Below are 132,769 nucleotides of genomic sequence, written 5' to 3'. Positions count from 1 at the left end.
GGTAGCAGTGCGGAAGTGCTGGGTTGAGGAATGAGCTTGTTTTAGTTTCACCATCGGAAGTACATTGGCTGTTGCTACTGAAGACTGTAATAGGAAAGAGATGTATGTACTTAGCCTCACGCACTGCAGTGCCAGGCACACGTTCATTCGAAGCATAGTGAGATTTGGGAATGCATGTCTTCCCTTTCAGTTAGGTACTTCAACTTGAATGTTTCTAGTTTCCATCGTGAACAGAGGGACTTCGAGGACAAGCGACGGTAGTTTTTAGCATGCAAATTAGCTACGTCAATGGGATACCCTAATTGCTGTGGAAACAGTTGCGGAAGTCTCGCCTTCAACTCATAATTTTAATACAGTTTTAGAGTGCTAAATTTTGACGTGATTCACTTCCATCGAACTGAAAATGATTTTCTGATTGTAGTTTCTGTTCAGTTATTGGTAAGAGGTTTTGTGGGGGGTTTTGGGGGATAAAAGTTTTAGAGTGAACCAGCGAAAAGCGCATGTTTAAATGCACCTGTATGCGTCATCATCACATCATGTACATAATGTGTCATCACCCAGCTTATGTCTTGACAGTAATGTACTAGTATGCGCACTTGTTTGTGTGGGTTTTAGTCAATCTTTGAATGAAGAAACATAGCTGGCTATAACATAACCATGCAGCAGCATCATGGACAGATAAATTATAATTTATTTCCAACTTTTTTCCAAATTGTTTTTCCTCCGAGTCTTTGTATTCATGTTTTAGTATTCCAAACCATAGTTAATCTTCCATTGTATTTAAGAGGCTCCTAATTAAGTAGTGTATGTAATTGACCGAGATTTTTGAGACCGTGGCATACAAGGGTTTTCTTTCGTCCGTCCATAAAGTCAAAGAGTCACAGACAATTTTTTTCCAAGCATTGATGAAATTGAAGCACACACCAAGCTAGATAATTTTACTCCATACTTTGGTATTACAATTCATGTGTGCTCACGTAGCAAGGGTGTGTGCCAAGTTTTGATCAGGTTGGTATTAAAACATGTACATTTTTGGGGCATGACTGTAGAAACAAAACGCATCTTCCACTTTTTTGACATAATTATGTATAAATTTAGCAAAAGTAAGGCTGTACAAAAAAATAAAAACGATTTGGTGCGTGGATGTTACGTAAGGTACGTGTATAGCCTAGCTAGCCTGTTTCGAATGGTAGTAGATATAGTTGTTATGATGTTATACAACAACTTCACTAATTTCAATAACTAGTAGTGTTCATTAGTCCGTCTTGTAGATCGTGTTGCATGTGTGATAACTAGTTTGAGTTTTCACCACAAGAGCATCGGTTTGGTATCTGACATGCAGGTTAGCTGTCCGTCAACAAGCAGAAAATAATAGTCTGTCTGACTATTCAAGAAAAGAGATTTTTCTGTGTACATTTGCAGGATCATCGTATGTGTGATTTATTTGTAATTTGATTGGCGGTTGTCGGCGATGCGTATATTTTTGCAGGTATTCATTTTTAATTGATCTTAGTTCCTCTTCCGCGGAGTTCCATTTTTTTTGGCAAGATTTCTGCTCGGATGTTGTGTTTACTTGTATGGAAATGTATATAGCGCCCTCAAGGCAGAAATTGCTTACAGACCGTCTCAGGAGATCCTTGTTTTTTTAAGCGACTTCAATCCATGATGCATTGTTTTGGAGTAAAGCCATATTATTTGGGCTATCGTAGAGAGGCCAAATCAGTTGGGAATTACTTTCAACAACTTTGTATTAACCCTAACCCCTTGAGCACTTTAACTAGAATATCCTAAATCCGCCAAAATCCGGCCCCAATTTTGTCATGTAAAAAAATGTTGGTTTCCTGAGTCCATCAGAATCCACCAGTGTAGTATGATAAATACCTCGTACACACCAAACATATAGCCAATGGGTTAAATTGTTGAGATCCTGAATCCATCAACTTCACCCAACTGCTAAATTTAGAGGTATCCTGAATCCATCAAAATCCTGCAGGACCGCTGGGCTTACTGTCCTGAATCCATCAAAATCCCCCATCTGCACTGGAAAGCAGGAGGTCGTGGGTTCGAGTCCCAACCGAGTGATTTTCCAACTTTCACTCGGGAGGTAACACACTGAGTACAGTGTTTAAACGTCGGTGAAGGGCAAAACCTATAATTTGAAAATCCCCCAACTTTTTCAATATGGATGTATCTTGAATCCGCCGAAATCTTCCAAAACAGGGGTGTGGATTTTGAAGGATTCAGTTACGTTAGGGTTTATATAGCAAGTTCGTCCACAGGAATTTGACACCCATCAATATTTCATTTAGAGATTAAAAAAAAAATAATACCAATTTTTCGGTTGACTACCTTGGGAACAGGTGGGGTTTCATTATTATTTTTTTTAATTAAAGTTCTTTATGAAAGATAACGATTGTAATATCATGAAATTACTTACTTAAGGGAACAGCTCCCGTAGGTGGAGGGCCCTGTTTCAAATCATGTTGATGGAAAATCTGAATTTGTCTTCTATAGTAATTTCTTAGCGGGTGCACATTTTCCTTGCTCAAATTAACGCATAGTTTACGGAACATTGCGCTGTAATGGCATGGAATGAACATTTGAATGAGACTTCAAGCATTGGTTGATGACGGGTCACATGACGAAGAGAATGCGTAGAAGAATTTGTAGAGGTAATTTATATTCAAATTTCATATCCGGCAGTCGTGCTTCTAAATCAAAACGTATTGAATCTACACGCTTCATTTGTCGATTTGAATTTGATAAAATTTGCAAAGAAATTTGCGAGAAATTTAAATTTTATCCAACAATCTTTAAAAGTAATTTTTCGAAATGAAAAAAAAAAATAATAAGAACATTAAGATATATTATGGACATATATAATGTTTATTTGTGTTTATTGTTTGCGTTTTGTAAGATATTACTAATATCCCGACCCTCATATTGGAAGATTTATTTGATACAAGTATATTATGTATTCATTCAATTTATTTTATTATGTTATTCTTCCTTTTTCCAGTTTACTTCCATTTAATTAGTAGTTGGGCAGTTCATTTCCAAGACAAATGCTTTAAATTGGACTGGTATACAGTTCTTCAAATTTCGCAACTCCATTTTTTATTCAGTGATTTGCAAAATTATGAATAACATTATACAGGGTGGATTTTGGGGGTATTTGTGTTGTAATTTTTTTGTTAATAAGTTGTTCATTATGTACAGATTTAACAATAGTTAAACAATTGAGATTGTTGAACTGGAGCAGTTTTTGTTTTTACAAGGGATTTATATTTGTGTTTGAATTTGTTTGCAATGCTTCAAAAATTATCATGATCCTCGTGTCGACTGCGGCTCTTTGTTTTATTAATTATTCCGCGTAATTTTCTTGCGTAATTCTTGTAATTATACCTTAAGATGCTGTGATTTTCTTCATTTCAATACTGTTAAACATTTTGTAGGAGAGCCGTCTTATTAACGAGCGACAGGAAATGCTTTGAATGAAAATTCGCAGAACTGAGCACTATATAGACCTTTATGTGTAGCAGCCATCTTAGAGGGCAATGCCTTTGTTTTTGCTTGGATATGTATGAGTGAACCTGTTGCGCATTCATTGTTACTGAATTCAAATAAACAAAAAAGGTCCCTAAGATGGCTGCTACCGCATAATCATGGCTATTGGAATATAACATTGTAATTCGAAGTTGTCCGATTAAAAGACGCTAGGTGGTAGCAAATACCTGTCTTTTTTTTTTGGCGGACGATTTGAACTATTCGCGCGCATGCGTTTAGGTACATGAAGGCTACAAGACCCCCAGATCAAACATGTGTACAGACACCGTTCCACCTAACGTTTGTACACGCTAGTCTTGTCATTTTTAACATACCGTCACTAAATATTCAACGGAGGCTTAGATTTTGTTTAGGTTTCGTGGTGCCAAATTGGTGGATTCGTTCTGACAGACTTAGAGTGTTGAATTGTTGACTATATTCGGCCAGTTTAAAAGCTACTTAAATACTTGTTTAACCGTGCTGTAAATGTAAAGTAGTGAATATTAATTGTTACTATCCTTTACGCTTCAAAGCTAAGCTATTTTTTTTTGGTTATTGTGTTGTGTAATATAAAGCATCGCGCACGGTGATGTAATATAGCTGTGTATTCACGATTCACAAATTTTGAGTCGCTTGTACATGTACTTAGAGACAGATGTGCTAAGGGTAAGGTTTTTTTGTCGCCCGTTATGGCTTCTCATTTTAAATTCATATCGAATTGTATAGCCGATCCATGGAAGTATGATAATGGAACCACGCCGTTAGCTCATGTTTGGACGCTTTGGATCACTTTCCATGCTATAGATCTTTTACTTTCGATCGAGCACTGGCTATTTTAACAAGAATATTTATTCTTCTTCCGCAAGTAGCAGTTAACAATTTTATTAGCACAGGCAGTACGTGTATCATATTAGCTAAATAATGAATGTAACTTATATACTGTGACAGTATTACCTAAAATACCAAGTAACATTGTACATGTCATGTTGGTATAGTGATGGTGTGACGTGAGCCGCACGCCAGATAGGTGACCATTTAGCGTATATACGTGTGTAAATCACGTGACTACATGTAACGTCTTCCAGAATGATATTCGTTTTTGGAAAAAAAAAAGTTTAGAAAGAATGTCTGGATCGGTTAAGATTCGTTTCACATTCTAAATAAACCAAGCAGGACCAGCAATTGTATTAAATTACACTAAGTACCGTTCGTTGCCGTAATCATACGGATCATTTAAATGATTACTTAGTGTCGATTACTGACATAGAAATCCAGTAGGTTATTGGATACATTGTGAACGTTTTTGAGTCTGGACATGTTTAGAGACGTTTTCCTCTGATTACTAAGATAATCTTATCTTAATTGAATGATTCCTTAGCTATAGACGATGATTTGACACCTCAAAAGAAACTTGTCAATTGTGAAAATTGGGATTCGGGTGGTTTTTGTTTTGGTCCAATTCTTTAGTTTTTGAATTATTTTAAAATCGTATTGCTAATTGGTGTGGGAAACACAGAGCTTGTAAACGTTACATATTCGGCATCAGACAAATTCTTGATTTCCGTACATCGAATATAACATGCAATAATAATACATTTGAGAACAATAGCTCAAACAGAGAATTCAGGATTGAATTGCCGTGTAAATCAAGAAATGTGTTGAGCAGTTTGGTGCGCAACATAATCACAGGTGGTTAACCTACGCATACATTTCTGTATGCTCTTAACACGTACAGCGATTATACATTTAACTCGATCAGCAGCAGAAACTTTGTAACTGAATTTCCAATTGTAACCATAAAATGAAAACCCATAATAAACGAGAATAACTCAAGAAGATATACTAACCGGCATTTCTTACAGCGAAGTTGAAGTTAACATTGAATAGTTAATCTTATTGGTAAACAAGACATAATTTTAGTCTAGATTGAGCTCGTTTTAAAAAGCATGCTTTACTGTGTACATCGATGTGTGAATAAAAGAGCTGCACACAACATATTGGCTTCCGAATTTTAATCCATTAAGTTCTATTTTTTTTAATTTGTGAAATAATTTGTTCATCACTCAGGATTATGTAATAAAAATCAAGGTTATCACTTAGGCCTTACTGTATGTTGACGTCATGACAGCTGGTGTGGAACTTTAAATCGCAAAACAATACGGATGCACTCTTTTGGCAACGTTAATCTTGTTAAACTTTTGCGAAATAAACTGCGGCGAATATTGTTCTTTAGGATAAGTGCTATACTGACAAGATGCAGTTCAATGTGGTACAGATTTGAACCAGACAGAATTAGCTCTTTTGTAGTGCATTGATTGGTTGCGTTGTGTGTTTTCTATCTCATTTTTAATGTCGTTCCGAGAATAGTTCATCCATAAGAGCGAGTATTGCCAACTGGACGACCAGTCTTGGAGCACCAAAACTTGTTCAGTTTTCCTAAACGGACCATCCTCAAACTAGTAAAACTTTAATCGTTCGTTTTGCATTCTCTTCGCGGTTAGGCCCCAACAAAGTCTCCAGTTTCTGGTATGAAGCTTGCACCAAAATGGTGCAGCGACGCGGTTTTTTCCCCCTACTTTTTTTTTCTTCAAATGTCGGTTGATGTTGCAGTTGACTCTTCGATCCCTTAAAACTCTCAAAAAAAAATAGCTTGAGGTGACCTCAGTAAGGCCATAAGGCTTGAAAATTCTACACCCACTTACGATCGCTACCGACACGAACAACGGGAAATTTGGATAGTCAAGACAAACGGTAACGTCAGACAGCGACATCGACATCGTGCATGAGCTGCCAGGCTGGCCATTAGTCTGCTGCCTTTGCGCTGATTAAAAAGCGTTTACGGGTTCCAGAAAACACGACCATCGCTCCCTCAGTCTGGCTTCCAGACGCACAATTACAAAACTACAACACCCGTCTGCAAATGGTGCCCGACTAAATTTAGTGCAAAATATATAGAGAGGCCACATAAAGCTTATAACGTTAAAATTGTGCAGCAGCAAGATTCCAGTCAAACCATTGTGTTTGGCAGTTTTGAGACATCATCTTACACTTGAAAAAAAAAAAACCCACCAAAAATGTCATTTGCCGACGCGCATGGCTACGGCGACGCGCGCGCAGACCAGAAACCGGAGACTTTTTTTGGCCTTAAAACTTCGGTTTTATCTGAAACGTTTACACCTGTCTTTGTGTCTGTTTTCAAAAAAATAAACGTTGTGTCTTTGCGGTTTTTCCTTCTTCTTTGGGTTGCAGAATATCGTCAGAAATCACCGGTCTTCCCGCATTCTGATTGGTGGAGGCAGAATCCGTCCAAATATTCTCCGAGCGCAATAAGCATTTATGCAGCGGTATGTATTCTCGTTTGTACATAAGTGGACTGGATACTCCATTGTGTATGATCGGCCATGTGAATAGGAGTCCTACATTATACGGGAATTGGTCAGTAGTTATAATGTTATGTAATCATGTACCTATACTATATAATGAGTGACATGAGTGTCACACGCTATGCCAAGGCCATCATTTGTATACATCTTAGCCGGTCTTTCTGGGTTCAATATATTTATTTGACATTGTGTTTTCAAATGACTAGTCACGATGCATGTCATAAGAAGGTCAGGATAATGACTTCAGTTAAGTAAAAACGCAACATGAGTGTCAGTTAAGTACATGTGCATGGCAATCATGCCTTGAAATTAGAATGGAGACAATTGGTGATTACTAAAATAGCGTTAATTGCGTTGGCATGTGTTCAGCGACAATAACAAAAATGTACATGTACATGTATTTATTGTATAAATCAAGAAAGCTACAAGCCGAGTAAGATATATGTGACCGATTTTATGGACTCGCTATCACAGGCAATAAATAATTAAAGATGATATGTTTTTATCAGTTGCGTGTACGTGCGACGCGGTACTTGGCCACACGATAAAACTGAGTTTCTTTTGTTTTGTTCTCAAGGTTATAGGATACGGGTATACAGCTTGGGTTTCTTCTTTACATTTGTAAAGAAGCTGCAACTAGCTTTTTTTCATGTACGCTTTAGAAGTGGCGTCAATAATATTAGACTGAACGAAGAAACTATCTGCTGGTGCTATGTTGGATAGATATTGCTTTCTCTCTGCGTGTGTGAAGAACTCTTAATACTAGGTAATATGGTATCGTATATAAACCTAATCGAATTCCTCCAAATATAATTGTATCCATCATCCAATACAGGACATCTGACAAGACAGTACTATTCAACACATGCACATGAAGAATTGACAAACGCTGTTGCGAAACATTTATTTCAATGGGCGGTTGGGGCTGTCATCTTATGTTTGTTCCTTGTACGCCAACTGCGTCCACTTTTATTTTGAAAATGACACAATTTGGAATTTGAATATCCGAAAGATGCATCGAATTCGAACAGAGTTTCCTCAACACTTCTGTATGAATCACAGGTTAATCATATAATTTTGCCACGCGATATTTTTCATAAGATGTTGTATACAAACAAGCAGTACATGAACTCACCTCGGCACAGTTTTTCGAAGTAGTTCGTTTATTTGATATCTGACTATTAAGTGACTGTCGAGGGAGATTATGGGTTAATCCGTGTGGTCGACAATGTGTATCAGTTATTAATACAAAGCGGCGGTTTCTCTGATAAAAAAAGTTTCTTACAGGCCTATGGCATGTCGGAGCATATTGTCTTGTTCACAATTATTGTAAATCTGCTATGCAAAAAAGTTTCATAACTTAAATCTTAGAAAGTGGTCTCTCATAACTATTTTAGTGGGGGCTTTCAACTTTTCCACACCCGTCCCTATACTTGCAATTATTGACCATTGCTTGACGCATTGTACTTATTGAAGGTTTGCTTGAACAACTGCCACTGCTAAGAAAGCTGGGAATATTGTTGTTGAATTTTTCTTCTTGTTTCCACAAATTTGGATGACAGTAGCAATATGGACCAGGGGCAGATCCAGGATTTTTGCGGGGGGGGGGGGGGGGGGGGGTCTCAGGCCCGTCAGATACAGATAATAACCCCTGCAGTATGTCATCTCTTTATTATTACTATATACATATTTTGTTAGAGAGGGGGGGGGGGGTTGAACACACCCCTCCCAACCCCACCCCCGGATCCCCGCCTGTGGACTCAACATCGTGTTCCATTACTAAAAAAAATCTATACAGAAGACGCCATGTTTGGTCCCGTTCGTAGGCTGTTTCTATATTTTTATGCAACCCTTCGTTACCGATCGAAAAGCTTTCGTATAATCTCTATAGTTTGGTTGAAAGTTTCCTTTTGTAAAGAATCAACGTAATAGCCAATAACCGGAAATTAGTATTTTCGTGTTTTATTCTTCCCAGCTGATTACTCAATCAGCTGAATTGCTAAGGGTACTTGAATTTTTTTAAAATATTTTTGACCAATGAAAATAATCTATAATTATTCGTACGCGTTGCAAGCGAATCGTATATGCGTTGATCTAAAGTGTAATATTTCCACACAAAAAGACCTTAAGAAACTTCCCTTTTGAAATAAAAGATTTTGTAACTCGTTAAATCAACATTGCACGGTCCTTTGTCAGAAAAGAGAAAAAAAAGGCGATTTATGACTTAGGTATCGTGGTGAAAATATATACTGAAACTGTCACTGTGTCTGTAAATATTTGTTTTAAAATATGAAAGCAATACTTCATAATATCTTAGCACTATAACTATGTAAACAGTACTTAACATCGTTCTTGTGTTTTTTGGACATAGCTAGATTTGATATTTAAATTGATAATGAAATAAAGCAAAAGGTAAAACAAATAATGATTCTTCGGATGTAGTCTAGTTGCATGTATTAGCTATATACATATTACTTGGTTTTTTATTTGGTGCAAGATTGCATCCGAATTCTACTAGGTCTAGGTCTGTGAAAATACGCACGACTGACATAGACGTAGGTAGCTTGGAAGGCCGTTACGGCCTAAGATCGGTATGTACGTGCACCCATGCATGGGAATATTCGAGAAAGACCTCTATCAACTGGAGGTGTTACAACAACTCCGACCTATCAGATAGTGATAGAGAACACTGCTGAAAACATCACTGTTGGAAAGGGGACGTAGCTTGCTAGTAATCGTGCTTGTTATTGAGGGTCGGTCGAGTTGAAGCCTAGGTCTTATAATAATTGTATGACCGATCAAATCTCGGTCAAAATTTAAAGATGGGACTTCAAATACCCAGCGGTATAATATTGGAAATGAGCCGTATTCCGTCACGGCGGCAGATAACAGTATTTTCTGTCTGAAGAGAGATGACTCTTGGCATAAAATACGGATTTCCATGATGGAGGTTTTTGATGCAGGGATGGACCTCAAATGGAAATGAACCGGATGCAGTGAAACCAAGTGGAGGAAGGATCCCAAAGAGAATTTGGGTTGTGTTTTTCTTACAAAGACACCTATAGATACTGGGATGTCATCTATATCAGTTGTACAGTCTACATTAACTTAGTATATCCATAGCTATATATCACGTTTGAGTGCAATTTATGTAATACCTAACAAAAAAAGTTTGCATTTTTAAATGTTTATTTAGTATAACCATTACCAAAATGTGTTTATTCTTTTAAAGATATTAATATATTGGCTTTGTACAGCATGCATGGCTTTAATTGTTTTTAAAAAAAATACATGGTTTTAAAAATGGAAAATATAACAACATCGCTCTATAAATAGCCACTTTTTTGTTTGACGATATTCGTTCATATCTTGTTAAATGCGAATTTTACGGAAATTGCATACGGAAATGCCATACTTTCTTGCTCTACCGCCCTCTTGTGATTTATAAAGAGAAGAGTGTCTCACTCTTCAGTTGCTCATTTTGCAATAAATTGTTGCGTCTCGTCCAACGATTGAAAGAAGAATATGGTTTTTGTGATGTGACAAAATGCGTTTCCCTGATGATGAGTGGAGAAATGAAACACGAACCGCATTTTTTTTTTTTTAAATAACACATCTTGAGCTGTCACCTATCAACAGAGGGCGTCGTTCTTGCCACTGTTCAAGCCACTATCCAAGTGTGTTTAATAATTGCACCCACACTTTATAACCAAAGTGTTTTTTTGGTTCTTCTTTGGGGTTTCGTTTAGGTACTTGTACAGTATTAGCTCATTGTTTCTACATGTAATGAAGTGAAACAGCGCTTATTTGATTCCTATATACGAATACAGGGTAAAGAGTGTAAAGTCTGTTAACCTGATAATCAATGAAAAGAATAAAAGATAATATAATAAAAGGGCAGGAAAACATTTGTGAAACTACTGTTTTCAGAGTTTTTTTTAATTTGTCGTGTTCATTTCTACCGTTCCTCTCCTTCGTTGTGTAATTGAAATATTTCGCGTCACTGCTGCAGCGGCGAAGCCAGCGTTCCCACCATTGGGGGGGACGGGGGGGGGGGGCCTGGATGTTGCTTGAGGGGCAATTTCAGTAGAATCCGTGCTGAAATGTATAGACAAGATTTTAGCGGGTCCAAAAGCCGGGGGGGGGGAGGAGGAGGACACCATCATTCTGTGGGGCGCCCTTCAAAGCGGACAATATCGGACGATAGGGTGGCGCCCTTCAAAGCGGACAATATCGGACGAGGGGGGGGGGGGCGCTCTTGCGGATGTTCGCGCATCAGAACCGTATATCGAGAGAGTTGTGACAACTTCAGACAGTTGAACCATAATGGCCGTTTATTATGTATACGTGAGACTATTGTGTACGAATTATATATGTGCCCTGATGCATAATCCGCCATTTTGTTTCCAAACGGCTCTGTGTTCGCGCGACTTGAAAAAGGGAACTCGCACAAAATAGAAGCTCGTGTAAAAGGACATGCAACTTTCCGGGGGCGATGACTTTCTATGCTGCTCCCCCCCCCCCCGCCACCACCACCACACGTGAATACGCCCTTTCAATGCTCCCTGCCCCACTGTACTGCCTCCTATACACAACCTTGTTTTGATTAGGGTTTTTTCTGACCCGAAAAAGAATAACGCTGGATAGGATCTATAACAGGAGGACGCTGTGTTAATCAATTTCAATCGATTAATCACTGCCATGGAATGCATTCTGTTTATAAATCGGTGAAGTTACTTTGAACAGGGCAGTATACAGGCGCGTCTTATTTTAAAATGTTGGAGTGAATTTCTAGCTTTCATCTTGCACACAATTTATTATTGTGTGTTTAGGAAATAACACATTCAGCAAGTCAGCATACTAAGCACATGAAAACAAAAGCGTCTAAATATAACAAGCAAACAATATTTCAGCGGATTTTCCGGCTTGTTTTCCTGTACGCTGATCACAATTCTCATCACGAGAGACTTTCATTTTAGCTTATATATACTTGTTGTATGTTAGGAAAAACGAAGATTTTACCCTCGAGTGCAGAGTGACTGTGTAGAAGTCGTCGGTGTTCGAGTCCACCGTTGCCGATCGCCTTGTAGTTGTAAAGTTTGTGTTACTCCCCGAATCATGCATACGGTCATTCGTTCTAAGATGTTTTCATCTTTGTATGTGCCGCTGGCTGCTGCACTTGTTACACTTTTGGTGGTATGTTCGGGTGATCGGACGTTCGTGCCGCGGGTAGCTACGGTGAAGTTGTTGGCACTAAACATCGCCATGTCAGGTAAGAAGTTGTATCCCCCTCCACCACAAAAGGTTTGTACAGCATTAAACAGAGCAAAGGGTGGGGAACGCCTTAAGTAGGTAAAGGTATACATTTGGCTGGAGAGCGCCAAAATTGTGTGCTTTGTTTACTTATCGTTCAAAATGTCTGTGCTATGGGGAAAATTATTTAAACCTTGTTTGTCAGGCATGGATTGTTCAGGCTTGTCCATCCAGTGGCGTAACTGGGGGGGGGGGGGGGGGGGTGACGTGTCCCCCCCCCCCTCTTTCGAGAGGATTTTCGTGCCCCGGGTGCCCCCCCCTTCCATTATAATATTGAATTGAAAAACCGATACAATGCAGTGTTGAAATGTGCCCTCAGTGTCCCCTTTGAAGAAAAAAATTGTGTACCTCCGAATGTCCCGTAGAAGGACTGTAGTTCCGCCACTGCACTTATCTGAAATCAAACTTTTTGAATCTGAGAGAAAGACAATGATTAAAAAGATAAGAAATGCATCTTTCAGACCTTTCCAACACCTAGTTTATATACGCCTGAAGCGGCATGCAGCTTAAACTATTGCATTTGTTGCTCATATTGGGTTTAGCCTTTCACAAGCTATGGTGCTCTAAAACGGAAAGGCAACGTCGTGGTTCAACTTTTCAAATTCTGGTACTTCAACTTAAACGTCGTGGTTCAACTTTCCACAGTGGAAAAAATAGAGCATACATCTCAAGGAAATTTGAAGCACGACGTTTTGAAAGTTGAACTGACGTTTTGAAAGTTGAAGTAACGTTTGAAAAGTTGAACCACGACGTTTGAAATCGTTTAAGAACACTATACAAGAGGGCCAAAAAAGGCCACGATGACTGCCAAGTTGGCTGCCATAATTTGCAGTTGATCTTTTAAAAAGAGAAAAGTCATAATCACGATGCTTTGTATTGTTTGTCAGATCTAATCAGCTTGCAGACCGTGTCAATAATATCTGTGGGTGCCGCACAGATCGAACAAACTTTTCCTGTTCGGTGCCAGCCGCGCCAATGGTAAGGAAACGCTAATTTTCACAAACATTTCCTGAAAATTTCCCTTGAAGGCCCCATTTCGCTGGAAAATTATAAAATTACATTGTTCCCCCTCGATGTTTGCATACTGTGGTTGTTTTCATGCGGTTAGATTTATGAGAAAGGATGGCCTGTGTGACGTCATTGCCTGTTCCGTTATGATAAGTTAAAATAGAAACGATTAAATCCATGTGATATATAAGGCATTGGATATGCCACTCTTTTGTCACTGGTGCGTAACGCTACATTTGTAGTTTCTTTGCCATGCCGTGATTGGCACTTTTTGCCAATCACGGTTTGGCAAAGTATGAAGGTCAATGTCGCAAACATAAACGAATCTGGTATAATGAATCCTAACTCCCTAGGCATTTTTGCTAGGATGCAACCTCAATCCTGCAAAATCCTCCAACTGCCTCTGTGTAAAAATTGTATATAACCTCAATCCTCCAAAATAAACCGTTATTTCATGACTGTGTTCCATGGAGGGGTGACCACTGCCTCAATCCTGCAAAATCAACTAGCAATCACTGTCAACATGTTGAGGCAGAGCCAGTAACATCCTGGAGCAGTGCGGAGGATTTCAAGTATAATTTTGTTCATAATTTCGAAATTTTGCTGTTTAAAATTTCTTTTCAAGATATCTACCAAACAGAACAATTGGACATTTCAAACTTCTTTTGGTGTTGGCTTTATTTGGTATAATCATTTCGATTTGTGCTTATTTCTATTTTAAAAACAATTTTCTTACGTTCACGCCTTGAATGCATCACCCCTCTCCATGTACCACACCTTTATTTAACCTAACGATTCTATCCAACGTTTCACTTTCAAATGGCAATATTTTCAGCTGAGCTTTTGAATTGTACGGACGAAGAGGTAATGGGCGGCGATGGTAACACGTGTTACATGATCGTGAATGAAGGCAAGTCAAACCACGATGCACAGTTAGATTGCATCGAACATGGCGGCCATCTTGCTTACATCGAGTCGGAGGAGGAACAGAGCTTCCTTGAGACACTCGTAGCTACCGAGTCGGTTAACTGGATTGGGCTCATCTGGGCGGTATCTTGGCTAGATGGAACTCCGCTAAGGCAGGACTGGCTCTTGCCTATACGTAAACCTTCCGCTTCCCTCCAAGGAGTGAAAACGTGCTTTAGCATGAGGCGCAGTGAAGTAATTGGAAGAGTGTGCAGTAATGAAAGACGTTTCATATGTGAGATACCAAACGAAAATAAAGGTAGGTTGGTCAAGAGCGCCAGAGTCGAATCGGAACCACACAGGGCCTATTCCAAACAATACATGACATTGTTTAATACTATAACAAACAAACTTCGCGATACCAGATATTTTACCACCCCGAATCCATTACATGCTTGACGTACATTCTCGACCAAAGTTCGTATATTTCTATTGCACCAAAAAGACAAACGATAAAAAGATGAACACCGCCTAACGATACATCAGCTTCTGAATAATTTCACTTTGTTTATGGTATTCTTTTTATAGAGTGCCTAGAGCAGTACGCGTTTGGTGGATCGTGTTACAGGCTGAATGAATCAAGGTTGACGCATAGAGATGCTCAACAATTCTGCAATGAAACTTACAACGGACATCTACCTTACATCGAGACAAGAGAAGAGTTAAATCACATAGTGAAGTACCTCCAAACTGTGACGGTTGGATATTCCTGGATAGGTCTGATCGCACAACACAAATGGATGGACGGCACCACTGTGTCTTACCGGAATCTTCAACGTGATACGCATAACCGTCTAGACTGGCGACACGGGTGCTTCAGTTTGAGCGGCAAGTGGAAAAGAGAAGACTGTGCTACGGAGTATGGATACATATGCGAGCGAAACATTGTGGATCAACAAGCGACACATGAAAACTGTGAGTTTGTTTTCCATTTTCCATATGGACTCCGTGCTCAAGATACCCCCTCAACGGTTTTAAAGGGGGTAGATCACTGGGGGGGGGGGGGGGGGGGGGGGTTGCACATTCGGATTAAATAAGCCAGCTCGGTATTTCAACTACGCATGCGCACAATGATATGGGTCATGGGTCATTCGGGATAATGACAGCGTATGAACGCGTGCGGAGACACGTCATACAACAATGTAATATATTACATTTCTTCTCTGGTACTTCCTCACCATACATTAGCATCAAGGCAGTGCTCAACAACCCCTACCGGCCTGACTGAGTTTTTACGAGGAGGTTCTCTCTGCATCCACACTGAACAGATGATTAACGTCTCAGATTCGTCTTATGTCTTCCCCGCTCTATGTGAATGTGGCACGGGTCGATGCCTTCAAGGCTGTGCTTGCGTTGTCAGAGATAAGTGAGTACAATGCAGCTATATCAAAGATAGAAGTAACTCTACTTTGAAATTAGTGTGTTTAACAAGTAAAGAGGGGACGGAGTGCACCAAGCAACTTTTCGAGATCAAACTTCAGTGATTTGTCTGTTTTGTCCGGCTGATTCGTGTGGTAATATTATGTCCAGTTTAATTGGCATCTATGGGCATGATGGGTTACGTATTTTATAAGAAGATGAACCAAAATGAGCAAAAGAACAAGCATATACGCAAAGATTTAAAAAAAAAAGTTGGCTCTCTGTCACAGCTCGGCTGGAGAAGTGGTGGCGTCAGCAGACATCTGTGCTGGAAGGCCCTGTCATATGTACACGCCTTCCTACACTAGTACTACGATTATTATAAAATTAACTTACGTTCTTTACTGTCTATGTCCCTTCTTTAATAGTGCTGGGGGACTGATTGCTTGCAGTTGTGGCGCTTGCAGTTTGACCTACTCGTTGCAAACAGGCAAGTTTAATTCTTATCAGTGAAAACATTTATAGTACAATTTTTAAGAATGCAGGCAGTCTGGTCTGTCACATCACAACCTGCCATGAAGCCTGAATCCGTTGTGCACTATGTATATCGCTTCAGCAGAAAGCAAGAGCCTTACCGATAGTTTTTCTTCTCTTTTTCATTCGGAAATTCAAATGTAATGCGCATTGAGAGGGCTAGCATTGTGGAAGGTGCAATGCATGTTTAATAAATTGTTATCGTGAATGTTGTGTCTGCATCTGACAAGCTGGACTGTTATTGAGAAGTTAATGCAAATAAAATTGTTTAGGATTGTTTGATTGTGTGCAAGGATAAACATCGCCATTACTCGTTAGAGTAATGTTAAAGAAAAACAAGCATTGTTCATTTTTTATTCAAATCGGATTTGAAGATAAAATTGACGTCAGTAAAATTGACTTTGAGCGACGAAAAAACAAAAATCACATCACCATCTACACGGTGAAAACTTAAAAACAAAAAATCACATCACCATCTACACGGTAAAAATAAATACATATCACCATCTACCCGCGTCCCCATCCGGTGTGGAGGAGATTTTTAACTCATGTGGATTGGTTTACTCTACTCTTAGTTATTTTATGTGTAAAAGTAACTTTAGTAAACATTTTAATTAAGATGTACTCTTAGAAAAACACAGTGAAATTATGTAATACTGAGCAAAAAAAATACTAGTATCCGTAAGTGATTTGAATTAGTGATTTATATTTTTAAAAGAAATATTTGATTTAAATCGCGATTATCAAGCAACATTGATTCTTTTGCAGGTGACATTGAGACTTTCGAATTTCCAGTCCTTTCCTCATCTTTGACGTGCGATTGTATCAACGGAGAAGCCAGTTCGAGCTACCAATTCCAAGATGGCGTCTTTACCAATCTCCACCCAGCATGCAGTGACATTGGGGATCATACCGATGTTGTAGCAAGCGCCAATATCACAGTCATCGTCGTCGTACCCATACTGGGGATGTTGGTGCTCGTCTTACTTGTCATTGGCTTCCGGTTGCGTAGACGATGGAGAAAGATTTTACCTGTCAATCAAATGAGGTACCTTTTCTCTTTATCGTGTATTCTCGCTCATGCTTTTAAGCCTCACAGCATCTGTAGTCCCTATGCGCTAAGGCGAAGTTAGAAGGCAATGTCTCTATGTCGCTTGGACAGGCAACCGATTCCGCGTTTCGTTACTAAATTATGAAGAAAAAAACAAGGAACACACTGGCCCCTGAGACTCTATGCTGCACACTGACAAACAGGCATTGGGCCCGTTCGCCTGGCACAAACAGAATTGACGGATAACAAATAAAATATGTTCATGTTAAAACAATTTCAAGCTCGCTATTATTACATTTTTACGAACACTCAAATCAGAGGGATGGCCAAAAAAAACCCCAAAAAACACCTGCCTGCGACCACAACTAAGAATTATGAAACGTTAGAAAATGTAATACATGTACCAGAAACGTATGAGGTACACATTTAAACTGGTAGTTTACTTATTTTTTATTCTAGGACTTCAGCTGCTACAGGACCAACATCTCGTGGTAAGCATTGCAACGTCTGACGAATTCCTCTCGTACCAATTTTTTTTTTTTAGAGTAAATTCGTGTAGATTAACATGCAGTGAAAAAAGTGTTGTTATTCATGCAACTGCAGTATCATACATAGGGGGGGGGGGGGTGTCAATTCTCACATTTACTGTCCCAATAATTACGAGAGGTCGGGGGGGGGCATGGGGGCATGGTGTGAACCCCCCCCCCCGCTACGTCACTGAACAAAATAAAAGAAGTGTGGAAGTGGACTAAAAGGCACACAACCGGGACCCAATTCCAAGGTGCTGCTAAACACACTTCTGCTAACGAAAAGGAACCTCCGTCTATTTCGCGAAGACCGTAAGCAGTAAGCACAACAAAAAAGCACGCTTAACCAGAAAGAAAAAAAATGCTTAAATTAGCTGCCGTAAGGTTAGACCCACGCCGTGAAATAGTGCTAACAGGTTATCTCAAGTTTCTGCTATAGGACTCAAGCACAATTTCGAGCTGCTAAGCTGTGAAGCAGCGCCACGAAATTGGGCTCTTGTTAATGTTGAATTGTGATGTCTTGTGTAGATCCAATATGGCACTTCTATGCCAAGTTTCATTTACTTGTTTTTCTGACAGAGGAAAGAAATGACACCGGTGGCCCTGCTTCTCCCAGTGTTTCCTTCCATGATGATCAGCAAGGGGACCACGATGACGTCGCACCAACACAAAGTCCGGCGGTTGAGCTACCTGCTGACATGGACGTTCGGCCGAACGAGTACGATTATGCTGATTTTACTGGTAAACGGCTGGACACCTTGTCAGGGACATCAGATGAAGAGTACGTTAACAAAGATGTTATCGGGAAGGGAAAACAAGCCCCCAAACAAGTCGAACGTAGCTGTCAAGAGCTGTCCCCCAACGCAGCAGATAGCGAGCCGAGTTATGATTATGCTGGCGTTACCGGTAAACGGCTGGACACCTTGTCAGGGACATTAGATGAAGAGTACGTTAACAAAGATGTTATCAGGAAGGGAAAACAAACCCCCAAACAAGTCGAGTGTAGCCGTCAAGAGCTGTCCCCCAGCGCAGCAGATAGCGAGCCGAGTTATGATTATGCGTCGGTTAGGGCGCCCTCACTCGATCACGATTCGCCAACACACGCTGGGGTGTACATTAATGAACGAGTGCGTCCTCAACGTCAGCAGCGTGTGCCAGAAATGCAAACACCGAATGACGATTTTGGCTCTTACTATGCGGAGATTTCTTAAGCCGACACCTTCGATTGTAATCTATAACGAACACTCATGGGAACCATTCACGGGAACCCGGGGGAGTAGGTCCCCCCCCCATGACAATCTCTTCCTTCACCCCCCCCCCCCCCCCGGTAAAAAAGTAAAAAGTAAAGGTCCCATATCCATTATTGGCCGTAGGGGCAGTGGGATGTTAGAGGTCCACTGTGTCTTGGGCGCGGCATATGAGTGGCGGTGCCCAGTCCTCTCCTCTCGCCGTCTTACCTTCCCCGAACGAATCAGGTACCCATTTTACTGTTGGGTCGTCAGAGAGAGTTTTTCAAGTGTTTGGTCCGAATGAGATTCGAACCGCCAACCTTCCACTCCATAGCTCCACGCTCTAACCGCTTGGCTATATACGAGGCCCCACCCGGTGCACCCCAAAAACAAACCCACAAACCCAAAACACCGACTTTTAGCAATGCATGTATATCGCTACTTTAATCTCCAAATGGTTCCTTTATGCTTTTCCCCTCTCATTAATAACTTTCTCTTGTAACTCGAAAGCAGTTTTGAAACGCGAATGTAGATTTTTAACAAACAGCGCCACCTAGAAAGAGATGGTGTCCAGGCCACTTTTCCTTACCTTCTCCCTGTTTGTTTCAGTTGTTTATTTCTTTGGTTTTTTTTTTATTTAAAATATTTTAGACATATCAATTATATAATGTTGTGATGCTTGTGACTTTATTACTTTCATGGTTGTACCTATAATTTGTTTTAATGTCGGCTCATTTTTTCCCCAGATGCATCCTTAATTAATTAAACATGGCATGTTCATATCTGGACGCATTTGTAATTACATACAAAGTCAGCGTCTTGTTTTGTAATCCAAACGATGGGGGGAAGCTCGATATTTTATTGTCTTATGAATAGAGCAGTCAACAAGATTGCTTAGTTAATGAAGACTTAGTGAAATATTTATTCCATCTTCTTCTTGACCACACCATTATTAAGCCGCTATGTATATAAAGCTCTAGTATTTTACCATGCCATGTGACATACTGACGATTGTTACATGCTGACGACTCCCTTTGTCCTTTACTATGCTGTATAATTAAAAAAAAAACTACTTATAGTAACAACGTAATGTTTCCATATAGTTTTGTATTGTGCTTGTAATACTTGTTCAGTCAATATCTGCTCCTATTGTTTCTATTAAACATTAAAATAAGAATGCTTATTAGTTTTGTATACACAATTGTCAAATGTGGACCTTCGCCTAATCGTGGACACTGTCCTCTTATGTTCTCCGGTATAGAAAAGGTCCACCACTGTATATACAATCATGTACACTCGGCACACGCAGTCCTTAGCGATTTACACTTATAATACAATGTATAGCAGTGTTTGTAAATAAATTTAAAAAAACGCATAGGTTTTTCTATTTTCCGACCAGATGTCTACAAATTGTTGACTGCTGTGAGTGAGATGTGGGATATGACGTTTTTAACACCCGAGGGGCGCGTGTCCCTAGGGGGATATTAACGACATATCCGACATCGCAACAGTCGACAATTATTTGTAATATCATGCCTATAAGTCAAAAAACATAAATGGTTGTAAGTTACTATATGCAGGAAATAAATTAAACCACTGCGGTGTGATAACCCTTCGATAACTGCATGCAGGCGTTCGTGCCGGAACGCTGTGTATAATTTATAGAGTTTATATGCAGGGCAGTATAATTATGAAGTAAACAGTTGTTTTTACAGACTGGACACGTTATAGTCATAGCCCCGTAGCTAGAGGTACACATTAGGAGTTAGGCGCAGATTTGGGTGATGATATTTTGAAGGTTTGCATGGTGGAAAGATACTAAGACAAGATAAGTTTGCGGTAGCACCATGTGAATAAATCTCTTTTGTGGGTATGTGTGGTTCTGAATTTTGGGTTGGTAAAATTTGGGTAAATTCAAGGGAGTGAACCTGTATTCCAAATCGCGCCCTCATAGACTAATGCCATTCAGTATAGCCTTTTAATTGTATGATAGCCTATTTAGAAAAGTAAATTGTACATTTGTACCATTATAGATTATGAGCCTGCTTTTAAAGATTTATGTCGTAATTTAAACTTTAGATGTTGGCCGCCATATTTTCCAAGCAATAACTGGAAGTCATTGGCAATGAAAGAAAGATTTTTTACTACAAAACTATTTTGACATGTTTCGTCTGCTGAGTGACCTAAGTTCTGGTTTATAGGCTTACTTGTCACCGAACAAAATGAAGTTTTGTGAACTTTTATGCCAGTAACATAGTTTATCTTCAATATTTTTTTCCCACTTCTGGGAAAAATATGAGAAATTGAAATAGAGCAGAGTCCGTTTTGTGCTTGGAATGTTTCACATGGCAGTCACGAATTCTACGGTCGATTCGTTCCCACGAATGGCAATGGCTTCGGTTGAATCGTTCTCACATTTCCCGTTAGAGACTTCTTTGTTGTTGAGATTCTCACATTCCATGTCTGATAGGGGAGAATACTCCCCAATTCCGCGGATCTGAAATGAACGAGATGCGTCAGGAATGTGTAACATTAATGAAGTTTGACTTTGTGGATATGCTGACCGCCAGATCGGATATAATACAGTCTCCCGTGGAGGTATTATGTTGTGCTATACAAAGTCTAAATCACTGACCTCGATAGTAATGGGACTGGCTGTTATACATGCTGATTTTGCATACGCACCTTGACGTCACCAATCCACCATCTTGTTCCCCCGAAGTATCACTCTAGGCCTAGGATGTGCAACCTGATATGCCGTTGAGGTTTTTGTAATATTAACAATTCTTATTTTCTTCGCCTTAACTCTGAAGAAGAAAAACTCCAATACCAGCTTCTCTTTAAAAAAAGAAGTGCGTTTACTGCGCTTGCGTTGGGGGATAGCCAAGATGGCAGCAGCGGCTTCAATGTGTGGGTATCGTCAGTTATTCCAGTTAGTATAGAGGTCAGTGATCTCAATTCGTTGCGCAAACTGTCCCACAATGCAACGCAACTTCCTTCCCTGATCTATAAAGACCAATGTGCCAATCAAAACACACCGAGCTATAGACATCCAACAGAAACCTTTACGAACAGAGCTTGTTATAATGATATTTCAGGAAAGGAAATAAGATTCCTTTTTCCAGTAATGAGAAAAAAACACCCAAAACATTGGTCATGCGGAAGAGGGACTTTAGCCATATTATAACCTTATTACTGGTAATATCATTTTGATACTGGTATATTGAATTGCAAATTAAGAAACAGAACACGGTTTATTACACAATATTCTCAGTCTATGGATGGTTAATGGTGATGATGAGAGTTTTCATAAAATAACTTTGCTGAGCCTGAAATATTCGTTCACTCAAAATAAATGACTAGCCGAGCAGCTATATGCTATATGGATTCGCTTCGCCAGTGCGCCTTGGTGCTTTTATGAGTCTTAGATCCTATTTCCTGATCTGATCTAGTTATATTCTTACCTGAGGTTTCTCACTGGGAACAAACGAAGTCTTGATCTTCCAGATAACCAAACGGGGATCCATGTTGGAGGTGTCGTTTGTTCCTGGCACACAATTTGGGAAACAACAACAAAATTGCTATGATTGATTTCTGTTTACGGTAATCGGCACCAATCTATACTAATTAATTTTGGGGTTTGCTTAATTTTCGAAACATAACCCCTGCCCCCTCCAAAAACAAAAAAAAAAAACAACCGGAGAGTTTGTGTTTTCTTACCTGTGACCAAAGTAGCAAATAATGTCGCTAGGATGGTTGTCAGAAATGTTAACAGAGACAACCAGGACTTGGCCAAAGAAAATATCACCGGACCCTCAGATCTGTGGGGCAAAAAAGTTTCGTATTTTGTTAATCACATTACCTTGATTTCATATATAGCTTGAAATGTCATGTCTATCTCCTGCAACGTTGCTTTCTCTACTCTTTGTTGCTACAGGCTGAGTCAACAAGAAATTGACCGAGTATAAAAAGGAATGTAGCTTGCCCCATTTAACAAAAAAATAACATAGGAACAAAGTACAGGTTAATAGTAACTTCATTTGCATACTCTAATCATAAGTTATCTCTATTTTAATGATATACCAAAACATTTACCTGTTCACCACTGATCATTACCGTTACGCATTGATGATGAATACCATACAATGAACCATTGGGTTTTCCTACCCCCATCAATGAATGAAAACTTGCAAAGGAAGCCGGTCAAAAACCACCATCATCATTTCGGAAGAAACACTTGATTTGTTCCCAACATACAAAAACACACAAACTTACAGAAAAATAATGTTTCAGACTCGACTCAAATTATTACAATCTCATGTATATGCGAATCCCCGTGATAATATCTGGTTCTCACTTAGCTGAATAATTTCAAAGCATTTAACATTCCATGGGTTCTGTTAAAACATGCATAAATTCTGATAACATGGATCGATTGGTTTTTTTTAAAGGGGGAGGGGGAGTGATATATACTTTTGTTTAATGCACGATTTGTCAAATACCCGCAATAGACCTATGGCCACTGATCTCCTTATATGACATACCTGTTAATGTAACTTTCCGTCATCATTATCTGTGTTAGATTGACGGTTGACGGCAGCTGTGTACCTAAGGATGTAGCTGTCACCAGAGTGTCGTTCATGTCCATGTAAGTCTCATTCAGACACATCTCTGCTGATAGTGGCAGGTTGTCCGGTTTGACTTGGTGGATGATACAACCCACTGACATTGTCACTGCCACGATCAATCCGACCACGAAGCCAGTTACAACACTCTAGGGAGATAGAATATGATCTCTGTAGTACACCGGCGGGCTCCGCATTGGACATTTACAAAAGTATAATCTCTAAGTTTAGGATATTGAAGCTAAATTAGCCTGGAACTTGTAATGCAGAAAGAATTGGTATGTGATATGTAAGTAGTCTGAACTGGCGATATAAGTGCATAATTGTATTAAACTCTGCCCTCACAACATGTCGAGGTGTAGAACCTTCAGGAAAGCTGAGGGATTGCATTTCGGTTTCATTTAAACTTTCATGTTAATCCATCCTAGTCTTGTTCTCCTTTATGCTGTTATTATTATAGGTTGGCATGTGAATAACATGTAAGTCTATACCTTGGATCCACAGAAAGGACAGAAGACCCCGATGATAAACAGCGCAAAGCAGCCAGCTGTACTGCACCCAGCAAAAGTGAGTACCACCTATAAAATACCATGCATCATTAGGAGCAGAATTTTCTAAAAGTGGGAGGAAACACAGTATATCTGGCGTAGAAACATTACTCATGTACATATTATGTCATAAGACTGAAGTTGGTCACACATTTTATGTCTCTTTTTATTTTTTGATTCGTTGTGAATGGCTTCGTCCAAGCTGCGCATTGTTTTAATGATGATAGTATAGCCACCATGTTTGAAACTTAAAAAAAACCCACGACGATCCTCCTCTATATAAAACAAAGAACAACATGGTACAAATAAACAAAACAATCCCTCAAATAACCAAAAAAAGAGAGACGTTTACCGGTATTGCATCACCGACAACCGGAATTAGGAATGCCATGCCGAGTGCTGCAGCAGACGCAAAAACAGCTGAGAAAGAAAAAAACCAAGGAGATTTAGAATTTATTCGAGACGTCCTGGTTGCCAAGTCAAGTTTTGTTCTATAGCTATAAGGTCTATAAGGACAGACTGTTTTAATATCAGCAATGGAGATGATACCAAAATATTGAATACGAAATGACAAAAATACAGCAATCGGTGTACGTTTTATTTACTGATGACAATTCAATGAAGTGCGTGAAAAATGTGCAGTCTTTTGGCATATTTCAGGGAGAAAACCAGCCGGCTCTATATTGTTTCCCTAAAAAAAAAACAGCTCACCGATTACTTTGAGAGCCACAGTGTAGCCCTTGTCTTTGAGGTCCTTCCAATATGGCTTCACGAAATGTTCACCGACAAGGGTGGCAGATGCGTTGAAGACAGACGACAGTGTACTGATGACATGGGAACATGGATAATTGATTGTTTAATATTGATGTTATCTCAGACAATTTAATCAAGTGAACAGGTCATGAATACGAGTTGTTAATACCGAGTTGGGAGATTTTGAATAGACTTTAAGGTTGAGGCAGAGTTGATGGCAATTTTTGTTTTTGAAGGCCAGACATTGATAGGAAGGATGGGTTGGATAAAGTAGTAGTAAAGTCTGCCCCGAGCCACTGTGGCTCATCAGGCCGGCGTTTATCCCCGGTTTCAGTAGCATGAAACGACTGAGAATATTTCTATTCCCCCTGGATGGGATGCTAGTCCATCGCAGGTTACTCCCCAGCTAATGCCGGTACCCATTTATACTCCTGGGTGGAGAGGGGCAAGTGGGGGTGAAGTGCTTTGCCCAAGGACACAATATATGACCAGCGGCTGGATTCGAACCCCGGACCCTCTGATTATGAGTCACGAACCCTAACCACTAGGCCACACACTCCCCTTTGGGTTGGATAGGCATAGTAAACCTTTTGTGTGCATTCACTGTTACTGAAACAATAAAATAGTGGGGGGGACTCGGCACTGCCCCCCCCCCATTCCCACCCCACCTCCGAGGTTTTCGCCTATTATCTCACCTCAACGCAGCTCCGAACAATCCCGTCAGCAGCAAGCCCGGAATTCCAGGCAAGTCACTGAACACGTCCACGATGAAATACGGTACAATCTGTAGGATGGGCAAACAGCTCGTGGAACTTATTATGTTTATCAAAACTTTACTCAAGTAGATATATTTGCTTCTAACTAATTTCACAAAACAGTACTGTATATACTTTGGGTATATCACAAAAACACATGGCCAAGGCCACCCAAAAGTGTGGGCTACAAACTAGAAAGAACAGAGAACATGCCCCCCAAATTGTCCGTGCCCCCCCCCCCAGGTGCCCCCCACCACCACAATACTGATAATGCCCCTTTTCCTTCCCCAACCAAAAAGGGTTTTTGTAAGTTGTATTTTTTCAGTTCGCCAAAGGCTTACTGTGTACAATTTCTTATGTCAATGGATATAGCGAGGCATAATGGGGCCCAACTGGGAAAAACTGCAATAGGACGTTTGCGATATGTGCCCCCATGATATTCTGATGCCCCCTGTGCCCCCCCCCCCCCCCCACCACTAAAAAAAATCCTAGCTACGCCACTGGTGAAGACAGGCCGCTGGATGGAACACATAGTTTTTTTAAACAAACACTATAAGACTAGACTACTGGAAAATGCAAGCAAATTAAGCAATTAATGTCCGCTAAATATTCTCTGACTGTTTGGTGTATAAGTGGACTTACCTGATCATTTTTAGTCATGTACCCCATGGTGCTAGGGTCGCATCCCTCGTAATATGCATAAATGCTGATCCCCACCAAAAACAGAAGACTTTGGAAAATTATGACTCCAAACACATAGCAAATAAAGGATCTGTGTGAAAAACAAAATACAATTAAAGGGAATATACAACATTCGCTTTTGCTGTAATTTTCAGAAAGGGATGGATTTGGGGATTAATATTTTAAGCAATATTGTTACACTGACTTGCTTGATGTTTTGTGTTCGAAGGGTCTGGAAAAACCAAGAAAAACAATCATTTTCTTGAAGTCTGGTTCCCTGACCCCATTTAAATTGAAATGGGGCAATTTATAGACGTCAGGGAATTATAAGGTCAGGAAACCAGTCTAGAAGGCTTGTTCCCATTCATATAGATGTGTAATCGATTGCAAACAAAATTCAGACTAACAAAAATATGGTAAATGGGGGGGGGGGGGCACTATTTGAAAAAATGGCCACTGTATTGATACAAAAATACCACTTCTTGAAAATGTCAGCACACCAGGTGCCAATGTCAACACACCAGGTGTCATCATGATAAAATACTCATGAAAAGTAGTTTTGAGAAATTAAAGGATATCTGCTTGCACAACTTTGGTTGGAACACCCTGTATTTTTCAATGGAACACAGAAAGGAAATCAAATTTAGAAAAGGGAAACAAAATTTCTTCGTTTGACGTGAACTTACGCTCTGGCCACCGCCTCTGATTTGCAGATGACCAGTCTCTGCACCATGTACTGATTGGTGATAACAACCCCTAAGAACATCGTCTGTCCGATGAAACTCCACCCGTTGTAAAAGTCCGTCAAATCGGAGTTGAAGCTAACGAAAGAAATTTATTTTAAAAAAATAAAATAATTCAATAAGCATTCATTTATTGATAAACGCAAATAAATGCTTTAATAATAAACAATGGAAGATTGCAGTTTGCTATAAAAAAAAACGACTGGGAAATGATGCACAGTACTAATATGCTTCAATACATTTTTTAAAGGAGTAGATTCCTTGATATTTTCAGAACTCTCTTTAAGATGAGTCCAAATTCCAAGATCGATCCTATAACTAAAATGGCCAATTTGACGGCTATTTCAGGTTAGCTGTTATCATCCGAAGAAAGGGTCGTTGAAAAGTTGCGCGCAAAAGAAACACACTAGAAATTTCGCCCGACGTTTCTCTGCACATTAAGTTTCACAAGTAGGCCTACAGTGCACAAGATAAACCTATTCATAAAAACCCTTATGACTAAACGACTTACTCCCCGGCTCATCACACTATTTCGAAAACTTGAGCTCTGCTGCAGTCCCTCTTAATATAAAACACAGACTTGTCAAGTTATAATCTTACTAAAAGAAATTGGTTCTGGATCCCGTGGAAGCTATCTGCCATACGTTCCCGATGCCAAGTGTCATGGAGCATTTGGCGATTATAGCGATGGTCGTTGTTAGCATCAGAAGCATCTGAAGACTGTCAGTCCACAAAACTGCCTTGATTCCTCCCTTAAACACAAAAGAAAAGAAAAACAGTAACAGTCTGAATTAAAAATCAGTTGTTTTTGTCTTCTTGCATTGGTTTTCAGTCGAGCAATGAATCTATACATAATCGCAAAACTCTATCGGAAAACATTTGAAATCCTCAATCATTTTTGTGGACTCACAAACTAACATGGACAACTTCAGAGAAAAACAATCGACTCAAGACTTACGATAACGGTGTAGATGGCACAGACAACGCACAGACCAACGATGGCAACTTCCACGTTGATACCAGTCACTGAATTGATTAGATAAAAAAAATTACTATAATATTTTATATTCTTCATTAACTATGTATTGTTGACCTGAAGAGAAAAATATAGATAAGCATATTAAATAATTGTTATAAATCATTTGTTTTGTTTTCCCCCCACAAAATGTTTCCCAACAATCCATAAAATGTAGGCTTTTTATTATGATTGTGGAAAGGTTTGGAAGTAATAATCCATCCATGCTCAATAAACACAATATGTGACCAGTGGCGCACCTAAGGAGAGGGTGGAAGAGGTTGTTATTTTGTTCCTTTTTTGGGGGGGGGGGGTCAATATTTTTTGTTAGTCCCACGATTTGACCGTGGTGATAATATGTATGTGGCCTATTTTTCGAGTAGATTAATAGAGGTGTAAATAGCGCCTCAAACGTTAAAGTAGTCCGGTCCCCCAAAACAACAAAATAAAAAATGAATATTTTTCTGCGGTAACAGTTTTTGACAAAATTCAAACACCTAAAAAAAAATTGGAAAACTAAATTATGAGCACCTGGGTGCGCCACTGCCTGTGACAAGCTCGAGCCTTTCTTATTGAAAACATTTTAAAATCAAATCTCGCCCTTTAGCGCACCTTTTCCTTGGATTAATCTCGCCTTTAGTGCATCTTAACCAGCTTGGATTACTACTTGTCGAAGAAACAGATGTAAGTTGTTATTACGTGTTATTATTTCCGTTGAGCAATGGGCAATGAAAGATCTCCGTATATGATCGAGTCAAGAGAATAACGAACCTGCAGTCAAGGCTACACAAGCGGTAAAGGCGACCACACCAGAGTAAAGCACCTGGCCCAAGTAAATACAAATACATGATTACTAGATTCAAAGAAGGAAACCTGAAAGAGGCATACAATTATACAATGAAACGACGAACAGAGTGGAGTGTCTACAATGACAAAGAATGAAAGTAAGCACATGTTAATGCAGCCAACAAAATGGAACATTATTCGCATGGTGCCAAAAATTTTTGGAAGCGCACAAGAATACTTACGGAGAAAATCAGGAAGGACATCACGCCACATATCTTGACCGCGTGGTTGAAACGTAGTTCCAGGTACTTTTTTTGACAGGAAAACAGAACATTACAAAAAAATCTGTTATGATCATGATGCAAAGGACCGTTGATGAAAAAAACAAAATTATTACCTTAAAAGGGTTTCGTAATACTACTTTCAAGAAAGTTCTTCAACGGATTATCACAGCCAGTCTTGTAGAAGTGTTGCGCCAATATACGATTCCATTAACTGTTATTGTAAACATAATGAAAGAACCTATATACATGTAGTTTGTAACTAAATATTATTTTAATAACTGTTATTTGGGAGATGGTTGAACAAAATAATTATAGTAGGTTGTATCATTATGATCATGTTTGTTTTAATTTCAATTTACCTCGTAAGCTGAAGCCATACCAAGTCTGTAGAACATTGGTAGGAAGAATTTCCAACACAGAACGCCCCCCAGGAGGAAGGGGACAGCCATCCAGAAGACAGTCGGGCCGTGGTAATAGACATCAGCTGGGTAGCCTTGCAGGGAGATTCCTGAGAAGAAACTAGCAAGAAGGGAGAGAGTGACGGGAACTAATGTCATGCTGCGATCGGCTAGAATGTATGAAGCGGAGGTACGCTGACCGCCTCCTTTCAATCCGTAGTACAGACCGATGGCTACGGACGCCAGAATCATCACCCCACAGACGATGTAGTCTGCGGGTTTAAAGTAGGAACGAGAACCGAAGGCTCCATCCATGTTGTGTATCGATTGGTGAGTGATTTCAAATCTGTATCATCAAGCGAACGGTCCAATTTGAGCTATGATCAGAGAAGTGGATTCGTGTTTACAAAATACCAAGCGACTGTACACCAGCGCAGCCACTGTTCAACTTGCCAGAGCTTAACTTTGTCGTGCGTGTAGTTCAAGCTATTATCAACTCATCAAACATTAAGCGAATTGGTGCAACACGCACTGCGTTTTGTGTTATTAAGTTATCTGATAAATCAAAAACCCACGGTTCAAGTGGGACTTTGCAAACAAAACATCACCAAATCTCACAGGAGCGGAAAAAATTTATGGCGATATTTTTTTCCCCTGGCATTGAACGTTTATCCTGAATTATGACTCCATGCGGGGACAGCTGTTCACCCCGCACTTTATACCGCTGTAGCTACCACACAGGTAGGTGTTACATGTATTTCAATTTCGATGTAGAAAATGTTTTTAAATGTGTTGAAAGACATCTTCATAATAGTCTGCCATGTGACAGATAATAGCTGCCCTCGTGTCAAAAAAATACCTTCTAGAAGAAAAGAGTCCGAAAAAGAATATTAAATATACTCGTACAGACTATCAAAATATTAGGCAAATAACTACACTGCATATCGACACAATCCGCATAAACAAAATAACTTCACATTAATTTCCGTTCTATGCACCTGTTACGATCATGAACGCCCCAAAGTACAAGGGTTAAGGTAGGGCAGGCCACGTAGAAAAACACATAGCTCATTGAGTGGTCGGGCACAACCAGACCACTCTTTGGATTTGTTGCGATTAATCTTTCTTCTTTTTTTTCTTCTTTTTTTCCCGGACAATACTTCTCCGCGGGTTTTCTCATAAACGGTAAATGGTATGAAATTGTAACTTTCAATATATATCGACCCTCATCCGAAGTGGTGCATATTACTCGTCATGATTATGTCATCAGGTGTCAAAATTACAAGTGATTTTAACTGAAAAAAAGTGACCAAATACTTTCACTTATAACTCTTGAACTAAACATTCAATGATGTTTGTATTCTGTAATCAGATAGACCATTAATCGCTTGACCTTTACTCCCGGGTCTACCGGAAGGTCAAACTTAAATGAAATCAAAATGAAGACGTTAGCCTGAAATCAAAACAAAGCAACATTTCTTTCGAACGGTTCACGGTATGATCACAAAACCGAGTGTGAACTTGTACCTTGTTACGAAGATGTTATAATTTTTGTTACGCCATCGTGACGTCATAAGGTATCAAATTACAAGCGATTTAAGGGCAAATTTGGACAAAAGAAATATCTTTTGAACTAAATAGAGTATCGTGTTCGTTTTTTCGTGAGGTTGTAGACTATGCCGTGAGGATCAATTCTTGTCCCCAGACACAAAACTGCTTGACCTTTACTTCCGGTGTTATCGGAAGTACAATAAAAACTGAATATAGCTCAAAAGCGGAAGCATTTTGTCAGATTGAGCAATTTCAAAATTTGTTTTCCATCTAAATGTAGCTTATTAAATTGGCTTTCCACTCATCATTATTTTCGGTGCTACATATTTTTTAAATATGAAATACAATTTTGGGGGTGTGGGTTCCGCTTTTTTTACTCATCCTGTACGTTTTAATTTCAATTACATCGTAATCTGAAGCCATACCAAGCCTGCAATAAAGAATTTCAGACACAGAACTTAACACTTCACATAACCCATAGCCCAGGGATACCCATCCATGTTTATGGGGACATTTAGTTTGGTCGTAGCTGTGGGACTAATTGGTAAGATCAAAAACTCCAGATCTGCAGTGCCACTATCAGTAAGGATGTTTAGCGATCGAAGCTAGAGCTCTTGCCTTTCCCAGTCATTGTCAAGATATTCTCGTTTATTGTTGCAAAATGCTCGTTTTGTTTTATCTGTTTATAGGGCCGCATTCAGCGTTTAAAACTAGATCGAGAGGATCTTTTGCCTCCTACGTACTGCTGATTTAGGGTATGTGGGCCCGTGTATATTATAGGTCGGTGCGTTGGAAGTTGAACAAAGTACCATGAATCAAGATTGTTTGTACAAGGTATAGTTCCATTTCAAGTAGTACCAGCGATAAGTCAAGTATCGTGCTTCGGTATGTCAACATAGTACAATTATTCAGCCTTGACCCTGCAGTCCATATAGGCCTAATGCTGTTCCCAATTAAGCTTTGCTTTGGTATTCGAAATTGCGAACTTCTCGTTCAGTGCTTAATAATTAAAGTGATCATGTCTGGAAGCACAGAATGTGCCGGGAAGCACACAATGCCAGGGTTAATGGTCGAAGAGGCTTGGATGTAATATTAACAGTTTACTGTCTTTTGAAGTCACGGTTGGCTAGTGAACAAAATGATTTGTTTTGTGTTTGGCTTTTTTTCTGGCAAATTTGTTTCGATGAAACTTTGAAAAGTTAAATATTACATTTTCTATACGAAAACACTTCTCCAAAACGTATTGCTGTTACGCAAAACATGACGTAGATGATGAAAAATGTGGTAAAATATTACTTCACCAAGGTTTACCTAGTCCCTTTGGGAATAAAATGCAAATTAAGGTCAAAATAACGATGTGAATATGCATTTCGAAAACTGACTGTATCATGGACCCCTTCTGAAAAATACGTCAATTCATCGCGCACTGATCATTTGAAAGATTTACAGCAACGTTATCTGATGATAAATTCATCCTGTTGTTGATACATCTGTCATTAAAAAAAACACTTTACGACTCCACCCAGCTACAGCAGGTGCAATGACTCCACCCAGCTAGCAGGTACAGCGCGAAGCGCGGCGTCCCACTTGTATATGTTTAAAGAATTGCACTTTTGAATACAATTTACCAAAATGGATTTCAAATACTTTTCATACATTTAAGAGTAGTAGAAAGTTGTACGAAATGGGTTCTTTAAAAAAAATCATCGCGTGGACCTTTGAGTTTGCATCGCCCGAAACACGTGATCGTAAGGCCCCATCCACCTATTTCCTACCTTGCTTATATGAGTCTTTTCGTTGGTGTTTGGGGACTGCGTGCCATATCCATTCCGTAAACATGTCTAAGGCCTATAAATTATGTCCTGGGAATGTTCGGAATAATCGTGGTGACAAAATCCAAATGTTTAGGTACTTCTGCCCAGGGTGATTGTCGAAAGAGTATTACCTTGCGTCCCTAAGATCTACTTTTATTGGGAACAAGCTGGTTAATTGCCCGATAGTTTTCGACTTACGTAATTTTTTACGTGTCTGAATATATGTATATTGTTTTTATGTGCACATTGGGAAGACGAATTTCACTTTTAAAGTCTTTTAATTGGTGGACAATTAAAAGACTGGGGTGGACAACACATTAGGCCTACACTTGGGGTTTGTTCATGATACTTGGCTTATGAATGCAAACTTGTGCGTCTACGTCCGTTAACATTACCGCAAATTGGTACATTTCAAGCTTTTGTACTGTTCCCGATTTTAAACAAATGTGTCATACGTTTGGACTATCGGGAAGTTACAAGAGAACCTGAACATCGTCATTTCTTCCCATCACACACATCTAGGGGAGGGGAGGGGTACGTCATGATCCGATGCCCCTGTCAAATAGTGTGGGGGAGGGGGAGGGGTATATCCTCCCCATCCCTTTCGGGATTTACGCCCTTGCATTATATGTTGCATTGATCGCTTTCCCCTGATTCGCTACCTTACGTGAGGTAAAATAATACGGAAGACTTATTGTCATTTTTCACTTACCGTATCGTATAGTCTTGTGTCTGACTCACCAATAATGCCTCTCGTAGTTTATCAGTTTAGTCATATTTTCTTCACAGTTTTGGCCTACTGCCCATAAAGGGTGTGTTTATACTATCAATTACCGTTTGAATGGCGGATGGCCATCCTTGTCTGTTAACACCACGCTTAACATCTTCTTTCGTTGTCTTTCTAAATACGCTGTCCACGCACTGTTTCTTATAATACATGGCTTTTCGCAATACCGATCTTTTTCACAGTATACACTGCCGATAAAATGCATTGGCGTTTCATTGGAAGCTTCTATCTATGGAGGCTCTGAACAAAAACACTTTTAAAGAGGTGTTGAAGAATTTCCCCTGAATTCAAAGGAAAGGAAACATTAGATCTTTAAGATGCTCCTGTCGGTATTACCATGGGACTTTTAAGACGAACAACTGGGAAATTGTTGGAAAGAGGTTTCATACAGTTCACTGTAGACTCTCAATAAATCAACACCAGGGTTTTCGAGCAGAGTCGTTATTTTCTTGAATGGAAATCAGCTTGAGCTTGCTTTGTAAGAGCTTTCAACTATACATCATTAGAGTCCCATAGCTTTTTATCCTGAAAACAGCGATGGTTCTACATAGCTATGCGTGCGTGAAAGGGAGATCTGTAAAACTTGTTTTATCTTTGGTTTGAATCTAATTTTATTCATTTATTTAGTCCGTTTGTTGGTGGGTGGTTTGTTTGTTTGTTGTTTGCTGGGGGTGAATGTGTTTGTTTGTTTGTTTGTTGGGGTGTTGGGGTGTCCTTTTGTTGTTTGTTGGAGTGTTGGGGGTGTTTATTTGCTTGTTTGTTTGACTCACTCCGTTTATGTCACCACCAATATAGTCAACACAAGCATTATGTTACCATGGCATTTAATTCCGCTTAGCTTACTCTGCAACAAACGAATGCAAAAAAACCCAAACGGGATAGGGCCAACGTTTGTATAATTATCTGAATATGATTAGAAAATTCACGACGTTTCTTTTAATATGGCTTCGCTTGACCGTGACTGGGTTAGAGAGTTGATTTTTGAAACTTATCTTGTGTGAAACGGTCTTTAGATTTTGACTCTCTCTGACTTTTCCTGTTTTTTTTTTTCAAATCACAATTGTTTTCCAGCCTTTTTACCATCTCAATTTAATGGTGTTTATAAGACTAAGCTATTTTCACAAGCTGTTGACAGGATCGTCCAAATCCTTTGGGATTGGTTTGTCTACAAGGTCATTAACGAATTATTTCAGCGGGTTGTACCACAAGGACAAGCATATCGAAGGGTTTGATGAATACCGTGTAGCTGCTTGTACTTGGACTGGACAGTTCTAATAGCTTCGATAAGATCAAATTTGCATCAACGCCATCGCCCTCAATTTTCTTGTGGGCGGAGTTACTAGCTAAAAGCTTAATATAGGCCCAATATAAAACCAGACCGAAGCACTTATAGCTCGGCGTCTTCTTGTGAGGCACACCTCTGCTTGCTCGTGTATTGAGTGTTTCTTAGATTTGTGCACGGTTTATCTGTTTGCTCCGCTATGTCTACGCGACGTGTGCTGCTGTTGGCGCTCCTCATTCTTGGACCCGTCAATGCCCGGTTGACAGAGACGCAGAAACGAGAGATCCTGCAATATCACAATGACTTCCGGAACAACGTGTATCCAAAGGCTGCCAACATGGTGAAACTGGTGAGCATATTGGGCTCTTTTTTTGGTGGGGGGGGGGGGTTAAAGGGGCTGTGCCAATCACCTTTTGGTTTTGTACGATTTTTTGTGTTTTCCCCGTTTTTTTCCGTTCAAGAATTCTTCGCGAGTTTTCTTCGAAACGATACAAAGTATGAACATGACACTTGGAACAAGCATAGACTGTGATGACGTAATCAATAAATAAAAAAATGATCATCTTCTATCAATTATAACTCTTCAGAGAAATGAGCAATCTTGCTCACGATTTGTGATCTGATAGAGCTTGCTTTGGTGAACATTTTTGTCGTGTACGTACGTAGAGTTGCTCGATTTTTACTTACTATATTTAAACACCGCGAAAGAAGCACTTAGATTAAAACTAAACGGATTTTCTTCAAAAAATCTCAAGAAACGAAGATGAAACCATTTACAAAACATCAACCATTGTCCTTTAGACGTAGCATATTTTTTGACGTCATCATGACGTCATCACATTTAAACTTACGAGCGATATAAAGTCTGAATTGGACAAAATAGTTTGGATTGCATCTTTTCAGGGCGGCACATGAGCGAAATTTAAGCAAAGGCACTCGTTAAAAAAGGCCATAACTTTTTTGTAAATAAAACCGCACTTGTTCTTACATGGGCATTCGTAAAGAAAAAAAGGCACTCGTTAAAAATATTGGGGAGGGGGGCGGGAACGCTGGTGAAAAAAGGCTCTTGAATGGAAAAAAAGGCAGTCTTTACCAATTTGAAAATTTTGGGGGCCAAATACCCCGCTTAACCCCCCCCCCCCTTCCCCGCTGGCTACGCCTATGATGGTGTCCCCCAAAAATGTGATATCCTTAAATTTCTTTTAAAAAACCTGCTTAACATGACTATTTCATCTCGATAGAGCATATTTTTTATACTCTTGTTTATATTCAGTGAAAATGCCATGGAAACCCGTTCATGCAAATCGGAGATCTGACAAATTGTGCCTATGGGTTTTTCACCCATTCTAATGGGATAGGATTTACACAGTATTTACATCAGAGTGAAAAGGCCCATGACAATCTGAATCACTGATATCACTAACGGTGATGATGTATGTGGGTGAAAAACCCATAGCCTTTTACAATCTGTTAGATCTCTGATTTGCAAGAACGGATTTCCATGACATTTTCACCGATTATACGCAAGAGTATTATGCTCCATCAACATGAAACACTCATGTTAAGTAGGTTTTTATTTTTTAGAAAGGAAAGGATATCTGCTTGCACAACCTTTACAACTTCACGAAGTGTCTACATAATACATTCTTATTTTGTCCGGTCAGTCATGGGATGACGACCTGGCCCGCAAAGCTCAGGACTGGGCCGACTCCTGCGTCGACGGACACAACAACGTCAAGTCGAACAGTCGATGGGATTGGATCGGGGAGAACATGGCCTACAGTACGGCGACAGATCTGAGGGGGATGGTGAAGGGATGGGAAATGGAGGGGAAAATCTACGATTATGGGAGCGACTACTGCAGGACTGTACCAGGGGATCCCATGAAGTCATCATGCGGCCATTACACACAGGTTGGTATATGGCAACCTCGTTCCCATGGGTATGAGATCTTGCTCCGCCATGTTGTTTCCCATAATGCCTTGCGCGATCTCAAAGTCGAGGCTGGGTATATATGGGCCTTATTCGCGAGTTGGCCATTTTTGTCGAGTTCCCTGAATGTATTTCATTTAGTTGTTAACTGTTGAATGGGATGGCGCCAGACCTTTTAAGCAGGCACAATGCAGCCTTATATTACTGCCATTTTTTTTTTTTTTTAAATATGGCTTTAAATATTAGGGAATGTTTAATTACAAATGTTAACTTATTCATTGAAGCAGACTGGAGTTTATTATACATTAGCTTGCTTTCATTTCTCTTCGCAAGTTCCAAAAAATAAGATTTTACCTATAACTTTCAATTCAATATGGCCGACTCGTGAACAAGGCCCATACTCTCGGACGTAAGACACACCTAAACTTGTGTCATTCTTATATAGACAGTGTTGTAGTCGAGACTAGAGCCCCCTAATCTCCAAAAAAATGCAAAGTACTTCAAACATTACCATATAAGTACTTAATTTGCCGATCGAGTTGGGGGGGGGGGGAAACTCACCTTTTGGGGCAAATCGGGAAAAATAATGATTTTGCCAAAAAGGAGGAGTCCCCTTTTGCTAGAATCTGGAACACCAAAAGCTAATTGATTTGATGAATATTGTCTCCAAACAAGTTTGTACCAGATTTGAAAGCATTTAAATGAAATATTCGTATTAAATTGTAGGAAAATCGACGGAAGCATATAAAGATCAGGATGGGAAGCACAATGTACCCAAGCTCGGTCCCTAGAGGACCCAAAATATCCCATCAGTCATGATATAAAAGGCATATAGGGCCACAATCTCGAAACACGATTTCGTTAACGATCAGTCAATTGAATGATCGTTGAAAATCAACTACATCTCTTGAATTCTTCTACAAAATGACAGCAAGACTGACGGAATATTAATTGCATGGAGTGGCAGTCCAATCTTTAATCCAAATAAGCTGTTTGGTAATGATTGGCCATCTATGGTGATAAATGCAAATGACTCTAAATGCCTTTAACATCACCCTCTTTTCAGATGGTTTGGGCCAACACCAAGTTCCTCGGCTGTGGCTTCAAGACAGGTTGTCCGGGCTACTTCTCCAACCGCCTCGTCTGCAACTATGGAGAGGGGTACGTTGAGAAAAACAAGACTTGTCAAGCTAATAGCCCCAAACAAACTGGTCCAGCAGTCAGTGAGATGGGTAATAGACTGACCCTCTTTGACTAGCAAAGTCATTTTTTGGCCCAGGTTAGACTCATGCAAGACTTGACGAGTGACAAGTCCGTCAGTGAGTCGGGTACAATGAGTACCTTGTGGGCTGGCCCACTATGATGTTAAGTCAAATAATTTGGGCCAAGGTAAGACCTTTGCGAGTCTAATTCACAAGTGACAATCTGGGAGTCAGTCAGTCAGGGAGAAAAGGGATTAAAGGCTGGCCCCTCTGAGATGAGAAGAAATATCAAACTTTTTTCCCCTTATCGTCATTGTACAAATGTAAAAATATTCAACGTGAGTTGCGCAAGTAAATTGAATTCCGAAGGGGCCACCTTATTGCAAAATCATGATACAAATCAGTTTATTGAAAAATATCGAAGGACATGCTGCAGCATATAATTGACACCCCAGTTAAAACTCCCCAGCATTCCAATAAGTCTAAAATTTGATCTGTTCTTTGTTTCAGGGGCAATTGGATCGGTGAAAAGCCGTACGAAAGCGGAGGCAAGTGTAGTCGGTGCCCAAAAGGATACAAACGTTGTAATAGGCGATTGTGCGGTATGTATGAATGGATTAGATTAGGGCTCGGGTTAAACGCTTATTGCCAAGCAGACGCTCCTATGGGCTCCGTGCACAAGTACTCCTTCAACGGCCAGAAAAGGAGAGTTGGGGGAGACCTAGACTGGTCCTGCATTTTTGAAAAAAAGGAAGGAGGAGGCCTTTTCCCCCCTTTTTTTACAAAATGGCCGACCGACCCATTTTCCAAAACAACCGGCTTTCAAGATGGCCACCAGCTTTTTTTTAATTGGCCGCCACTTAGACTCAGGAAATGACATAACAGCTTTATGTGGCCTAGATGCAACGGACAAAGAGGCCAAAATGATGTCACTGCTTAAAATTGATCTTTTTTACGTTTTTTTTTCAATTAAAAAAAAAAAAAAAAGGAGGGAGCCTCCAAAAAGGAAGCGGGCGGGGACGCTGAACATGTTTTTTTTTTAATTTGGCCTAATAGCTTTGGCACATTCAGGAAGTCGTGCGTACTTCGCGCGCGAACCAATACAGTAAAGTTCGTCCACGGGGCTCTCAACAGTGGTAAAACGCACCCTCTTTTGTTGGTGCAAAGAGCCCATAGGGTGGGCTTTTATATTTATATTACGGTACCATTGGCATTGCGCTTTATTCGCAAACGTCGGTATGCACGTTTTTATAGCTCATTTCTCTTTGTTATATTTTTATCTGCAGTCCGTGGATAGACGATGCTGACGGAACCTCATTCAATGAATCACGAGAATAATGATGGATAGGTATATCACAGCACAAAGCCACCACTTTATTAGCATAGAAGTATAATGCATGTTTCAGCCATTAAATTTTGTCGTTTTCAATAAGTGAAGAATTATAGTTGATATCTGTTCTGTAAAACTAGGCCCATTTTTTTCTCCAATTTTATGTTATTTTCAATTTTCATTTTTCCATTTTGAAGGGCATTTTGGTGCCTGTTTGTTTTTTATGCTAATTCGAATTTCCATATTCATGAGCAAAAGCGTGATGTCATTTCAGGCAGAAACCTCAATGTTATACAGCTATTTCAGAATCAGATTTGCCAAAATTTTGGATATTTTGCTTTTGTAAATGTTCTTTTCTTCGGTGATACGTTGTATGTAGGACACGACAGGAAGCCTATTAATGAACACATTTTTCTCACAAACGTTTTCAGTGAGCAAATTTTGGACTCACTTTTTGAACAGAAATCCACTTAACTGAGCAGTGTCTTCCTAAGATGCCATCATTGTAACAGCGCCCTCCCAGTTGCCAGGAAAAGCATGGACAATTTTAAATTAAAAAAAAAGTGAACTTTTCTGTAAAATTAACCAAAAAGGAATGTCAAATAGTTTTCATACATTTAAGAGGTGTAGAAAGATGCACAAATTGTTTTTCAAGCAGCCTAATATGCTTCCCATTAATCTCATTAAGATACAGATAAATATTGCTGGTATAAAAGTTGTCAGTTTGTGAAGGAAAGTGAAATGATGCTGTAACCCGTGCATTATTAAACTCAATCAAGTGGCGACCTTAATTTTTTTTAAATTTTTATATTTTTTCAATTTCATATTCCCCGTATGTAGGTTTCCTCACTTCAGGTGTTCTCATTACCAAAACTACTATCTTGTGACGTGGGAGCGGCTGACTAATGTAATAATGCTAGTAAAATGGGGCCAAAAATGATAAAAGGAACGCTAAAGTTCCTAAGGTTATTACCCTGCGTCCACAAGTTCTACGTTTACTTAAATAAAGGGCATCCGTGTTACTACTCATTACTCAGTAGACTTGTGTGTATTTAGATCATTTTACGTGTACAACTGCATGAAGCTTTCTCTGATTCGCTAACTTATGTGACGTCAAATACAACGGAAGTATAGTCAGTTTTCAACCACTTCTCGCCAAGATTATTTTTGCCGAAAATTTCGATTTTCGCAAAAGGCAAAATTTCCAAACCAACTTGTGATATCCAGCCAAACGCCACAAATACTGATTCGCAAGAGTCATTTCAACAGTGTTTTGGGGCAAGAGGTTCCAGGGGGTAGTTCACTGTAGACCATCCTCAATTAATCAACACCAGTGTTTTCGATCGAGCAGAGTCGGCATTTTTTTTCCAATGGAAATCAGCTTGAGCTTGCTTTTTCATAAGAGCATTCAACTATCAATCATTACAGTTGTTTGTATATGGAAAGTTCTATAGTTCGATAAGCCCAGGATGGCACGATAGCCTAGTACATCCCACAACGGGAGTGACTTTGTAGCATTGCATCGACTGCGTCAGTGCCATCACCCTCAGTTTCTTGTGGGCGGAGTTTACTGGTTAAGCATCAGGCCTATAAAACCAGAACGAAGCGCTTTTGGTTCGGACATTGTGAGGCACACCTCTGCTTGCTCACGTATTGAGTTTCATAGATTTGTGCACGGTTAAGCTGTTCGCTCCGCTATGTATACGCGACGTGTTCTGATGTTAGTGCTCCTCATTCTTGGACCCGCCAATGCCCAGATGACAAAGCCGGAGTTCAAAGAATACATCCTGCAATACATCAATGACTTGCGCAGAAACGTGGATCCTGAAGCCGCCGACATGCCGAAACTGGTAAGCATATTCATTGGGGGGGGGGGGGGGTGATAGGGCTGTGACCATTAACCTTTGATTTTGTGCGGTTGCCTTTTTTTTCCGTATGCAGTAATTTTCCGCGAGTTTTCTTCCAAACGATATTGGGCAAGAACATGAAACTTCCAACGAACATAGACTCTATAAGCTCGATTTGTGGCGGTAAGAGTGCTCCCGATGGTACAAACATTACCAAACATACGTGCCCCGATGTCTTGCGCGTCAAGAAATCGATGGGTAAACAAATTACAAAAGAACGAAAAAGAACAGTAAACACATTAATAAACATGTCAAAAGTTAAAAGATTAATAAACATGCCCACATCAAGATGCCCCTTATATACTTTTACAAACTTTTAAACTTTTAAGTGGAGAAGATCGACAGTGAAAAAAAATCCAGAAAATTCCTTAGCCCTTTTTTCGTTAATTATTTCGTTACATCATCTATCCCTCGTATCACTTAATTTGTTTATTTTACAGTCACACAGATTTTGAAAAAATGAACCTCTGAGGAAAATAGGAAGATATATCAATTAAAAATCTTATTAACCGTACATTGAAAACAAACTGTTGAGCTCGAGTTGTATCTACGATCCGTAAATAAATCTTTATATCGAACTTATCTTGCCCTGTTTATATGTTCTGCAAACAAGCTTTTTATAGAAATTGGAAGGTATGTAGGTATCGAATAGGACCAGCGAAATTGCCCTCACTGTAATCTGGAGGCTGAATCGGAGATCCATTTTTTACTCAATTGTCCAATATACAGTGCTCTTCGGACTTCGGGAACAAATCTTTAACTTTGTAAGTGGAAAAAAAATGCACCTTTACAGTTGCTTACAAACAGTCAAAAATCTATATTTCTTCTGAGTTCAACAGATGAATCTATTATCAATGGTGTTGCCAAATTCGTCTTTTTATTTATGAACTTAAAAGAAAATCGTAATGTCTGATGGCTCTTGATGACTTTGCTTTCGCCTGCCAATGTATATTTAAATATTCGAGTTTAAAATATTGACGTATCCCTTCCCGGCTTTAACCCCACCGGCGGCGGAACCGGGGGGCAGAGGGGGCAGTTGCCACCCCACTTTTGAATAGGTAGCTATTTTGCCCCCCCCCCCACTTTTTACCAGGAGCGATTTTAAAAAACGAGGTTAATTAAAATGATACAAGAGGTAAAAAAGATTTTTGAACACGTGTCTCATTTATCGAGCCCTATTAATAGTATTATGTACTACAATGTATCTTTTGCTCAGAAAATATTGGTTAAAGTGGTCAGAAATTGCCTCAGATTGCACCACAGAGCATCTAGAATCCAATTTTTTTTTTTCGGTGCCCTTAAGCGGGCCCCGAACCCCACGCCTCAAGGGCTTCACGCTCGCATCAGTTCTGATCAAGGTATGTCCCCCCACTTTTGAAAAGCGATTGACACCCCTGGTTGGGGTTGAAATTTGACAATAGGCCTTATACCTAAGTGAGTATGGCGACACAAAATTAGAAAAATGATACGAAAAATAGGGATATACCGTAATTTTCGGAATATAAGCCGCGCGGTGTATAAGCCGCAGTAAACATTTTCATTGGCAAAATCAAGCCGCGGCTTATATTCCGAAAATTACGGTAGGAATAGTCCACATGCATAGGTTAGCAGACATTACGTAGGTCACACTTTCGTTTCGGACCAACTTCACACTTTTCCCATTTGCTTTGATTTTGCTTTAATCCTGCTCCGGGAACAGTAACTGGACCTTGCCCCCCCACTTTTAAAAGTGTTCCGCCGCCGATGTTTAACCCTAAAGGGGCCGGGGCGGAATCCGACCCGATCTTTCCTGACTTTTTAGCCTCGAGTCGTGCGCATCTTTTGATACCAAAAACATAAAATTCCGACAAATTTCACATTTTCCATAATGTAGTGTACGCAAAGCGGAATTGCCATTGGTGCAAATGAATAGTTAATTAGCCGATAATTCCAAAACCCTTTAATCTATAGTCCTGAATTCTTTGGGGTATGTTCATATTAAGTTGTTCTATGCATGCGACAAGTTTCATAATTTGTTGTCACTCAATGGCAAAGATCTGAGGGGGGCCGAATCCGCCCCCCCCCCCCCTTCCGGCTGTGAGATGGTCAAAATAACCCTGCTCCTTTAGGGTTAAGGGGTGTGTTCCAAGTTAGAATGAAAAAACAAAAAAAAACAAATGAAACTAGAGGTTGTAGGAACAACCACACGGTGTTGGGCCGTTGATTACCGCAAACTTTGCCACACACAGCAACTCAAAGTGTTATTTTAAGATGGAATTATTTTTTTTGACACACTGGGTATACAGTGTTTAAACGTCGGTGAAGGGCAAAACCTATAACTTGATCAACTCAAAGTGCATGTTTAATTCATGTTTGACTTAGTCAACATGCCGCTAGAGAGCGCTCTAACATTTTATGACGTCACCTGTTATATTGTTTTAAAGTACAGCCTATAGGCAGACACTCACATCGTTGAAAGCAAGTTTACATCTTTTGCCAATTTCAAATTATAAGGCACTTCCGGTTTCGAGCGGAAGGAAGGGTCACGTGATTTTGCACTTAATTCCAAAAATGAAGACCCTGCAATATTGTATCGATTGCCATAAAAACAAAATCAAATCTGTAACGGTTGATTTTATATTGATTTTCAAAAATTAAATATAACAATCTTTATTTGTTTGTAATGAGATACTTAATGACGTCATTGTGACGTCATTACCAGAAAGCTCAAGAGCTATGTTAACTGTGCTATATATAGCCAAATCTTGATTATATCTCTCACAGTTGACTTTTTAGCAATTTTTTTTAAGGTTTAAAGGTCTTTTCATTGTAACTTCCGGTCTGATGAGTGACAAATTAAGTGCTTTGCCCAAGGGCACACGCACCATAACCCCAGGGTGAAATAACAAGAATCATTTAAGTCCATACACTTCTCTTTTTTTCGCCATAACTGATTGCAATGGTACCTCACCAGTTTTGCTCTCATACCTAACAAGGGCGGATCCAGAACACAATTTTTGCCCCCCCCCCCCCCCGGATCCGCCCTTGATACCTAAACGGAGAAGTTTCAACAGTTCGTACAATGTAGCCACGAACCATTCTTTCGTTGGCTCAGAGCAAACTTTTTATTATGCCCTGCAAAAACAAGAAAGCCATAATAAAAACATGTATTTTTAGATGATATGCATATGTTACATAAACTCCAGGGACTCAGAGGCTCCGTCAAACTCCAAATTGAAGTCAACCGACACTGTTTCTGTTTTTGAGCAGTCATAATGTGAACCAAACAAAAAATTAGATCACGTCTCCCATATTAGGCAGCTTTTTTCTGCTTCTCATACTTTGACTGGATGGCTGGCTTTAAAACAAATTGTCATCACAAATTAATATTCATGAGTAGAAACGAGGAAGAACAACTGTTTTCATCAAAGACAAATGGACATTTCACCCTCTCATTTCCAACAAGCCTCCTTCTACAGTATCAGATTTAGAGGGGGCGGTTGCAATCCCCTCCGCCGTTCAGCAGCGGCCTAATTTTATAAACTATTACAATGGGACCCAGAAATAATAGAGCAAACTTTTATTATGCCCTGCAAAGACCAAAAAGCCACAAAATGCATTATCTTTTAGAAAATTAGCTTATGCAGAAAATTAATGATTCGTACAGTCTAGCCACGAACCATTCTTTCGATAATTCAGAACTTCATTTTATTACGTCTGTGCAAAGACAAAACAGCCATAAAACGTGTATTTTTAGATGATAGCCATGTGGTACATTAACTCCAAGGATTGTAGAGGCTTTGTCATAGAGCAAACTTTTATTATGCCCTGCAAAGACCATGCAAAAAGCCACAAAATGTATTATTTTTTACGAAAATAAGCATATTTTGTTGCTTAGCAGAAAATTAATGATTCGTACAGTCTAGCCACGAACCATCGATAATTCAAAATATCATTTAATTACGTCTGCGCAAAGACAAAACAGCCATAAAACGTGTATTTTTAAATGATAGGGACTTTAGAGGCTTCGTCAATTTCCAAATTGATGTGCAGCATCAGAAATGCGCTTCAAAAGTTAGATTATGTCTTCCATATTATTTGCCGAGGCAGCAACCAACTTCCAGTTGAGCAAGCAGTGATCAAACTCCTTTTTGGTCCGTAGTGTGGTTAGGGTTTGTGACTCATGATCAGAGGGTCAGGAGTTCGCATTCAGCTGCTGGCCATATGTTGTGTCCTTTGGCAAGCCACTGCATCAACACTTGCCTCTCTCCACACAGGCGTGTAAATGGGTGCCGGCATTACCTAGCATCCCATCCAGGGGGAATAGAAATATTCTCTGAAACCGGAGACAAATGCCGGCGCTGCCCATGGCCCAATGGACCACATTTGCTCCTGACATACTTTATTACTTAATTACTACTTTTTATCATCTAAAAAGTGGTGGGTAAATGCCCCATGCCCACCCTCGAAAAAATGATAAATTGAGAATATGCTGGCAAAAGTACAGGTATTTTTTTTAGGGGGGGGGGGGGGGATGTGCTTTGCCCCCCTCTAGAAAAAATCCTGGCGACGCCCATGGCATTCGACGTGGCAGTCCCTGCTGTGCGGCTGTACTGCATATGCACTGTACGAACTATTAATTGAATAATATACAACATAAAATATTTGCTTTTCACGACACCGGACGGCGGATTGAAAATGAGAGGGCGAATTGTCCACTACTGTTTGCCGAAAATATTGTCAAGGAATTGATCGCCCTGCTTTATATTCATGAATATTAATGAATATTAATTAGCATTGATAAATTGTTTTCAAAAGCCAGCCAGACAAACAAATTATGAAAAAAAAAAAAAAAAGAAGACAAAAAATGGGGTGTGATCGCTGTTTACTCTTTTTGAAGCTTGTTGTTGTCCCGTCAAATAATATAGAAGAAAATTATCCAACTTTATGAAGCGCATCTTGCTGCAGCTGCACATGGCTGCTCTAAAAAAGAAACAGAAGCGGCAGACTTCAATATGGAGTTTATGCAACATGTGCTTACATCTAAAAATACCTGTTTTGTGTTTTTTTTGTCTTTGTACGGGTATAATAAAATTCTGCTTTGAGCTAACGAAAAATTGGGTCGTGGCTGCGTCACGTGCAATGTGGGAATCTGGGTAAATTCGGAATTTGCCCAGGGCAAAGTGGGAATTCCAACATTGCGCGGCAAAGTGGGAATATTGCCTTTATGTACTATTAACATCAATAACTCTCATAAAATCACCTTTGAACCATTTGCTGCTAGAGGGGGGTATTTAAATATTCATCGGCTTTATTCCTTTATTTTGTTACCACCTAACCCACCAAATGTTTTGGGAATCATTCGTGAATTACTACATTTTAAACTCGGGAGGAAGATTCCCCTTTCACTAATTCCAAATTAACCCAGATTCCAACATAATGTGCTACTACCGAACCAGGGCAACAGTGGGAATTTCGTTCAATGTTGATGTAATTTGCTATAGGAAAGGGCTGTTAAAATTACCTATTTGGTGATATTCCTTCATTGTTCTACTTCTGAACCTGAGCAAAGTGTGAGTTTCCGTCAATTTCGATGTAAGAGCTATTGTTAAGGGGTATTGAAATTACTATTCCTACATTGCGCTGCTTCTAAACCTGAGCGATGTGGGAATTTCGATCAATCCGCTACACGTATAAGACGTGTGCAAATGAAACATTGGTAATATCCCACAATTGCCCTACTACTGAACCTGGGCAAAGGGCTGTTCAAAGTACCCAGTAATATTCATACATTGCCCTACTATTGAACCTGGGTAAAGTGGGAATATTCCTACTTTGCCGGGCAGTATTGGAATTCCCACATTGCCCAGCCGGGCAAAGTGGGAATTCCAACTTTGCGCGGATTCCCACTTTGCCCGCGACAGCTGTCTGTCCTCTGTACAAAATATTAAATGTTCTTCATCAAGACATGAGAGGAAATCTCGTGATGTACGAGTGGAGTCATGGCGAAATGAACAGGGTCCTCAATTAAGTTCAAATTGTTAAAGATGAGAATAGTTTGTCAATTTTTGGCCTGAAATCGCAGGCAAATTTAAATATGCTTATGTCACAATGGCGTAACAAATTGTTGGTACTTCTTTGGACAAGGGTTCCGTCAGTGATCTATACAAGGTTTCATCTTCATCCCTTGAACAGGTTTTGTTTTTGAATAAAGGTTGTTTGTTTTAACATTAATGATTTCGGTATTTTGAACTCACCTAACTTTGACCTTCCGCCTCAGCCGAATTGTAGGGGAAATTTGAAGATGATCATTTGTGTGTGTGTGTGATAAATACCCAGCATTAGATGTAATTGTGGGCAAAATAAACATGACAAATATGGTTTGGTGTATTTTCTATGTATGTTCTATGTATTTTCTATGTCGAACGCCCTAGAGGCATTAGATTCATCACTTTATCTTAGGCTACACCCCTCCCAAGGCAAGGGCGGAGGAAAATATATTGTGGTGTACGGCTGTTCGCAGTAGCTGCCTTTTTTGCGACGTCAAGTTTTCGTTTTTTTTTTTTTTTCGGGAGGGGGGGTGGGGAGGTTGTCCCGAGGTGAAGTTCCAGATCCACTTTTAGAATGCATAATAACCCCATATTATCTTCTGATTGTATCCGGTCAGTCATGGGATGACGACCTGGAGGCGAGAGCTCAGTATTGGGCCGACACCTGCTCCTATAATTACAGAGGCGCCACTACGCTACCGGACAAGCCTCATCTGGGTCGTATCTATGAGATAAAGACATCTTCACAGTCTACCGATCCGGGAGTGGCACTGGGGTATTTGGAAGAGGACAAGCAGTACAAAGATTTTGGGCCCGATTCCTGCCTCAGCTGTGACGAATACCTAAAGGTGAGCGCTCGATTGTTCGAAGGTTCGTCAATCCGAAGGTTCGTTAGTCCGTACGTACGTGTTTGCACTGAACTGGTTCGGGCGCGATATGTGCCAAAGCTTTTATGCGTTCGAATTTATCTTGCGATGGTCTCCCAGACTAATCCCCGCCCCCAATAACTTTGGATCATTCGAAATAGCAGTGGATGGACTGGGAACCAGCCTATAGTTCTCCCCCAACTCTCCTTTTCTGGCCATTGAAGGGGTACTGTACTTGTGCACGGAGCCCATAGCGCCTCTAACTAGAATTTATCTGAAGAATATGGTTCCCAATCATATTCAAAATAATCTGAAAGCATTTCAATGAAATTATAGAAATGTACACGCAATGAATGAGAAAAATGACAATAAATGAGAAAAAATATTAATATTTATAATATTTAATTATAAATTATAATATTTAATGGACTGCGTATAATAGCCAGCCAACATCATTCCTGTTAAATTTTTGGAAAATCCTCGTAAGCTTATACAGATTAGGCCATGAGGGAACAATGTACCCCTACTCGGTCCTTAAGGAAAGACCCAAATTGGCCCAGTCTGATAGGGTGTTAACATTAACAGCATATCGTTCTTTTTTCAGATGGTTAACGCCGACTTCAAGTACATGGGCTGTGCCTTCAAGACTGATTGTACAAAAAAAAGAAATATTGCCCGCCTCGTCTGCGACTTTGGAAGAGGGAGTGGAGGGTACGTTAATAGAAGAGAAGTAGTCTAGGCAATTGAAGCAGGTCCACGATCACATTGGTGTACTGAGGGGTCAGTCGGTCGGTCGGTCGGTCGGTCGGTCGGTCGGTCGGTCAGTCGATGGGTCGGTGGGTCGGTCGGTCGCCTTTTGTCAGTCCGTCGGACGATCGGTCGGTTAGAAAGAAATTACACTAAAGGCTGGCTCTCTGGGCCCAGCAGAAACATTAAACACTTCCCCTTAATGTCATAATTTGTACAAATGAAATATATTCGGGGAAAATCATATTGAGTTGCACAAGCAAATTCGATTCCGAAGGGAACACTTTAACCTTTATTTTATTGCAGAGCCAAATACAAATCAGTTTATTAAAATATTGAAGGACAAGCTACAACAGTTTGGTACCCCACTTAAAACTCCCAAACAATCCAATAATTCTAAAGTTTGATATTATTTTTTTGTTTCAGGCCGTGGCGTTACGAAGGTAGCAAGCCGTACGCAAGCGGAGGCCAATGTACGCAGTGCCCATCTGGATACGACACTTGTGATGCGGGATTGTGCGGTATGTTTTGTTTAAAAATCCAGCTCTTTATAAAATGGATTCCTGTTTCCCATGACGTTCGGGGAAACGTGATTGCCAAGCAGACTCAACAAATACTAGACTTGATGACAAGTCGTTAGCTAGTCGTATTTCACGGTCAGTGAACTTCAGTCGAACTTCATCGGCACGGCTGGTATAAGACTAGTACGTAATCGGCCGGGTTGCGACAAATCTGGTCTAGGGGCTAGACGTTGTTCTTGTTTGGTACGCGATAACCCGCCGCCGCGATAACCAGCCACCGCGTACGCAAACAATTACCGACTTGGCACCACTTTTTAGTTCGCCTGCGCCGCCGCGTGTATACATCGTCGCTTTGCTCACGAAGTGACAAAAAACCTCTAAATCTGGCAAACGTTCATCACGATTTTAGTCCCGGGTGGTTACGTTAACTTTAGTGTACGGGTACGGCACATGCGAGAACGTTTCGTGTATCCTCGGCTTAAATAGAAGTGTACGTCGATTCACATTACAGACTGGAATAATCTGTACCCGGGTTCAAACGTTTAAAAAACTGGGTTTGTACACAACGTATGCAGCTTGCTACCAAAATTGGACAGAGCACTCTGACTGGCTTAGAATCAGGAGGATATTACACCTGGCATTCACTGGTCTCGGACACGCGTGCTCGTGTATGGACAGTAAAGTTTTCAAGTTTGAAAGTGTAGTTTCAAAATGCTCTTATTTTTACCAGAATTAATTTCCTTGGCTGAAATTTGGAATCAATATCCCTTTTCTAAAACTCTTCCATTTACGACAAATCAACCCACCTTGGAAATTCCTAGTTTTTGAGTTCGTGAAAACCTTGTGGAGACGTATTCATCTATAGAAATTGCCCTGTGGAGACGTAAACAATCTTTTGTTCCTTATTGTGTGCATGTCTCCAGCGGGCACAGTGTATCAGATCGTGTGCACGAGAACAAAGAAATGTCTCCACAAGGATACAAATTTCAGTATGCGTGCACACAAGTGTGTAAACACCAGCGCCGTAACTAGGGTTAAGCTAGCTTCTAGGGGGCACCTGAGGGTGCACCAATTTTTCAAGGGGGCACTGCACTGATGGCATCGTATACATTGTTTGTGTGAATTCGAGATTTCAAATGGGGGGGGGGGGGGGGGGGGGCACACGGACCTGGGGGGGGGACACTTTCCCCCATGTCCCCCCCCCCCCCTCCCCGTAGTTACGCCACTGGTACACCTTCAATCGGGGAACCCCTATTGTCCCTCTTTTGTTTGTACTTTTTAGGTGAAACCGCCCATGTGTGTGGCGAATGCATACAACATAATACAGCCTGGAGCGAATCGATTGCTAGAGGGTCAAAGCTAATTCCTGGGTCATTTGGTATATATTCCATGCATCATAATTATTATTGTACTCTCATTCGAAAAACAAGATTTTGACATTATATATTCTAATTCACCATGGACGGTAATATATTTATGAAAATCCTTCGAAAACAGAAAAAGAAGCGTGCATTGATCAAGCGAAAGATATCCCCACTCTAATAATGGATGTTTCCTCAGCAATACGTCTGTGCTATCATTGGCCCTCTCTATGGAAACGTAATGCATATGCATTTCGCCGGGCGCATAAATAGATAATATCGGAAGTCGTTATAGACATATTTATGGGGAGGCTAAGAATTAATATAAACACGATACACAAGTAAGCGTCGTACTAGTAGGTGGCTCCGATGGACAAAACACGACTGACTAACGACTTGTCCTCGAGTCTAAACAAATACCAGATCCACTCACGTGGGTCTACATATTGTTCTTGGTGCTTTATTCGCAAACGTCGGTACGCACGTTTTCCATTCCTCATTTCTCTCTGTTACATTTTTTCCCGCAGCCCAAGGATAGGCAATGCTGACGGAACCTCATTCAGTGAATCACGAGAATAATGATGGATAGGTATATCACAGCACAAAGCCACCACTTTATTAGCATTATAACTAAAGATGCACGATTCAGTAATTTGTTGTTTCTTTTAATTATAAGTGAAATGTTGTAATTGATATCTGTTCTTTAGATTTTCCTCTAAGAACTTAACTTTACCATATTAAGGTGGTGGGAGTTCCTGGGCCTTATGATCCGGAATGTATGAGGCCTCTCGCAATTCGAAGCAAACTGTTCCCGATTTTCCTCATCTTTGGTAGTTCAATGTTGGTATATAGAACTTCATTGTATGTGAGCTTCTATTTCATTCATTTAAAATGTTGGTACAAGTATTAACTTGTCAAAAATCTTGTGAACCATTTCGGTGTCATGAAATTAAACCCGAAAGTCATAAACGGTGGTGTCCGGAAATTGGAAATGCTCAAAATCGGGTAAATGTTTGCCTATGCTTAAGCGAACCCGTAACATTTCTTTAAAGTAGATCCATTATGCTAGAAAATCATTTCCACTCATTTAACCAAAGTACCACATGTTTGTCCGAATTATTTCTTTATTTGTTATATTTGTTTATTTGTTTATTTGTTTATCTCTTTATCTCTTCATTTCTTTATTTCTTTATTTCTTTATTTCTTTATTTCTTCACAAAAAGCTGCTTTAAACAACTTTACGAAGATGATAATGGTTAAATATACTATTAATTTTGCATAATTGGTAAAACATATGGTTAAGATGCTGATTAGGAAGGTACGATTGATTTTAATTTAGACAAGCACTCTAATGTGATTCTCGTGAAATAGAGATTAATATTGCAAGTATAAGAGTTGTCAGCTTATGAACTTGTGTGACAATGATGATGTAACGCATGCATCATTAAACTCAATCAAGTGGTGACTCATCTTTGTCTTTGTTTTTGTTTTGTTTTCAATTTGTTTTAAATTGAGTTAAATATTCCCCGTAGGTTCCCTCTCTTTCGGTGTTTTCTTTACCCAAACTATCACTTCTTGTGACGTTGGAGTCATGACCAGAAAGTCTATTAAGTGATAGTCAGTCAGTCAGTCGGTGAATCAGTGAGGAAGGCATAAACAAGTGCAATTGATCTGAGGAGTTTTAACCCCAACCATAAGAAAAAGTTGATGCACCTCATTTGTGCATAGAGCTCTTTGATTTCTGGAACCACATTGCCCATGGAGTACACATCGGAATATGACCATCTCACTCACCACAGGAACATTATATCTTTGTTTGGAAAATACATTACTTTCATTACCAGCACACTTTCCCCAAAAATGGTTCGGCCAGCTTTCTATGCAAAGCCTCATTGGCCCATGGTTTTGTGCGTAAACCTTATCAGTCGGACGATCACACTCAATTGACTTCGGCAAAACCGCAAGGGCCATATCATAAAGAATAAGTTAACCGGACCATTTTTTTCCAAGAGTGTGATTCTAATGTTGGAATATATTCGGAGAACCATTGATTGTGTAAGTTTCATTGTATTTCTTTAGTTATTCGTCCACTGTCGTTCGGATTGTCCTTTTGTTAATGGTCTTTTTTGGTCACAGGCTAGGTCTAGGTATTCATAAAAGGGGTCGACAATTGCTCTGCTTTTGGGGGATCCCCTTCCATCATCTCTAATTTGAAATAATGCGGTCAAGTGTATAAATATATTTTGTAACACCAGTATCAATTCCATAATATTTAAAACTATGTATTTACGCCTTAATTGTCACTTAATGTGATCATAAGGAGATGTGGTAAAAATAATAAAGAATGAATGAATGAATGAATAAATAAATAACATAGGACAAGGGCAAGACAAACATAAGAAGTTAAAGGCAGAAAATGATAAGGATATTTTACGCTTGAAATGGCACATTTTTTTCCAAAGAATTACAACTATACGTACACTGCATGCAGTGATGGTATGCCTTTAATTTAAGCATGTACCTTGTGTGATGTCATGCAGGCAACCACCGCGGGAACCCGAACAAACGATGCAAGCAGGTCCGAAGGTGGATCCTTTTTCAAAATGGCTACTTTTCCAGTTTGGGAAACATCGTTCGTTTTAAGGGTGGTCTTCTTTGGGTGAGAATTTCTGTAAAATAGTTGATGTCAAGTTTTAATCGATTCAAATTCAACAGACATGCAGTGCAGAACATCTTTCGGAACAACCGCGTTTGCTAAAAGTTGGCATCACGGGACCTGCTGCTTCAGCGGAGATATAATACTGGAAGCAATTTTACCATGCCAGGGTCATGCCAGGATCAACTATTTGTTTCGAGGTTGAAAGTAGACCCTGGGACGTATAGTTCAATAGTTCATGAACGCCCTCTTATTTTTATTTTATTGTTTAAGTATCCGAGAGACATGAGAGAGGGCGCTATTTCTGTACACAATGATATCATTCATCGGGGATCCCGTTCAGACCGGTACCGCGCTAATGAAATCCCGTTTTTCAGCATAAATTCGAGGGAGCTGATGGACGTCTCAGCGTAACCTGTAAGCAGGTAAGTAACTTATACCATGGAGGAAAAAAAAGTGTGAACAAATTTGTGGAAAATTGCATTATACCTATATGGTGCATATTTTGACTTTGAAATAAAATATAGAACTAGAGGGGTATAGTCGTGTTCCCTAACGTGGCGCACTTCGAAGCTTACCCAACTTTCCTTGTGTAATAGTGTTTCCAAATCTCTTTGTTGATAAACCTCAAATTCATGCAGTGAAATACTGTACTTTTACCTTTTTAATACTTGCTATTTAACCTCTGTGAACAATTTCGGTTTCATAAAATTTCATCCGAAATGCAAAAACGTTCGCGTCCGGAAATTGGGCACAAATTGGCGGAGTGTTCCCTAACGTGGCGCACTTGAATAAATCTCGGAAAATTCCAAATTAACATTTAGGAATTTCTTTAAACTTGATAAATTCTGATAAATCATTATTATCTTAACTTGCAAACCCAGCCAGATGTTTGTCAGAAAATTATTTTTTTATTTTTCGGGGCATTTTTCTTTTAACTTTGTAACGGGTAAATAAACTCGCGATTTATAAACGGAAGTGTTTAGAACTTGATGAAATTTCAATTTCTGTGAAATTTCAGTTAAAACTTTTGCTCTAGCTAGGCGCTACAGGCGAAAAATCAAAGTGCGCCACGTTAGGGGCCGCGCCACGTTAGGGTACATCAACAATAGGCTAGCCCTGGTGGATTCCCTTTCCTCCCTACGTTACGGAGGGAGTTAGTCGTATTGCAATGAAGACTTCGTCCAACCTGGGCTAAGGGGTAGGCCTACTCCTAGAACTATGAGGCTCCACGGCTCCACTACGTGGAGCCTCATAGTTCTAGGAGTAGGGTAGGCCTAGGCAGTAATAATATTTGGGGAGGCTAATCATCCTTACTGGCAGCTGGTGTGCTGAATTGCGAAGGACGCGGCTACAACGTGGTCGGGCCGCTGGCACGTAAACAGGTAGCCCCATAAATGTGGCCTATTTACTGGACTGCCTCCGTAAACATAGGCCACACATCCACATGTACAAAAACGTGTCGCACTTTGCCAAATTTTGATTTTCAATTTCACATTTAGGCTTAGTTTGTAGGATTTTTTTGCTTTAGAAATAGAAGCATACTCACCCTCTTTATAGGCTAGTCAAAAAGTGCTGCCTTTTTCAGATGTCTAATTTTTGTGAAATTTCATGTTGAAATTTTGATACGCAAACGTGTAAAAATGAATCTGGAAATTTCACGAAAAATATACATCTGAAAAAGGCAGCACTTTCTGATTAGCCTATAAAGAGGGTGAGTATAGCTTCTAAAGCAAAAAAACCTACAAACTAAGCCTAAATGCGAAAATCAAAATTTGGCAAAGTGCGACACGTTTTTGTACATGTGGATGTGTGGCCTATGTTTACGGAGGCAGTCCAGTAAATAGGCCACATTTATGGGGCTAGTAAACAGGTAAAGGCGCCTATAGCTGCCGGCCACATCGACCCATATATGACCACGGAGCACAGCCTAGACAATTATGTCCTCGACCCTCGACTCATCGCATGACTCGAGCCTCCATCACTCCCATCATGCCCATAATTACGGTCCTACTAAACTGCGTCAACAAGCGTCAACGGTCGTCAACAAATTTTGTATAAATGCTTTTGAACATTAAAAGTAGCTTTATATGGTAGAAGAAAAAGCAATAAAGAACATCTTCTGCATATCAATTTAAGTTAAAATTATTTAAAAACTTGTTTTTTTGAACGCGAAATGTACGACGCGTTTGTCGATTAGTGTACACTTCGCGCATGCATAGCTCTGTACACTTCAGGCATGCGTAGTACGGCTAAGCTACACGTAAACAAAATGGCGGCCAACACAAATCAACAAATTCGTCGTACATTTTGCGTTAAAAAAAACAAGTTTTTAAATAATTTTAACTTTAATTGATATGCAGAAGATGTTCTTTATTGCTTTTTCTACCATATAAAGCTACTTTTAATGTTCAAAAGCATATACAAAATTTGTTGATGCTTGTTGACGACTGTTGACGCTTGTTGTTGGCGCTTGTTGACGCTTGTTGACGCAGTTTAGTAGGACACCATAATTAATCTTGCAGGCATGGCAGGTAACGCTTGCAACGCACGCGCAGTTGTCACACACAATTGAAGGTGAGTGCGTAGAAATAGGACCGCGTAGCTTTGCCTTTAGGGGTCTGACGACCGGTTTTATCATGTTTATTAGCATTTGTTTTTTGGTATTTTGTTGGGGGCCGGGGGGGGGGGGAGGGGGGTAGCTTGAGTAACTCCAGCTTAACAAGCTCATCAGGAATTCTCATGTAACGCTGGAGACATAACTACGGCGTGAGAGTGTGGTCTTAAAAGACCCTTAAAAAGGGCCTCCCCAAAATGGTCAATTTGGTCAAAATGGACCATTTTGGGGAGGCCCTTTTTCTAGGGTCTCTTAAGACCACACTCTCACGCCGTAGTCAGGCGTGGATCCAGAGGGGGGGTTTTTGGGGTCAAAAAAAAAAACCCTGCTCTGTCCAAAAAAAAAAAATTCCATACAAATTTCATAAAAAATAAGTCGAAACTCAAAACCCCCCACCTGCTATGACACCCAAAAAAAATGTATACTGGTATAATATCTGTCTGTTCTAAATACGGTAGACCATTCTGTAATCTAGTGCTAATAATCGTCGAATTTGAACAGCGCCTCCTATTGAAATATGCTACCAGCCCTAGGATTATTAGGCCTGTAGTAGAAGTTGTTTGTACAATTTTTTTTAACAACACACAATGTTCAAGTTGTGAATCATACAGTACATGCAGTGACATGTGTGAAGATTTTTTAACTTTTATTTTGGCCGACAGACATTTTGAAGCTGAAGGAAATCATGGACGGGTATAACGGCAACGTCGAAAACATCAGAACACGAGAATTTCCTGGACTATCAGGTCAGTGAAAAGACAGTAGGTTATTCCTACATTAATGGAATCCTGATGAGACAGTAGGGACTCATTGCATAAGTCCCCTCTCATTAGACTTCAAGGGCAGATCGGGGGGGGGGGGGGGGGGGGGCAAAGGGGGCCATGGCCCCCCCCCCCCCAAAAAAAAACATTGGTTAAAGTGGTCAGAAATTGCCTCAGATCGCACCACAGAGCATCTAGAATCCAAAAAATTTTGGCCCCCCCCCCCCAAATTATGTTCTGGATCCGCCCTTGTCATTAGTATGATTAAGATGGAGGTGAGCCGCGATTGTGTAGTTTTGGATGGCTAGTGCGTAAGGTGCTCGTCTCTCACCACTGTGGCCCTGGTTCGATTCCCGGCTAGTGGACCATATGTGAGTAGAGTTGTGCGTTGGTTCTCTCCTGTGCCACGAAGGTTTTTCTCAACTCAAAATAGCGACAAGTGGCAATTATTTGCCCAAGGAATAGAAGGGGAAAGCCACCCATTGCTGTAGGTATATAGTTGAAGAAAAAAAAAATGTGTTATTACATTATTCAGTAGTCGGCACGTGTTCAAGGTTGTCTTTCAGTAACTACAAGGCTATATATTGAACGTTGTCCTTGGCTCCCGATTTTTATTCTATTTCCCCACGAAATAGAAGGGGAAAGCCACCCATTGCTGTAGGTTGAGTAGGTTCAAAAAGTGTGTAATTACATAATTCAATAGTCGGCACATGTTCAAAGTCATCTTTCAGTAACTACCAGGGCGTGCAGGTTTAAGTTCTGAAGGGCGCTATTTATTGAAAAGTGAGTACCGGAGCACCAGCAGCTTAAAATCGCTATACCAAACAATCGCTATTACGAACCATTTCTGTGGATCCTGCGATGTTCGTTATAGCGGCGTTATCAAATGATGCAATGAGCTTAAGAAAGAATGGTTCATTTAAGTAATCCAGTCTGGGTTTTTTAATGACTTTCTTGAAACTTTTGGTTTCTAATCCTTCATGTCTACAGATGTAACATACTTGGACCATGCTGGAGCAACTCTCTATGCAAGGAGTCAGCTAGCCTCGGTGCATCAAGATCTGATGAGCAATGTGTATGGCAACCCCCACAGTCCATGCGCCAGTAGTCGACTCACGACAGATACTGTAGAACAAGTCCGTTACAGGTATAAAATACATGGATATGCAGAACCATTTCATACTGGCACGTAGACCCTCCAATGAACCTCAGTTGATTATGAGAAAGTTTGATTGCGTGGACTTTTCATCCAGGTACATATATGTGCCACATAGAAAGGCTGACACTACTTCTAGGCTGGTGTTTCGTTCATAAAATCACATCTTAATTTATGAAGTTGAAATAGGAAAATTGACTGGAGCAAGGTTTGAACTACATGTACATGTAGTCTGTGGAATATCCGCTTGTATACAAGCGTCTATGATGTCTGAGCATATCTTGCGTTTAAATATGCAAAACAAGACTGCGTCTTGGCATCGAGATTCTGACCATTCAGCGGGCGCCTTCTATTGGGTCTTCCGTAACCCGTTGTGGTATTACAAAAACATGGCAGCCAAATTGACCAATCCACAGCTTAGTCCAAAATTTTGATCGAACTGATGTCACAGTCTCTGAAGATGATTGGCTGTCCTGCAGGGTCGCATAGATTTAACATGCTATGATAGATCAGACGTTCAACCGTGGCTTTGCCTACATGAATGTTTGATCCTCAGACCACACATATAGCCAGGGATCATGCCCAAAGTCAAATCTTGAATTCACTGAGAGATACCTGTACATATGTAAAAAGTGTAATAGATATTTTGTTTTTCCTCTTTTTTTTTGCTCTAGAATATTACAACATTTCAACACTTCTCCAGAGTTGCACTCAGTCGTCTTCACTGCTGGATGCACTGCAGCACTTAAACTCCTCGCGGACAATTTTGACTGGGCATCCGACAATCATAAAGATGAGCTCAACAAGACAGCCCAGGAGTCAAAGGGCAGCCAAAGTGAAGGAAATCCTGAACTGCTCAGTTCCGTCTCTCCAAAGGTGTCCCAAAGTACACCCCCAGAAGGCATTACCCAGATTTCAGTGCAACAAGACGACTCACGATCACAGGATCAATTGCAACATGCATCGCAGCGTAATCCTTCCCAGCATGCCATGCAGAGATCAGCGGGGCTCTTCTGTTATCTCCTAGACAATCACACGTCCGTTGTCGGGATGCGGGAAATTGCCAAAGCAAAAGGTGCTGAGGTCCTATGCGTCACGTACCAAGATATCAAATGCAACACCGACATTCTGCTGAAACATCCAGAAAAGGATTCTAAAGAACGTCACGGTTCAAGCGACCATCCAAAGAGCAGTTTTCCCAGCAGGGACAAACTCAAGAATTGTCTGTTTGCGTACCCTGCCCAGTCTAACTTCTCTGGTGCCAAGTATCCTCTTGAATGGATCAGCAAAGTGAAACACGTTTCTAAATCAAACCCACTAGAGCACTGGGCCGTGGTTCTCGACGCAGCGTCTCTCGTCAGTACCTCGCCTCTAGATCTGTCAGACTGTCCGGCAGACTTTGTTGCCGTCTCCTTCTACAAGATCTTTGGGTTTCCGACTGGCCTCGGGGCGCTGATTGTCAGGAACGACGCTGCGCACTTCCTTCACAAGACCTACTTCGGAGGAGGCACCGTGCAGGCTTATCTCGCAAGACGTCAGTTTAGTGTTCCCAAAACAAGTCTGTCAGACCAGTAAGTACATGTACCAATGTACATCTAGGCGATTGACTTTGACTTTGTCAGATTTGTGCTTCGGATATCCTGAGTAATCTTTAATATACACCTTCACATCAGACATCCAGAGTTGTAATGACTCCAGTCAAGACTTAACGCGAGTCAAGACGCAAGCAAGTTCAGTGGTGACTCAACTTACTAGCTAGACTTAATACAGGCACATGACTCCAGGTACTGCCAGAAAAATGACTGGACTCGGCTCAAGTCAAAGACTCATTAACACCCAAGTCCTGTAAAACGTGCAAAAATAATTGCGATGACTAATAAATAGGCTACAGTTTCACATAAAGTGCAGTAAGCAAGGCACATATGTCATACCACGGACTCCTGTTTCGTACTACATGTCTCATTAACAGAAATTATCATCCCTGAACCAAAAACAAACCAAAACTGGAACTGAATGCATATAGTGATAATAAATAAGATCATACTAAAATGTCAGTGACTCAAATTGACTCGAGCTAGAACTTAAAGACTCAATGGAGTTGTTTCCCTTGGAATGAAGTGCCCTTAGAATGACTTTATTTGAGTCAATGTCTTAAAGAATGACCTGGACCCGACTTGAGCCACTACAGCACTCATGCTTGACTCTTAACAACCCTGCATGTTCACAACTAACTTGGATGTGGATTTGTCTCTTTTGCCCCATATCAGATTTGAAGATGGAACGCTACCCTTCTTGGACATTATTGCCTTGAAGCATGGGTTTGATACACTGGAGACCCTAGCAGGTATGTACATGTTTTGATCATTGTGTCAATGGCTCACCCCAGATTCGGGGGGGGGGGGGGGGGGATTGGTTGGGGCAGTGGCGTCACCAGACTTTTCAGTCTGGGGGGGCACAGGGGGGGCACCAGCATTTGATGGGGGGCACTTAGGTGGATACGGATCGCCGTCCCGGGGGAGGGGTCTAAGGGGAGGGGGTGCCCCCCTCCCCATTGGAAAATTTTCGCATACGGAGGATGGGCTAGATGCAAAATGGTGCCACATTTGATGCTAAATTCGATCTGAAGATATCTCCAGAAATTGCTATTTAACCAACTCAGATGATGGGAGTTGAATATAACAAAATATATATATATTTTTTTACCAACCCAAATCTCAGATGGGGGGGGGCACTCGGGGGGGCACTAGGTTTTCCAGGGGGGGCACGTGCCCTCCCTGGCCCCCCCTTGGCGACGCCACTGGGTTGGGGGAAGGAGGGGGGGTTGCTGATCAATATTTTTTAGCCGGTTGTAGCAAATTTGGGGGCGGTTGACCTCTCATGTAAGAGGTAATGTTCATTGAATGTACATTTACACAAAAAAATGTACATAGCTGCCTGTTAGCACGGTCTCTTTGGTGTAATTTACACTTACTTCAAATTACAGGTGTTATATCGGCTGATGAGGGTCTACTCTCTTCTTTTCCTTTGGTTTGGCCCCCCCCCCCCCCCTGCAAAAGATCCCTCCTTAGGCCAGAATTTCAGACCTGACTTTTTTGTTAAATATGTAATTTGAACTGACTGAATTTTCATTGAAAACCCAGGAGGCATGAAATGCATTTCTGACCACACCTTCGCCCTGGCCAAATACGTGCACCATGAGATGTCTTCTTATCGTCATGCCAATGGCCAACCTGTTGCCAAGCTGTATTGTGAGAATGACTTTGAGAGTCAGGAGTGCCAAGGACCAATAGTCAACTTCCTCCTGCTTAGATCCAGTGGAGAATCATTGGCTATGCACAGGTACATGTAAGAATTAAGACATATACTTACGAATGACACTTCTGTTTGTTTTAAGCTGACCTCAGGTCGACCTAGTCTATGTAATAGACCATGGCAAAGAGCCATGGTCTATGTGAGCAGATTTGCTGATAAATTATGCAAGACAACGGCCTCTTGACCTCTAGATTTTGACTAATCAGCAGGCACTTTCTATATCGGGTCTTCGGTCATTCACCCATTATCGCATCAGGGACATAGATAAAAAAAAAAAAATTGACACAACAAACAAAGGCTGTGGTCATGCGCTATGCATTATGTTACGCGGTCCACGCGCACCAAGCTTGTCTAGGTTTTATAGATGCCTGGCCGTTGTTGTATTACAAAACACTGCGTTCGAATTGACCAATCAAACATTTAGTCCTGATTTGGTAATGAAATGACGTCGTGATTTAGTAAAGTCGACTCCGATTGGCTGAGGCGCAGGATCACATAAATCTGCATGCTTAGATATATCGGCGATAGACAAGAGACTGGGCTCCATGGATAACGGGTGATACTCAGACTAAGGTGGACCTTGCGACAACACAGAAGTACGACCGTCAGGAACATTTACGTCACTGATTTTTTGTGACTCAAGTGTAACGGCTACAATATTAAGACAATCAGCATCAGTTGGAGCTCAAAACAATCAACAGGTGCAAGAGCAGAGAAATATTCAGCTTCTGTGCCACGACAGGACGTGGTCCTGACCCGTGGGAATCAATCACAGTCGACCTGTGTGAAGTTACAATGTCGTGCGGGCATCCGGATCATTTCAATTTCGTTGTGAATCGCCGTCATGTCGTGGGTGACATGAGCATGGTTGCTGATATTCTTTATTGAGATGCCGCTTGTTCCACGGTAATCACACAATTTCTCAGTTTCGTGTCCAGAGCATGACCTTTGTGCTTCGTGCCAACAGTTCTGACGCAGGGCAAGCAAATCGCGGATCGACCTGAGACTAGCTATAAGCATTTCTTTGTGGCATACTTAGTTCAATTTCTGTACGACTATGCTAGTATTTTTGCATCTGCAAGACGTAAATTCAGCATATAGTTTTGCTCCTCAAAGGCACTTGTATGCTCAAATGCTGTTTGAGGTTTTGCAAGAATATGCGGATTATATGGACATCGTTCTTCTTTTTGTTGTCCTTCAGATTGAAAGGCTAGCATCATTACATGGCATCCATCTTCGCACAGGATGTTTCTGCAACACCGGAGCATGCCAGCGACACCTTGGCTTAACAGACGAACACATCCTCAACAACTATCAGGTATAAGTTGTTGCAAGGAAATTTGACAACTTTTTTGACAATTAGGGTTCAAAGAACATCTCTCCCAAAACTGACCACTGACTGGCGATTATGAATAGTAAATGATCGAGAAATTTGCTGGAAAAACTGTCCGGAAGGATTAATTTTTTTGCTGCTTTCCCATCTCACAAAATTCAGACGAAAAAGTTTCACACCTGTTTCAAACCTGTCGAGCCAAAAATATTCGGAGCAACTCATGACTACCAAAATAAAATTTGGTTTAACACTGGCAATTTAAAGATGTCTGAAGTCAAAAGGCTCTTGACGAGTGCACATCAAACTTTTGACAACTTTTGCTTGTTGTCATACCTGTTTTGAACGTCAAACTCAATTCAAATCTTTTCGAATTTTTTTTTTTTGGGGTGCGAATCAACAAAATGGGTGTTATTCTCGTCCGATTTCTGTCCATGGCTTAATTTTCAGTTTTGTATTTTGTTTTCCTTTTTGATTTGTGTGGTGTGTTCAGGCAGGGCATGTGTGCGGTGATGAGATGGACGTCATCCTTGGCCAACCAACCGGCTCAGTTCGCATCTCCTTCGGCTACATGTCTACCCTTGACGATGCCAATAACTTCCTCAGCTTTGTACGGGAATGCTTCATGAAGACATCCAACCAGTGTGGCACAGCCACAGAAATGTCAAGTATCCAGAGTCCCGTTGGGACTAGCTGTGAAGGACCAGAGCGGAAAACAAATCAAGACGTGGATTCCGTCCAGGAGGAACCAGCTAACGTCTCTCAGAGTGCTCACTCGGGCCTTGACGATGCCCAGTCTCTTCGAGATGATCAAAAGAATGACATCCAGCTGTCTAGTGTCATTGGTTCCTCCCTCAGTGTACCCAGCACGGTGCTAAAGAAGGTTCCATTATCCGGCCGCAAAGTGTTGACTAATATCTTCTTGTATCCCGTGAAATCATGCGGGGCATTTCAGGTGATTATAGTCTTATTTATTTTTCTGGTCATGATGTGGCACAGAAAGCAGCTGGGTCGATGTAGTGTGAATTTCGGACTGTGAAATACTGACTCACTGGTAGTATTGCGCATGCCTGCGTTAGGATTGTGAACGTTCAACCAAAAGTTTAAAAAAAAAAAATCAAAGACACCGGATTTCATAGGAGTCCAAATTTTATGCGACACTAGAAAAGTGTTTAAGACCAGCCAGCTGGTCTTTATCAACCGTTTAAAACTGGCCACTTGGCAGGCTTTCTAGAAAAGTATTGCTGCACGACAGACACCATATAAAACCGGCCACGTGACGGGCTTTCGACCAGTAGGAATGGGTAAACTGTCTTAGGTATTCATATCAATTAAAGGTGTTGTAGTGAGGTCCTTGCAATCACGTTGCAATGGATCACAAGTCACCATGAGTCTTTCACGAGTCACCTAGTCCCATGTCATCTCACAAAATATTCCAACCAACTTTGACAAAGGCATTCCTTTGCTATCGTTCGTGCCTTGTTTCTTGTGAACGGAATTAACCTGTGACTAATTACCTTGTGATGCACTTGTGACCCATACCTCCACTCCAACGCCGTCAGTAAAATTAGTGCAATAAGTAATAATGGGATTACGGAGTTAGAAATGATCGTGTGGGGTGTTTGTATACAGGTGAGTGAATGGCAGATAGGTCCCAAAGGATTGCTGTACGACAGACACTGGATGGTGGTGAATGAGAACGGGGTGTGTCTCAGTCAGAAGAGGGAGGAACGACTGTGTCTCGTTAAACCTATCGTTGATCTGAAGAACAGGTGTCTTTGGCTACAATGTCAAGGTAAGGTGTGTAGTCCTGGGCCCAATGTCATAGCACTGCTAATCACAGAGTCCCGCCCTTACGATCGTCGTTCTGAACTATCAGCACCAAAGCCTACATTCTGTGCTTACCCAGTAGACACAGAATCCTCAATCACATAAAACGTAATGCAAAACCAAACTTCCTTGCCGTCCATGAAATACGCTAACTGGTTTAGTGTTAGTGCAGAATTTTTTGTTACAGTTAGGAGGGATTGTTATACTTATGGTAAAAACAGCCACAAAATTGGGCCCTTATTTAAACTAAATAACTGACTGCAAAAAACTAGAATTTTGTCCTTTTTTTCATGACTGGGCAGCATGAGTACATTTAGTTCCCTTGTTCTCCCAGGAAATGCTGTTCTCAATAATGCACATACGCATCAGTAGGTTTTCCCAATTGGAACACACGAACTGTGCACTGCCAAGAGTTGTGTTTGCCATTCAAATACATGTATTCTAACATCTTCGTTGTGTATTTCCATGACAAATTTGTACTGATGGTAATGCCGTAGAATATTTCCATGTAGGAGGTAGGAAAATAGTTTTATTTTGTAACTTTTTAATGTTTTTCTGCCAGTCTTTTATACTCACTTTTTTTTACTTTAGGGTACCTTTAACGATATTCTGTTTAATTAATAACCTGTTTAATTTTTTTAACCAATAACACACTAAAAATGCATAGGGAATTTTTTATTTTATTTTCAAAATACACTTTAAACAAATTTATTCAAACATTTTGGCCAAACATGTCATTAAAACTTGTTAAGGTCAGTAATTTGGCCGCAAAAAAGTCCAGTTTGGTGAGGTTACTGTAAATTCACTTTTTTTGGGGGGAGGGGGGTGAGGGGTAGGAGCGTCTAATATTTTGGTCATTAAGATACAAAAATGTAAGTGTTAAGTATCATTACTAATGCTGCCTTGAACTGGTTACGTTCTTCACCAGGCCAGTCAACCATCAGAGTGCCTCTGGATGTCAGCTCTGAGACGAACCAAGATCAAACGTCCAAGAATTATTGTCAGAGTAAAGTCTGCCTTGACAGGTAAGCGACGACAGTGAAATGTGATCTTTGATTTAGACTGTATAAAAAGAAAGGAGGACCACTCAAAATATTTGAACATAAGTGGCGATCGGAATTAGTAATTATTGCTTTGCCGAAAGAGTGAACAGGATATTTTCCAGTCAGAAAGGTAGGGTTGATACTTCCAGTTTTGTCGCTTGGACTGGATCCGAATCAATACAAGGATCGATTGGGAGTCGTGGTGTTTTTGCTCAGAAAAAAAGTTCTGTTTGTTTGTCATTTTTCCAGTGTAAACCAAATTTGCTAGGAGCATCCCAAGTCTATCTCCACAGCGGGAAAGCCTTGAATTGAATGTAGATTCAAGTTAACATACATGTAGTCTCATCTTAATTACAAATCAAGAGATGTCTTTGTTTTTTTCTCAGAGTGAAGACGTTAGACTGTGGCGATGGGGTTGCTGAGTGGTTGTCTACTGCAATCGGAAAGAAATGCCGTCTCCTCCAACAAAATCCAGAATTTGAGCGAAATTGTAAACTTGTCAAAGGTATGTGTTCAAATATAGAATCACACAGACATTTCAAAATAGTGTTTTAGTTTGATCATGAAAACAATTGTTGTGTTGATATTTATTTTAGGGCAATTTACATTAGATTGGTGTAGGACTGGCAATGTGAACAAGAACTTTGTGTAAGATGTCTAATACATTGTTTCTCGTACATTGAACCCCAAACCACCCTGACTGTTACTCCAGCACTGCTTAAAACTGCCCAAGCATTTTGTGGTTTTACAGATTGTCAGGGAATACACTGTAATAAATACAAGTACTAATTTGCATCTGATAAAAAGTTTGGTTGCGGTACCCACTGCTACAAAAGACTCGAATCGGCCCACTGATCTCAGCAAGCTTGGTGGTCAAGTTGTAAGACGTCTGCACTAGCAAGCAGGAGGTTGCGGGTTCTCGCAATCCCTCGAAAAACACAGGGTATACCGTGTTTATAAATAATTTCAAATAAATGTCAGGCACAGGGTAAAATCCCCAATATAAAACTTACATCTCCCTGATGCCAAAGAAGAAATTCTATTTTATAAAAAGTACTAATTGGTTTAGTATGTGTTTCAACAGGTGAAACTGCGACAGGTGTCAAAAGTGGAAGTCACCAGAGTCTTTCCCTGGTCAACGAATCCCCGTTCACTCTGCTGAGCAGGCCCAGTGCCCAGGCACTACTCAAAGCCATCAAGGAACGGCATCATCATCCCAACCAGCCAATGAGAAACACTCCTCAGAGCAGCGGTGACCTGTCAGAACCAATCACTACTCAGTATCCGCTGATCGGACAGAAAGGGGAGGGGTCTGATGTGCAGATGGAGGAGCTGATTGGTCGATTCCGTGGCAACCTGGTGATTGATGGGTGGGAAGCCTTTGAAGAGGACGAGTGGAAGAAGATACGCATCGGCAATCATGTGTTTCCAGTAAGCCAACAAGTTTATATATCAATGGCAAAAAAAGTTGAAATGCCATATTAGTGAGTACTTTAAAATGTACAAGATGTACAGCTTTAAGAATATAGTTTAGTGTAAAAAAAGATAAAACAGTGATTCTCCCCCCCCCCCACAAAAAAAAATTACTCACTCACTCAGCCGCAAAGAGAGTGTTGGTCCGTCATGCAGATCTCCTGTGCCAACGTCAAACAGCTTGATTCCAGATGCTCTCTACTTCAACTGCTTGGTCGACCCAAATAATCGATCAAGGGTCCTCTTGGGCGGCCTCTTGGCCTTGTCCAGCCGAAAGCTGGGGTTGGCCTTTCCAGGAGTCGATAGCGATGCCAAGTGCCTTCTTTGCTGGAGTGTTGTCATCCAGGCATACGACCTGACTGAAGAGGGCACGACGCCAGCGTAGGATTCGGGAGCCTACCTTGGGTAGTTGCGTTCTGCAGGTGACGCCGGACCAATGTTGTTCGAAAAGTCAAACCAGCAAATGCCAAAAAAAATTAGACATGCAAAAAACAAACAGTCTTGTTGCCAATCAGTTTGTTCGTTTTTAAAAGCTTTTCTGAACTTGAAGTCGTGCCAAATTTTGTGCTATTCTGTGTTGGTTATGTGATTCTAAATTTTGTTTTTTGAAGGTTGCTGGAGTCTGCATTCGGTGCCAGATGGTGTGCGTTGACCAGAACACGGCCAACAGAAGCAAAGAACCCTTGCTGACACTCTCCATGTTCAGAGGAAAGAAGGTGCGATATTGAAACAGTAAAAAAAACCAATGCAAGCACTCCCAATCCTAGCACAGCCTACTTAAGGAGTAGCATCTCCAACTCTCTTCAGTCTCCTGACGATGACTAGAGCAGTCTAGTCGAAACGTTGAGACCAAAGACAAGTTCTTTTAGAACTTAAAGCAGAACTATTCTTATCAGAACAAAAAACTACTAAGCAAAGTTGATAATAAGCAGGACAAGTTCTTTTCAGAACTAAATATCTTCTAAGCAGTAGTTATTACCACATGGTGTTACCGCAAACCGAAACGATACCCGATACTCCACTAGCAAAGCCTCAAATCTTGTAGCAAAAATAACGACGTGAGAGTTTAGCATTTCAAGGTTAATCTCGTATACTGAATTTCCCGCAAACCATGAGATAAAACCTAACAATTAGTTTTGCTGTATCATGTAAGTTTACAGTAAACAAAAATAAATGTTTGCGCAGAGCTGTGCTATTGCTTAATTTCTTCCGTTTATGGTTCTTGAGAAAATGAGAATGATAGCTTGGACCGTGTGTTTTTGTTTTAAATTTAAATTTAGTTGTTTTGTAAGCAAAGTTAGTCTCTCCAATGAAGGAACTGAAATTTTGGAAATATTTATTACGGATTTGGCCCTGTGATAATTTGTTTTTTTTTTTGGGGGGGGGGAGGGGTGGTGGTGGTGTGCTTTATCTCCTGATTTGTGTCTATGATACATGTATTATCCAACCATTTTTTTGTGTTCTTGACAGGTTCCTTTTGGCATCCACCTGCTACGAGACGAGGCATCTTCCGATGGCACAACTCTCAGAGTAGGAGACAACCTGTCTGTGCTCCAACAGTAAAACAACTCCATCATTCAGACCGTATACATGAGTTTGGAGTTCTCATGGTGAGTTCAAGTACAGTGGAAGCACTGTGACATTTATACCTGAAACCCCTACCCCCTTTTCAGACTTGTCGAACCGCAGCAAAATGTCAAACAAAATTAGTGGATCCCAGCAGAATTTTTGTCAAACGCAATATGACAGGGGTACGGAAACAGACAAGTTAAGGGACACATAACCATACATGGGTGGAAGGAAAAACACAGAAGGGATAGAAGGCATTCTTAGAAGACAAAGGGAGCAAAAATCGGGCAAAAAAATGATTAAAGCAACTCAGGTTGACCCATATACACGTACATGTAGATGTAGATTTTTTGTTAAGGACGGGAATACTTTGTGTATATATTTTGTATTGATTAGAATCTGAAAGTTAAAAAACTGCAACAGTTCAACTTGAGATATTAGGCGCACTTGTTTCGACCGTCCAACTTCTCATGCACGTCGTTTATTAATTTAGTTAAGATGTCCATTGACATTGATTTTGTTACATTTATTTCTTTCAGATGTTGTGTGACATGTTAATCTGAATTTGATGTCCTACTTTTTATATTAAAGGCACTAGTATTGCAATGGGTGATTTGCTGCCGAATTTAACACTTTGAAAGGTGTTTCCACCAAAGGCAATTTCGTGTGGATTTACAGATTTGTTATGGTTTAACTGTAAATATTACTTGGTCTGGAAATCAATTTTAAGTAATAAATTAAGGTTTTATTAGAAGGTACTGCCAGATTATTTGATTTTTATATGTGGAATGGTAAAGGCAAGAATAATTTGTGCAATAAAAATGCAGGACAAGAATATTTAGAAGAAAACAAATTACCATTTTCATAAATTATGCAGAATCAGAAAAATTAGTTATGAAAAAGATATTTTTATATTATAAATTTATTATGACAACAAAAATGAAAACTGCTTTATTCCTTAAAAATGCACAACAAGTTTGATAATAAAATACTTCGATTTTATTAATAAAGATGACAATTGTATTGTGTGTAATTTTATATCAATTTTATTCACAAGGGGAATTTATAACAAAATAAAAGACCTCATTTTTTGCGCTTTTTTTTGGGGGGGGGGGCTGCAGCTTAATAGTTAGGCTTCATAACATGATTACAGAGGGTCAGGGGTTCAAATCCAGCTAGCAATATATTGTGTCCTTGGGCAAAAGCCTGCGATGGAGCAGCATCCCATCTGGGGGAATTAATATATTCTTGGTTGTTTCATGCCAAGGAAACCAGAGAGAAACGCCCGCCTGATTGACTTGCGACAGAATTTACTTTTTTTGTTTTGTTCTTTTAATGTCAATGGTTGTCCAACCACAATAACTACCAAACAAACAAACTACAAAAATAAGTTTGTACAGGTTCATATTTCAAACAATATTTTATTCTTTTCAAAGGTAATAAAGTACTTCTAGGATGTCTCCATTTTACGTTGGACACAATGGGATTAAACAAACAAAGTGAATATGAAGCTAGAGCGTCATGTATTTCTCAATGGTGCCGATACAAAGCTTGTACTGTACATGTGGATATTGAGAGAAAAATGTGGACATCATCTGCTTATACATGTATTTGTATTTATCATGACCAATTGAAGTGCCCACACTTTCTAACTTGTATGCATTTAGAGTAATCTCTATGGTCAACCCAACTGATGTCTTGTTCATTTAGAGTAATCTCCATAGTCAACCTGACTGATGTCTTGTTCATGTGGACTTCAGCATCCAGTCTTCAAACATACCCAGACTAGTGTTGTGATTTCATCGTCAGAAAAACCAAGCTGTCTGAAGAGAAATTTGCAGAACAGAACGGATTGAATCTTGAAATATCTTTCATTTCCTTATGCTTAACTCTACTAGCCTGCATGGTTAAAAGTCTTACATGTACGTGGCTATCAAAACCACTGGACAGTCATTCGCCTGATAAGGTTGGCTCATTTGTGCACAGAATGGATCCCATGCACAAGTACCCCCTCGCTTGGTTACAAAGAGCGAATGAGGAGGGACTGAAATGCACTGCCACTACACAGCTTACATTCATGCGAGTGTCAAACACGTTTTGAGTACATTCAGCGTACGACATGCGTACTTCACTCCAAACACACAGATTGTGTGCACACAGTCGAGTTTACTTTACTCTCGAGGACAATGCTTTGTGTTTCCCTTTGTCCCTGTAATATAACACTCTCCCATAGACTAAGCACACAAACTTACTACAGAGGACCGTTTCCAACAAAAGACTTAACTCCCGAGGACTGAAAGGATCTGTTGTTCTCCCTTTGTGTGTCGGTCCTTGGGGGTTATGTAGAACAGAAACACATGTCTCTCTCACGGACCTCTTACAAATGGTCACAAACCACCATCCACTGTTCATACAGAGTCCACTAATTGTCAAGTTATTCATTTCCAGGCACCCTTTGACCTCCAGTCCAGAAACTCCTCAAACTCGGCCTCGTCTGCACTGCCGCTGTTGCCTTCCTCTGTCTTGCTCTTTGAGGGTTGATGCAGCATCTTCGCCTCCATCTCGGACTTGATGGTGTCCTGCTTGTCCCGCAGCGCTTCCACTTTGGCAAAGCAGTGTCTGGAAGAGAATTTTGCAAGAACAATGTCAGTCCCTGACTTTTGATTTACTTGTGATGACCGGACTTGTGATAGACTTGACTAAAACACTGATCTAACAGCTATCTAACTACCGATTTGTTTAAGTTAGACATCATGATAGAAGATGAAGACGCTTCAAAGCAAATGAGTAAACCTTAAAATGGTCCAGCAGTGTACGTGTTGGTTAGTTTGCCAGCCATGTCTACTGATCTGATTGCTTACATCTGTTCATCAATCTCGTCAATGTTTCTGTCCACCTGGGCCGCCTCCTCATCCTCGACTTGAATATTCTCCGACACCTGATGACATGAAAGACAAAGAAGATGGGATACAAACATTGCCTGCCTCGAGTGGTCAGTATCAGTAATTTCATTCTTACCTCAAAAGGACAAAAATCAGTTTCAGCCATAATAAATCCTTAATGTCTCAGTCTCCTTTCCTTTCATTTTTCTAACCTGGTTTTCTTCTTGCATTTCTTTCTGGAATTTGCTCCATTCCTCCTCCATGGTGTTTTTGACTTCAACTTTACGGACCTACACGTCGCATGGAAAATTATGAGAAACAAAAATAAAGTACATGTATGTTTCATACACACAACACAGAACACTGAACACTTTATAGAACACTTTCACAAAGTAGGACCTGAAAATGCTTCCCTGCCTTCCAGCAGATTGTCACCATACACCAGTTTTAACCACAGTTGTGGTTTGTTCACCTCAAAAGAGGAGAATCAAGCTAATTCTTATGAAACGGATTCACAACAGCCATAGTGAAATCGCTGTGTTCACTTGGCTGTTGCAGTAAGCGTGAACCAGCGATCATAGTTGCTTTCATGACGTCAGGACTATTCCCAACTAATTACACATGATAATGAAAGGTTTGCGGAAACACCATGTGCGAATAATTTCTCAACTAAGGGAATGGTTCTGAAAGAACCAGAGGTATAAACTCGACGTTTCGGTCAGTATGCTCTGACCGTCATCAGGAGAGCCATAGTGAAAATCACTGTGTTCACTGGGCGTCATCAGGACTCATCAGGACTCTCCTGATGACGGTCAGAGCATACTGACCGGAACGTCGAGTTTATACCTCTGGTTCTTTCAGAACCATTCTCTTAGTTGAGAAATTATTCGCACATGGTGTTTCCGCAAACCTTCATTATTTAGTATCTCCACCATGCAAAGCCTCAAATCTTACTTAATTACACATGATAGTCCAGGGTTTGGACTTCAGTCAACTCACCTTAGCATCCATAACTGGATCGTCAAAGAATCCTTCGGGGATTGCCTCTGCAGTAGTCGACGGCTTTCTGTTATCACAATTATTTTTTTTAAAATAAAAACTGAGAATAATTATCTTACATCAGTACAATGAGCATAAAAATTATTACGTCTATGGGATATGGTACTTTTGGCAGACATTGCCGTAGACTTGTGCAAAAAAAAAAATTGTAATGATCACCTAACCCTAAACTAAACTATACTTAACCTACCCTCACCAAACTGGGTTTTGCATCACGAAGAATTGATGAAGGCTTGCGACCATAAACAGGGGTGTGAGTGACCACTGATAAAAATAGCTGAAAACAGCTGGAAAAAGGTGTAAAAAGCTGAACTTTGGAAATCTCCTATACTTTTGTACACAGCAGGTGAGGGAAAAAAAAACAACTGAAATCCAAAACAAAAAAAGCTGAAATCAGCTTAAAAGCTGAGATTTCACACCCCTGCATTGAAAATCATGCATAGAAACAGAAGGGTGACATTCAAATGTCTCCCTAAACTTTTTTTAAGCGTGTCTCCTAATGGCCATTTGCGAGAATTACACTCTTTGAATTTCAACAGTAATAACAATTATAGTAGAATGTGGCTGTCATGAACTCGCTATTACGAGAATTCAGCTATAAAGAATATACGTACCCCTTTGTTCCAGAAATTTGCATGTGCAAAATTGCATTAAAATTTGCGGCTTTAGGGTTAAAGGGAATATACATCATTTGCTTTTGCTGTAATTTTCAGAAATGGATGGAATTGGGGGGTTGGAAATATATAGCAAATATAGTTACACTGACTTTTTTTAGGTTTTGGGTTCGAAAATGCTATAAAAACCAAGAAAAACAATCATTTTCCTGTAGTCTGGTTCCCTGACTCCATTTAAGAAGAAACAGAGCAGTTTACATATATTGGGGAATTGTAAGGTCAATGAACCAGTCTAGCTGGCTTGTACCCGTTCACAGGTGTGTAATCGATTGCAAACAAGTGCGATGGTCAACTGGGGCCAGTATTTGAAAAAAAGCCAGTTTTTTCCAACGCTGATCGGCCGATCAGCGTTGAAAATTGATACAAAAATACCACTTTTCTTGAAAATGACAGTATACCATGTGCCATGATGTTACAGGATGCTTTACACTGTCATTCACTAACAGTCCAGCAAGGTATTTCAAAATGATTTGGTAGTTTTATTTTTTGATGTTTGCAAATGTTGTATTTTCCCTTTAATACTTGAATATACCACGAGGAAAGATGAAGCATACCTTTCTTTAGTTTTGCCGTTTGTAGTGTTGGATGTGCTGACTTCTTCGTCGCCAGAAGGTTTAGACGCGGCTTTAGAAGGTGCTCCAGAATCAAAGAAATCTATATGTGAACGGGAAATGAAAACTCAAAATCAACGAACTGTAAAAAAAAAAAAAAAATATAACCCACACTCTTCAAAAATGGCCTTTTTGTCCTAACGACTGTTCCATTTGTATGGTTTGTTTTAACGAAAAAAAACTCTTTTAATCCAATTTTGGGCGTCTGCAACCCTCTGAAAAAGGGTTTATATTTTGTGCACAAAAAGTTGCCCTGCAAGAGCCGAATTATTGTCTGACAGCCAATAATTCAAATTTTGTTAAGAAATAATTCAATAACTAAATGCCAGTTGATTTTTGCATTTTGGCTTAATGTCTCTTTCAACATTGAATAACTTTTATATTGCTAGGCAAATGAAGAAAAAAAAAACTATTTTGCGAGATGAAACTCTAAAGTAGCACGGGGAACGCATCTTTAAGAACACTGAAGAACGACTCAGGTTGTCTGTATCAGACAGGCGAACTTTATGACTTATTTTTCCATTGACTAGACTCTGGACTTGGTCTCAATGCCTGTCACATTCGATTTTGTGATGCAGTTGTAAAGAACTTTTCATGTCCATTACTAACTCCAATTTTAGGATAACTTGGTTTGGGACGACTCTCGAACACCTTTTTGAAACAAGAAACTGTAAGATGTAGGCCTACCTGATGGGAGTGAAGACGACACAACAGTCTCCGACACTGAACTGCTGGATGATTTCTTAGCTTCATCTACAGAGGGCGGGCTTTTGATCTCATTGTCAAAAAATCCTGCAGGAAGACTTTTAACACGAACAGAGAAGGAACTTTACTAAGCTACAAACAACAACTTTTGTGATGAAAGAGGTCATAAATCGAATTTCCCGTGACAAGTAGTTTTCATTTTCAGGGAAGGATGTGATTAGATATGCCTGAAATGAAAAAACACGTCACTAAAAGTATGACAAGAAAAGCTCACTGGAAAGCACTGATGCCCCTCGGTGTTGTAGTCAAGTCCGTCACAAGACCTAACAAGCCCTGAAAAGTCCACTCAAGTCAAGCCACAAACTATTCAAATGAACAATGGTATTCCTTTGCGCGTCAGTGTCCATCTCCTGTAGGTTGTGACTGAACTTGTGAATTGACTTGTGATCTTATGACTGGACTTGTGAAAGACTTTTGAGGGACAATAATCAGTATACATTTTGTACCATTAGGCATTTTCAAAAAGACAGTAAAATTATGATGCCTGAACCATTTATGTATATGATACGGTTTCAACATCATGTCAAGCAATATACTCATATTTTTTTAGTAGCCAGACAACAAAAAGTGATTTGAGTGTCAGTAGGGACATCTAAACTGAATTGAAAAGATAATTTTACAGCTCCTTAACTCCTTACCCCTTTGTTGAACCAAGTGCACTGCTTTCTCTTGGTTTCTTCTCTGAAACAGTTGAGGTCACTTCATACTCCGCTTTCCTTTTGGCTGTTGTTTGCGTTGTGTGAAGCTGTGTTGAGACTGGTTTCTGCTGGGGAACATTGGGTGCATTTCCTTGCCTCAATGCTGATAAATTCTAATGAAATGCATAACAAAAGAATACAAAATTGTAAGTTGGATAATAACATCATAAAATCATCAAAACAGGTACTGATTATAACCCTTGTGCCTTGATGCCCCAAATGGAGGTAACTGAACAGAATTTGTTAAAACATACCTGTATTTTGAAGTAAAATAGGAAAAATAATTATTATCACGATTATACATGAAAAATGTGAAATTTAAAATTATCTTTTAAATATTACACAGTTTCATGCTCATTCTGTTAAGAAAGGTATGTTAACTTTAGTTTAGTTATTTACAAAGGAAGGATACATGTACAAAAAGCCAAATTAAAAAACAGGTTTTTCAGTTTTAAAAAGTTCAAAATTCTGACAAACAAAAAAATACTATCAAAAAAATCTGTGGACATTCTCAGACCTCTTTATGCTTCTTTCCTTGGAGATGCGCTGGCCAGACAATCTCACTCTTCACTTGGCAGTTACAAACCACACACACAAGCTGGCCTACACTGTTATACGTTTTCACTGTGTTAAAGAAAGCATTTTTCTCACGTTTTTAGTCCCTTGCATTAAAAGTCGCAAAGTTCCAGTTAATACTAAAATGAACAATCATGACAAGTTGAAGTCACAAAACATAAGTTTAAAAAAATACTTTCTCGTCTGGGAGTTTTAAAAACATGTAGGAGGTGGGACACCTTTGTTTAATATTCCCAAGATGGCTGATTTTTCAAGATGGCTGATCGATTCTTCCATTTTCTCGACTCTTTCACTGATACTAAATTGTGTGCATTGTAGCCGTCACCCTTTCTACAATACTACACACATGTAGAATTGCAGATACGATTTTGTTGGAAATAAAGAAAACTATATATGTGTATATGATATACATGTTCATGTCTCGACAAAGTTTGCAAAATGTATTGAAAATGTATGAATTAAAAACAAATAAAAAAAGATGGCGGAAAAAAGAAAGCAGGCGGCGGCGAAGACGAGAAACTGTTTTTTTATTTTTTTGTTTGCCTCAAATGGATTAGCACCACCAACCATCATGGTTATACATGTATACATGTACCGACTTTTGTACTTGATTCGCTGAATCACACAGCACCAACTGTAAACTGCGCAGGAAAATCGTAATTTGTACCCCAAGAAACTGTTCAAAATTACAAAAACATGAAAAAAGGGTGTCTTTATATTCAGGGAAGTCTTCTCTATGTATAAAAGGTCATTGGAAAAATGTTGCAACCTGACGCTACTTTTTTCTTCATATAACATCTTAATAATAATATAATAAAGGTCAATCATTGCAAAAATGATGATAAGACATGAATCTGATGACTGAGAAACATTTCCAATTTTGATAAGAAATACTAAGAAAATTTTCGCGGAAGTGGCGTCAGGTTGCAACATTTTTTCCAGGTCATTTTTAGCAGTAATAAAAAACACCCCCGAGGCCTCGACTCTAATTTTATCGAAGCCTAAACAGAGAGGCCCTACACTACACGATCGCCCTTTTCTGTAACAGATTTTTTTGGAGAAATTTGCTGGCTAAAGAGTGAGTAAAGTTGGCCTGATTAAATTATGAACGTTTCACTTTCACAGAGCGCTCGGTCCAGGTACGTCATACTCCCCCAGTCGATGCAGTCCCAGTCTGGTCTGACATGTCCGAAATCTGGGCAACCCATTTTACAAACTACGCTCCAATTACCATGCTCCTCCATATCACATTTCCCACAATTTGTACTTCTATATGAAAAAGGATATTTGGCTAAGGGCGACTCTATTCTTTTCGATGTTGCTTTACTCTCTGCCCGTTGTTTTTTCATCAAATCTCGAAGATCAACTTTCTTTTTGCTACTGGAAGACGCCATCTTGGGAATGCTGAGTGCGTTTGTTTGTTTGTGCAGTGCTTGCCGACGTGCCACTTCGAAAACGTTAATTCATTATTGGAGTGAATTACGAGAGATGAGAAAGATGGCGGCGTCCAGAGGGAAACATGTGGCGCTTCAATTTGTTGGAAATGATGAAGTTATTAAGCACATAGTGGCCGTTGATGAGGTTTCTTCAGGTACAAATTGTTTGTATAGAAAAGATTTAGCAAAATACTTCCGCAGATTCACAAAAAACCATGAAAATCGTATGTTGTTAGTGCACTATAGTGTCCATTGTAAAAATATGCAGCACAACACAACAGTTTCAGTTTGTAAATTGTATAGGCCTAGGCCTTATGAAAGTGGAATCTCGACTTTCTCACTCGGGAGACTAAAAAAACCAGCATAAATTTGCACGCCGCAACCACATCATTTGCTCATCACATTGGAAATTGTTCAGAATTTTCCTAAGATTGAGGTATGCATGATCAAGCCTAAAAATCACAAAGTTCGACGAACTTTTATTTAAGTCATCAAGCTAGCTTGAGGCATGCATCAGCGAAATGGGGGTGATCTGGCATGATGCCAACTTCTCTGACCTAGATAATCACCCCACACAAATTTCATTACCATATTTGGTAATCATGTTGGTGAGAGATTTGCATATGCAAATGAAAAGAACAACTTATAGCCAATGAGAGGGTTTATTTTGCTTCATGGATTGCATGCTATCTCTCACTTTTGTATCAGCTAGTGAAGTTGAAGTAGTGTTGTGCACATTTCACTTTCACTTCAGTCTCATTTCAATATCCTGCTCTGGATTATTTGTTGGATAAACTCTAGATATATTTTGGTCATCTTCATTTTCTTCAAGTTCAAGTCCTGTGGAATAATTTGAGTGGTTTTATTTTGTTATCAGTATGGCAACTTTTGTTTGCCATAGAGGAAAAGGTGAGTCAGAAAGAGAGTGACTTGGATTAGGCCCAACATTTTTCCTTTTTAATATGCACCAATGTCATGAATGAGGTATGTCAATGTCTAGTCTTAAAAGAGTATTTTATTCCACTCATCTCAATTCAAAAAGGTCTTGCTTAAATTAGGCCTAGGCCTATCAGAAGTTATCATGTTTGACTATAAAATGACCTATTTTTATTCATGTAGGCCTAGGCCTAGCTGTTCATGGAATGCTATTCATGCTAGGCTATAATTTATATTAATTAATTGTTGGAAATGTTGGAAACTCCTTTGACTTTGAAAGTTTGAGTTTGAGCTGAGGTAAAAATACTGATTAACACTGGGGCCTAACAGTAACACTACTGTTTTTACACTAGGCCTACCTGACTATGCCTACAGACAGTCATCACAGGCACTCAAATTCAAATGAGATTCTATAGGCCTAGGCCTATTTGTTTGTGTCAAGACTGAAACATTATTTTTACTGTCAGATTTGGGTTTTGATTACATGTAGGAGGAACAAGTCAACTTTTTTTTCTGAAATATTGATGGCCATTTTTATGTCATGTAATGATGTAGGCCTATGTGTTTTCCTTTGCAATTTTTTTGTTCATTCTTGGAGGTGGGAAAATAAATGGGTAGGCCTAGCCCTGTTCGTCAGTTCGGTGAACGGTAAATGATCAGTGGGGGACGGTTGAATTTTGTGATCTTTTTAAATCAGAGACGTCACAATTCAACAGCTAAATTTGGCAAGAAAGGAGCTAAAACTTAAGTGGCAGATGAGTATTATGTCACTGTTAATTGTACACGTTGTTATTCCAATTCTGGAACTTGGAAGTGGCCAAACTTTGATTGATCGGTAAAACAGTGGTCAACGATTCAGACAAGTACTTCGGGGAGTTAGGTTGGCGTAGCGGTACTTTCCTCGCCTTCCACCGCTGTGACCGGGGGTTCGAATCCTGCCCGGGGCAATATGTGGATTAATTAGGTTTTCATTCCCTATCTGATTCCGTGGGTTTTCCTCAGAATATTCCTCTGGGCTTTTCCTCCCCACCTCTAAAACTGCAATTTCTTCTCATTATCTTCTCTCTACAGGTTTCTTCAGGCTTTCGAGCTACAGTGCCTAGGGTGCTTTTGAGGAATACTTGTTTCATTACCATTAAAATTTGAATACCAGAAATAAATAAAATAAATACATTTTTAGTGTCCACATAGTCATAGACAACTACATGTATCGGGGTACTATGCTACTACAGACAGCCCCAAGTTTAATAGACATGTGTCTTTTTTTTTGGTAGGTCAGAATATCAGCTTTATTCTTATTCTTAATGAATTTATCAAGCATCGAAGTTTCATATTGTTTTGCTGTTAAGCCAAGAAACCAAGAAGGTCCAAAGTGCAAATGCTGGCTTCTACTACACCCTCTCAGCGGCCAGTGAGATCCTCCAGAAAGTCTGTCAACTACAAGGAGAGGCTCTTGAAAGCTCAGGATCGAACAGAGTCATCAGATGAGGACGATGAGAATGACGAGGAGGGTGAAGGAGACGAGCAGGAACACAACAAAACACCAGATGGTAAATTATCAAAGGAGTGGATATTGGCCGGCGCAATATCTGTTAGGCCAAATTAAAAAACAAAAAATATGTTAAGCGTCCCCACCCGCTTCCTTTTTGGAGGCCGCCTCCTCTTTTTTTTTTTTTTTTTTTTTTAACCGAAAAACTTATAAATGTTAAACAGTGACATCATTTTGGCTTCTTTGTCCGTTGCATCTAGCCCGTTAATCAACAATAATCTGTGTCAATCGTGAGACAGACCACAGCCACCCCCCCCTCTCCAGAGAATGCTGCGTCAAGGGTACTGGTACCTCATGTCCTTGATGTCTATGATGAGAAATGTCCTTAATGTCTTTGAATCGTCAGGTAACGATTTTGGTGTGTCAAAACAGTTTCAGGGACACGTGTAAGTCATACGTGCACCACTTTTCTTCAGCAGAAGACGGGTCAATAAATGGTGCAGAAATGCCACTATGCCCTTCCTTACATTACAATGCCCCTGTGGATTTTAATGATTTTGCCAGACTTTGAAATGTGTCTCTAACTGGTGTTCTTGTCACAGTATTACTGGATGAAGCAGGGATCAAAGGAACGGATGTTTATCAATTCAAAAAGTACAAGCGGTCAGGGCAGATGGCTCAGCTGGCAAGGAGTAGTGCCACGCCCGTCTCAAGCAAGAAGCCGACTCAACAGCGGGCTGAGCCAAGGGTGACAAGGAGAAGTAGAAGTAAGAAACTGAAACCAACTACATTAAAGAACAAGTTCACACTCTTACGGCCAAAATCGAGTGTCTTTGATCATTAACTAACAAATTTCAAGTCCTGGTAACGGGAAATACACATAATGCCTCACATTATAACAGAAAATGTTAAAAAGCCCTTTTTGCTTTCCACTGACGGGAGCTGTTTTTACCTCGCCTATGAACATGTATTTCCATTTCACCCTAACCACCCCCAGCCCTTCAAAATCCAACTGCATGTTTTGTTGGAATCTGTTGGAGTGAGTACTGCACTAGTAAACTGATTATGCTTTTACATCGGGTTAGACATGCCACCATAACTCAGGGATGTGATTTCTCCGGTTTTCCCTGGAAATCCGTTTTTATGGGCCTCAGATCAAAAGTCAACCCACGTGAATCCGTTGAGAAAATGGGGGGGGGGTAGAATGTACTACATTGTACTTAATTATGCTGAGATTTACTTACTCTGTAATTTGCGATGTACATGTATGTATTATCCCCCTTCACTCCCACACTCTTTTGTCCGTTCCCACTCCCTGTGACCTTTGATCCTTCCCCTTTCTGGTCCCTCCCCTGTTCACACCAGACCCCTTGTGGTTTGCCATCTCCCTTTGTTTCTTTGTTCTCTCATCCACCCTCCCCTGCATCTTTCCACACCTTTCCCACCTAATCCTCCTTTTGTGTTTCTTCTTTCATCCCTGCATGTTTGTGTGCACCCCCATGTTAATGTATGTACCTCTGTCATTTCTGTTTTAGCCTCTGAAGAAGAACTTGCTAAGTTCGCAACGTCAGGCCACATTAATTTTTAATTTATGTATGTATTGTGTTATAAATACAGCATGGACCCCAAATTTGTAGAAGCCACAGTGCAGTCCTAGTTCAGAATGGACTTAGAAATAATAAACTGTCTGTGTCTTTGAACTCATCGATCTTTCCTTGCAGGAACCATACCCGATTCAGATGATGATAGTGATTCCTCAAAGACTTCAAGCTCTGATGAAGACAGCAACGATGACAATAGTAGCACCCATAGCAAGGACAGTACCTCGACTCCGCACAGATCAGGAAGGGGTGTGAGAGGCTGTGCCACACGTGATGTGAGAGGGGGTGCCACACCGGCTAAGGGGTCTGCTGTAAAGGGGCCTATCACCCGCAGGAGAACCAGAGGAGATGTAGAGCTGGTGAGGCTTGTCTTTTTTTCCCCTTCTTTTTTAATTTGAACCAAACAATTGACTGGTGTGGGTTTTGAACCTGTGACATCCGGATTGCCGTTCCGGTGCTCTACCAGCTGAGCTTTCCAGCCCTAGGTTGTCATTTCTCATTTTTTTCCCTTTCTAACGGTTATCAACTCAACACAAGGTCAGGAGCCAAGAACAGAAAGAAGTCAAAATGAAAGGAGATATCCTTTCACATTTCTTTTGAATTGTAAAAGATTCTTGGTTGATAAAAGTATGAGACAAAATTTGCGTTGGGAGTTCCAGATAGAGAGAAGTACTTTGCTATCCTTTAGAACTGATCAGTCAGTGCATGAGAAGGCAGGCATGGGAGTAAAATGCTTGAAAGTTCAGTCAAGGGGAACTTATGACGAAAGTCCATGGAAACACAACCCATGTTCAGCGCCTGAACAACCAGATTGGAGTATTTTGAGATACAGAGTATTTTTTTTTATGTTGTCAAATATTTGGTCGTCTTATACACTTGTGGAAGCTCTGTTTGCAGCCGATTGCTTTTTTCCTCTGCTTGTTCGCAGCCCAACATGGCCGAGGAATATTTCTCAGCTCACTCTGGTCAGTCGGTGACTTCGGACCACACTCTGGCCAGACTAGCCATCCCTAAGATGGATCAAGACGATGTCAGCAAGGCACTAGGTGACGCTCCCAACAGTCATAGCAGGGAAATCTCAGAGATGTATCAGGAATACAGAGGCTTGTTCAACAAGTGGATGTTTCAGCTAAGGTAAAGTATGGTCTACACTTTTTTTGTGGGGTTAGCATGTTGCATAAGTCAATCACAAAGAGGTGGGCTGGGGGGGGGGGTGATTTACTTGTGATGGTTTAATTTATTTTACCTACAAAAGTAACTTTAAAAAAAACACAATACTTACTTTTTTTATTAGGGCTTGGTATCGGAACTGGGTACCCAAGTACCCGACTGTAATGTCAGGAAGGAACTGGTTCCAGATTATGGGATCGGATACCGGTAACCAACTTTACAAATAACTTAGTAGTTTCTCAGACAATGAAAAGGAAGATTTTGAAAGGGTTTATTGTTTTATTCCCATCGGTTATCGGGTTCCTGTACTGGCCTTAAATCCCCTATTTTCTATAGATACATGTAAAAAATTTGTCTGTGTGTGCTTTGTATATTTTCAGCAATGGATTTAATCTGATGCTGTATGGTCTTGGTTCTAAGCGCCGTCTTCTAGACATGTTTAGGGCGGAGATGTTGAGCAACTGGAGTCACGTTGTGGTGAATGGATTCTTCCCAGGGCTTACCGTCAAAAGTGTGAGTTTGTAACGTTTCAGTGGATGCCTCTTGATATTTTTGGCTTGAAATATTTCTGGCATGATGGTTTTCCCATTTTCAATGAGATTTTTTTGAGTCATTCAGTTTTTCTTGAGTCATTTTGTCATGCTTTGATCCATATTCTTGTAATGTGGAGAACTATTGGTATAAATATAAACAACGTGCAGTCAACTCAACTGATCTTTGATGCACCAACATGTTGTATTTGTCTTGCCAACCAAGGCATTGGTCAAATGTCGTATATGGTTTGATCTTCAACTTTGTTTCTGTAGATATTGAACAGCATAACCGATGATGTATTTGAACATGAAGCTGGGTTCCGCAGTCTGGCTGAGCAGACCGAATACATCCATGACACACTAGAAGAACGTGAAGGTAATTTTTAAATTTGTTTTGTTTGGCTTCGGAGTAGTTAAGCTTCTGATATGGGAATAGTTTAGTGTCTACCAATAACACTGTTTGATTTTGTTACGCCTTCTGGCCTGTGTGCGTGTACCATTCTTAAGAAGGTCTCCCTATTATGAAAAACAGGACATTCAGCTGGATAGTTTATAAGTAATTATTTGAAATCAAACTTATTGATCATTTGAAATTAGGTTACCTAATCTGGTGCATGTATTTAAATTTGAACAAGGGCTAATTGTTTTAAGTTTATCTGTTGTACGTTTTTCTCGTTCATTTCAGAGCCATTATTTCTGATCATTCATAATATCGACGGAGTAATGTTACGGGGACATAAAGCTCAAGCCACTTTATCAGCATTGTCTCAGCTAGCTTCGGTTCATATCATTGCAACTATTGATCACATCAATGCCCCACTCAGTAAGTACATGGCTTCCAGTTATTATCTTTAAACTCACCAGTCCTTTTGATTTGAGGCGTGCGATTGCACCCCCACACCATCGCACGCCTAAAAGCTTCCCGAGAAGTGCGAATAGAGATGGACACAATGTATGTAAATCGACGCGTTGCAGTCGCAATTTCCTTTAATCATCTCACAGTGTGCTGATACTAAAATTTATTGGAAGATTTTTCATGGATCTGTGTGGCTTAACTATGGATCAATCGGTCTATCAACCTTCTGCAACCAATCACTTACTTATTATTACTCCTAATGAGTCTTGGAACCTCAAATATAAATGACTTGTATTTATTTATTCTGTCAGTCTGGGACCAGTCCAAATCCAGCAGTTTCTATTGGATGTTTTATGACGTGACAACCTACGAACCGTACACGGAGGAAACCTCTTACGAGAACTCTCTTCTTGTCCAACAATCTGGTGTTCTGGCTCTCAGTTCACTCACCCACGTGCTCAGAAGTCTCACACCTAACGCCAGGTAAGTTAGATTATGGGTAATAAATTGGCTGCATTTGAGTTGCTCACCCGGATCGACTTGGGTAAAGGCAGGCGGGTTGGCCACGACAGCCAGGCCAATTGAACGCTCAACTACAGGCCATCATGATCCTCACGTGACGTCCGTAGCCACGACTGTAGCCACTGACAAAACGCCCGTTTCTGACCGGCTCTTAGTTTGAAATTTACTACTTTTCAGTCAATCGCAAAACTCAAAAAAGTTGGGCTGCAATTATAACCTCTAGTGTCGCAATGAACTCAATAAATAATTAACTTTAGACTTCAAATAAGGTAGATTTTTAATTCCACTTGAGATTTTTGCTGTCCGGCTGCCATATTTGTTAATTTCTTGGAATGAACAACGCATGCATTGTGATGGATTTCCACCACTGACTCTGCTCTACAAGCAGGGTCTGTGATGGCTGACCCGGGTGAGCCCCGATAATGACGTCAGAGCTCATCGAACGGCACGAGGCTATTCCGAGTCAATCTGGCTGAGCTACTCGAATGCACCCTTTAAGACTTGAAGCAATTTTGTAATGGTAGTTTGCTATTCATAATCACTCTTGGAGGACAACTGCAGGAACGCATCAGAAATATAAAATCAGACATGTCTGATGTAGCATGGACAATAAAAATAAAGTAGATCCCAGATTTATAGATTGACCCCTACGTTTTATGCATAAATTAGAGTAAACTTTGAGTAAATATGCACATACTGTGCCCCTGCATGTGTTTACCTTTAAGTCCCTCTCTTTGATAACTTCTCTGCAGTTCTCACCGTTTTTCTTTCTTCTTTGAAATGCAGAGGCATCTTCAACCTCCTTGTGGGGTATCAGCTATCACATCAGGATGATGCCACTTATCAAGGTCTGTCAGAGTAGGAAGACAAAACCAACTGAAATAACACTTTTTTGAGTCTGTTAAGGCCGGCCCTCAAATTAGAATCCCTCCCAAGACCGTTTGGGGTTGAGCCTGCCCAGTATGTCAAAGGGATTGGGACCTTGGATGGAACCGATCCGGCCCGGATTAACTCCACTAGGCTTCTGCACCACACTCTGGGCATCATGCTTTAAGTAACCGGATGGCTTCTGGGTTCATACCGATCGGGGTGAAAGGGATTGGCTTTATATCGGGCCTGGTACCCAAACGGTCTGTTATCTGATTGCTGGCCTAATCCAGATTCTTGCACAACCAAACTATTGGAAAGATTTTTAAAACATGCATGAAAATTTAAACATTTGAAACAATAACGAGCATCTACAAATACATGTATGTTAATAATTTTGAATTTTATAGACAGGCCTCGGAGTTTCAACGCCTTGCCAGTGTGACAGGTCAAAACCGGTCAAAAATAAACTGACTGTGGTTGCCAACTGTGGAAAATATTTAAGTGGGACTCGCTCCCATTGTCTCAGAATTGGAAGTTTATATGTCCCATTGCAACAAGGTCCTCCAGACTTTGACACCTGTTGCACACTGTTGCATCTGGTGGGATTGGGGATAAAGAGGCTTGGACACTTTCATTTTATTGGCAGCATTGTATGTTGGAACTCGGTCACATACTTCATCCTTTTTGAGCTGATGATGTATGAGTGCGACATGATTTCTTGCAGGGTTGTCCTTTAATGACTTGTATCAGAAGTGTCGCGAGGCATTCCTTGTCAACAGTGAGTTGACTCTCCGGGCCCAGTTGACGGAGTTCAGGGACCACAAACTCATCCGATCCAAAAAGGTACAGTTGGATTTGTGCAACATTGAAAATGCTTTTTCAAGAAAAAAATCCCCTCAATTTTTTTTCTGGTTTTTGATGAGTAGGCAATCAGATGAAAGTTGTTGGGGATACATTTTGTTACACCTCAAATATATTGATGGGCAAAATGCGCCTCTTTCATCAGTCAGAAGTTCCGTCACATAAGAGAAGTAATTTTTGTACCCTGCGCTCAAGACGTACGTACTATCGCCCAACTGGTCAGTAGTGCAGAGGAAGTAGCACCCCAAGTTCAGTTCCTAGACTCTCAGCTATGCAGCAGTTGTGATCGAAAGTGAGGTTACTGGTGGTACCATGCTAAAACTCTTTAACTGCAGATGAGTTCTTGTAATGATCTTTACTTTTTTTAAATTATGATGATGAAGTTAAGTACAGCTGAGGTGAATTAAAACAAATAAACCTTCATTTATTTCAGAAAAAATAGTGCAGAGTTACTGGAATAAGAGAAATATCTACTTTTCCTTAAGAAACAAGATTTTATTGTCATAGTATTCCTTCTGTTGTACCTCTGTTCTTTAACCCCAATATTCCTGAATCCTCCAATTTTCGTCTGATTTTTTTTACACACCCAAGAGAATTAGGATTAATGATTTTTTGGACGTGCGTTTTTTGTCCATGTAGGGATTGGATGGTGTGGAGTTTCTCATGATTGCTGTTGACAGCCAAACACTGGTAGAATTCCAACAGCAAGAGGAGGTCTGAGGAATGGTTGATGTCAAGTTGCCTCGGATGATGAGTGAAAGAGTTTGCAAAGGTGGGAGACTTCGTACCAGAGTTGTGGTCGAGTACATCACAAGTCCTCACAAGTCCTCACAAGTCAAACGCTAGTCATCCAGCTCCGGTCACAAGCCATCCATGTGCACGGTGGCAAAGGCATTCCTTTGTTACCGTTCAATCCCTGTTACTCATTACTAGACTTGAGATTTACTTGGGACCAGACTTGTGATAGACTGGACTACAATACTGCTTGATGATGCATGCATGACTGACATCAGTGTGTTGCAACCAAACCATTGCTACTGGAATATTTCAGAATTTGTGATGCGATCAAGCTACATGAGTCGTTTGTCGACCCTGGTCAAAAAAAAATTATTACAGATTTGAAAAGAGCACCATCTCAGCATGACTACTGTGAAAACCGCATGCCGATACCATCTTTAGTTCAAAAATTATGGATGTTGGAACATCAAGAGATGTGATGAAGTGATGTGATGAAGTTTCCTATTTTGTATCTCCAAATAAAAATTCCCGACAAACGACTCATTTAGCTTGATCACATCGCATTTGTCATTAAATGACAACAGACATCATAATGTCTGTTGTCATCATAATGTCTGTTGTCATAATGTCATAATGTCTGTTGTCATCAGAACCCACTTTAAGCAGATGGTTTCTAAACCGTTATAGAGTGATTACAAATTGCGGACATTTATGCAAAGCATACTTGAGCCAAGATCTATCCTAGGAATAACATCTGCACTGCCAGGATGTCATTGCCACTTGAACTGAAGAAGTGTGACATTGTTTTAAAAGCAGTAATTTTTAAGTCAGTAATCATGCACAATTCTATACTTACAACTGATGATCATTGATCGATGGCATATGAGAAATGTTCAAGTTTTATTTCACTATCGAATCAATCTGATTGCAAGCAAGATATTTTGGATCGTTTGGAAAATTTTGTTTTCAGTTGAATATAATTTGAGATTAATGCAGATCAAGTGTAACATGGATTTCTAATTGCTGGTGAGATGAATTCTTAAAATGAAGGATTACATTTTGTACTCTGTATTTTTGCCATTTATGCACGTATTCTTAAAATGACATTATTTGTGAAATGGTTTTCCAACAGAAATGTTATATTTTTATACTTTTGTAGCACACAGTGAAAAGACCAATCCTGAGATTTCTTTGCCAACTTGTTTATATTTCTTATACAATATGTATCGGTTGTTCATAATTGACTTATATAAATGTAGTTTAACATTGATAACCATGTTTTTTTGTTCCATATAATTTCATCATTGAATTTGAATCCTTTGATTTTTCTGTTTGTGTTTGTTTGATTTGTTACATTTATTTGCGTACATCTATTTGGATGCATCACTGAGCCCAATATTATGCCTTAATGCAAAAAAACCCCCACAAGTATCGAGGAGCTGCTTGTCCAGAAGATCGGAATTCTAAGAAATAAATTTGAAAAATCTGATTATTTTAGTATTCCTTCAGTTATTTTGACATCTTTGTTGGGAGCTGGTAACAGGGGAAGAAAATGACACAAAATTGTTATGTTCCTCTGACTAATAAGACACTGTAACTTTTGTTTTGTATCACTAGGCAACTTGAATAAGGGAATAAATGTGTTTATTCCAATTCATAAATACCAAGAGTTAACAACAACTCAAAATGTATTAATTTTAAGGGATTTTGTTTTAAAACAAAACACCCCTTTAGCTATGCTATGGTATTGCCCTCGCGTAAACAACTCCTTATATTGACTGGATATTGACACGCGCGTCATGCATACTGTGTTGATGTGACGCAGAACACAGCTGTGCCGGTGTTGTGTGAATTTAGGACTGTCAAATACTGACTCACGCCTATGTGAGGATTGTGAGCGTTCATCTTCAACCAATTAAACGGTACTGGCACCCTTTATTGGAGTCCACATTTTATGTGACACTAGAAAAGTGTTTAAGACCAGCCAGCTGGTCTTTATCAACCGTTTAAAATCGGCCACGTGACAGGGCTTTCGATAAATAGGAATGGGTAAACTGTCTTCATGAATTTATGTTCGGATTAAGCACCTGAGTGCTTGATGTAATTTTTCGATTATGATAACATAATGACATCATTCCTTTGCCCCAAATTCAAGGAAACTGAACACCATGACAGAATGAATTAGAGCCAAACTGTTTCAAATTGAATACCAATTTTTTATTACTAGTATTAAATAGTTATGGTATAACATATTTCTACTTGAAACTCACTAAAAAGGTAAATATAATATTTTCATACAAAGAAGAAATACTAATCATACAATGTACAGTGTACATTGATAGTATCTGGATAGTGCTTTAAACTTAAAATGTATCAAAAGTATCAGAGACGTATAAATCAACTATATTGTTGTGACTCAATTTGTTTCTAAAAATCGACAAATTGGCTGTATCACAGTTTGCATTAAGAGTCCCAGAGGAACCAGGAAATGTAAAATAATATACAAAAATATCTGTTAATTATGATAATTATAATTTTCCTTTCAACACATCCATTGACAAATTTATAATTTTTTTATCGCATTTACTAAAGTTTTCACTTTGACCAGTCAAACTTAAAAAAAGAAAAGAAAAGTAATTTACATCATTAATGAACACATTAATTTGCTGAGTACGTGTTTTTGTTACCTCTATTATCAACTAAGTACATGTAGCTTGGGGCTATATATATAATATTGTTTTACTAAACAACTGAACAAACAAATATTTTTGTAATAAACAAATACAAATGGTTAGTTATGAATTCTATCTACTTGACTAAAAATAGTTAGTGCACAACTAAATTCAACTTAAAATAACAAATATTGATTTTTCAACACACACTGGAGTACAGCCCAATACTGAGCAGAGGGTCCTTTTCAAACAGAAATGTACCGCAACAATTCCCCCCAAATTTTGTTCACTTAAAAGAAAGAAAAGACTTGGATACCTAAAAAACCCAACTATTTTTGGAATGAAAATTATATTATGGCTTACATGTAAGATTGTGGTCATGGAAAAATTCTTGGTTAATACATCATTAACTAGTCAAATTATGCTCGGTTCTAATGCATTTTTCAGTTCTTGTACAAATACCAGACTTTTTACATTGATTGATTGAACTGAGTATATGATTGGTCCAAGCTGGAGGGGGCAGGGTTGGGATGTGGCTAGGGGTGGGGTGGGGGTGGGGTGGGAGTGGGAGCTAGTGGGGGTAATTGTGTTGTGGCAGTCTGGGGGAAGTCATGTAAGCACTGAATGCAGAATTCAGGCACTTTCTCATTGGTTAGTTGAACCTGGTTTGATTCATTGGGGGTGGGGGTGGCGGGGGAGGGGGCGGGTATGGTGAGGCAGACTGGGGGGAAGCAGGCACGTAAGCCCGGGATGCGGGAGGATACTGAGCAGTCGGACGGATGGATTGTCTGGGAGAGGAGAAATCCTCCATGGGATAAGACTCTGGCCGGGTTGCCATGGTAACGGCATCAGTTGGAAGATACATCCTGTTGCCTCGTAAATCTTGCTGGAGACTCATCCTGTGACCATGGTGATTGGAATCGAAGCTAGACCTTGTAGGACGTCCATAGCCGTAACCCCGGGATTCATCATCATACGTTTGGTAGCGGCGTGGATCCTGAATTGAATAAATTGATTTATTATCAGTGATAACAAATAAACCCTTTTGGATTGAGTGAATAGTTTCTTTGTAAACTGATAAAAGTTGTCATTGGCAATGTTGAAGTAACATTTTGATCTTATGCAGGCAATATCTTCTTTAGCAGTTGGGCTAGTATGGGTTTTTTTTGTTTGTGGAGAGGAGGTACAGTTTTCGTCTAATTATTAAAATCAGACCAAGCACTTTTTAATACTTAACTATGTGTACAACCATTGTGCTACTTCCACGAAAACTTATGATACTGTCTTCTACGTATCTTCATTATTTCCCACACATTTTATGAATGTGAACTTGCTTAAAGATGTCTGTCTTTAAACTTGTATTAATTTTGCGATTGAAAGAATTGGAGCCCTTTCTACGTACCTGTAGGTATCGGTCGATAGGTATAGTCTCAGGGGCCATGTAGGGTCGCACAAAGTTGTCCCGGTAGTCTGGTTCCTGAGCATAATTGTAGTTGCCAATGGAACGCACCTCTCTACGCATCCTCCTCTGTTACCAAAGAAAGAACAACTACATGTATTACTCCGTGTGTTCAAGCTGTTTTCGAAAGAGCCAATTCGAGCAAACATTTACTATTCAACTGTCCTCTTGATTTCTTGTTTTAAAGTAGCCTCACAGTCTGGAAAGATAATGATAAGCATATTTTCCATATCAACATAAGAAACGCACAGAGCAAACTGCAATGCCGACATACTGGAAACATTTCATCTGGAAATGTCACCAACATGTTGTTGCAACGACCCAGACAGACGCCAACTATCTCGAAGACAATAGGCAAAGTTGACGGTTTCAAAGAAACAATGAAATGTAATATTAGTTTGCCAAAGTGTATAAACAAAATACGAAGGAAAAAAATTCAGAATATACTATATGGCTACTTTTCATTTACCTCAACTTCCGGAAGTGTGCTCATGGCATCAGCGATGCTCCTGGCTTGAGACTCAAATTCCTCCTCCATGAAATCTGGGTTGTCCTCCCCCATGTCACTTGGATAAACGGAATGTCTGGGATCGGATGGTCTTGGTTGAAGGTAATCATCTTGATGAGTAGGCTGTCAAAACAAAGAAAGAGAGAAATTCTAAAGAAAGGGCTATTGAATTGGTCTGTGTACTTATTAACAAATTCTAATGAAGTCAACACAAGTCACAAAGCCTTTTCAAACAAACTGTGGAAAGGGTATTCCTCTGTCTTGTTGCTCATCTCTCATTACTGGCAACTCAAGATATAGGGCTACAAGAGAAATAAAAAGAAGAGTAGGTAAAAATCTCAAGGTAGTAACATTCTTCCTGAAACAGGACAGATCATATATAGGTTGGAGGGAAACAAGCTACAGGCATGGAATTCCAAAGCACTTGCACTATGTGACATGCATGAAAATGTTTAGAATATTGTCCGGAATTAGTCTTTTTGAATTTGAGAGGGCATTATAATTATGAGTATAGAAAGAAATGCATCTTTCAGACCTTCCATTTTTCAGACTGTTTTGATTGACAATATTATCCTATTGTGAATTGAAATGTGATTTACTTGGGAACAGACTTCTGATGTACTTGTACCGTACTTGTAGTCCATCCCAGGCACATGTACATGTACCTTGGCTTCAGTATACGTTCCTTTGTCATTGGTCATCTTCTGTTGCTTGTGACTTGTACTGTGGCCTGACTTGTGTTTGACAAGATTACACTTTTTGTGAGTATTGCCAAGAAGGTTTTCTCTCTCATTGCCTAAACCTAACTGCAATGCCTGATTGACGGACGACTTGACCTAGCTTGGAGACTTGTCCTGTTATGCTTTGTGGATACAGTGGCGTGACTGGAGTTCACTTTGCATCAACCACTTAAAAGGCACCTCATTTTCTTTAGGAGGAACTCAATAGGTGTTTTTTTTCACAATAAAATCCTAATTTTTTGCCTTCCCAACAAAATTTTAAGGGGAGGGGTGATCACAAGGGAGGCAAAGCCCTTAAGTATAGGGGCCTGTTGCCTTCCATACATGTATGACACCCCTTAGAAGTATGCATATCTACATTTGTTGAACTTCATCGACTAACCTCTTTGACCAGCGACTGTTGGCTGTCATTGGACCTGGTCTCAGCAATGATGGGATCCCAAATCTCCTCATCCCTGACAAAGCGGGAGACGTCCCTCTTGGCCGAAGACCGCAAGGAAAGCTTTGTAATGTTCTTCTTAGTCTGCCGATGATAGAAGGTGAAGCAGAGCAGAAGGCCGACGCAAATTATGACGAGACTGGCCACTGATGTTAAACTGATGACAAGGATGAGTGTGTCTGACAAGCCTGCAAAGAGAAGCATGGTCAGTCAAGTCATACAGAAAGTGCCTTCTACAGAACTAAAATTGAGTTTATTATTCAATGTACTATTACAAACTTTAATGTGTTTTTCTGCCTATACATACACGTGCACGTTTATTATTATATTTTTTTTTTTTAGATTTGCAACTGCAAAATTAAGTACAGGAATGTTTTTCTTCAGCAAAGATTATTGTAATGTAAATTGTTATGAAATGACTATCCTGCATAATAGAAATGAAAGTTATTTGCTGACCTATATGTTCATTAACTAATTATAATTTGGGGAACAGCTGGCATCTTGTCAACTTAATCCAATGGAGCTCCGATCCTTGAGGATGAGGGTGAAAATGACAGTTTACATGGCAGTCAAACCCACGTAAATGTAGCCAAGACTGGATTCAAACCTAAATCACAGCAGTGGGAGGCAAGCGAATTACCACTTCGCCAACCTGATCCCTAAGCACATTTTACTTTGTCCTCTATGACATACATTACTATTATCCCAAGTGTCCTGCCTACTTCATATATGTGAGACTCGTGTTTGTGTAGACAGAGTTTGTAGACACATATGGCCTAACATTTCTTTGTTCTTCATCTTTTTGAGAAAAAAAATAGCTAAAGAGAGACAATTACCTGTTTGTTCAGCATCCTCACATCGTGATCCTGTGTATCCATCTGGGCAACTATTGAGTGAAAATAATTAAAGTGCAGTTATAAGAATTATCAATTGCACTGTAAAAGCCAAATAAAAAAAAGAGGGAGAAAACAAAAAAAGAAAAAGGTGTGCGAAGTCATATTCCTGTTAATTTAACCCTAACCCCCTAGGCCCTTGTTGCTTACAACCATCCTCAATCCTCCAAAATCCTCCAAAATTTTCCAAAATTTTGCAACTTTGCCTAAATTTTTCAAATTGTCAGACAGTCCTGCCTCAAAATGCATTCATCCTCAATCCTCCAAAATCCTCCTCATACCAAAACTTTGCACTCGTGTTTAAATGAAGGATAACCAACGCCAAATCCTTCAAAATCATCAGACAGTCCTGCCTCAAAATGCATTCATCCTCAATCCTCCAACATCCTCTTGTGCTTCAATCACCATTCATCCTCAATCCTCCAAAATCCTCATGTGCTTCAATCACCATTCATCCTCAATCCTCCAGAATCCTCATTTGATTCAATCACCATTCATCCTCAATCCTCTAGAATCCTCCAAAACCGCCAGGAGGATTTTGGAGGAGTGAGGTGGGTTAGGGTTAAAGGTGGGAAAATGTCCCCCTGCCCATCCTCGAAAAAATGATGAATTGAGATCTGTGCTGGAAAAGTATTGGGATTTGGGCGGAAAAATGTACTTTGCCCCCCTAGAAAATATCCTGGCAACGCCCACGTAACTGTTATCATTGTCACAAGACTGCTATGCATTTGTGAACCTTTTTCACTTCAACACATCTTTCTCAACAAACAACGATTACATGCATTGACTGGGAGTGCATTGACTGGGAAAAACAGTACAGTAATAAAAAATAAATTGCCATTTCTCCTCTCAACTTTGAGGAAACTAATATCGGTACAGTTTACTTTGCCATCCAAAATGCTCTCAGAAACTGTTTTCATATTGCAGTTTAATAACGATAATGAAAACGTACCTGCATATCTGCTCCCCAGTCTCATAGACATTAACACATGATCCTCCATTGAAACAGTTTGTAGAAGGGCAATATTCTGAAATTAGAAAATTAATAATATTTGTAACTTTTGTTTAGCCATGGAAAAAAAATCATGGATTCTTGCTTGCATCTCAGATATATTAAAGAGGGTTTTTAGGAACTACTATTTAATTTGTATTATTCAAGCATTGAGGGCACAGATTGATTGTAGCATTAAGGAATTTGCTTTGCATTTTCTACATCCTTCATAATAAAGCATGTTAATTTGTTTAGATTCTTCTCATGTATTCTGTGTCGGGTGTCGGATATAGGATTGAGTTTGGGTTAGTTTGCCAGCACTTCCACCTGAATCATGTTAATTATTTACAATCATATTCCTGTAAAAATTTAACCTCATGAAGGAAGTGGAACATTATTGCAGATTTACAATTCATTGCTGATTAGATCTTTGATCTCAATACTTCAGTGTTGAATTCTACACCACAGACATCCCCTCGAAAAATAAATCTGAAATGAACACTTTTTTTAGAATTGTGGGTCTGTCATTTTAAATCTCACAGTATACCTTCACAAATTCTGCCAGGGCTCGTGGTCACTCGAGGCGACCTATCCACGAATCCTACGAGACACTGACAACTGAAGCCTTCAGGTCTCGAGTCTGTGTCATAGCAGGTGGCATTTGGGGAGCAATCGATGTCGGAGGATGTCGCACAAACCGATGGCTGGGGAACTGTGGGGGGGGGGGGGAAGTGAGTATGAAGTTTTCAATTCTCTTAAGTGGAAAGTTATCTCTTCTCGGAAGAATTATGGTTCTGAAAAGAACCTGTTGGTTGAGTGTAGACTGGTTCTTTTCAGAACCACACTTCGTCAAAGAAGAATCTTTCTACTTTATCTTTCTAGTTGTCCTGTTTATATCATGTCACCTCACTTCACCGATTGTTGATCAGACTGTTTCTTCATACTTTGGAGGAAATACATGACAAGCTCATTACACTGCCATTCACCATGTCTCTTTTCTATAAGTTTCTATCCCTTTGTATTGCTTGTACCCAAACTTCTTGTGAGCTCAGATCGATCATGATAAGTGCGAGCTCTAGGTTTTGTTTTCAGCATAGCATTAACTAATTAAATATAGTTACCAGCATACAATACATGAGAGAAATTGTTATAAAGAGGTCTTTTGATACCTTGTTAAAAGAGGTAGCATAACCGTGATTTTGTCTGACTTTGTGTTGAAAACATCATATCAGTGTTTTGTCTTACCGGTACAGATTCTGCCTGGCCTCCCTGCTGGTGATGCATCTATAAATCCCTCAAGACACTGACAAGTGAATGATCCTTGCAAATTGGTGCAGGCTGCATCGGAGGAACAGTCATTGGTGTCCTCGGATGCACACTCGTCAAGATCTGATGAACGGAATCAAGAAACAACATCTGGTAAGGTGATGTTTTTGAAATTGGGTTTTGAAAAAGGAAAGTCGAACACAATGCAGAGATTGTTTCTTTTTGTATGGTCAAAATGTGACAATCTTTATTCATAAAATTGTACAATTTTTCAAGTATTTTAATGATGACATTATTTATTTATATGCCTATTCATATAACACAATTTGTCATTCTTTTTTTTATTGTTCATATTTTTAAAAAAAGTACCCTGCCGGTGGCTAGTGCTTATTCCAATTGATCTATCATGAAATTGCAATCTGTACAGCTTGTTATTAACTTGCATTTGATGCAGAACTTTGGATTGTTTTTTTGTGACTGATATGAGCTTTCTGAGTGACAAAAGTGGGTGTTTTTGGTAGTTGGGTGGCCAGGTCACTAACCTGTAACTGTACTGGCGGCAACATCTACTGTGATGTTAATACTTCCTGTGTTGATACTTTGCATGTAAGCATCTTCAAATGCCGACTCTATGGCTGTAGGGTCATCAGCAGGCTGGTTCTGTGTGTTGTTCAGGTGTGCAACATAATCAACCACTATGGATCCATTCTTGAATCCTAAGACCGTGCTCCCTAGGTATCGCTCTGCAACCTCAGGACTGCTAGTCAGGTAGATGCTGTCAATCTGAAATTATAAAAAATAATTTAAATTGCAATTTTCAATTTCAAAAACGTTTATTTCTATCTAAAGCAGAGAATAACCATGAGTGCAATAAATCCTCATGAGATGCATGGAGGCATGATCATGAGAAGCTGCAGCTTGAAGGGGCGTGTCTTTATATAAATCACAACACATTGAAAAATTATAAATACATTGAAAAAATAATGTCTGAAGAAGTACATTTCAAAGAGCACAGCTGTTGTTTTCATTTGAAAATTGTGAAGGATTAGCAATTGTTGTGTTAAGCTTTATATTGAGTTAACATTCAAAACATTTGCTTAAACTGTTTTAAGTTTGTCAGACTCTCACTGGTTTTTACATTTTTATTTTGTTTGTGGAAGACACATGCCTTCTTCGAAAACATACTTGAGCCTTTTTTCCAGACTTTTTTCATTTCACTGGTTTTTACTGTGAGTGGATAGTGTAAAAGTTTAACCCTTGATATGATATTAGGTGTGAAACACAATGCCTGTTTAATTTAGTTTGCTAAGCGCGAATGCAATTGGTTAAATGATCGTCTTATTGGGCTGAACATTTGTTGCTTACCGTCTTTTCCATGCTTGCTGCCATTGACCTGAATGTTTCTGAGGAAGGATCTTGCAGCTCCTCACTGAACTCAGCTTGTCGACTTTCAATCTGAGTAATTCGTAAAGTTCCACTGAAGGAACTTGATGCTGAATCAAATTATGAAATTTAAGATACAATTACAAAATGTACTATTTCTTGTTATCTTGTATACAAGTCAGGTAGCGATTAGTCAAATACTATTAGAAGAAAATATCAAATGGATAAAAATGTATTTATCAATTGGTGTGTTATTCTTTTGTGTTACCATGAACACAGTTGAAGAGAAAATCTGAATCATTTGTCTTGAAAATCTTCAGAGCAATGAAACTATCACTTACATGCACATTCACCATCGGATTCAAAGAACAGTGGTAAGCAAGAGCATGTAAAGGATCCCTGACCATCACTGACACATTCGCTGTTTGCTTTCTCGGCACACGGATTTGAACTGCATGGATCTGCAAACAAGTGATGATAAAAAATAGTAATGAAACAATGGAAAATGTTTATCTGTAGAAAGCAATTTCTAGCCTTTAAACATTGGAGAAACAACTTGGTTTTTTTCCACATCCAAACAGAACTGATTATGTCTGACTGACTTCTGTTTTCTTGGTATGATAGCAAAATGTACAATGATTTAGTTTATTGCAATAATTACCAATTGGTGTGGCTTGATTGCCGGCCGTTGACTGCGACTCTCCAAGAGATCTAGTTGTAACAGCCCTTGGTGTAGGTATTGTTTGCGGCTTAGGTTGTGGGCTGGTAGTGGCTTCTCCGGGTGTAGCTGTGGATGGCAACTTTGGTTGTGGAGTTGTTGTGACACTCTGCGGTTGTGGAGTGCTTGTTGCATCTGTTGGTTGAGCTGTGGACGCCAATTTTTGTTGCGGACTGGTTGTTGTTGCATCCTGGGGTTGTGGAGTACTTGTTAAAACTATTGGCTGAGATGTGGACTGCAACTTTGGCATAGTTGTTAGTTCTCTTCTTTGAGTTGTTGACTGCAAGCCGTTCTTTGGACTAGTTGTTGAATTCATTGGTTGAGCTGTTGGAGGGGCCATGGATGCCTTTGGTTTGTCTGTCGGTAATTTTGGACTCTCGGTTGCCTCGTTTGTAACTTCTTCAACCACATCTGTTGTTGCAATTCCTAAATCAGTTGTTCCCTCAAATGGTTCAGCTGTTGTGTAGTCATCGATGTCAATAGTTGTTAATTCGGCAAACGGTTGTGTATAATCCGGCATCATGGTTGGCTTCATTATTTCTGTGCATGAAATGTATACCACAGGTTATACTTGGATTTGTTGTCATGGTAAAATAATATAGTGCAATGTAATGTATATCTTTTGCAAATCACAACTCAAGTTAAAAAAAAACTAAACAAAATTAAAAACATACCTTTACACATTGGTGGAAGACCATCCCATACACCATCGCATGTGCAGGATAAGCTGGGAGTACCAATAAGCTTGTAGCCAGGCATGCAGAAGAAATACAGCATGTCACCCTCACTTGGTGGTTTGTCACTTGGTATCATGCCACCGTGACCCCCACTTCCACTTCCAGGCATCATTCCACTGGCACCACCACTTCCAGGCATCATTCCACTGGCACCACCATTTCCAGGCATCATCCCACTGGCACCTCCACTTCCAGGCATCATCCCACTGGCACCTCCACTTCCAGGCATCATGCCACTGGCACCACCACTTCCAGGCATCATTCCACCGGCTCCTCCACTTCCAGGCATCATCCCACTGGCACCTTCAGTTCCAGGCATCATTCCACTGGCACCTCCACTTCCAGGCAACATTCCACTAGCACCACCACTTCCAGGCATCATTCCACTGGCACCACCACTTCCAGGCATCATGCCACTGGCACCATCACTTCCAGGCATCATTCCACTGGCACCTCCACTTCGAGGCATCATTCCACCGGCTCCTCCACTTCCAGGCATCATTCCACTGGCACCCCCACTTCCAGGCATCATTCCACTAGCACCACCACTTCCAGGCATCATTCCACCGGCTCCTCCACTTCCAGGCATCATTCCACTGGCACCTCCAGTTCCAGGCATCATTCCACTAGCATCACCACTTCCAGGCATCATTCCACCGGCTCCTCCACTTCCAGGCATCATTCCACTGGCACCTCCAGTTCCAGGCATCATTCCACTAGCATCACCACTTCCATGCATCATTCCACTGGCACCTCCACTTCCAGGCATCATTCCACTGGCACTACCATTGCCAAAGTTAGGAAACCTTGGTATGAATTCTCCAAAGGGAAATCGTACACATGTATTTGGTGTCCCACTATGTCCACCCCAGCCTGACATACCACCATGACCTCCACTACCATCACCGAACAAATCGATCAGCTCTTGCCATGGAACAGTTATGTCCCCAAATGTAATACCATTAGGAAAAATTGATGCCAGTTGCTGCCACGGAATTTCTCCTCCCTGAAAATGTGATATCAGGTCCACGAGGATTTCTCCACTCCATAACTTTTCCAAAAGTGTTTGAATGAGCAGTCGAAGCTGATCCTCGCCCTGTTCAGACATGCCACCCATATTGCTAGGTTGCATACCATTATTTGCTGTAAACATCTGACTAAGTGACCATGGCCAAGCCTCGAGGACAGACTGGAATCCTGATGGGAACAACCTGAAAAGAGCTTCCCATTGCATGTTGCCAGCCCCGAATGGAAGTCCGTTCGGAAGCTGCTGGAACAGTTGTTCCCACGTTTCAAAGCTGCTATCGCCAATGTCGAATAAACCTGTTGGTATAAGTCCACTCCATTGTCCTCCTGCAGGTGGTCTTATGCCGGTCTGCTCTCCACTGACATTACTTTCATCTTCAGGCGTAGAAGGCAACCAAGTAAGTATCACATCCAACAGATCCTCCCATGGGCGATCACTGTTTCCACCTGTTTCTGGCTGTGGGTTCTCTTGTGGAGGACTTGGAAAAAGTCCCGAGACCAACCAGGACCAATCATCACTCACAGCTGGCGGACCATTTGGAAACATAATGAACAGCACCTCCCAGGAAATGGTTTCATCTCCTATTGGAATACCATTAGGCATCAGCAAGTAAAGTTGTTCCCATGTCAGGTTAACATTTTCTAAGCCTAGAAACCCTGTTGGAATTTGTCCAGTCCATGGAACTATTTCGCTATCGCCTGGAGCATCGGGAATTGTCCAATCATCTCCCGATGGTGGCCCATTTGGGAACATCATAAAGAGCACTTCCCAAGGTATTAAAATATTGCCAACAGGAACGCCATTAGGGAACAATTGGTACAATTCGTCCCACGTTAGACTGCCATCACCCAAATTCAAGAAATCCGTTGGAACTAAACCAAGCCATGGTGTTATTCCGCTATTAACTGATTCCTCTGAACTGTCATCATTTTGCATCGGTGGCCCATCAGGAAACATCAAGAATAACACTTCCCAAGCAACTGTTTCGTTACCCAATGGAATGCCATTCGGAAACTGTTGATATAATTCTTCCCATGTCAAACTGTCATCACCTAAGTCAAAGAAGCCCGTTGGAATAGGACCAGTCCATGGCATTACACCAGTTGAAGAGTCATCTGAACTGTCTTCATCATCCAGTGGGAGCCCATTGGGAAACACATTGAAAAGCGCTGGCCAAGGAACGATATAATCACCAACAGGGACACCATTTGGATACTGTTGGAACAGTTCTTCCCAAGTCACATTTCCATTTCCCAAACTGAGGAAATCTCTTGGTACTTGGCCTGTCCATCCATCGCCAGAGTCTTCATCTGCCATAGGAGGTCCATTAGGAAACAACATAAACAGTGCATTCCATTCAACAATAGAACTACCGGTTGGCAGGCCATATGGGAGTTCCTGATACAATGTTTCCCATGTTGAACCGCTGCCCGCTCCAGGGAAACCCTCTGGAATTTCACCAGACCAAGGAAAAGCAACTCTACTGCCAGGATTTATACGTTCGCTGCCTCCCTGTTCTTGAGATGACGGAACAACTGAGTCTGGCAGGGATACGGTTACTGCTCCAGGTAGTCCACGTGGAAACACATTGAGGATTTGATCCATTGATATTTGACCGTCTGCAAAGGGAACTCCGGCAGGGAATAAATCAAACAGCTGTTGCCAGGGAAGGCTACCAATACTAATATCAGGTGAAGGGACACTTCCAGAAACTAAGCCTATAAGCTGACTGACGCCCTCAAGAGGATTAAACACTTCATCAGTTGTCTCCCCTCCATCTCCACCAGCCATCGTTTCTTCTTCTCCGTGGTCTCCAGTAGGCAAAGCACCATCGTCTGCACCATCCCCGTTCCCAGGCCTAGATTCACCATCACTATGAGGTCTCGGGCCCATTTCACCGTCTTCACCACTTGGAGGCCTCACATCACTGTCCCCACCAGGGCTCGGCATTATGTTTCCATCTCCATCAGCACCAGGCCTCATTCCCTCGTCACCAGTGTTCATATTCCCTGGACAATTATTTCGTTCAGATTCAAGCCACTCTAAGAATTGTTGTATGAGCGGTTCCCATGGAAAGTCTCTATCATTTGGGATCATGCTGCTACTGTTTCCATTCATGCCTGGGATCATCCCTCCATGGCCCGGTCGCGCAGTTTCATCTCCACCTTGTCCAGGTCTTGTGTTGCCTTCATCTCCAGGTCTTACTGCTTCACCTCCTTCACCCTCCGGCCTCATTGCTCCTCCCTCCCCATTTCCGGGTACAAGTCCCCCAGGAAAAGTATCTCCAAGAGGAAAACCATCCGGAAACATTTGAAACAGTGTCTCCCAGGCCATGTTATTGCCTCCTCCTCGAGGAATTCCATTTGGTAGCATTGTAAATATGTCATTCCATGGAACATCGGGGAAACCTGACGACATGTCACCAGTCCAGGGCCAGTTGTTGTCCCCGTTCGAGATACCACTCAGAAACAGTTGGAAAAACTGTTCCCATGAAATCTCATCATTTTTCAAACTTAGAAAAGCCGTTAGTAAATCCACATTCAAATCACAAAGCCAATCAGGGAGAAGGCCTTCCTTTGATCCTTCACTACTTCCAGGACGATGTGGAAGGTGAGGGTGGGGATAATGAGGATGATCGTGTGGATGATGACCAACAGGTGGCGGCAGGTCCTCCCAGTTGAAGTCTTCCCAAGGATTTCGCTGGGAGGGGACGTATCTAGTCTGCCCATTACTAGGAGCAGGAGGAATGTAGTCACATGTACCTGCCAAAGAGTAAAATCGAACATATAAATCTATATTATAGAAAAAGTAAAGGAAGTGAAGGCCTGTATATTGAACAATCCAACATGGTGGCCTGTTTTTAGGGAGCGGCATCGCGTAATGATTTTTAAAGCAAATTTATTTTCTCTCCCTTCAAAACAGAAAAAATAAAAATATCAAGGCATTTTGTTAAATGCCTGAACTTCACAGTTTGGTTCTGTCTAATAAACCGCCCTGTGATATCATGTGATTTTTATATTAAGAAAAGAGACATCCTAAAACTGTTCAATTTAATGAATAAGTTAGACAAAAATTGGAGTTTTAGCCAACATAATAGTGCTAACATAATACTTTCCCTAAGAAAAATCTTCAAACCTTGCTTTTGAATCACTTTTATTGACACACAAATCGAGAAAAAATAATTGGAAAGACTTTTTTATTAGTTCACAATCTAAATCAGTCATAAGGTCATGCAGTGTTGAGCTATTCTGTTTCTGTAAATGTGTGGATATTGATGTATACTCACGTCTGCACTCTGGAACGGGTCCACTCCATTCGCCCTCGAAGCAGACAATCCATTTTGGACCAACTACAGCAAAGCCTGACTTACAGGAGAAGACAACTTTGTCTCCATCTCTGTATCGCCTTCTGTGCATGCCATGGATATGGAGCCACAGCGGTGGACAATACTTTGGCGGTCTGGTTGGTGGTTGATCGGTTGGCTCGTAAGTGGGTGAGCTCGGCATTTCGGTGTTGTCTGGCTTTTCAGTAGTTGGAGGCATTGGACTGGTGGGTCGAGAGGGCATGGGTGGCCTTGTCGGTCGAGTAGGCATTGGAGGAGGAGTGGTTACAGGGGGTCTGGATGGTTCACTGGGTTCAGGTGAACTGAAAGGACTGGTTGACATTCGTGGACTACTGAAGGGCTCTTCGCTCATTGGTTCAGTAACCATAGTTGGTCGACTAGCATCAGGTGAGCTAGATGGTCTCGTTGACATTTGTGGACTGCTGAAGGGTTCTTCGCTCATTGGTTCAGTAACCATGGTTGGTCGAGTAGTATCAGGGGAACTAGATGGTCTCGTTGACATCTGTGGACTGCTAAAGGGCTCTTCAGAAGGTAGCTCTGTTGCCGTCTTCGGCTGAGTTGGGCTTTCAGTAAACGGATTCGTTGGGCTAGGTTGTATTGGCTCAGTTGATGAAACTGCGCCCATCCCATCAGTCGTTGCAATATCAGCGGCTGAATCAGTGGTTGTTTCGGGTTGGACTACCGACGTAACAGGGTTGACGATAGCTGTAACACAAACCAAATGGACGGATTTCAATGTAATGCTGCTCATTACAATGGATACATTTGTGATGTTCAATTTATTGACATGCTCAATATTTATTGTTTTCAATAGGGCCAGCCTATTGTCCTCTTACTAACTGAGTCACTGACGGGCTGGCTGATTGTCATAAACCGAAACTTTGGGGTCCATCAAGACTATAGACTAGATTTATTTGAAAATGAATTTAACGCTGAAGAATTGAAGATATTAAAAAATGCCAGTATGTTAACATGCTTGTGTTTTGTTACTTAAAAACGACATTTCGAGAAAACCTTGATCACTCTTAACAGCTGAAATTGTTTCCGGCGCAAAGTCTTAATTTAGGCCTATGTTTTCAATGAACCTACAAATTTGTACACAGCTTATCTTTCATTGTAAATTGACAAGCCGTGTACAATTTCAAGTTCTCAGAGAAACGTGAAAAGGCATTTTCAGCTTTGTTTTACCTTGGCAAGTTGGTATGTCATTACTCCACGAGCCGTCGGCGCATGTTATCTGTGCTGCACCGATCAGTTCGTAATCTTCTGAGCAGTTGAAAGTCACGACATCAGCATGTTTGTACGTTCCCATTTGAGTCCCAAATGCCGGGGCGCCGGGATCAGTGCAGTCGGCTAGGTAGAGAATAATTTAAATATGAGTAACTAATTCAGCAATTGGATCAAAACAAAGACCACTGGAATGACATATAAGAACTTAATTACAATTTCTCCAGCGCAAGATCCAGGACCTGAAAAATCCAAACTTGCGCTAAGAGCCTCGGCTATTAATTGTCTGCAATTACCTCGAGGCTCATTTGCAATCACACAGAAACATGAGGACTCAGCATATTCCTGTGAATTGTAAATTAGGAACACCGAGGTAATACTTCTATACAAGATGGTTCGGACGTGGCCTTGGATGCTGGACATCCTTGACAAAACTTGATTTTGTTGGTTGGTTGAAACCACAGAAACTGCATTGAATCGGGTTGGTTGGTTGGTTCCTGTTTAATATTTGTATACGTTTGTATGGAGTTTTATGTGTGGTAGTTGTGTCATGTGGGTCATGCGGCTTTGCCAAATCTGTGAAATTCTACCGGCTAAACAAGGAGGCCTCCCTTTCAACAAACTGTGTGAATTTGGTTATAACGATTTCTGTTTTGTTATTAAATCCATTGAGTTTACCTTTGCATGACGGTACGCTATTGGACCAGCCTCCATTCACACATGTTATTTGCTCTGCACCAACGAGCGTGTATCCCACTGAACAGTTGAAGAAGACAACTTCAGAATTGCCGTAATTGCCCGTTTGACTCCCGAAGGCGGGAGTTCCTGGGTCGGTACAGTTAGCTGCAATAATGAAATAACCAGGAATGAAACAGTTTTTATTCATACGAAGTTTCAGTTACAACTTGGGTGACGAACGCTCTCGTGATTTTGTCTTTAGAGAGGTGTTTATCGCGTAGTTGTAATAAGTTCGTTAGAAAAAAACGTTAGAAATAACGATCTTATACCTAAACAAGACGGGACACTGTTACTCCACGCGCCGTCCTCACACGTGATCTGCTCAGCACCGACAAGTTCAAATCCAACTGCACATGAGTAGGTCACGACGTCAGCATGATCATAAGTTCCTGATTGGCTGCCTAAGGTAGGCGTACCTGGATCCACGCAGTTCGCTGCATAATTAAATAAATTACAGACATGTTCACAAAACTTTACAGACATGTTTATTTCTTGTTTGCGTGGCTTTCAGTAACTCTTTTCTATGAACTGCCATGATCTTCCTTTTCAATTCTTGAATTGCAGAGCTTTTCGTTTTAAACAAATGGTTAATGTGTCTCCTGGTTTATGCATGGTCCAGATGGTATTAGAGTGTTACGTGTTAAAATGATCGTCTGGTGATTTGCTACTCTCGGTCACTGATGTCACGTCTGCTAAACACGTGACATCGCTCAACTTACCGAAGCAAGATGGCACAAGCTCATCATAGGTACCACTGCGGCAAGTCGCGTTTCTTGCTCCCACAAGGGTGTACCCTGCATTGCACTCAAAAGAAAGGGTGTCTCCATTGCTGAAGGTACCAGTCTGCTTTCCGTTAACTGGGGTACCTGGGTCGGCACAATCCGCTGAAGAAAGATAGTGTGAAGAAAACCATTAACTTTGACTTTGATTTCTATAAAGTTATTCAGGTCTACAACTTGTTTCACAAACTTTTATTCCACAGACATTCGCTTTCTCGGCCATCCGTCGATGTTAAATGGGCTTTTGTCGGTTGTCTGCTTCAGGTCTTACTCTGATATTGTAAACGTTTATCTAATTATCTTTGGTCTGATATAATAATCAATGGCTTAATTGTCATGAGTTTCTGTTTTGCTAGTGTGGTACTTAACTCACCTTCGCAGGTGGGCACATCGTTGCTCCAGCTTCCATCAGAGCAACTAATTGCGCTGGCTCCCAGCAAACTGTATCCCCCGTTGCATGTAAATGTGAGGATACCACCGTTGCCATAGGAACCAGACTGCATGCCATTATCGGGAGTGCCAGGGTCAATACAGTTTGCTAAAAAGAAAATGCCGTATTCTAAGTCAGTTTTATATTAACTCCATGTACGTTATACGTTTAAAGGGCGGTGTGGAATAACTGCTAACGTTGATCTGTGTTTAATGAAATACAATTATGGATATATAAAGAACCGTTTACCATCTATTTTTACATGACCCTTAACCTTCCTTTATTTTATTACGAAACGTGAGTATCACTTATTGGTTTTGGTTTAACAGGACTGGAAAGCCGTAATCTTTAGAGTATAAACCGCTCCTTTCTTGAAAAATCAAATCTGGGCAATTACTTAAATAGCCAACATACTCACCAAAGCATGTTGGAGTAGAGCGACTCCAGGCTCCATCCTCACAACTGATCACCGACGCCCCCACGAGATCATACCCAGCATCACACTCAAATGTTACAGTGGTTCCCATCAAGTAAGTTGGATCTCCTACCTGAGAACCTTGGGCTGGCGTTCCTGGATCCCCACAGTCAGCTAATTAAGGAAAACGAACAAGGGGCTGATTGATCTGTTTTTGGTACCATGGTTCTAAGCTTGACATAATTTTGCAAGACATACACAAATATAAACACGCTCGTTCGTGTGTAGTGCCCAAGGAGAAATGAGCAATTATGTGGTTAAGTTGTAAGGCCTACATGTATAATCATTTGAGCTTCTTAAAGGCTTTCGTATTCATTTTCGTAGCAAGGCGTTCCTTTGAAGTTCGATGGGCCTCTTGACAGTTGAGAAATGAGCAATTAGTACGTCAGTTAAAGAGATCAGGATTAGTTTTGGTGAGCCGATTATTTCCTTTTCTTCATTGGATTGACAGGTGCCCTTGCAATTAAGGTGTGTTTCGTCTCAGCTGTTCTTGCCAAGAACCGAACAGTTTTATTTGGGGTATAAAGATGTCAAAAGAGGAGACTTCAAATACAATGTCATCATAATTATTGCACATTACTGTATCCGCCTTTGTTAAATGTTGGCTTGAATCGCCTAAAACTGCTGGCTTGTTGGCCCTGTCCTAAAACAGGCAAAACCTAGATAGAGACGTTCAATTATTTAGCAGTAAGAACTTACGTGAGCATGTAGGAACTGGCAGCGACCACGATCCATCGATGCATGTACTGACGGAGGCTCCGATGATACTAAACCCTGAGTCGCATTGGAAGTTGACTGTGGTGTAGGCTAGGTAGGAAGGTGTTCCAACCTGGGAACCGTTGACCGGCGTACCTGGGTCACCACAGTCCACTGTGGAGTGTTAATAAGCAAAATGAAAATGATTTGTCAAATTTGCTCTGTTCTGTGACAAACGAGAATTTTCAAATTTTGGAAATGTTACATACTCCAGGGGCGAATACAAAATTAGAGAAACGTTCCAGTGGTGTACAAAATGAGAAAAAACCCAACACTTTCGCTAATTGAAATATCAGCGGCGAAAGAGCAATAGGACCACTAATGAGATTATCTGGAAGTAAATATTAACCACGTTCGCAATTGTTACCTCCGCCAAGGAGGTTATGTTTCTATCGAATTGTGTTGGTTGATATGTCTGTTAATAAGATAACTCAAAAAGTTATGGGCGGATTTGCATGAACATTGTTTGCATGAACATTCTTTGGTACAAATACAAATCGATTACATTTTGGAAGTGATCAGGTGGGTTTTTTTTTCACTCAGTAGACGTCACGCAATTATCGGTGATGTATGACATTCACCTTTCCAACAGTAGCTCATTAAAGTGTCTGATATGTACGTCCGAATTTACGGAATTTCCCACAGTCTGCTTAATATATGTATCCAACCAACCAACCATGGCTACTTTTCTCGATTTAACTTACTGACACACGTTGGCACCTCATGACTCCAACCTCCAGCGATACACGTGATCACGGGTGCACCAATCAGACTGTAACCTGGTGAACACTCGAAACTGACCGTGTCACCATCGTTGAAACTGCTGCCAGATGTGATGGACAGATTGGGCGTGGTCACCACTGAACTGCACGACTGAGCTGTAAGGTGAAACATTATTCTAGTGTTACGCCGCCGGGCTGGGGTTTCATTTAGTTGCGGGGCTGTGGCTACATTGAAGTACAGGGTATTGGGGCTACTTGGGGCTCGGGCTACATTTAGGTACAGAGTAAGGGCTACGATTTGGGATACATTTAGGGCTTGGCCACATTAAGGGTATAGATACATTATACATGGTTGGGTCTACATTTTGGGTTTGGGCTGCATTTGGGTACAGGATACATCATTGATCAAAATGAATGTATGGTTATTAATTTCATGCTTTCGCAGATGACCTATGTCATTCATGTTAGGAGAGCCTTTTTGTAAAATAATTTATATACGGCAAGTGCGTTATCCCTGCCCTATAAAAATGTTGGCATTATACTTTGTGTTTCCCTACCTGGGGAGCTCGGGATACCCACATTCAGTTAATTAAGGGAAACGGCACAACAGGCTTATTTTTCTACTTTTTGGTAGGCCTACCTTGGTACTAAGCTTGGTCATAAATTGGCAAGACTTTAAATACATGCACAAACACCCTGGCACTGTGTGTAGTGCCCAAGGAAAAATGAGCAATTATTAAGTTGTATAATCCTTTGAGCTTCTTATGGGATTTCATATGCAATTTCGTGAAAAGGTGTTCCTTTGAAGTTCGATGGATGGACCTCAATTGAAAGTTGAGAAATAAGATATTATGTCAGCAAAAGAAAAGGTCTGATGAGCCGATTATTTCCTTTTCTTCTCTGGATTTAAAGATGCTTTCGCAAGAGAGTGTGTTTTTATCAGCTGTTTTTTTTTACGAGAGTCGAATACTTTATTGGAGGTACCCTTTCAATGCCATCGTAAAAACAATTCATAGAGAAAAAAAACAGCCCTTTGGGTTGTCGCTTGGTATTACGAATGTCTGCATATCAACTTAATATTTTTTTGTTTCGACCAGCCTTTGCCTTTTCAATGTATACTGGTATAGATATCGGTTGATAAGTACTGATTCGTCACATGGGGATATTGTTGTTGCGCTTTTCTGTAAATTCCTGTCAACCGTCTTGTTATTTTGTTCTACTTCAGGCACAAGAAAGACCGCAGTTATTATTTATTGCAGTTGACGTCAGGGCGTTGATCTTGTCATAGTTTCCGTGGTCATAATCTTTTTAGAAGTCGAGTTTAAATGTCATTATTACTATTACCCATTCAGCCGATGTCTGTTTTTCAAGGGGCCGTGCGAATTAAGTACCAAAATTACAAATTATTTAATATATTATATAAACTTATATGTTCAGAGGCATTTTTGATATAAAAAAAATACAAAATATCAAGTTAAAATGGAATCAACGTCAAAATCCAATTAAGGCAAATACAAAATAGAGAATATGGAATGAAAATTTTATAGATTAAAACAGTCTATTGAATTTAATTGTGTTTAAATTTGAGTTGTCCGATGTCTTTTATCTTGCTGCCACATCGGAAACTGCATATGAATTTAATGGAATAATATTTAAACTGTTTTTGTCTTTTAGAGGAGTGTTAGCGCGCGGGATTTATTAATAGTTCAGATTTTTAACTTCAATCTCTTTAACATGTAGAAAAGTATAACTTTTTGGCACTTAACAGTTAATAACTCGTTGGCTCCACAGTGTTACATTGCAGTGCGCAAGGGTATAAGTCTCAATCCAACAAAAATACTCCCTTGCTCATTTGCATAAGAATTCAATGGGAGTGACACGTCGTCGTAGGTGAATGTGTTTCCTTATTTGCCGACCCACTCCAAACTTTCTTAGACCTTTGAGAGATCCCAGAGTATTATCCGTTGCGTCAACACATCTTTCATAACGTATTACGGGTATTTTCCATAGCCTCTTTGCATATAAGAATGTCCTCATACTGTTGGTCAATTTGTTCGGCATCCGTAATGGGACACAAACAACCTCGTCATTTTATTGCACTGCATATGAAATTAGTTTCACCTGCTTCTGCTGTGTCATGATTTTGGGTACAATGTAATTAGAAAGGGCGTTAGCAGATATAAATTATTAAAGGATTGTAATATAATTACGGATAGATTGTAAGTCCATGGTAAGTTTTGTTCGGTCATCGAGTGGTAAGACGTATGCTCTAGTAAGCGGGAGGTCGTGGTTTCGAGTCCAAACCGAGTGAATTTTCCGCCCCCTCACAATCACACTTGGGCAACACGGATGCATACAGTGTTCGTAAAATACGTTGGTGAAGGGCAAAAATCCAATATTAAATTTACAGCACCCGAAGCAAGTTCCATCTGATGAATAGATTCAATATTGTTCATTATGAAAAAATAGGCATTTTATGCAGTTGAATACGAGCCACATTTAAGGAAAAACATAAGCGACAGCTCAGATTAGCTTAAGCTCTAGAGAAAGTTAACCAGTGCCCACAGACAGAGTACGTGCGACTACCTAAAACATAGTATAAAACTGTAAAGTCCTTAGGCCTATAGGGAAAGATCTGTCACTGAGTGACTAAGAATCAAAGAACAATGTTTTTTTCTTGATTTGCGCAAATGAGGAGATGCTTGAGGTTAAAGTCAGCATCAATAATTGTTTTGCCGCCTGCGATCGTAATTCCCAAACAGACCCACCGTACTGTAGGCCTATACGTAATTACAGATACCTGCCGATTGACGCATAATTAAGTCAATACTGGGAGAAAAATGAAAAGATGTATTTTTGGACAGTCTGACCGTCACGATTCAATTTTTGCTTTTGTTTGGAGAAAAATGTGGAACGAATATTTTTCCGCACATATTTAATGAAATATTTAACAGGCATGATTATTGTGACTTTAAATCTGATGTTTTAATCTGTGAGAAATACATTGTCATCATAGAAAGAAATGAACCTTTCAGACCTTCATCCATTTTTGTTTTACTTGATCAATTGACAATATCATCCACGTTTAACGTGGGGGAAACGCTGAGGACGAAACGTTTTTATCGATGCATTGAAATTAAAAAAAAGGAAAATCGCGCATCAAACCCAACCGCCCTTCCAATGCATGGTAGAAACCAATGATTTTATAGAGACATAAGTCTTTCACTGTAAAAAAAAAAAAAAAAAAAAAAGCGGCCTCTAAATTCGGGTTATTTTTGTGAAGTGAATAAAAAGCCACGTTTCCATCGATGACCTCGTGCGTCTATGACATCTATAGATATTCCTGAATTTTGTCAAAGTTGTTTGGAAACAGCGTCGTTTTGGAATGTTCGATCGAGAGTGGAATCTCTAACTTCTTCGACATCGTACGCGATAGAAAATCCTGAGACAAATTGGAGTAAATGACATGACTTTTGTTTTGGGTTTTATTTACATTCGAAAATGATAAACTACATAAATCTGAGTAGGCCTACGTGATTTTTTTAAAGAGTTATTTGTTGAATCTTAAACGAAGTCATGCTTACGCTTAAATAAAAGAACCGAGATGCAGTATTTCCTTTCTACATTTTCTGTGGTCTTTTCAAATTACTCTATTTTTTCTTTACCATTTAACTCCCTTACCTCGTGATGGGTCGACCAAACTTCCAAAAGAAAGGACAGCAACAAGCCACAACACTTTCAGAAGGCGGGACATCGCGGAGAAATTCCCCCCAATCTCGCTCCGTCCTCGTCTTTGTCAGTATCTCCAACGAATTCTCCCCCGAACCGAGAAAGATCTTAGACTCCACACCCAGGCTAACAAACTTTCCCCAAATAGACACCTGCCATTGGCTAAGCCAACTGGTTGTCTGTGGTGCTAAGAGGAGACATCGCCAGGTTTTCAGCACTCGTACCCAAGCTCCACCCTAGAAAGCAAACACGCCGCGCGAATGGGGCTTACACGGTTATGTAATGTCATGTTAGCATTTGGCATGATCACTCAATGGTCACATGCCAGTCCAAAAAAAAAGTTTTACAGGGAAGGGTGTGTATAAGGGAAAGTATGAGTTAGTCTGTTCGGTAAATATCGATCGTGCTCACGTAGCCTTGGGCGAGGCAGGTTGCTATGTTGTGACGCAAATAGCGACTGTGTGTTTTTCATCAGTAAACGAAGGAATGACTAAGATACCTAATAATGAAGGTTGAGTTTGCACCTTTTTAATTTGTATTAAGATGGCTGTAGCCTTCGTTTTAACTCCTAATTGCTTGAACGTAATATTAGTTGAAATTAAACAAGAAAAGTTGTTGCGTAGGTAGGCGTTCACCGCGTTATGGGGGAAGTATTTTATTGTTAGGCAAATTAGGACCGAGTTATGGGGACTTTCTGCTGTCCCCACAGCGTTTTCGGTCCCGTCAAATACCCGGTCCCCGTAGGGACGAGTGTATGTCCACACAACTACGGAACAAGAATGGGTGTGTTTGTTTGTTTGTTTGGTTTTTTTTTTTTTTTTTTTTTAAATTAAGTAACTCGAACAAAACCTTTCGGGAAAGGGTGCACATTTCTAACAAAAACGTTTGGGTGTTTTTTTTTTTTGGGGGGGGGGGGGGAGGGAGGAGAATGAAGTCAACTGTTAGGTTTGATGAAGATTATAAAATTATTTTATAGGGTGTTTAAGTCTGATGCAGAGGCCACACAACAAAACCTGTTTTTTATTTCTATATTGTTAATTTTCCAGTTTCCAAATTTTTATATCATACAATTTCTAAGTTCTGAACTATCGTGGGGCAAGAATCTGTCAATATGTGCTGCATATATTTAGCACTATGGTCCGAACAGTCTGTGTTGTGGAACGAAAACCACACTTCTTCTAGACATTCCATGGAAAACTTTGAAACCCTGTTTGCATAGTCTGGTGGGCACCGTTAGAGCTTAATTCCCAAACGCTTTACCTGCTCAATACTCGAGTGTTTGTTTTGCGGACTACCGTTATAGTGAAGCCGAAGAGACAACAGTTCACTGTGTGCTTCCGCCTCTGGTCGTATCGTGGCATGAGAGTTGCATCTCGGAGCAGGTTCGATCGAAGACCATTGGCCGACTTATCGATGATTGGTGACGTAACTACACTAATAATGTACGATGCGATTGATCTCGGTAGACTATAGCTAGTCCCGAATAGTCGACTTGCGTGAGTTCGATCAAAGACAGCCGAACTACAAGTTTCACTCGATTTCGCTCATCTTATCAACGTTCTTCAGTGTCTTATCTGTGTATTTTCATTTCTTCTTCCTTTTTGGCAGGTTTGGGGGTATACGTGTTGAAAATAAATAAGTAAATATACACTTAAATCCCCTTACTTCTCTGGTCATCTTGATAACCGTCTTCCCAATGTGGCCACGTTAGTCGGCCCAGGAAAATGTGGCTACATGTGATTATGGTTAACCTTGGCCGACCGTTAATAGTGACGACGTCAACTTCCATCTATTCCTTCTTCCGTAGTCCCATCATAGAGGAATGTGTTCTTATTCCTCCATGGTCTCGTATACCGATGTGAATATCCTCGTTTGCACTCTACTCAAATGAAATGTGTTGAAGATGTCTTTCAAGCACAATGGGCTATAATTATATAGAACTCCCAGTAAACAACAGATAGGACATTTTTACAGATTTCTTTTTGATTAATGTATAAGTTTAATAAACCCGTGAAATTGTGATTTTTTTTCATCAAAATATACCGCCACATTTTGTGTATTCATTTTCCTGCGTGTGCAAACGTCTGCACTGTGTGATCGCGTTAGCTTAAACCGTGCGCGATTCCACATCTTGTAGCAAGTCTTATCAATATGCATCCTGTTCTGGAGCTTGCGCTGTCGAACGTTGTTGAAAGAAATAAATACATTGAAAAACATGAAATAAATTATTTGAAGACTTATTTTCACTCTTTGTAAATAGACACATATAGATGCATATATAAAGCGCCCGCACTGGGGACATGCAGGTCATCGTTCCTTCGTGAGACGCATGACACTTTGCACTGTTAATGTTGTTAGTGAGGGCGCTCTTTTCAGGGGGTCTTGTTTCAATTCCGATAACCACAACATACTAAGTAATATACAAAGAGCATCAGGCTAATATGAAGGATTCATACATTCTACGGGTTAATGAGTTTATCATCATGATACCCCGGGCAAATTTCTGTGTCGTGCTATGTGTGTGGCTATTGACCCAGCTGCAGAATGTTTTTTATCATCTGAAATGTACTTTATAGCGAGAATAATTTAAGCTAATTATTTTAGCATGAAGAAGTTTTGACCGATTCCATCCATCATCCATTTGTTCGGAAGGAGGCTTATTTGCTATCCACAGGCCTAATGCGGTTATTCCATTATCACCTGTCATTATCGCTTTATCATCATTTTTCAGTATTCTTTTTAATGACATGAAAACCATCCATTTGCGACAGGCCAGAGTTCCATGTCCCTTTGCAGTCTGCTGAACTTTATAAAAAAAAAATACAATGTTTATGTTATTCAATCATACTGACCGTGCAGCTGTATAGACTAGATAATATTTACCGTGAGATAAACGCAAATGGCTGACGTGTTTTCTGCTAGGTTTAATACTTTGTTATCTAGAAAAGGTATCTTAGAATATCTGAGTTTTATCGGCCAATTCTGCAGTGCGGAGCGGATTGGTATGGAACAGCACGATTTTGATGCATTGGGAGCGGTGGCCCCAACAGAACGGAGTGACGATCGCGCATCCATAAGGGTGAAAACCTGATATCCGTACTTTCGCGATTGTAATTAGTCAACCATTGGATCACGCCTGAGCTGTTGTTCTGATGAAAGAAAATGTGACATTTTCACCTGGGCCATCGAGCGAGTGCTTGAGCACAAAATTGTAATTGAATACAGAATAATAAACTGCACGGATGACGATGGCTTATTAAGTGACCCGCTGTGTTATGCTGGGGTCGATGGCTTCTGCCGAGGCAATTTGACATTGACGACATCATGAACCCTCCATCGCTTTATGTAGCAGTAATTATGCATGGACACTGCAAGTGCATTGGTGCATAGGTCCTCGAGTCATGTGTAATGAGTTGGGTTTCTCATTGCGAGTATCTGCGCATGAAAGCCGTGCGGATCAGCATCAAAGCATCATCGTGTGCGGATCAGCATCAAAGCATCATCGTGCGGATCAGCATCCAAGCGTGCACTTGTACTTGATAACCGCTCTTGTATGAAAAGTCCTTCGAAACTATCGAATGCAACAATTCACAGTCAGGCATGAATACCAACAATTCTGCATCAATAATGGAAAGCTTCGGAAACAATTCGACTGAAATTGTACCGTTTGATGAACGTATTCTGTCGGTACCTGAGATCTTCATCTTCGTGGTGTTTCCGGTCGGTCTCCTAACCAACTGCGTTTTTCTCTCGTTCATCGCACGCAACAGATCACTCCGGACTCCGTTCAATATTTTCTTGTCCAACCTATCCGTGGGTGGTGTCATCTTCTTGATTCTGGCGCTGTCCTTCACGTGCGTCGGCGACAAGGAAGATCCCTTTTTGCGCGGGTTCTGCTTCATGTTTGCCGTCTCCTACGTGGCTACTAGCTTGTTTGTCACCATCGTGGCCATCGAACGCTTCCTCGCCGTGTGTTTCCCGTTGAGGTACTCGATCCTCGTCAATGACAGACATCGAGCTGGAAAGATCTCTGCCGTGGCCTGGCTGACTGCTGCAGTTTGTGGTGGTCTGGTCAAACTGGTGGTGTCCCTCTTCAGCTTCCACCAGGATGCTCTCCTCCTTGTCATCGTCTTCTTTTGTGTGGTATTCCTAACTACCAACAGTGTCTTGTACACCGTCACACTTTGGCGTCTGTGGAAGCGTCCCCTGGCCTCGTCACTGGTTCAACGCCGCGTCGTCATCAAGTTGGCGATCACTGCAGGTGTGGTGTTTGCAATCGACACCACGCACGTCATATACATCATCTTACATTACTTCTTGGAGGAAAAATTGAACAAGACCTCCTTTGAGATGATCGTACTGGCTCTGAATGCGGCTAATTCGACCATTAACCCCCTCATGTACGGCTTGGTCAACAGCGACTTGAAGGAGCTGTCCTGGAGGAATGTTCTCGGGAGATGGTGCTTCGCCAAGAGACGAGCCCAGGAGCCTGTGGAGAATCAGCCACCATCTCGCTCTTTCAGAAGGACATTTGACATGTCAACTGATCGATCTCCAATGCAGACTCTTGATCAGTAACTATGCTACGACTGCTGCAAGAGGATCCATTTTGTAAAATTGTATACATACGTATAATGTATATGTTTTTGCCTGTCAAAACAATTTGGACATGTGGCAAGACGCTACGATTTCTGCGCAGTACTTACTGTTCCACTGTAACTACATGTATTTTAATTTCACTTGCAGCACTAATGTTACCCTGAATTTTGTTTAAAAATGGGTTTAATACATACCTTCTCTTAAAGGACGTTTGAAATTGTTTCGTTGTTTTTAATATTTAGTCTGTGAAAAAACTTGCTCTTGAATTTAAGATCTTCCGGGGAATTATACTGCAAGGAAAATAATATAAGCTATTACAAATAATGTTTGACCTATTCTGTGACTCTGGTAAAAAGCCAACATACAGTTCGTTTAGTTTGTTTTGAATTTGAATTTCTAGCTGAAAATTCTGTTCGATTGCTTTTGATAGTAATTTGCTGTGCATAAATCTTCTTTCCAGCTAAGCCCACGTTATATTTATCTCGTTGCATTATCGAAGAGTAAACATCTTGTGATTTATATTGCTCAGAGGCTCCGATATAATTATGAAAACATGAACTGTTGCATTCTTCAAATAGCTCGCCGTTATTGCCTCCCATGAATATCTCTTGATGTAGAGAAGAACATAATGGTGAACAGAAACGTTTTCGTTTCTATGTTGTGTTTACAATTTCACTTCGCATTACATTTTGTGCAATGCGAAAGCCCTTCAGTGCTGACTTCGCATGTAAAATCTCATTCAATATTAATATATATACCACGTACGGCTGACTGTAAAATCACTTCCCTGAATTTCACACTGCATGTAATATTAAAGCTGTATGTTAAAGACTGCATAGAATCGTGATAAATCACCATGGCATGGCCTAGTGCACGTTTCCAATTAGCGGGAAAACGATTGACGGCAAATCACTAACCAGCGATTGCCATGCCCCCTTTAAACTAATCAAAATTGATGCAGAGAAGTAATTTTCTCCCTCTATGCCTACCTGTAATCCGTTGGGTTTAATTACTACCTGATTTGAACTTGGACTTTCATTGTGCGTCGACACAGCGTACCTATAAATCGGTTAAAGTTGTTTTTGTTATTTTACTGTAAAACAAACAAGAGGTGGTTTTTTTTTATCTCAGAATCACAAAAACACATAGATGTTATAATAATAATAATTTCAAATTAGGTTTTGCCCTTCACCGACGTTTTTAAACACTGTATACTCAGTGTGTTACCTCCCGAGTGAAAGTTGGAAAAAATCACTCGGGTGGGACTCGAACCCACGACCTCCTGCCTTCGTTAGCTCGGTGGTCGAGTGGTAAGACATCTGCACTAGAAGGCAGGAGGTCCTGGGTTCGAGTCCCACCCGAGTGATTTTTTCCAACTTTCACTCGGGAGGTAACACACTGAGTATACAGTGTTTAAAAACGTCGGTGAAGGGCAAAACCTAATTTTATTTATATCACCCCGACGCAAAATTCCATCTTATAATAATAATTTCATCTATAATTTTATCAGATGTTATATGTGACTGATCACCACACAATTAGCTTAAAGTCGGACTTTTTCAGAAGTGAGATACATGTATCTAAATATTTGGATTCTACTGAACAAGAGCTTTCCATTGGTAGGCCTATACGGCATTCCGAGGTACTGAAAGTTCAGAAATGGAAATAATATTATTGACCCCAAACTTTCATAGTTGAAGTTGTAAACTGATTTTCGAGAAAATTCGCATGACAATAGTCTGATATGTTTGTCAGAACGAACAAAATTGCGGAAAAGTAAAACAGGACACACAGATAAAGGTTCACCTGAAAACAAAGAAATCGACCACCCTTTCAAACTTGGTTTTTGGGCCCACTTAACTGCAAAAAGGCAATTTCCAACTGTTGGCTCATGTTGCGTTGATGACAGGTCATATATTTCACAGTATCAATTAAATGTCAAGTGTCACATTTTCATGAGTGGTAATTTATTGATTAGCCAATAAGTCAACGGGTCGTGTAGAAATGGATTTCAGTTGATGTAACTTTATCGGTTATCACTGTAGACATATACCATTATAGAAAGCAATAATGGCTCGGATCATCATTCATGAGAACATGAGAACCCATTAACCTGAATGATAGACCAATTTTACCAAATGTTGGGGCAGTCGGCTCAGGTTGTAAAAAAAAGTATAGATTTCTAAGTGTACTGTGTGTCACTGCTATCAACGTCATAATGACGTCACTAGCAGTTGCATCAATACTTCAATTCCAGCCATTCGTCGACGACCTATTGTCGGTGGTATAGCTTGGCGCGCGAACAGTGTAGGTTCCTAGCTAAAGAAAACTGTTTTGTATACAGAACAAGGCGAAATTACCTGAAATCGTCCATGACAGTCAGGAAGAAGAACGGACTGGTGTACGTGTGCATATATCATGTTTTCGATAGATCATGGTTCTTTTTGATCTAGACATGTCAAGTGAGGTAATGAACGCCAGCAATGCCAACCTTAGTCAGTATGCGTTAGGGAACATCTCAACTACGCCAATATTGTCCTACTACGGAGCAGGTGAACTGACTGTTGCAGGAGTTATTGTCGTGGTGCTCTTTCCAGTTGGTCTTCTGTCTAACTGCTCTTTTCTCTTTGTCGTCCTTTGCATCCGGTCGATGCGGACACCTTTTAACACGTTTCTGTCCAATCTCGCCGTGGCAGAAATCTCCTTACTAACCTTGGTCCTCGTCAGAACTTTGACTGCCGGTAACAACGAGACAGAGGAGACATTTTCAGGTAGCAATGAGACGGAGGAAACTTTTCCTGAAAACACCGACGAGGATGGGACTTTTCCTATCATCGTCTTTGCAATGATGGGCGCATGCTTTGCATCCAATCTGTTTGTCACCGTCGCTGCAGCCGAGCGATATCTAGCCGTGTGTGCCCCGATGAAATACGTCCTGATCGCCCGCGACCAGCGGCGGGCCGTCAAAATAAGCCTTGGTGTCTGGTTGGCAGATGGAATCTACGTGGCTTTGTTCGCACTAACAGTTCACCTATTCGACCGGCAGATCAAAATAGCCCTTTTTGTTCTGTATGTTGTCATCTTTCTGACAATCCTTGTAGCAGACAGCTTCTTTTACTTGAGTATTCTCAAGAGGTTGAGGAAGCGCCCTTCGTCGGTCCATCAAAGGCGCATCGTGATCAAGTTGGCCGCCACTGCGTTAGTGATCTACGCCAATGCCACGGTGCATGCCACATTGATGATTACAATGCACTTAATACATACGGAGATTGGAAGTAGCATCGTTCGTAATGTCTTCTTACTTTCCAAGGTTATGACGTCTACGATCAGCCCTCTTGTCCATGGTTTCCTTAGCTTGGACCTTCATGAGCTCTCGGCGAAAATCGTTTTCCGCAGTTGTTGTCAAAGAGAGCCTTGAACGCCAGGGTAGTCAGTCCGTCGCGTCCAGTATAAACAGAATGATGCATGCAACTTTGTTATCAGTAAATGAATTGTCTGGTTTATTCAAACAAAGATATATGCAACCTCAACCCATACGCAGCAACGTTTTGTCGATAACTGATCACTTTTATTGAGACTGATTCACTGATTACATTCATTACGACTGTTGCATAAACTAAATCATAGAGTTTATTTGAAAATATCGGTGTTGATACCATGAAGTAAGGTTAAATATAAGTCTAATAACGAGTTTTGTGTGATACATCAGCAGAATGAATTAAGTCGCTGTGCACGTGCAATCTTTGCCACGTACCCCATCGGAAAAACAAAAGCAAAACTTTAATAGCTTCAACCACCCATGGAAACTCTACTTTGAATGTTGTTATGGAGTAAAAAGTGAAATGTGACGGTGCTATTGACAAGCTAATTAAGAATGAAGTGTCTGTTATTCAAAGTACATGAGTTAAAGCGATGCACTTTTCTTAAATTGACTGTGCAACTTTCGACTCCTCTTAAATATGTACAAAGTATTTGACATGCATTTTGGTTAATTGTATTGACATGTGCACTTCTTTACACATTTTAAATTGTCCATGCTATACCGGACAACTGAGAAAGCTGTTGCTGTAATGTCATTTCAGGAAGACACTGTTCAGTTTAGGGGTTTGCAGTTCAAATTGTGAACCCAAAAATTGGCTCACTGAAAATATATGTGAGAAAGGGTTGCTTATTGGCTTACTGCCATGTAATTGCACAACAAATCACGAAAGAAAAGAACAGTTTTGACGTACAGCGAATATCCAAAATTGTAGCAACCTGTTTTTGTGCTGAAATAGCAGTAACATTGAGGTTTCTGCCTAGTCTGGTTCCCAGACCAAAAGATTCCGACTATTCCTGATGAATCTTAGGTCAGGTAGCCTCCGGTAATACAATGTATTACAATTTACATCACGTGACTAAAACGGGAGGAATTCCTCCTTTTTCCGAAACTGTCCGAAGTTTGCCGAATTCATTTCGTCGACAATCGGATAGTGTCCGAGTATTTCCGAGTATAATATAGGTTTTATTAACTGCTAATTGCTTATTAAAAACTTTAAAAAACTAGTAGATAATTAATATCTATTGCTTTTATTTAGAAAACTTGAAATTCAACAACGATTTTGCACTCGGATCGTATACGAGGGGCGAACTTTTTGCTGCGTCATGCACTAGTTTGAATTTGACGACCGTTACCGGCATTTTCCAAAACGCGGCGTGGTCTTAATTCGGCTCCGCCTGCTAACAGTGCTGTTTGGGTGTCCAACTTTGAAGATTCCAGGTTAAAATTAGTCAATGTTGTTTTACAGAAGTATTAAACTGTATATCATAACTGTATGATATATGAAGCAAGTGATTTATTTTTAAAAAAATTATCGGAACATTAAAAGCTTTATGTGATAAAGCGAATTCGGAAACGAAGTCGAGCTTGAAAAAGGGCCGTCAATGTCGTCATGTTTATTTTTAGCCATGGAGGCTGCCTGACCTACAATTTAGACGTGTAGACGTCGGGGAAAATTTTCAGGTCGGGGAACCAGACTAGTTTCTGCCCGGAATGACATCACAGTCTCGCTCATGAATATGGAAATTTGCATTAGCATAAAAAACAAATAGGCGCTAAAATACTGTTCAAAAAGGCAAGAAGAAAATTGAAAAGGAGGTTAAATGGGACAAAAAGGTGCATTTTCAAGGATAGCATTAAAAAGCATTGCTTGGGCGCCTTAAATGCTCAATTTATATATCAAAACTACATACAAGACTGCACTAGTAAAACAGGTTTATTGAGTTTGTGTTTGTTAAACTTCATTTTTTACGATTCTTTTTAAACCCATGTCCACGTTTATATGTATATTTACGTCGCATGTACATTTTGATATAATAACGCTTGTGTAATATTTTGAACACGACAGCTGTATTTTCACAGTGTTTGTAGTCCATTCACACTTCAGTTGTGGATTTGGAAGCGGTCAACGTTTCTTCAAGTCTTTCCTTTTCACCATCGTCCATTTCTGGCAGAGAAATATAGTCGTCCAATACATGCTACAAAACAAAACATATTGAACAAATCAGAGAGAATTCAACAAAGAGGTACTTGTTCTTTTATGTCGATTGTAATATTAAAAAATTGTGAGAGGGATGTTTTTAACAAATTACCGAAATGGGACTTCGCAAGCAATCAGTTGTAAGTTTGTTTAGTGATTGAACCCTCCGTTTCAAAATATGAGTTTTCTCAAATTTTGCTGGGAATAAAGTCACAAAATTAAAGTTCAGTATAAACCATCCATTCCGTATTTATATTTTCTAAGCTTTCTTATTGGCCGACTTTGTATGCCTGTTTTAACTTAAATGTCAAATTAAAAAAGGAACTAAAATTGACCTTATTCTTGACCTTGACCTTATTTAAACAAAGAGGGCGCTGTATAACATGTCATAGTTGGGTATAGAATCAAACGTGTATCCAGGGCTGTTGGTGTAATGTATTGTGGCCACAGTTTACAATGTTTGTTTTTATCAGATTAATTAAAAGCACAAAACTGCTTTAATAACCGAAATTTGATCTAGTGCTTGTACCCAGAAAATTGATTGTTACAGCGCCCTCAAGAGCTCCCCCAAAATGGCTGATTTTCTTATCCGACTAACAAAAATCCCACCTGTCTCGTCCGGGTTTCTGTAGGAACGAAGTCACTCTTGACTTTCCAGACCACAAGTCTTGGGTCCATTTTTGAGGTATCGTTTGCCCCTAGAAGACGAGAAAGAATAATGGATGCTATAGGCCTGGTAACTTACAATCCCCAAGACGGAACTGCATATTCACAATCAAAAATCCGAAGTGTTTATATTCCGTTTTATTTTATTTTATTTTATTTTTAAAAAGCATTCGTGTTTCAAGAAGAAGAAAGACTTTTGGTTTAAGTGTGCGGAAAGTCCTTTTTATTACCTGTGACCAAGGTAACGAAGAGTGCAACGATCGTGCTGATTGCAAAAGTTAAACCCGCAAACCATATTTTGTTCAACGTGAAAATTATTGGCGTCTGGTCAGGCCTGCAAAAAAAAAAAAAGAAAGAAAGAAAAAGAACAGAAAAAAATCAGCTTAATATACAATCACCAAGTCAAATGGGGATGTCACATGCTAAAGGTGCTCTGTTTTAACAAGGCAACCTCCAAAGACGTTTGGCAGCATGGGGAAAATGCAAAACCTCCTTGACATGTGCGTGTAGGGCACATCTGTTTAAGTGATGACAGAAATTGCTTCCTTGCCTGCAAATCACGTTTCAGTGACTGATCGCGCAATTCAATATGATGATCGGATACCGAGGGATATGATGACATGAAGGCGGCGATGTAGTAATAAATCCCACACGAAATACGTTCAAATTATCCTAATGGCCCATAATATTATACTCATTCGCGTGACAGCTACCGTAAAGCAGCTATAGATGGACGTTTTTTATGGCGCAATTTATAAATGAAATTTATACCATCGCAGTGTCTCATCATACTGTTTGATCCTCCCTATAATAAATTAGCTTTTAAAGAACGTGTTATTTGTTTGTTTTCTTTGTGTTTTTTTGTACGGCAAGTAATTTATAACACTGTCTTTCCCTAATGCAGTGTAATACTGACCTTTGGTTTTCGATATTTGACACAGTGATATTTGAATCCCATGCAGTCACTAACTGTGTGACTTCTGTGCCACTCAACTGAGTGTCGTTCAGGCAAAATTCTCCTGAAAGCTGCAGGTTCTGTGGAGGCGGAGCGTAGATAACACTCCCAATAGACATCGTCAGGGCTACCGCTAATCCAACAACGTATCCGGAAACAGCACCCTGTAAAAGTGCATAATTGAGAGCAACGTAAAAAAAGAAGTGTGACCTTATTGATCTGAGAAAGAATATACTAGCTGAAATTTCAAATGAGAATTTGTCAGTTTTGCCGAAAAGCTTTTACACGCGTGCTGTCTTCTAGAAACATTGGGCTTTTGGGTGAGGGTGGATTTCGTCACAAGCACTTCAATTTATCAGTGTATAAAAAGAATTAATCGTCGTCTAATTGTAGAGTATAAGTTTGGAGAATTAGAAACCCTGCACAATAGATCAAAACTATTAAAGAAATTTGTTTGGGTTTTGTTTGTTTGTTTGTTGGGGTGTTTGTATGTTTGTTTGGTTTTATTTATTTCATTATAAGGTTCAGTTGGGATGATTTTGCTGCGTTGCGTCATATTAATCAACATCATGTAAAAAAAAAAAAAAAAAAAAAACACCAGATTTTCGAGAAACATAAAATAGAACAATCCGCAACAAAACCACTTTCTGGCTTCATATAAATGACTTTGTGAAATCGAAGGATGAAGATTGATGTGTTTACAATCATTACACGCGAATTAATCATGCACTGGATATTGAATTTCCAATGAAAGCCTCATTTGACTTGACTGGTAGCCAATTTACAACGGCACTTTCGTTAATTTGAAATAACCAATTCATTAGCTTCTGGTCCACCTGTCACTGCTCATAGAGATAATTGATTTGATACCTTTGGTCCGCACCATGGAACAAATGCCCCGAGAACGTACAAGGCAAGCAAGGTACCATGGAAACCACCGTTCAATGTAACCATAACCTAATAATAAAAAAAAAAGAACAGGATAAATAATTGGTACTGAAATTGGTGAGGATGGCAAATTTTGATTATAGTGATTGGAAAATGTCAAATATTATAAACTGGTTTGATTTTTTTTCAGAGATTATGATTCCTACTTATAATTTGCGGCAAACGTTTAATGTTATAAGCTAAACACGTAAAGGCAGGGCCAGTAGCTGTGCATTTTTTTTTAATCTATAAAAAGTGCCAAAAATGATTGTACAATGCGATAAGAATGTTCATATACCGGGACTGCATCTCCAATAGCTGGTACGAGAAATGCTGAACCTAAGGTGATCACGGCAAACGCAACAACTGAAACCAAACGAGAAAACATGGATAAGGATTCCGTCCTCAATAAAACAAATTATTTGCATCATTAGGCAACCTATTTACTCTAATGATTAACGTCAATGAAGAGTTTGTTGTTTTAACTATGATGTTCAATAGTCTTAGCCGGCCAAAATGAGATTGATGCGCTTTCCCTTGTCTCCATCTTCAAAACTTGATAAAGTGAAAGCATTCATCCATTTCCACTATCTACAAGTGTTGTACTCGAGTCCATCACAAGTCTCTGCAAGTCCATCACAAGTCTATCGCAAGTCCTTCTGTCTCAAGTCAAGTCACTATATTTAATTGAGCTGTAACAAAAGCATTACATTGTTCTCGTCATCATGTTACTTGTCATGGACTCAACTACATTATGTTTATACAACACTGCTATTTACGACTGTGAGACCTCCAGGGAGTACCGCGTTAAATTGGTTTTTAGTATGTGTCATGCCAATTTGGTATAGCTTTTGGTATAGCTGTGTCATTGAAATTCACGTTTGCCTTCCGATAAGCGAGCCATATTTCCAGAACGTCGACTACATTGTATTGTCTTCCATCTATTAAAGCTTACCGATCATTTTCAGCACGATGGTATAGGTCGGATCTGACATCTCTTTCCAGATTGGTTTAACAAAGTGTTCACCCACGAGTGTTGCGTTAGCATTCAGTACAGAAGACAGTGTGCTACAAACAAATAAAGCATTTTTTTTAATTTGGCAAAGATTAAAACTGCTAGTGAAAGTCCTAATTAGACGCCATTGATTTGTTGTGAAATGGAAATTCCTCAACCGAGGATAAAAGTAAAATCCGTATAGAGCCTAGTGTGTATAACCCGTGGGGCCTGTTTCTGTCTCCTCAATCGCGTCCCGAGTCAGTCAGTCAGAAACTGAGCCTATTATTAAATTTCCTAAGCTGAGGCTTTCTAGTCTACCTCTGGTCTTGTTATTGACTATCACTGACCTGAGTGCTGCACCAAACAACCCTGCCAGCAGCAGACCTGGAACTGCCGGTAGATGACCAAAGACATCGACAACGAAATAGGGTACAATCTACAAGTAGAAAGAAGTATTCAACTTGCTTTTAACCAACTACCATGATGCTATGTTGACCGTTTGAATTTAGCAACCAATGTTGGTTTAATTGTTAATTAATGCAGTGGCGTATCATCTGGTGTGTATGTGGTGGAGGGGGGGGGGGTGAAGGGGGTATTTACCCCCAAAATTCTCTCTATGGCACGCACCCCTTTTCCCACGGGATGGGCGTGCCCTTTTTTTGTTCGTCCTGCGAACGTCGGCAATTGTACCGCCGTAAAGAGTGCCACCTATTGTCCAACAGTAACCATGATCGTCAGCTTTAAATAGCGCCCTCATATGAAGATGGTTCCCCCCTCCATCGCTTTTGATTTCATGGAGGCAGGGTGACTTACAGACGCTCAATGCGTCCTTTTTTTAGTGCACCCCCAATCAAAATGACCTTGCTACCCGCCTGTAAGAACTGAAGTCCAAGTTAATCTCCATGCTATTCGTTAACAAATATTGCTAACTCTAGTGGATGCAATACATTTAACAACTAAACTGTCTGAAAAGTGCGCATCAATTTAATCATGCATGGAAGAATTTCGAAAGCTGCGTGAATATTGTCTTCTTGGACATGATGAAATTAATTGACCGACTATTTAGAGAAACAAATATGCACCTGGTCATTTTTGGTGGTGTATCCCAGCGTAAGAGGGTCACAGCCTTCGTAATACGCGTAGATGGTGAAGCCTGCCAGAATGAGCAGCACAACGAAGATAAACTCGCCAACAATGTAGCCAACAATGCATCTGAAATACAAACCAATCACACACAATAGCCTTTGACTTATTTCAAATTATCTAGAAACCTTTTGGCAGGTCACGTTTGCAAATGAAAAAAAAAGATCCTGTCAAAATCTTTAACATTTTTCATTTGTATATTTCAGGTCAATCCAATCAGGCAGCAGTTTGCAGCGATTATGATTATTCACTTATTTTTTTACGAAAATAAAAAAAGTAAATGAAAACGATGACAATACTTTAACCATTTTGAAATCTTACATCCTGGCCATCCAACTTATTTTTATAGTGGGGTCTCAGTTGTGAATCTTAAAGAAATGGTAGATTGTTTGAATTATGCCAGTGGTTTCTTCATCGTTGTCACTTACGCTCTAGCAACGGCCTCTGATTTGCAGACTACGAACCGTTGGACCATGTACTGATTGTTGATCGTCCAATTGATGTACGTGATCTGCCCGACGGTGAATCCCCAGCCATTGTAGAAGTCAGTAAAATCCATATCAAACCTTCAAAGAAATGTATTAATATAAATGCTGCAATATTATCACCTGCGCCCTTTTTGACACTGATACTTTGTGACCCGATACTGGGTCAAGATGACACTTTTGCCGACCCGTTTGCCATCATTTCCGGGTCAAAATTACCCGGAAATGATGTCAAAAAGTGTCAGAAAAGTATCAGGTGAAATACAGGGTGGCGGTAATTATCAGTATGGTGAAGATTGTTTGTTTTTGAAGATGGCAAAATAGATTATGGGGTCGTTAAGTTATTTGAAATTTGATATGATTGTAGAACCTCATGATTGGTGATAAGAAAGCACGATGCTAGTTTAATAGTGATTCATGGTTCAGGGTATATATGAGATTATAATACTCGAAGAAGTTGGTTCTTTGTCCCTCTGATGCTATTCTCCACACATTCCCGAAGCCATCCAGCTCCATGCTGCCTTTGATGATGATTGCGATGACTGCCGCTAGCATGAGGATCATTTGAAGACTGTCTGTCCAAAGCACGGCTTTGATTCCACCCTTAAAAAAGAAAGGTAGATGAATGTTAAAAGAAAAAAAAATTAGGGAAGATGGAATGTTAATTTCTGGGTAACATAAGACTCATAACCAGCAAAAGTGCTGCAGCACTTTTTTTTAAATTGTTGTTTAAATTAACGTCAACACAAATTTTTATAAATAATTAAATGCCACATTAGCTTTGGGGTACCGAAAATGATGTCAATATAAAGAAAAGAGAAAAAACTACAGACTAAAGGTATACAGTAGTTTGTACCCCAGCTACCAATAACATGCAGGTACATTTGTGTTTGGCTTTGGTCGGGACAGGGTCCCAGACAAGATTCCACCTTATCGTCTGTGCGTTTTGTGTCAACGTATTACATTTTATAACTTACTATGACAGTGTAAATAGCGCACACTATGCAGGAACCAACGATAGCGGCCTCAAGACTAATACCAGTCACTGTAAACCAAATAAAATAACGGTCAAAAAAGGTTATCAATTGCTAAATATGCTTGCGTCTAGACTGTATGTTTTTGTAATTTAATCGGACTACAGGTGTTTAGGAGCGAGATAAATATTCGAAGGTAAATCTCGTCAACAAATTTAATCCCTGGCCTTTAATCGAAATTTAAAGAGTTTATGTGCTGTCAACTGACAAAAAATGAACTTTTGTCTTTGTTTCGCTTGTTGGGGTCGTAGGCCTATGGTGTTTGTTGTTTGTTTTGTTTCTACTATTTGGGAAGATGTTGAAATTGTCATACTGAAACGAGAACGCAATGAACATTTGTTACAAGTAATTGACTTAACAGATCTTACCTGCAGTAACAGCGACGCATGCAGTGTATGTAATCAATCCGAGATAAAGAAGCTGCCAAAATTAAGCAGAAAAAGACCCACGTTGCATTAGGCCAACTAGAAAAAAAATAGGTTCTCGTCCGAACTTTTTGAGAAATTGAAGTATAGGCCCAGCCTCAGCCGGTTGTGTACAAACTCAAAAAGAGTTGATAACATGTCGGCCATCGACCTAGCTAGTGATAAACCTAACCCTAAATTGTAGGGTTAGGGCCACGAAGGCTGCAAATTATCCTGGAACTGCTAAAGGTGACGGACCAGGTTTAATATTGTTGGAAACCTGTTACAGAACAGAGCTACCGAAATCATAGAATTCCTCCTAAATTTTTAACAACGGTTAATTGGAGAAGTACATGGAGATTGTAGGCCTATATGGAGTCTAAGTAAATTTAATCGCATAGGATTACATAGTGTTATCATGTGCGAATTGTTGCAAATTCACTGACCTCTAGATGTTTTAATTTAGGTGAATTGATGAAGCTTTGAGCTCTTTTAGGTAACATGGCCTCGATGACTCGAGTCAGTAGGCCTAAAAGCTGTTGTGTTGTCAATTTGCGTATGTTTCGCGTTTGGTCTGTAACTCTGCCTTAAATCATATTGTCAAAGCTGTAAGGAAATACTCACTGTAAAAAGAAGAAATGATATGATTCCACATATCTGGACAACAGTATTGAAGCGAAGGTCGAGGTACTGTATGGTGGAATGGAATAACCAAAGACTGCAAAAGTTACAAGACAGTTCCCATATGAAACCTTTTAAATATTTCATTGCCATTGTCGTATTTTTTTTTTTAGAATTAATTTATAAACTTGACTTTACAACTGCCATTTGATGCTTTTAATCAAGTAAATTGGAATTTAGGGTCACTTCATCGATGTTTTTGATAAAGATCAGATTTTTCAGCTTGCAAAAAAACAAATGTAAGTCTGTTACTGTTTGCGTGTTCAATCTTTCTAAGCATTCTTAAAGAATTATGCTGAGGCACAAGTTGGTGGGATTACCGTGTAGACAGACGTCATGCCAAGTCTGTAGTACATTGGCATGAAGAATAGCATAGAAAGCACTGCACCCAATGTCATGGGAAGCATAAACCATATCAGCATTGGACCGTGGTAGTACACATCCGCTGGGATTCCCTGCACTGAAATACCAGACGAGAAACTGGCGATCAGGGACAGCGTGGCCGGGAGGAATGACATCTGACGATTAGCGAGGATGTACTCGGACGAGGTGCGCTGTCGATCGCCGCTCAAGCCGTAGTACAAGCCTATGGCTAGCGACGCCAATAGCATTCCGCCGCATACAATGTAATCAGGAGCTTCGAAGTAGGAACGTGTGCCGAATTGTTCCGCCATTGTGTACAAGCGGCGAAGTCACCTACTAGACCTTATCTATATATATAAGAGAGAAGTTTACTCGCCCCCGAGACGATGTTTGCTCATGAAAGGATCCGAGACTGCGGGCTCCCGCGGCGCCAAAATCGCTCCACGTCCGTGGAAAAATGCGGAGGGTGTCTTCCGCCGGGTCGGACGCTTCGGGTCGTCCTAATTTTCCCGTACGGACCGGCGATCCGTTTCGTCGAATTTTCGTGACTGCGTTTTGCACAGGAATTTGCTGTCGTGTGCGCTTTCACGTTGACTGCCTGGTCGCCCCCCGTGCTGGCTTTCCTGCGTGCCTAGACTGTGCGAGGTCAACGTAGGGGTTTCGTTTACGTGTTCTACTCGGCTGTTCTGCAAAAGTGTTCACCAAACTTTAGTATGGGGTGACCTTGGTAAAATATTTTTTGTCCATGGTGCGTGGCCACCAAGTGTCCCTATTCTTTCATGTGCTTCGCTTGCCGCCCCTGCGCCGAGTGCAACGAATACTCAGAAGGACTACACATTAGTATGCCTAGCGCGGTCTGACCAATCGAAAGTCTACACTGCGTGGTACTTCCCGGCTATGCGTAAAACCGTCACTGGCAACGCGTACTGCAGCCTGCTCCACACCCTGGAAACGAGGTTGAGTCTACGGTGCTCGCTATTTGAAGCACAAGCATGTGACGTCGCGTGATAGAGTGCTGTTGCTTCCATAATGTGTTTACAGCTCCATGCTTCCACGAGCTCTATGCTTCCACCAAGGCTGAGCGTTGTGAGTTCGCTGCCCGGCCCGCCACGTCACAGTCAGTGTCGCGTTATAATTTCGGGGGCCTGTTTGGGATCAACGAAGGGTCGATGCATTGCTTCAAATATTGCGATCTTGAACGCAGTCACAAAAAAAAGAAATTCACCGTATTTTTCTATGGACGTGGAGCCATTTTGGCGTCGCGGGAGACCGCGGTCTCGGAACCTTTCAGGAGCGAACATTTCTCGGAGGCCGAGTAAAACTTGCTCTCATATAGATGGTTGACCAACTTGAATAAAAGTTGAATCGACTTTTTCCTCGCAGACGGTCTCGCAAATTGTAAGAAGTTCAAGTTTACGTTTGTTGAAGAGTCCAATACTGAAACTTAATTATGACCTTCCTCCATCATTCACACCGTTTGTAATTTTATGGTAACACTCAACATTTTCATTGCAAATGACAACTTCACGTTTGATTACATTATGATTTAGTGTCAAAACTGCACAATCAGCCTTCGCCTGTGTACTACGGTAACCTTTTCACTACGTTCTCCCGGCAATGCGACTGCCTCACAAAATGCCAATTTAACAGACCAACGGGAACATTTACAGACAGTTATCAGGGTACATAATTATCATGTGCGTAAATCGGTGGGGAACAGGGGGACCCCCCCCCCCACATTGTAAAGCGGGGACATTGTTTGGTTCCCCCCCCCCCACTTTTTCTTCCCCGAATAAAAATTGTAACCTACTACATGTATAATGATTCTATTGCTCAGAATACCGTGTAGCTGATTCAATTACCCCAAGAAATTGCCTCAGATCACACCACAAAAATTGCTTTTCTATAACTGCATGTCTCCTCAATGATCCCCCATTTACATTTAACTGCCCACATTTTCATCCCCAACACTACGCCCTATATACCCGATCTATGATCGGGTAAACCAGCTTGTAGACTATAACTCTAACGTCTTAAGTGTTCCGTTCGTCAGAAGCAAACAGCACAAGGACTTTTGACTCCTCCCGGGTTTTCCTTCGGAAAACTTCACAAGGAGACATGGAGCAAAACACAAAAATCACTTAATAAAATGCGCAAACTTGTGTAAAATTGAGCTGTTCACCTTTGTCGCGTTAGACCTTTACTCTTTGTACATTGTTCAAGTATAACCAGTGTGATACACAATATTTGTATAATCTGAAACCATTCCTGCAATAACAGGAAAATGTGGGTCCATACGCGCAGTCAAGTGGCTTAAGTCAACATTTTGTGATATCGTGACCGACTGGTCCAAAGCTCTTAACTTGGTAGATTCCTATAGTCCTATAGATGTCTTTAGAAGAAGCGACACCTAAAATTCATTTGGGAAGATTCCTAATTTGCATCAATCGTAAATAACTGCCGCGTATATTTCCCATATTTTGGTAAATTTGTATTTTGTTTAATTTTTGAAAAGTATATTTTTGGGATTCTACTTACATACCCTTACTTATAATAACCTTTTCTAAAGCACATGTAAATGACTGGATTATAAGGACATATGAAAGATCTCATTGGCTACCATTGTAACCTAAAGTTGCGCGCATTTACGTTTTCCCACGATTTGATCACGTAGTCTTTCCAAACCTCAGTGAGCTTTAAATTCACAAAGTTACTTACTGGCACAGTTACCCTAATAAACCTATATGGAAAATCATGTGAGCAATGATAACATCAAGGCGTCCGTAAATTGGGCCAAAAATTAGGCGAAGGGTTGGCCAACGTGGGACAGTTGAACAAGCTCAAGGAAATCTCCAAATCGCCTGAAATGGACGTCGAGTTAAAACAAAATGACAATCTAACAATAAAACAGCCTCAAGGATTTTGTAATATAATGCTGATTTATTAACAATTACTCAGGGGCAGATTCAATCTCTTTAGTTCAAGTACTGATTTCAACGATACGAGGGAACATCATAATTTTCACGATTTTTTCGACTGATTACACTTTAATCGGTTTGAACTTGTTTGTTTACTTTGAAAACAATACTGCAAACATTACAAAATAA

The 132,769-nt window shown here is 40.2% G+C and overlaps 11 protein-coding genes and 2 long non-coding RNA genes across 16 annotated transcripts; 8 read left to right on the top strand and 5 right to left on the bottom strand.

Moving 5' to 3' along the window:
- The first annotated feature begins 14,080 nt into the window (after positions 1–14,080).
- On the top strand, positions 14,081–18,898 carry LOC119745011. Its single transcript, XM_038221236.1, has 7 exons — positions 14,081–14,475; positions 14,745–15,131; positions 15,405–15,582; positions 16,004–16,065; positions 16,878–17,157; positions 17,620–17,651; positions 18,267–18,898. Exons 1-7 carry the CDS (start codon positions 14,118–14,120, stop codon positions 18,896–18,898), a joined length of 1,929 nt encoding a protein of 642 aa, XP_038077164.1. The 5' UTR covers positions 14,081–14,117.
- Positions 18,899–21,257: 2,359 nt separating this feature from the next.
- On the bottom strand, positions 21,258–29,819 carry LOC119745010 (sodium-coupled monocarboxylate transporter 1-like). Its single transcript, XM_038221235.1, has 15 exons — positions 29,466–29,819; positions 29,065–29,130; positions 28,808–28,859; positions 27,980–28,047; positions 27,622–27,773; positions 26,965–27,099; positions 26,240–26,369; positions 25,538–25,626; positions 24,801–24,913; positions 24,442–24,509; positions 24,033–24,119; positions 23,461–23,690; positions 22,637–22,737; positions 22,381–22,463; positions 21,258–21,413 (listed from the first exon to the last, which is right to left on the bottom strand). The coding sequence occupies exons 1-15, from the start codon at positions 29,817–29,819 to the stop codon at positions 21,258–21,260; spliced, it is 1,884 nt and encodes a 627-aa protein (XP_038077163.1).
- A 5,275-nt stretch (positions 29,820–35,094) lies between these two features.
- LOC119744380 (peptidase inhibitor 16-like) lies at positions 35,095–39,547 on the top strand. Its single transcript, XM_038220282.1, has 5 exons — positions 35,095–35,287; positions 36,603–36,851; positions 37,937–38,031; positions 38,583–38,674; positions 39,359–39,547. Exons 1-5 carry the CDS (start codon positions 35,138–35,140, stop codon positions 39,367–39,369), a joined length of 597 nt encoding a protein of 198 aa, XP_038076210.1. The 5' UTR covers positions 35,095–35,137; the 3' UTR covers positions 39,370–39,547.
- A 1,492-nt stretch (positions 39,548–41,039) lies between these two features.
- On the top strand, positions 41,040–48,816 carry LOC119745008 (GLIPR1-like protein 1). Its single transcript, XM_038221234.1, has 3 exons — positions 41,040–41,252; positions 47,956–48,208; positions 48,809–48,816. The coding sequence occupies exons 1-3, from the start codon at positions 41,100–41,102 to the stop codon at positions 48,814–48,816; spliced, it is 414 nt and encodes a 137-aa protein (XP_038077162.1). The 5' UTR covers positions 41,040–41,099.
- On the top strand, positions 48,815–52,302 carry LOC119744682. The gene is made up of 3 exons (XR_005273585.1): positions 48,815–48,915; positions 49,378–49,472; positions 51,361–52,302. It is a non-coding gene; the product is annotated as an uncharacterized LOC119744682 (long non-coding RNA).
- A 1,487-nt stretch (positions 52,303–53,789) lies between these two features.
- Positions 53,790–69,286, top strand: LOC119744913 (molybdenum cofactor sulfurase-like). The gene is given in 15 exon segments (XM_038221112.1): positions 53,790–53,914; positions 56,769–56,852; positions 57,858–58,014; positions 58,698–59,594; positions 60,291–60,367; positions 61,164–61,343; positions 61,346–61,362; positions 62,537–62,653; positions 63,159–63,620; positions 64,298–64,460; positions 65,424–65,520; positions 65,925–66,043; positions 66,623–66,969; positions 67,623–67,727; positions 68,482–69,286. Coding segments are annotated over 14 exon segments (2,892 nt in total). The 5' UTR covers positions 53,790–53,914; positions 56,769–56,791; the 3' UTR covers positions 68,575–69,286.
- A 689-nt stretch (positions 69,287–69,975) lies between these two features.
- Positions 69,976–77,258, bottom strand: LOC119744914 (zinc finger protein 830-like). 3 transcript variants are annotated; one of them, XM_038221114.1, is made up of 9 exons: positions 77,133–77,258; positions 75,787–75,886; positions 75,210–75,382; positions 74,494–74,609; positions 73,750–73,849; positions 72,462–72,528; positions 71,675–71,752; positions 71,442–71,518; positions 69,976–71,199 (listed from the first exon to the last, which is right to left on the bottom strand). In XM_038221114.1, the coding sequence occupies exons 1-9, from the start codon at positions 77,237–77,239 to the stop codon at positions 71,019–71,021; spliced, it is 999 nt and encodes a 332-aa protein (XP_038077042.1). In that variant the 5' UTR covers positions 77,240–77,258; the 3' UTR covers positions 69,976–71,018. The 3 variants fall into 3 exon arrangements, with proteins under 3 accessions (XP_038077042.1, XP_038077041.1, XP_038077043.1); XM_038221113.1 differs by having other exon boundaries at positions 75,787–75,893; positions 77,077–77,255; XM_038221115.1 differs by lacking the exon at positions 77,133–77,258 and adding an exon at positions 76,963–77,070 and having other exon boundaries at positions 75,787–75,893.
- LOC119744915 (origin recognition complex subunit 2-like) lies at positions 77,243–87,216 on the top strand. The gene is made up of 12 exons (XM_038221116.1): positions 77,243–77,436; positions 79,567–79,767; positions 80,309–80,473; positions 81,428–81,666; positions 82,236–82,441; positions 82,858–82,990; positions 83,284–83,386; positions 83,696–83,833; positions 84,178–84,349; positions 85,175–85,236; positions 85,983–86,101; positions 86,759–87,216. The coding sequence occupies exons 1-12, from the start codon at positions 77,247–77,249 to the stop codon at positions 86,837–86,839; spliced, it is 1,809 nt and encodes a 602-aa protein (XP_038077044.1). The 5' UTR covers positions 77,243–77,246; the 3' UTR covers positions 86,840–87,216.
- Positions 87,217–89,935: 2,719 nt separating this feature from the next.
- LOC119745597 lies at positions 89,936–112,119 on the bottom strand. Of its 2 annotated transcripts, XM_038222075.1 has the most exons (24): positions 111,842–112,119; positions 108,143–108,316; positions 107,382–107,552; positions 106,626–106,796; positions 106,151–106,315; positions 105,718–105,882; positions 105,268–105,432; positions 104,939–105,103; positions 104,222–104,386; positions 102,977–103,738; positions 99,450–102,452; positions 98,601–98,819; positions 97,870–98,466; positions 97,550–97,669; positions 97,191–97,318; positions 96,368–96,608; positions 95,805–95,948; positions 95,107–95,271; positions 94,521–94,596; positions 93,512–93,561; positions 92,619–92,863; positions 91,458–91,619; positions 90,932–91,057; positions 89,936–90,526 (listed from the first exon to the last, which is right to left on the bottom strand). In XM_038222075.1, exons 1-24 carry the CDS (start codon positions 111,912–111,914, stop codon positions 90,182–90,184), a joined length of 7,797 nt encoding a protein of 2,598 aa, XP_038078003.1. In that variant the 5' UTR covers positions 111,915–112,119; the 3' UTR covers positions 89,936–90,181. The 2 variants fall into 2 exon arrangements, with proteins under 2 accessions (XP_038078003.1, XP_038078002.1); XM_038222074.1 differs by having other exon boundaries at positions 98,601–102,452.
- A 3,093-nt stretch (positions 112,120–115,212) lies between these two features.
- On the top strand, positions 115,213–117,620 carry LOC119744579 (olfactory receptor 2K2-like). Its single transcript, XM_038220575.1, has one exon. It carries the CDS (start codon positions 115,490–115,492, stop codon positions 116,465–116,467), a length of 978 nt encoding a protein of 325 aa, XP_038076503.1. The 5' UTR covers positions 115,213–115,489; the 3' UTR covers positions 116,468–117,620.
- A 1,323-nt stretch (positions 117,621–118,943) lies between these two features.
- Positions 118,944–119,906, top strand: LOC119745007 (olfactory receptor 11A1-like). Its single transcript, XM_038221233.1, has one exon. It carries the CDS (start codon positions 118,944–118,946, stop codon positions 119,904–119,906), a length of 963 nt encoding a protein of 320 aa, XP_038077161.1.
- Positions 119,907–121,498: 1,592 nt separating this feature from the next.
- Positions 121,499–123,003, bottom strand: LOC119744472. The gene is made up of 3 exons (XR_005273568.1): positions 122,904–123,003; positions 122,617–122,705; positions 121,499–122,005 (listed from the first exon to the last, which is right to left on the bottom strand). It is a non-coding gene; the product is annotated as an uncharacterized LOC119744472 (long non-coding RNA).
- LOC119745006 (sodium-coupled monocarboxylate transporter 2-like) lies at positions 123,002–130,079 on the bottom strand. The gene is made up of 13 exons (XM_038221232.1): positions 129,620–130,079; positions 129,243–129,308; positions 128,583–128,634; positions 128,158–128,225; positions 127,629–127,783; positions 127,124–127,261; positions 126,635–126,764; positions 125,900–125,988; positions 125,511–125,623; positions 124,854–124,921; positions 124,499–124,585; positions 123,586–123,792; positions 123,002–123,007 (listed from the first exon to the last, which is right to left on the bottom strand). Exons 1-13 carry the CDS (start codon positions 129,971–129,973, stop codon positions 123,002–123,004), a joined length of 1,533 nt encoding a protein of 510 aa, XP_038077160.1. The 5' UTR covers positions 129,974–130,079.
- Between the last annotated feature and the right edge of the window lie 2,690 nt (positions 130,080–132,769).

This window comes from Patiria miniata, unplaced genomic scaffold, assembly GCF_015706575.1.
Source record: "Patiria miniata isolate m_02_andy unplaced genomic scaffold, ASM1570657v1 HiC_scaffold_7, whole genome shotgun sequence".
NCBI lineage: Eukaryota > Metazoa > Echinodermata > Asteroidea > Valvatida > Asterinidae > Patiria > Patiria miniata.
Note: the sequence above shows the minus strand (reverse complement) of the source record. Positions and strands in the feature narration are given on the sequence as shown.

Coding starts and splice junctions, on each gene's coding strand:
- LOC119745011 (XM_038221236.1), top strand. CDS start 14,118: ATGGGCGGCGATGGTAACACGTGTTACATGATCGTGAATGAAGGCAAG. Junction 17,158..17,619: donor TTACCTGTCAATCAAATGAG/GTACCTTTTCTC, acceptor TTTTTATTCTAG/GACTTCAGCTGCTACAGGAC. Junction 17,652..18,266: donor TACAGGACCAACATCTCGTG/GTAAGCATTGCA, acceptor TTTTTCTGACAG/AGGAAAGAAATGACACCGGT.
- LOC119745010 (XM_038221235.1), bottom strand. CDS start 29,819: ATGGATGGAGCCTTCGGTTCTCGTTCCTACTTTAAACCCGCAGACTAC. Junction 28,048..28,807: donor TTGTGTAGCCTTGACTGCAG/GTTCGTTATTCT, acceptor TAATCAATTCAG/TGACTGGTATCAACGTGGAA. Junction 22,464..22,636: donor ATTTGCTACTTTGGTCACAG/GTAAGAAAACAC, acceptor ATTGTGTGCCAG/GAACAAACGACACCTCCAAC.
- LOC119744380 (XM_038220282.1), top strand. CDS start 35,138: ATGTCTACGCGACGTGTGCTGCTGTTGGCGCTCCTCATTCTTGGACCC. Junction 36,852..37,936: donor CATGCGGCCATTACACACAG/GTTGGTATATGG, acceptor CCCTCTTTTCAG/ATGGTTTGGGCCAACACCAA. Junction 38,032..38,582: donor GTCTGCAACTATGGAGAGGG/GTACGTTGAGAA, acceptor TCTTTGTTTCAG/GGGCAATTGGATCGGTGAAA.
- LOC119745008 (XM_038221234.1), top strand. CDS start 41,100: ATGTATACGCGACGTGTTCTGATGTTAGTGCTCCTCATTCTTGGACCC. Junction 41,253..47,955: donor CCGCCGACATGCCGAAACTG/GTAAGCATATTC, acceptor GTATCCGGTCAG/TCATGGGATGACGACCTGGA.
- LOC119744914 (XM_038221113.1), bottom strand. CDS start 77,239: ATGGCGTCTTCCAGTAGCAAAAAGAAAGTTGATCTTCGAGATTTGATG. Junction 75,383..75,786: donor AAGGAAAGAAGCATAAAGAG/GTCTGAGAATGT, acceptor GCATTTCATTAG/AATTTATCAGCATTGAGGCA. Junction 73,850..74,493: donor GTCGTCTTCACTCCCATCAG/GTAGGCCTACAT, acceptor GTTCACATATAG/ATTTCTTTGATTCTGGAGCA.
- LOC119744915 (XM_038221116.1), top strand. CDS start 77,247: ATGCTGAGTGCGTTTGTTTGTTTGTGCAGTGCTTGCCGACGTGCCACT. Junction 82,991..83,283: donor CAGGGCTTACCGTCAAAAGT/GTGAGTTTGTAA, acceptor TTGTTTCTGTAG/ATATTGAACAGCATAACCGA. Junction 86,102..86,758: donor AACTCATCCGATCCAAAAAG/GTACAGTTGGAT, acceptor TTGTCCATGTAG/GGATTGGATGGTGTGGAGTT.
- LOC119745597 (XM_038222074.1), bottom strand. CDS start 111,914: ATGTCCCGCCTTCTGAAAGTGTTGTGGCTTGTTGCTGTCCTTTCTTTT. Junction 104,387..104,938: donor TAGCGTACCGTCATGCAAAG/GTAAACTCAATG, acceptor TTCTCTACCTAG/CCGACTGCACTGATCCCGGC. Junction 91,620..92,618: donor AACAGTCGCTGGTCAAAGAG/GTTAGTCGATGA, acceptor TTGTTTTGACAG/CCTACTCATCAAGATGATTA.
- LOC119744579 (XM_038220575.1), top strand. CDS start 115,490: ATGAATACCAACAATTCTGCATCAATAATGGAAAGCTTCGGAAACAAT.
- LOC119745007 (XM_038221233.1), top strand. CDS start 118,944: ATGTCAAGTGAGGTAATGAACGCCAGCAATGCCAACCTTAGTCAGTAT.
- LOC119745006 (XM_038221232.1), bottom strand. CDS start 129,973: ATGGCGGAACAATTCGGCACACGTTCCTACTTCGAAGCTCCTGATTAC. Junction 125,624..125,899: donor TTGTTTGGTGCAGCACTCAG/GTCAGTGATAGT, acceptor ATTTGTTTGTAG/CACACTGTCTTCTGTACTGA. Junction 124,586..124,853: donor CTATTGGAGATGCAGTCCCG/GTATATGAACAT, acceptor TTTTATTATTAG/GTTATGGTTACATTGAACGG.